At 43.8% G+C, this 134,299-nt stretch overlaps 4 protein-coding genes across 6 annotated transcripts; 2 read left to right on the top strand and 2 right to left on the bottom strand.

The window, feature by feature from the left end:
• The first annotated feature begins 12,883 nt into the window (after positions 1–12,883).
• LOC121543105 (lamin-A-like) lies at positions 12,884–38,972 on the top strand. The gene is made up of 13 exons (XM_045217262.1): positions 12,884–13,099; positions 15,260–15,651; positions 32,056–32,212; positions 32,686–32,811; positions 33,596–33,769; positions 34,006–34,131; positions 34,327–34,547; positions 34,637–34,973; positions 35,153–35,260; positions 35,452–35,571; positions 35,761–35,817; positions 36,154–36,360; positions 36,621–38,972. The coding sequence occupies exons 2-13, from the start codon at positions 15,296–15,298 to the stop codon at positions 36,654–36,656; spliced, it is 2,025 nt and encodes a 674-aa protein (XP_045073197.1). The 5' UTR covers positions 12,884–13,099; positions 15,260–15,295; the 3' UTR covers positions 36,657–38,972.
• A 109-nt stretch (positions 38,973–39,081) lies between these two features.
• On the bottom strand, positions 39,082–94,795 carry LOC121543866 (platelet endothelial aggregation receptor 1). Of its 2 annotated transcripts, none has more exons than XM_045217260.1 (23): positions 94,549–94,795; positions 53,272–53,382; positions 52,907–53,008; positions 52,705–52,805; positions 52,354–52,446; positions 48,884–49,130; positions 48,336–48,441; positions 48,030–48,166; positions 47,583–47,795; positions 47,235–47,409; positions 45,367–45,487; positions 44,740–44,903; positions 44,283–44,385; positions 43,882–44,028; positions 43,640–43,771; positions 43,362–43,490; positions 43,086–43,211; positions 42,610–42,819; positions 42,355–42,464; positions 42,100–42,229; positions 41,869–41,931; positions 40,373–40,579; positions 39,082–39,922 (listed from the first exon to the last, which is right to left on the bottom strand). In XM_045217260.1, the coding sequence occupies exons 2-23, from the start codon at positions 53,376–53,378 to the stop codon at positions 39,780–39,782; spliced, it is 3,066 nt and encodes a 1,021-aa protein (XP_045073195.1). In that variant the 5' UTR covers positions 53,379–53,382; positions 94,549–94,795; the 3' UTR covers positions 39,082–39,779. The 2 variants fall into 2 exon arrangements, with proteins under 2 accessions (XP_045073195.1, XP_045073196.1); XM_045217261.1 differs by having other exon boundaries at positions 40,376–40,579.
• Positions 94,796–98,898: 4,103 nt separating this feature from the next.
• On the top strand, positions 98,899–105,218 carry LOC121543106 (G patch domain-containing protein 4). The gene is made up of 7 exons (XM_041852803.2): positions 98,899–99,011; positions 99,348–99,432; positions 102,745–102,911; positions 103,029–103,142; positions 103,302–103,414; positions 103,593–103,643; positions 103,833–105,218. The coding sequence occupies exons 2-7, from the start codon at positions 99,354–99,356 to the stop codon at positions 104,740–104,742; spliced, it is 1,434 nt and encodes a 477-aa protein (XP_041708737.2). The 5' UTR covers positions 98,899–99,011; positions 99,348–99,353; the 3' UTR covers positions 104,743–105,218.
• On the bottom strand, positions 105,116–108,891 carry LOC121542402 (C-type lectin domain family 4 member F-like). Of its 2 annotated transcripts, none has more exons than XR_006659231.1 (7): positions 108,762–108,891; positions 108,068–108,549; positions 107,798–107,926; positions 107,409–107,714; positions 106,923–107,095; positions 105,706–105,833; positions 105,116–105,438 (listed from the first exon to the last, which is right to left on the bottom strand). XR_006659231.1 is itself a non-coding variant. In XM_045217259.1 (7 exons), exons 2-7 carry the CDS (start codon positions 108,546–108,548, stop codon positions 105,294–105,296), a joined length of 870 nt encoding a protein of 289 aa, XP_045073194.1. In that variant the 5' UTR covers position 108,549; positions 108,762–108,891; the 3' UTR covers positions 105,116–105,293. The 2 variants fall into 2 exon arrangements, 1 of the variants encoding a protein (XP_045073194.1); XM_045217259.1 differs by having other exon boundaries at positions 106,923–107,020; positions 108,485–108,549.
• Between the last annotated feature and the right edge of the window lie 25,408 nt (positions 108,892–134,299).

Genomic DNA, 134,299 nt, shown 5'->3' with positions numbered 1-134,299 from the left:
GTCCCAACCCAAGATCCACTAGAGCAGAGGGACGGCCCCATGATCATCCATCTCCTGGGGTAGGCGTGAGTATTCCATCTTCATCACTTTCCGCCAAACCCTTTTTAGTACCGATTTCACTAGCTGGCTGTCCCTCGTGTTGTTTCTACAGCTCTAGTGGACTCCGGTACCACAGATAATTTTATTGACCAGGCCCTTGCCTCCTCCCTGAACATAACCTCATACCCGCTCTCCTCTCCGTTTCCGGTTCAAGCGCTGGATAATCGACCACTGGGATCTGGGACAATCACACACATCACAGCACCACTCAACATCACCGTGGGGCCCCTGCACCAAGAAAGCCTTCCCTTCCTCATCATCAAGGCACCTATACACAAAGTCATCCTCAGCCTACCGTGGCTCCAACGCCACGACCCCACCATCTCCTGGTCAAGTATGGAGATTACTGCCTGGGCACCCGGATGTCGGAAGACCTGCTTTCCCTTACCCTGTGGTTCCACGTTGGTTGAGAGTCCTGTGGTTGCCCTCCAGGCCGACATCTCAGAGGTTTACCAGGATCTCAGTGAGGTTTTCTCCAAGACCTGCGCCATCTGTCTCCCTCCTCATCGTCCCTGGGACTGTGCCATCGACCTGCTAACAGACTCTGCGCCTCCGCGCAGTCGCATCTACCCCCTGTCAGTGGCTGAAACCAAGGCTATGGAGGAGTATATCCAGGAGGCTCTCCAACAGGGTTTAATCCGTCCATCCACCTCCCCTGCGTCGGCAGGTTTCTTCTTCGTGGCCAAGAAGGAGGGGGGTCTACGTCCCTGCATAGACTACAGAGGTCTCAATTCCATCACCACCAAGTACCGTTACCCCCTCCCGTTGGTGCCGGCCGCCATCGAACAGCTCCGCGGGTCTCGTTTTTTTACTAAACTAGACCTAGGGAGTGCCTACAATTTCATCCACATCCGGGAGGGGGATGAATAGAAAATGGCCTTCAGCACAATGTCTGGGCACTACGAGTACTTGGTGATGCCTTATGGTTTAGCCAATGCTATGTCGGTGTTCCAGGCATTTGTGAACGAGGTGTTCTGGGACATGCTTGGGCATCAGGTGGTCGTGTATATCGACGACATCCTGATCTACTCGCCACCTTGGAGGATCACATCACCCACGTCCAGGTAGTCCTGGGATGCCTCCTGGAGAACCATCTGTATGACAAAGCGGAGAAGTGCCAGTTCCATCAGGCCGCTGTCTCCTTCTTGGGATACCGGATCAGCCCGCAGGGAGTGGTTATGGAGGAAAGGAAGGTCGAGGCAGTCAGGTCATGGCCAGTCCCAACCACCATAAAAGGACTACAATGATTCATAAAAAACGTCAGCTCCATTGCCTCTCCTCTCACCTCTCTCCTCAAGGGGGGCCCTCAAGGGGGGCCTTCCGCCTACTGAAGGGGCGTTTCACCTCTGCCCTATTACTGAAATACCCAGATCCTACGTTGCCCTTCATGATGGAGGTGGACACCTCAGAAGTGGACATGGGGGCTGTCCTATCACAATGCCAAGTTAACCCACAAAAATTGTATCCATGTGCATACTACAAAAAAAACTGTCTCCTGCAGAGAGGAACTACGATATTGGCGACCGGGAGCTCCTGGCAGCGAAGTTGGCACTAGAGGAGTGGAGACACTGGCTGGAGGGCGCCAAGGACCCATTTCTCATCCTCACCGACCATTGAAACCTGGAGTACATACGGACAGCGAGGTGGGCCCTTTTCTTCACTAGATTCAACTTCACCCTGTCATACCGCCCAGGTTCAAAGAACATCAAAGCCGATGCCCTTTCCCGTCTCCACGATTCGGGAGAGGTTCCTGTCCTGAGTGCGCCCATCATACCGCCCTCCCGAATCGTTACCCCCGTGCTTTGGGACATAGACGCGGACATCCGCCAGGCTCTGAAGAGGGAACACGCGCCTACTACCTGTCCTCCGGAGTGCACCTACGTTCCCACAGATGTAAGGGATCAGCTGTTGACCTGTGCACACACATCCCTTGCTGCTGGAAACCCAGGTATCACCCGCACCACTCAATCCATCTCCGTTAAGTGCTGTTGGCCCACCTTGGCACAGGACGCTGTCCGCTACGTCAACTCCTGCTCCGTATGTGCCCAAACCAAATCTCCCATCTGTCCATAGATTGTGTTACTGATCTTCCCCCGTCTGATGGTTTCACCACTGTTATGGTTGTTGTGGACAGATTCTCAAAATCCTGCCGTTTTGTCCCTGTCTCTGGTCTCCCTACCGCTCTCCAGGTCGCTGAGGCACTGTTCCAGCAGGTCTTCTGTCCTTCCAGAGGACATCGTCTCCGACCGTGGTCCCCAATTCATGTTGCGGGTATGGAGAGCCTTCATGGAGAATCTGGGGGTCACGGTCAGCCTCACATCCGGGTACCGGCCTCAGTCCAACGGGCAGGTAGAGAGGACTAACCAGGAGCTGGGGAGGTTCCTTAGGAGTCACTGTCAGGACCGGCAGGGGGAGTGGGCCCGGTTCCTTCCCTGGGCGGAGTATGCCCACAACTCACTTCGTCACTCCTCCACCGGGCTGTCTCCCTTCCAGTGCGTCCTGGGGTACCAGCCTGCCCTGGCTCCATGGACCCCGAGCCAGACCAACACTCCTGCGTTGGACTAGTGGTTCCGACGCGCAGAGGAGGTTTGGAACGCTGCCCACGTGAGGCTCCAACACGTCGTCCGCCGCCAGAAGGAGCAGGTTGACCGCCACCGCAGTGAGGCTCCCGTGTTCCATCCTGGTGGTCGTGTCTGGCTCTCCACCAGGAACCTCCCGCTCCACCTGCCCTGCCGGAGGCCATTCAAAGTCCTCCGGAGGGTCAATGAGGTAACATACCGATTACAGCTCCCCACTAACTACCGGATCTCACCCTCTTTTCATGTTTCCCTCCTCAAGCCGGTGGTTCCTGGTCCCCTGGCGGATGCCGTCTCCCACGACTCCCCCCCGCATTCCATGGACATCGAGGGAAGCCCTGCCTTCGGACGGCGAAGGTGGAAATCTCGGATGATGTTGGCATCTAGAATGTTGTCCACCAGAACCCAACACCGCTCCTCTAGACAGTACCCCTCCCAGTCCTCTAGGTACTGGAGCCGACCCCCATGAAGTCGGCCCTGGTGTCGGCGCTACTCCTGTTTTTGTATTCTCTCTATGTTTGTTCCGATTAAATTCATTCAATTATTTAGAATTCAAGGCACACTTAATCAGCATGGCTACCACAGCATTCTGCAGCAATACGCCATCGCATCTGGTTTGCGCTTAGTGGGACTATCATTTGTTTTTCAACAGGACAATGACCCAACACACCTCCAGGCTGTGTAAGGGCTATTTGACCAAGAAGGAGAGTGATGGAGTGCTGCATCAGATGACCTGGCCTCCACAATCACCCGACCTCAACCCAATTGAGATGGTTTGGGATGAGTTGGATCGCAGAGTGAAGGAAAAGCAGCCAACAAGTGCTCAGCATATGTGGGAACTCCTTCAAGACTGTTGGAAAAGCATTCCAGGTGAAGCTGGTTGAGAGAATGCCAAGAGTGTGCAAAGCTGTCATCAAGGCAAAGGGTGACTATTTGAAGAATCTCAAATATAAAATATATTTAGATTTGTTTAACACTTTTTTGGTTACTACATGATTCTATATGTGTTATTTCATAGTTTTGATGTCTTCAATATTATTCTACAATGTAGAAAATAGTAAAAAATTATGAAAAACCCCTTGAGGTGTTTCCAAACTTTTGACTGGTACTGTAAATGTGAGAGTGAAGAAAAGAATGTCACGCCACACTGCCTTTTTATAGTGACAGGTCATGTGGGTACAGTAAGGGTGTGGCGTGACTGTAAACATCTTTGATATTAAGCATCTCAATCACATCGTGTGAAGGGGAAGGAGTTCCCATAGGTTGTTTGGTGACCCGTTACAAAAACGAAAGAGAGAGAACCACAGATAAATATAGGTAATAAAGTAGTCAATGTAGCCTACAGTATCAATATTAATGCAGATTCTGTATTCATATAGTTTTTCTTTCAATTTTATGAGCATTGTCATTATTTTCTGGCAAGTAGATTAGGTATATTAAATAATCCAGACCCTTGTTTCAAACAACATTAAGGATAGATTTCAGTTATTGCATTTTATGGAAATCTGATGACAACAAATGCTGTTATATGCAAATTGATCAGTGCAATGGGAAAAAGTGAAAATGTAATCTCACCTCCTCTGGGTGGCCTTACCTTGACCCATGGTAGATCTGGGCCCGGTTTCCAAAGAGCATCTCAAGGCTCCGTATCATGCTGTCTCTAATGGCTCAGAAATTTAACCTGACTACAGTGGGGATGAATTACCTGTGGTGGCAGGTGTAGTGAAGACCTCCGAGTCCGAGCCTCGCCCCGATGGCCATGCAAAGGATGATTCAGGGCCAGTGGGAGCGAAGTCTTTGGAGAAAGTGGATCCCTGCCTTTTGGCTGATCCATGTGTAGTCTTAGGTTGGGTAGAAAATAAGTTGGGTACTGTTAAATAGGTGAAGGTAGCTCGAAGTGGACTTGTGATGATTTTCTGTGTTTCTTCCGTCCAGAGGAAGCAGGCGCATCACATCACGCGAATAGGGACATGACCTGTGACTTGCTTTGCTCTCCGGAGCAGGGCACCTTTGAAAGGAGTGATTACTGGGGTGGCATTAAGTGTTGAGATGGAGCAACTGAAATGGAAAATTCCCTGTTTCTGTGACGGTGAAACTGAGAAGACATTGTCTGTCCTTTTGAGTTTTGAAGCAGACCTGATAAAGTAATGTTAAGATATGCAGTTATCCAGTGAGAGCTTTTGTGCCGAACACACTGTGTTAGAGATGCCAAGCTTATGATCATGTTGCAGCAGTGTGTAGGAGGGCATGGGACAAAGGAATGTATAGTATCGGTGTAAAAAACTGTGTGTGTCAATTGTCGGGGTGCCCATGTTGCTGGGGATCAGAAGTGCCCGGTGCGAGAGAGACAGGTTGTGGTTGCCAGGGTTAGAGTAGAACAGAAGGTGTTGTATGCTGAGACAGTGGAAAGAGTAGAGGATGATTGGTTAAGGGTGAGTAGTAGGCCTAGGTCAATACAGAGTGATATGAATTTGTGCTTCAGTAAGGTTGGCTTCTTAGCATTCATTGCCGTGGTTATCAACTGTATCGCAGAAATGGAACGTACATCACAGAAAATAGATTTTGTGGTGGCAGCTGCAGAGAAGTACTTGGGTGTACGAGTTTTAAAGCAGAAGAGTTACAAGGTTTGTTGAACGTAAGAGTCCTGTCCTCCCAGGCCATTGGCCTGGTGTAGGATCAGTTAGATGATAATTCTTCACGTTTTACTGGTGAAACTGCATCTGTGAAACTGTATCTGCATGTCAATCATCTGATTGATCTCAATCAGTTTAATGGGAATAGCCTATGCATTTCGAACTTCTTGAATTACTGTTTTCGTGAGCGAATTAAAGCAGATGGTGTCATCAAACTATTAGCCTTTCTTGTATTTTGTTTCAATGAAAGCATATAACCTGCCTAGTGGCTCTGTTGAGTTTTGGCTTATGAGATTTGTTGTTGTTGTACTATTCAGCTTCAGCTAACCATCCTAAAATCTAGTTAGAAATGAGGAGGTGTTTTTGGTGTAACAGTAACGTTATAGGCCTGCTATGCTTTTATATTCGGTTCTGTTATGTGATCTTGCAAGACATTGATTCAGCTTTGATCTAACTTTACTAAACGAGCACCATTGTGAGAAGTGATAATCTTCTATTTGTAATAATATAATAAGTGATGAGTAGGACTATTACATTTACATTTTAGTCATTTAGCAGACGCTCTTATCCAGAGAGACTTACAGTTAGTGAGTGCATACATTTTCATATAAGGCATAGGCAACAGATCTTGATGAGTGTTATTTTAAACGATTGGAGCGCCCTTGGTAGATCTAAAAGGACAGCACTAAATAAACTTTGATTTGATTAGCTTGAACACATGGTTACAATATACCCTATTACAGAATAAAAGAAAACAGAGGTGAACTATTCATTTATATAATTTATTTGCATAGATTTAATCGTCAAATAAATTGACCAAGTAGTGAACATAAATTATACTACTAGAATTGCAGGAAATCCATTTTAAAACAGCCATAAAATCAAGCTTTTAGTGTGGTGTAGCCTATTTATGCATCTCAATAAACTATAACCTAAATGTATTATTACCTCCAATTGGAAATGCCCGATTCACATTTCCAATTTCCAAGCCATGAGGTTGAAGGAATTGTCTGTAGAGCTCTGAGACAGGTTTGTGTCGAGGCACAGATCTGGGGAAGAGTACCATTGAAGGTCCCCAAGAACACAGTGATCTCCATCATTCTTAAATGGAAGAAGTTTGGAACCACCAAGACTCTTCCTAGAGCTGACCACCCGGCCAAACTGAGCAATCGGGGGAGAAGGGCCTTGGTCAGGGAGGTGACCAAGAACCCGCTGGTCACTCTGACAGAGCTCCAGAGTTCCTCTGTGGAGATGGGAGAACCTTCCAGAAGGACAACCATCTCTGCAGTACTCCACCAATCAGGCCTTTTGGTAGAGTGGCCAGACGGAAGCCACTCCTCAGTAAAAGGCACATGACAGCCCGCTTGGAGTTTGCCAAAAGGCACCTAAAGGACTCTCAGACCATGAGAAACAAGATTCTCTGGTCTGATGAAACCAAGATTGAACACTTTGGCCTGAATGCCAAGCGTCACGTCTGGAGGAAACCTGGCACCATCCCTACGGTGAAGCATGGTGGAGGCAGCATCATGCTGTGGGGATGTTTTTCAGCGGCAGGGACTGGGAGACTAGTTAGGATCGAGGGAAAGATGAACGGAGCAAAGAACTGCGAGATGCTTGATGAAAACCTGCTCCAGAGCGCTCAGGACCTCAGACTGGGGCAAAGGTTCACCTTCCAACAGGACAACAACCCTAAGCACACAGCCAAGACAACGCAGGAGTGGCTACGGGCCAAGTTTCTGAATGTCCTTGAGTGGCCCAGCCAGAGCCCGGACATGAACCCGATCTAACACCTCTGGAGAGACCTGAAAATAGCTGTGCAGCGACGCTCCCCATCCAACCTGACAGAGCTTGAGAGGATCTGCAGAGAAGAATGGGAGAAACTGCTCAAATACAGGTGTGCCAAGCTTGTAGCGTCATATCCAAGAAGACTCAAGGCTGTAATCGCTGCCAGAGGTGCTTCAACAAAGTACTGAGTAAAGTGTCTGAATACTTATGTAAATGTCATATTTCAGTTTTTAATTTAAATTAAATTTGCAAAAATTTATAGAAACTTGTTTTTGCTTTGTCATTATGGGGTATTGTGTGTAGATTGACGAGGAATAAGGTTGTAACGTAACAATATGTGGAAAAAGTCAAAGTACTGAGTAAAGGGTCTGAATATTTCAGTTTTCTTTTTTTGTGAAAATGTTTCTAAAAATCTGTTTTTGCTTTGTCATTATGGGGTATTGTGTGTAGATTGATGAGGGGAAAAACCAATGTAATCAATTTTAGAATAAGGCTGTAACGTAACAAAATGTGAAAAAAGTCAAGGGGTCTGAATACTTTCCGAATGCACTGTTTAGAGTATCACAGTATGAGTCATAATACCCATAAAACCTAGCGGTCAAACAAGGAAATGGTTCCAATCGTTTTTCCACCATTCATTTTTCCCACAGGGGATTTTAGAAACACTTAAAATAAGGGCAGTGTTTCGTGTAGGCTTACCCTGGCATGACGTTTTAATAACCGTCTAAATATTTGTAGTCCACTTTGATGCTAATTAGCATTTTTTAATCTGAGAGTAAATAGAGTTGAAAATATTGGTAAACGTCACCTTGTCCGAGAGAGATTTACATGGTTATCAAAACTTCATGCCAGTGTAAGCCTACACGAAACACAGCCCTTATTTTAAATGTTTCAAAAATTCCCTATGGGAAAAATGAATGGTGAAAAAAACGATTGGAACTATTTCCCTGTTTGACCACAAGATTTTATGGGTATTATGACACCTCCACTGTGGGGCTCTATTTGGTTTGTCATTCTATCATCTTTCTTGGAATCTTTGTGGTAAGTAAATATAGTTGATTCAGAATTGATTATAAATCATTTTCAGTGTATTCTCAAAATGAAAAAGCTTCCTCAGCACTACACACCTGTATATAGGTGTAGGGTTAGTTGGTGCCATTTTTTTCCTTTTCCCCCTTCCTTTTTTATTTTTGTATCACAAAATGAATATAACGTGATTGACCACACACTACCGCACAGTAGGTGGCGGTAAGCACAAACAAAATGAGCGAACGCCATGATACCAAGGAAGAAGACGGTGGCGGGCGCAGCAATGTAATTTGCAGATGGCTGTGACACTGTATGCCAGATAGTGTACAATTAGGCTACATCAGTATTTCAAACAAATTGTAGGCTACTTAAATTTCACTTACGGATGACAAATGCGTAGGTTTTTGAAGTGTCTTTCTTTCACCTGTCAACAAACCAAAAAGTCCACAACTGGTTGTGGTAAGTTTTATCAAAGAAGCCAATATGGCCATATGTCTGTTGAGATGAGTTTGTTTCTCCGCAAATATCTAGGCTACCACTTCTCTTCAGGTGAAATGGTTTGCTGTTTTCAATCAGCATTTTTCCGTACCAATTTTTACTTCTATAATATGTTTCCTAAAATGTAATTCCTTCACTTCACGTCAGTCAGAGTTCTCATCAACAGTTGGCCGGTGGGTGGCGCCTATGCCTTTGTTTCTGCCTGTGGTTACTGAAGGAGGAATAATTGTCTGGACTGGATGGATAACAGAAGGCATGGATAACAGAAGGCAGGAGGAAGGCAGGAGGGGATGCGCCCACGTGTGTCTCAAACGTCAAAGACTACCTACCAAAATGTCCATTCCAAAAGAATGGAATGATGAGAGATGAATTACATTTTTTGGAATGATGAGAGAATAATTACATGATCTGTGTTTTATTGAACATCTTGCTATTTTTCCTGAGTATAGATAAATTAATGTAAAAAATTCCTAAACCATATTTTGGGCCTGCTCATCATCATAGCCTCAGTAGTCACTCACTAGAAATTCAGCCAGCCTTATAAACAAGTGGTTAGGATTAGGAAGGGGCACATTGGAGCTCTTTTCCCTTTTAAGCCCTATACCCTCTTTATCTGTTCCTATGGGACACTTCATAATCACATCATGTACCTAATTATGCTAAATGGGACCATGGGCCTTGATCCTTCGTCCCTTGTGGTCCTGTTTCTTTTGGACCCACCCAAAGGGAGGATACGTGCACAAAACAAAGTTAGCACATCCAATGTAATCCCACTGTCTCTGCTCTGCTGATACATTTAGTAAATCAGGAGCAGAAGAGTAGAGCATCTGAAGTGAAGCCTGCCATTGTTCCCCAGAGGGTAAAGATTTACAGTGAATACTAGCCGGACAATGCATCAAAGGCCATTCATACAACATACAGTATAAACCATCTTAGCATATACTGAATCTTCAATACAAAGTAGGCTAATGTAAAATTATTTTTGTTGAACTTCGTAGAGATTGATCCTGGGCACAAAAACACATTAGATAAAAAGGTTTGCGAGATGGATATGTCTGCAGCTTTGGTTGCTCAATAGTCAATTCCAGTGGTGGAAAAAGTACCTAATTGTCATACTTGAGTAAAAGTAAAGATACCTTAATAGAAAATGACTCAAGTAAAAGTCACCCAGTAAAAGTATAAATCATTTCAAATTCCTTATATTAAGCAAACCAGACAGCACCATTTTCTTGTTTTGTTTATTTACGGATAGCCAGGGGCTCACTCCAACATTTAGACATAATTTACAAACTAAGCATGTGTGTTTAATGAGTCCGCCAGATCAGAGGCAGTAGGGATGACCAGGGATGTTCTGTTGATAAGTGCGTGAATTGGACAATTTTCCTGTGCTGCTAAGCATTCAAAATGTAATGTGTACTTTTTGGTGTCAGGGAAAATGGATGGAGTAAAAAGTACAATATTTTCTTTAGGAATGTAGTGAAGTAAAAGTTGTCAAAAATATAAATAGTAAAGTACATATACCCCAAAAAACGAGTTAAGTAGTACTTTAAAGTATTTTTACTTATGTACTTTACACCACTGGTCAATTCACAATTCACACTCAATAAACTGAGGGAGATAGATGAGCACGCTAGCTACACCAAAGCAAACAGCCTATAGCAACCTGTCTCAACTGCATGTCAAAAATGATTTTCTGTAGCTATTTGTTCATTTTTCAAGCTAACACAAAATAAACCTAGGTGGAATTATGAAATATACTAGGATACGCCATGTGGTGAGAAATGTAACAAGTGATACTACTGTTAAGGGAACATGAAATGGTACCATAATTATGATTCAGATTCAGGTGAATATTCCATACTGTGTGATTACTATTTGCAGTTTTACTGTGGCTTTAGAAGATGCGAACAGCAACCACATGTACAGTAGATTTCCCAGCATTCTGAACAGGTGGCTTATTAATGATTTGATGATGTTACAGCATGAACAATGGGCTGTTTTTTCCATAGTGCAGAGGCTGTTCATTTTGTTGAAAGGGTTGACACGGTGACCAGTGTCTGACAGAGCGTTTTAAAAATGATACCAGGACAAAGCAAGAGCAGGTGTGAGTACAGTACAGTATACCTGCTGACCATAGCAACAGTGATATGAAAGGAACTGTAAATGTACCATGCCCAGCCAAAGATAAGCTGTATCTTTATGATTATACTGTGATCTGAGAATTATTGCAGCATTTATTCAAGCCCTAAATGAGAGGCCATGAAGGAAATGAGATGAGGAAGTCATTTTAATTTATTTGGTTTTGAAACAGGAATGTTACCCTTCAAGTCCCCTCTTGCATTAATTATTCAGGAATAAATTCTTACCCCTCATTCTTGTACGTAGTGCATCACCACTCAATAGAGTATCTCATTGTAAAAAATAACATTTAGATTGCTCAACAGAGTGCCTTGTGTTTTTTATTGCCCTCTTGGGATGCTATAGGGGCATGGAAAGAAATGGTGAAAGAGAATGAAAAAGAAAGGGCTGACTGCAGAGTTAACATGCCGTTTGTTGCCTGTCATGTCTCGTAAGTTGCATCACAGGTTGTCATTCCTGCTCCTGCCTGTTGACTGGATGAGTGCCTCAGAGAGTTAGAGCATTCACTCCTGACCCTGGATTTCAGCGGACCCACTTTGTGTGTTGGTTTTACATCAATCAACTGCCTTTATCCAAACCCTGAAATTAAGTCTGATCTCTTATTGTTTAGGGCTGTGAGGATACCAGTATCATAATATTTTTTTCCATGGCAAAAATGAGAACACGAAGCAGACCAAAGTCTTTGGTCCTTTAAAACCTGATATATGTAAAATATTGTGTGCTATAGCTTGGAAAATAAATAGATGTGACTCTGGATGACATAATGTTTGTTTCCAAAATTAGGACTGTTTTCCTAAAGAAGTGAAATCCGCTTCATGTTTTGTTTCCTTGCCACGATACTAATGAGTATCGCGATACTGGTATCGTCCCGGTCCTACTATTGTTAACCATAAAACCCTTTGGGTTATGTGCTTTGTGCATGAACCAAAATTAAGTGAATTGAATCAAACCCAATGGCTTCTTAGGACTAGGTTTTTTGAGTCCTTTATGGTTCAGGCAAAGAGTTGGCTATTTGCTCCTTGTTAGTATAGTCCAATGTCCAGTATAAAAGTTTGGGGTAAATACTTCATTTGGAACAGGCTTGTTGTTTGTTAGGGGCAGTGGGGTAAAGTACTTGTCCATTGTTGGGGGCAGTGGTGTGTAAAAATACTTTAAATACTACCTTTTTGGGTATCTGTACATTACTTTACTATTTATATAGTACTCAAGTATGACAATTAGGTACTTTTTCCACCACTGGTTAGGGGGAATGCCGTAGGAGCAAGAAGACAAGAGGGAGGGAGAGAAATGGGAGAGAGGGAGGGAGGGATAAAAAAAAGAGGGGGGCACCGCTGAACACAGTGAGCTGTTTGTGCTGGAATGTGTGACTCAGAGAGAGAGAGAGAGAAGGCCACAGAATTACAGGTCCTTTCCTCTGCTAGGGCCTCGCCAGGGTACTCCCATAGCCACTGGGCCTGTTCCATGCCATTCCCACACTCTCCATCCACAACGTGCACACACACACCAGAAAAACCATCCTCTCCTGACATTGGACTTGATTGGACCTGTTCTTTCATTAACTCCACCCCGAGGCAATAAATACAAGATCCATCTTCGAGCAGAGATGGTAGAGACCTGGGAGCTTAGAAGATGACCTATGGGAATTACTGTATTGGTGTACTGTGCTGTACCCTTCATTGGAAATATAGGAGTAACACAGACTATTTTCTTTGGGATTTTTGGTCTTTTCATTTTAATAAATGGTGAAAACGCAATCTTTTTTTGCAAGCTGACCGTAAGGTGATGATTTGCAATTACAGACATGACTAATTTGTACTGCTCCGTACAGTTAAAGAATGGATAAGGGCAGATTTTCCATCCGACCATTTTTCTCTCTGTCTGCACTTGAAAGTGGAGCTTTTACTGACAGGCCAAATGTGCAAGCAGTTGGGATCACTGTGTCTGTGAGCCCACTGTGTGAATGAAAGAGAAAGGAAAATAGAGTAAGAGAGAGACACCAGCGAGCTGAGTAGTTGCTGTGCTGTGTGTGGGCTCTGTCTGGATTAGTCCAGCCTGACTCCTCCCTGCCCCACCCTCTCCCTCTCTCCCTCCCTCCCTCCTTCCCTCTCTCTTTCTCTCTTCAGCGATACATGTGCAAGGAGAGACTGTGACGCAGCCATTCCAAAGTGTGAGCCAAAGGCACACAGACAGCACTGATCCTACTCCCTATACTCCACAGGGGCACACCAGACCCAGAGAAGAACACCTTATCTATAACACACACCGGCTGCTAAACTTCCAGAGGTCCGGCTGTGAAGACCACCAGGAGGCTTCCACTCACAACCTCACACTCCCACTAAGGTAAGACAAAGGCGTTTTAGCTCTGGTTGCACTTTGACTGACAGTTGTGAATGTGAGCCCACACTAACAGAGATGAGAGAATCGGTTCCTGCTTGTACCTTGATCTTGACGGCTACAGTGTACAGTTGAAATGTAATTTCACTTTCATTGTTGACCGGTTGGGGGCGTGGGATAACAACTCGGCTGGGACCTTTTTAAAGTATATGTCATTCAGTGTAGGTTACTGAAATGCATGGTTATTGGGGAAAGTTACTCTTTCCAAAAGTACCTCATTATCTATGGAAAGGACTTGACATTTTGTACATTATATGGAGTGTTAAGGTGTTCACATTTATCAGTTACTTATTTATCGTATGTGCTGTATCATTGCACGAGTAATGAAATAATTTCATCTATCTGTTATTGAGTGATTCCTCACGAAACCCAGACAAAAAAAGACCATGATTTGGGGGATTTTCACAAAATGTAATCCATACAATAGTCCTTTGGAAGAAGGATTGTTGACGTACACTAAGTGTACAAAACATTAGGAACACCTGCTCTTTCCATGACTGACCAGGTGAAAGGGCGGCAGGTAGCTTAGTGGGTAAGAGCGTTGTGCCAGTAACCGAAAAATCGCTGGTTCTAATCCCCGAGCCGACTAGGTGAAAAAATCTGTCGATGTGCCCTTAAGCAAGGCACTTAACCCTAATTGCTCATGTAAGTCGCTCTGGATAAGAGCGTCTGCTAAATGACTAAAATGTAAAAAAAAAAAAATATCTTATTGATGTCACCTGTTAAATCCACTTCAATCAGTGTAGTTGAAGGGGAGGAGACGAGTTAAAGAAGGATTTTTAAGCCTCGAGACAATTGAGATATGGATTGTGTATGTGTGCCATTCAGAGGGTGAATGGGCAAGACAAAATATTTAAGTTCCTTTGAATGGGGTATGGTAGTAGGTGCCAGGCGCACTGGTTTGAGTGTGTCAAGAACTGCAATGCTGCTGGGCTTTTCACGCTTAAGTTTCCTGTGTGTATCAAGAACGGCCCACCACCCAAAGGACATCCAGCCAACTTGACACAACTGTGGGAAGCATTGGAGTCAACATGGGCCAGCATCCCTGTGGAACGCTTTCAACACCTTGTAGAGTCCATGCCCTGACGAATTGACGCTGTTCTGAGGTCAAAAGGGGGTGCAACTCAATATTAGGAAGGTGTACACTATGTGTATTAGAAATGTGTATCTAAAAGCATAATTGAGAAATAATTAATCAAAGTTGGCTTATTTATGACATTTTGGGCTTACCAAGTTATCCTTTAAGACTCCATTATGTTTCAGCTGTAGACGTTACAAAGTAAAAAATTGGTGACATATGAAGCTTTTCAGCTTGCTCTGTAATATGAGTAGTATTTAGAGATGTATATATATTTTTTGTATATGAATATATAATTTTTTATATTGCTAATTGTCAATATATTGTTGAACATAATATACTCTACGGCCATATCAAAGTTCCAGAGTGGAATCTAAGCTCGTTTTTTGGCCTTCAAAAGCCTTTCATCCAGTACCTTCTGACAGTCATTGCACTGTTGCCTCTGCCTGTCTAAACATTGAGACCGTGGTTCTTCATCTCCTAATCAGGGCAATCTGCTGTGTTTATTTATGTAGTGAGTCAAGGCTGTGGTATAATGACTGAGGTTTAAGGCAAGCCGAATGTAAGTGGAAGGAGACAACCATCGGACAGATCTCTCAGAATTAATGACTCTGGCATAATTAGCAGGCTGTTAGTACTTCTTCACTCTGTCTCAACAAGCAGTTGGCCGACAAGGGAGATGATGCAGCTATTCTTTGCTTGTATAATGTTTGTTCATTGTTTTGTATGCTTCTGTAGTTCTTGAATACATATTTTGTATATTATCGTAATTGCCTGTTCACTGTGCAGACGCCAGACGGTGGGAATTTCACTTGCTCAGGAGAGAGCTAAAGTTGCTTAACCACCCAAACAGCAATTTATTAAGGCTTCTGATAGTGGGAGAGATGCATAGCTGTTACACGCCTAAACCCCACCCCCCTCCTCCTTTACTATTTTCATGCAAACTCACATGGTTCCCTCAGGCTTCACTATACTTGTTCTAACATCTTCTGTATCTTATGTTAATTAATTCATCCTTCCTTCCACAGCCTGTCTCCCAGATAACCACCTGAACCACCTGCTGGATGTCCACTATGGAAACTCCGGGTCAGAAACGAACCAGCCGTGGCGGAGGCACCACTCCGCTCTCCCCAACCCGTATCTCCCGCCTGCAGGAGAAGGACGACCTATGCAACCTCAACGACCGGCTGGCCGTCTACATCGACAAGGTGCGCTCGCTGGAGGTAGAGAACGCTGGGCTGCGGCTGCGCATCACCGAGTCTGAGACCGAGATCAGCCGTGAGGTGACGGGCATGAAGGCGGCCTATGAGACGGAGCTCGCCGACGCCCGCAAGACCCTCGACTCGGTGGCCAAGGAGCGCGCCCGACTGCAGCTGGAGCTAGGCAAAGTCAAGGAGGAGTACAAGGAGCTCAAAGTCAGGTAGGACACATTAGGTTGGCAGGGTTTCCCCTATAGGTTAGTTTTCCGTAGGCAGCATGCAAAGGCTGCAAACACCAAAATGTTCAATTGAATTGAGGCCAAATGTTCACGTTGGGGGGTAAGAGAGCTAGCGAAGATGGGGTGGCAGGAGTATTATTAGGGGAAACACTGGGATGGGGACGGAAAGGCAGGAGGTTTATGGGTAATCTTTTATCTGAATGTGGTGTCATAAAGTGAGTCTATTGTAAGTATCTGGCCGAGGGACACATTGGGTTCTGGCCAAGGGACTAATTCATTTAGTCTGAATTTGAAAGTGATTGTGCTTCAGCATGTAATCTCACTGACACACATCAATGACACACATTTACCTGCCTACAACCTCCTACATGATGATAGGGAGGGGCATATTCAAACCAGAGGACGAGACACCATCTCATTTCATTACACATAATTAGTGGTAACATTATTTCCCTGGACTGGCTCTGACTCATCAACCAGTGCAGGTCTGCTCTTACTCCAGTCCTTCACTACAGTCATTCTCAATGAAGTAGATTTCCACTACTACAGTATGTTCCACTCTCTCTTCCAAACCATAAGTACACCAGCCTTGAAGCCATTTTCAGTATGCTGGTACATTTGTCAGAGTGTTGATCAGACAAGCCTTTAGTAATAAATAATTGAATTGAACCCATTGCAACCTTTAATTCCAAGGCAGTTTGCCACTGAGGGTGTGATTGGTAGTGCTTCTAATCCACACCTGGGTGATGCAACATTCATTTTGCACCAGAATGTACACTACCTATTAGTTCAACTCCAACTTCTAAAATATTTTAGAAAGAGGTGTGGAGAGCGACATGCCTGACATCAGTTGAGTACATTCCTGGTGGTTTTCAGCAGGTTGGGTAGTAAATACTGTATTCCCCCACACGGGGCCACGCCCCTGACAAACAGCTCGCTCTGTTTAGCTTGATTTACGAGTGTAATGACACAATCTCATGCATGCAATTCGTTGTTACGCAACGCTTTTCAATCAAAGCCTTTCCAGGTTAAGATAAAACATGCTTTAATCCAAACTCTGGTGTTGTAAGCGCCATACTCCAACCAACTGAGCCATCTGAACTGGCTGGGCAGGTTAGTTAGACCTTGGGGAGAATGTTAAAGGTATCTGTCTACCAGAGTTCAGTGGGTAAATGTGTCCACAGACAGAAAATAGCACAGAACTCTCTCTCCCACTAGCAGGCAGCAGCCTGCAATGACTCCACAGGAATGTTTGGAGTGCGTCTGAGAAAATGAAAGACAGTTGAAAGTATTAGTTGTATTTACTTATTATTTTACTCTCCTACTTTGTTTCTTTTAACGTACCATCATTTATGCATGGGGCTTCCCTCCAAAGGGAGTCGCAAACAGAGAATAGGAATATTTTTAAGCTATGCAAACACTGTCTTCAATAGCTTCTCATTGACATACCTCAGTGAGTTTCAACACCGTGCAATTGCAATGTTGAAGCAACAGCGTCTGTACAGAGGTGGGTGGAGTCTTACTGGTCCAACCATAGTGCCATTGTGTTTTCACTTGGTTAATGTTTCAATTGATGTTTGCAGTGTATCCGTCAAGATTAAATGTACAGTATATGGTGTGCCCGACGTTGCAGGTGAGGGTGTGGCTCTGGGGTAGGTTTGTGTTTCAGTGTCGACCTTGGTCAGGGTGTGGACTTGTGGATGTTGACTTGAGGGTGTTGAGTGATTTAGACTGTGTGAAGAAGTGGATGCATTTCAGAGTGTAGTGACTCTCTTTAAAAACCAAGTCAGTTTGGTGAGTGAATGGAATTTTACACTTCACTTAAATTCTCTTTCCCATCGTGCCATAAGGTCCCTAGCTGAGTGAAAAATAGCAACAGCACCTATAACTATATTGCTTTCCAAAGGAAACCAATCATTTGTTACACATGTGGTGGAAATGTATCTCAGGCCCGTGTGGGCAGGCTCAGTCTCTTACTCTGCAGCTGGTGTGTTTGCCAGTGTTTGGTTGCCATGGCAGCCGGGGAGTCTTGATATGGGTGTGTGACAGGGTGGTGACTCAGAGGTTTTTCAAGGCTTTGGTTGTGGGAAGGGAAGGAGCTGCTGGCTGTGTCCTCTCCTTTAGGTCTGAACCTCTGGGGCAGAGCAGTGCATCATCTTTATTAATGGTTAATCCGTATCATCTAGTTCCCTATCAACACCATGTTATTACCACTGGCTGGTGCCCTATGAGGGCTTGCAAGAATAATACAAGTAAATGTAACTTTCTTATCAGAGACAGAGCAGTATACTGTCCCAGCAATGTGATTGACAAATAAACAGAAAGTGTGCATGTCCCTTTCAACAATATTGTTAGTCATTCAAATATTATAATGCCCCATTACTGTAGGCCCTACATGCTGTATAGCTTGTACATTATACAGAGCCAAGCCCTCTCTAGCCCTGTTTTGATGTGTGCTGCAACAGATGTAACTGTCACTTACTTTGACCTATGACTGTACACACCTGTTCATAGACATGCCATTGGGCCATGCCACACAGACGTCTTTGTGTCGCACATGCAACTCCCCTGAGGGCAGACCACCGCCGTTGGGCTACTGGGATGTAAACTGCTCGTCTATAACCCAGTCTAGCTTGTAAATGATTTGCCAGGGGGGATAAAAACAAACCTTATTTGGCTAAAGCATGTTCCACTGTTAGGATAGAGGAAGAATCGCTAGGCTAGAACACAAGCGGGGTAGCCTAAAATATCGACTGCTTAACTAAGACGCTGCTATGCTACAATATGATTTGCTAAGCTTCAACATGAGCCCCAAGGCTTGGCCCACACTCCCACATTCGTCAAGGTCCAGTCTAGTTATCCACTGTGAATGCTCCTCCTCTAGAACATAAGAGGGGCGGCGGACGCTAGTCTCGTGCCACAGTGCCTTCCATCTGTGCCAGTGGATGTGAAACAGGAGCATGTGTGGGGGAACCTGTTCCTGGTCGTCATTGGCAGGACAACCCCCTGTCTCCCCTCCCAGACAATGAATAGACGTCTGGATGAATAGACTGCTTTGTGTTGACAATATACTTTTGTCCAGTTTACAATGCGAATTATATTGTTAACCTGTTGCTTTTAAAACCTTTTTCTTCACACCTGGAAGTAAAGATGGTTCACTAATATATTGCAGACTGTAAAACAAGTGATCATGATCAAAGGTGGTGGAGTAGGCTATATCATTGAGGGATTTCCAAAGTCAATAGCCGCGCCCATTTCCGGATTTCCAGAGTCTGTGTTTATTGAGCGCTTTTCCAAGGTTGCTGTGTGCCATACCTGTTGGCACAGAGTAACAGATCAGCGTAGCTAAGGGTGGGGCAGGACAGGAAAAGTATAACACAATGGATCATTTAAGATCTTCTAACACTTTGATGTTTTGTCTGTTTATTGAGGGTACGGTATGCAGGATACTTCTAAATGTTCATTATAATTCATATGATTACAGTGTGAAGTATCCCAACATATTTCCTTTTTTACTTGTGTTTTCATTCCAATGACATGAATGATGGAACATCTGATAAGACGTCATTTGTCTTCTTTATGTACTGTAATGTATTTTGTGCTGAAGTGGCTGCCATGCCAACTTGTAGCACTTTGGGACTATCAGAGAACACAGCAGGAAGTACACTTATCATATAGCACAAACACATTTCCTTCATTAAGAAAGTTTGTTCTCACAGTTTCCTTTCCACACACACACACACACACACACACACACACACACACACACACACACAAGTCTTGTACAGCTAACCTTGTGGGGACACAATTCAGTCCCATTCAAAATCCTATTTTCCCTAACCCGTACCCTAACCCTAGCTCCTAACCCTAAAACTAACCCTAGCTCCTAACCCTAACCCTAAACCTAATTCTAACACTAATTCTAACCTTAACCCTAAACCTCCTAGAAATAGCATTTGACCTTGTGGGGACCAACAAAATGTCCCCAGTTGGTCAAATGTTGGTTTGTTTACTATTCTTGTGTTCTGGTCCCAACAAGAATAGTTAAACACGTCCACACACACACAGCACATGTTTTACTATCTTTGTGGGGACCTAACATTTATTTCCATTCAAAATCCTATTTACCCTAAACCTAACCCCTAACCCAAATTGCAACCCTAAACCTAACCCCTAAGCTTCAAATAGCCTTTGTCATGGTGGGGGATTTCCGGTACCCACAAGGATAGTAATACAAGGAGGCTAATTGGTCTATTTTTAGGACCAAATATTTTCTAAACCCATAGTTTGGTTACCACTAGTAACCAAGGAGTATACTGCTACTTTTAGCTCAGGGAAACTCTAAACAATTTGCTGACGTGTAATGCACTCTACTTCCATTTAATCATGTGAATGTTTGGCGGGGCTGACACACAGCTGGACAATAGGAGGAACCCATTGAAGTCCATTTGTTATGCTAAAGTGTTTGAATGAAGTCCTTCTCCCCTAAAATGGACAATAGCAATGAATGATGATGTACCAAAGCTGTTCAAATACTCTGTGGTTCTGCACTCAAACATCCTCTCAATACAGGCTTTTGGCTCACAATCCCTCAGGATATGAATGTCTAAAGTCCACAATAGAAACAGGGAAAGTACACCAGAGAGAGAGAGAGAAATAGTTGGTGAACATCCTTAATTGTGCAGAACAGAACTTGAATTGAATAGAAGAAAAAACACTTTTTATTTAACAATGGTACAGTTCGTGAGGCACAAATAATCAATATTTGGTTTCTAAAACGCTCGCTCTTCATGGAACAAATAGAAACTCGACAGAGTGCAGCCGTTTTCCTCAGGGAAGAGATGTGTACCATGACAGTTTATTATACTCCAGCTTCTCCCAGGAGGTTTGGATCACCACTCTCTCTGTAAACTCCCTCGAGGGCAGCGTCATATTCTACCAGCATGTCCTCTGCCTGTATCATGTGATGCAGTGTGACCTTCTCAAGTTATACAGAACCAAGGGGGTCTGTCTGGACCGCAGGCTCCCTGGATTTGGGTGACACACTTTATTTTGGCCACAAATGAAACCTGTTGTTGTTTGACCTGCTATTAGAGACACAGGTTTAGGCTTATTGAAAATGTGTAAGTATATTTAAATAATGTTATTGAAAAATGGTGTTTGTCTTCATGAACAACCAGTACTCTTTGTTTTCATGTCGCTGATTTATTATTGAGTGCATTTTACAGTGTTTACTGTGTCATTAGTAGTTATTTCAACTAGTTTATTGACTAGCAATGCATAGGTAGCTTGAGGGTTGACTGTACCAATGACTGTAGTTACACAACAATGTTAATAGTAGTTGTACAATTGATGGCTATTCTCATACATTGTTTTGTCTTTTAACTTAGTGTCTCCTAGGTCTAGTGGGAGTATACCTAGCCTGGTCCTGTGGCTACTCGCTCCACTAGCCCTAACAAAGTACATGGCAATGGAAAACAGATGCGCTAAGACTGTAAATGTGATGTCTGCTATATAGAGCTCTCTTTGTTGGAGTTTTGATAATTAAAGAGTAGTGTTTGGACTTTCGGTAGACCAGTACTGTGTTCCGAGAAGGCATTGATGGGCTGGAACGTGTGTGTGTGTGTGTGTGTGTGTGTGTGTGTGTGTGTGTGTGTGTGTGTGTGTGTGTGTGTGTGTGTGTAGAGCAGTGTTTGGATCAGAGTTTCCATAACACTTTGATTCTATTCAGGACCCAGCCAAGCTGAATGAGTCATCCGCTCGCTAAAAGGGTAAATCACTTTACAGACACACACATTACATGTACACAAATGCAAATTAAAACACCCACACGTCTCAAAGTAAGTCACGCACACTCAACACACTGGGAAGTTCCCATTTGGTAGTGGATGAAGTGGGTGTGACCCCAAACTTCCTAATCTGGTCAGTAATGTAACTGCCAGTTGATGACCACAACTCTGAATGCTCATTAACTCCCAAGAACATTTGAGATTATCAATAAATCTGAAGCGTTTTCATTTCATTCAACAGAGCTTGATGTTTACATGGAGCATTTTGAGCATTCAGGAATACCTCCCAGATGTTTTGCATTTTGTGTCACTAACAATCACTCTTGTTTACTGGAGCCTATACAATCCAAGCTTTAAAATGATTATTGTGATGGTTAACCAGATGCAGGCCAATGTTGTCCAATGCACTGTTATAGACTACTCCTCAATGCAAGTGCTCATTATGGAAATGTTTACTGACATTTACATACCGTAGAGCAGAAGGGAACTCATCTTTACCTCTTAAAGCTGGAATATGTAACTTCTTGGGCAACCTGACCAAAATCACATAGAAATGTGTGTTATAGATCTGTCATTCTCATTGAAAGCAAGTCTAAGAAGCAGTAGATCTGTTCTATGTGTGCTACTTCTATGCTTCCTGTTCTTAAGTTTCATTTTTTATCTTTTAGTTATGGAAAATACATTTCACAGCAGTTTAGATGGTACAATGATTCTCTACACTATACTTGCTTGTTTTGTCACAAACTGAAATTAGGCGAACTATTAGAATTTTAGCATCCAGGAAATGGCGGAGCGATTTTCTGCTTAGTGCATCTAACAACAGTTTTGTGCTGTTACAGCCTTATTCCCATGGGCTAGAATAGGCTGTATTAGTTCCATAATGCTAACGTTAGCGCCACTCCCCATCTATTCACATGGCACCACAGCAGAGCTTTCATTGTAACTCAATGCAGCTGCATGGGGTAATAGGCCTCAGATCAGTTAAGCTCTGACTCTCTTCAGTGGTGTGTCCAGAACTTTTTGAATGGGGTGGCCAAGGTGGGACACAGACCCAGTTCAGGGGGACCATACCATTTTGAACCAGGATTTTTTTTCTCCAATTTAATTATGATGGTTCAATGCATTAAATCCTTCAGCTTAGGTTTGGTACATTTTCCCTGTTCAAATAAATCATAAATCAATTCCAAAAGTTTTGTTAGTGTTTGCATGGATTTTATATAAGGGTATTAGCATACAGCAGTAAATTGACTTGAAAGCGACATCCAGAGAGCAAATTATACCGTGACATTCGGGGGGTCTCTATTTTCTTTGCTCGACCTCCTATGTGTGCTTGCGCGTGCACAAATAAATTTTTATCGGCATGTAATTTAACTGTAAAAATATATTCCCTTTTAATGTGTCATGAACACAACCAGTCTCATGATGTTCTCATCTGATTGGTAAACAAATTACTTCAAAAAGTAGATCAAGTAGGTTACCTGCACACGTTTGTCTACTCCAAAATAAGTCCAGCATCCGAACAGTGCACTGTGCACCCACCATTTGAATGGAAAGGGTTTTTACAAACGCCATAAGTGTTATGACATTCAGCCTACAAAGTCGCGTGTATTCATGTTTGCCAAGGGAAGCCAGGATTCCCCAAAAATTAACAATAAAAAAAGAAACAAACTTATAAAATGATTTCTCATTCGTGTCCAGCTATCTTTCATAATTTTCATTCAATTCACCAGAGAAAGCATCCAAGAGAGGAAAACAGCGCCCCTCTGTCTTAGTATCTGTAGCCCATGTACCTGATGCTGTCTGGACATGTCATACTCTTTATGTTTTTTTACTCCATATGTAACTCTGTGTTGTTTTTATCGCACTGCTTTGCTTTATCTTGGCCAGGTCGCAGTTGTAAATGAGAACTTGTTCTCAACTGGCTTACCTGGTTAAATAAAGGTGAAATAAAAATAAATAAATAAATACTCTTTTTGGCCAGACAAGATCAGATACTTGGGCTACACATACTAAGACAGAGGGGCGCTGTTTCGCTCGCTCTGATGCTTTTTCCGGTGAGATGCTCGGTGCGCGTCTTATCAATACATTCAGAGACGACCCCATCATCTCCGAATTTCTGGGGGGGGCCATTGGGGTGGCCAACCAGATTTCGGTGGGGTGGCGTGGCCACCCTGAGTTACCCCCTGGACACGCCACTGGCTCTGTTTGCTCTTTCAAAGCCAATCATACACTGTTTGTTGTTCATCTACATGGAGCGTATGTTCTACCAAGGTTGGCTACACCAATATTGAATGAAAAAGATAACTTTAGAAATGTATTTAAACTTTGATTTCAGTATGCAGTAGTTTGATTTCATGTTATCTCAATTTATTTAACTAGTGTTATCGTCTGAAATTTGACTGAAACTGATACAGGCTACTACATGTTTAAAAGACCTTTTAGAGGTGTAAGAATTTATATACATAGCTACATCATTTTCTGTGTGTAGGTAACACTCCTGACAGTTGAAGTATTATAGGATGAGTGTTACAAGTGGTAAAAGACAAGGACAAACTGGCTAACCTGTGTTATTTACATTTTACTCATTTAGCAGACGCTCTTATCCAGAGCGACTTACAGTTAGTGAGTGCATACATTTTCATACTGGCCCCCCGTGGGAAACGAACCCACAACCCTGGCGTTGCAAACCCCATGCTCTACCAACTGAGCTACACTTTATCAGGGCTAGATAATCAAATCAAACAACGATAGCTAGCACTTATGCCAACATGCAGACTGAATGAAAGGGCGCTGGGCTTCTGACTCATGTCATGGTGAATCACTAACTAATCATTATAAGCGGAACCAGGCCTGTGTCACTTACACACAAAGCCAGAGCTACATAAAAGGCCTTATCTGTGGGAGAGACGCTTTCTTTTCCTCATTGCTGGCCATGTGTTTGAATGGGGATATTATGGGAGGCACAAGCAGGGTCATGTTCAATTGACATGACAAGGGGAGAAAGCATTTCAAAATGGGGGGATTTTAGTTTTCTGTTTCAAAACGTTTTGTACCTACTGAGCATGACCCATGTATAGGATGTTTATGTGACATGAAATGGCCTCCTCTCCATATATCCCCCTCTCTCTCCTTGTCTATTTGAAACATACCAAGGGAGTTATCAGTCATGGGCACCATGATGTTGGTGGTGAAACACTAGAAACTCTATTCCCATCTGCCCATATGGATGTGTTGAGTGGGTGGCTTCTGGCTATGGCTGGGTTGTTTTCACCTTGTGATTTATCTCTCTTTCTCACACGCACACACACGGAAGGAAAACAATCCCTTCCATTGTATTTGATCCCAGAAGAGACATGATCATGTGCCAGCCTGTACTTTGTATTGTATTATGTTATTTTAATGTCAGAGTTGCGTAGCCCTTTTGGAAGATCCCCATGTCCTCTTAACAGTGCTTCTAAATTATGTTCACATAAACAACCTTTAGTTGAAATAATACTATGACATACTTAAACATTTTGTTGAATCAATACAGAAGTAACAGTTGAACCAATCCATGGTCTGGACCCTGTTTGCACTACGACCCCATTATTTAACAGCCTTCCTTTTTCCCTCTGTATTCTCTGTTTCCTAAACCTACCACTTTGAAAATGGGATTGGAAAGGATTGCTATTAATAGGGATGGGAGCCCAAAGTTCGTCTTTAGGGACGGAGGACTGCCGGTAATTTCCAACGTCCAAGGAACCCCACCCACACGTGTTCACACATGTCAGCCAGACGGGCGGGGCGTCGTTCCTTAGTAGCGCACCGTACCATACAGATCAATCAACCATTACAACTCCGTGCAGTGGAAGACTGTAGTAACACCGGAGAGGGAGGGGGTGATTACATTCTCATTCCTAACAGACCCCCTAATAGCACTGAGAGGCCAGAGGGCTTTTTGCACCGCCTGATTGACTGTGTGACTCCATTGAGATTTGGCCTTTCCCATTAGTGGGGTGATTTAGCATTGACCGCCTCACTACGGTATACTGTTAGCCTGCACTGATAGGGAAATGGCTGTTTACAAGGTGGGGGAATGTAATTTACTGTGCGTAACAGAGTGAGAGTCAGAAAGTAGGTGTAGTAATAGAATGAGGGGACCAGAGGATGGGTGCACATACACACAGTATAGGAGCGTACATAGTTGTCTATAATCATGCCGCTGTAGTAGTTATGTGTAAAAAGTAATTTGGACGTGAACTAATATATATCCCTAGTTAAAATGAACAGTGTCTAGTATTGTTCATATGCTTCCTATCCTTTAAAATATGATATAGAGTGCATGCAATGAATGATCTGTTTAACATCAACTTCATGGGAAACAGATACGATCTCTGGTTTCTGCCTGGTCTTCATAGTGAATCATTATTTAGCCGTTACTGCTGCCAGGACATTAGAAGCCTTTAAGACTATGTGGGTATTCCGCATGCTGCATCTGTCATATTGTAGTAATTATAGGCTAGATTTTCCACCAGGAGCCTAACAGGAAAGCTTTTCCAAATAGGCCTATAAGGGAGGAAAGCTTTTCGACAGAGTTTAGCTCTGAAATATGCTCAAAGTAAGCATCGGCAGTGAAAATTCTACATGTTTATCCATTCCATCCAAAATGTGGGGAAATGCCATACTTTAGGCCTGATGAGTAGGCCTCTGTTGTCATAGCAACGGCACAGCAAATCAGCCAGGATTGTGGGTTTTTCCTTTTTTTTAATATATTTTTTTATTTCTGGGGGGGGGCTCCATTCTCGTCATTGAGGTGGACAAAGATAGCAGTGAGTCACCCAAGAGTGGAGGCTGAACCAACACATTCCTCAGTTTATTATTCCTCCCCTTTCTCTCTCTCACACACACTCAACTAAACTGTCTTTCGGCAGTAGCTCTGCTGCTCTCTCTATCTATACTGGAAAACGTTTAGAGACAGAGCTCTTTGTCCTTTGCCCTTTAAGTCATGTGTGGGCTTTGATATAACACTGTTGTCACAACAGTAATCTCTCGTGGACAGATTCTCGTGGACAGATGAAACGGCAAGAATCTGTCAAGGCTCACATAAAATGATGTGATTACGAGCAGCAGTAGATCCTGGTTTTGGGTTTTCGTCGTTGATTACTTGGACGAATCAGGATTGAGCGAAGGCGGTGCTTAAACTGGTGCGGTGATTTTCAAGCCTGTGTGCGGATGATAAACGCTTTCCACTAGATTCCACAGCCACAAAGTCAAAATTGTCTGTACGTAAAAATTCATGAAAACTAAAATGTGTATCTTGGCCATGATAAACACGAGGGAAATTAGTGGAAGGGAGGGGTTTGGCCAAGAGTTTCCGTTTGCGAGGGAGGAGACTTCGCTTCCTTCCTTTGCAAAAAGGTAATCACAATTGTTAACGCCATTCCCCCCAGAAGTAAAACAGGAATTGACAAACTTTTTCGCAAGATAATTTTACTTCTGGGTAACCGGGATTATCACAACAGTAATGTGCACAGGAGAAACAGTTGGGCTACAGTGTGTTCAAAGCATCATCGACTTGCTCCTATTTGCAGCATATTTCTCTTATCTAAATCAGACCGTTAACTGTAGGCTTCCTTAACTCCTTTTCTTTACATGGTTTCTAGATGCCCGGATCAATGGCCTATGAATAATTGTGACAATTGAACACAACACACCCCACATGCTATAAATACAGTACACCGGTTTGGTTCTTTATCCCCTAAAATTCAGTTGTATAAACTGTCCACATCCAACACATGCTGTTTTGATAAACAGAATTCCATCCACACTGGTTTCTGAGGTGTGGTCCAAGTTTGGATTGATTCAAATGTAAACTTACTTCAAAGTGAATTTTGCTCTACAAATGTATTCAGTTTGCACACACACATTCTCTCCCTTTCACACATTCATGCTCAGGCATGAGATTCTCCAATGTCCTCCCATTGTTTACAGGTCATGCATTCCATTGAGTCGACATCCTGGAGCAAACAAATGCATTGCAGTCATAGATACACAGGCATTCACATTCAATATCATCCATATCCTCAACACTAGAGCTGATCAACAATGCCATTCATATTCATTATCACCTATATCCTCAGTACTACAGCTGATGAACAAAGTTACTGACACACATCACATCCAATATTGCCATACTCCGGTCATTCACATTCTATGTCATCACAGCCAGGCCTCCTGTATTACCATGTCCTATTACCATTCAATGTCACCTTCTACCAGCCATTCACATGCGATAATATCATATAAACTCAGCAAAAAAGGAAACGTCCCTTTTTCAGGACCCTGTCTTTCAAAGATAATTTGTAAAAATCCAAATAACTTCACAGATCTTCATTGTAAAGGGTTTAAACAGTTTCCCATGCTTGTTCAATGAACCATAAACAATTAATGAACATGCACCTGTGGAACGGTTGTTAAGACACTAACAGCTTACAGACGATAGGCAATTAAAGTCGCAGTTATGAAAACTTAGGACACTAAAGAAGCCTTTCTACTGACTCTGAAAAACACCAAAAGAAAGATGCCCAGGGTCCCTGCTCATCTGCGTGAACGTGCCTTAGGCATGCTGCAAGGAGGCATAAGGACTGCAGATGTGGCCAGGGCAATAAATTGCAATGTCCGTACTGTGAGACGCCTAAGACAGCGCTACAGGGAGACCGGACGGACAGCTGATCGTCCTCGCAGTGGCAGACCACGTGTAACAACACCTGCACAGGATCGGCACATCCGAACATCACACCTGCGGGACAGGTACAGGATGGCAACAACAACTGCCCAAGTTACACCAGGAACGCACAATCCCTCCATCAGTGCTCAGACTGTCCGCAATAGGCTTTGAGAGGCTGGACTGAGGGCTTGTAGGCCTGTTGTAAGGCAGATCCTCACCAGACATCACCGGCAACAATGTCGCCTATGGGCATAAACCCACCGTCGCTGGAACAGACAGGACTGGCAAAAAGTGCTCTTCACTGACGAGTCGCGGTTTTGTCTCACCAGGGGTGATGGTCGGATTCGCGTTTATCGTCGAAGGAATGAGTGTTACACCGAGGCCTTTACTCTGGAACGGGATTGATTTGGAGGTGGAGGGTCCGTCATGGTCTGGGGCAGTGTGTCACAGCATCATCGGACTGAGCTTGTTGTCATTGCAGGCAATCTCAACGCTGTGCGTTACAGGGAAGACATCCTCCTCCCTCATGTGGTACCCTTCCTGCAGGTTCATCCTGACATGACCCTCCAGCATGACAATGCCACCAGCCATACTGCTCGTTCTGTGCATGATTTCCTGCAAGACAGGAATGTCAGTGTTCTGCCATGGCCAGCGAAGAGCCCAGATCTCAATCATATTGAGCACGTCTGGGACCTGTTGGATCGGAGGGTGAGGGCTAGGGCCATTCCCCCCTGAAATGTCAGGGAATTTGCAGTTGCCTTGATGGAAGAGTGGGGTAACATTTCACAGCAAGAACTGGCAAATCTGGTGCAGTCCATGAGGAGGAGCTGCACTGCAGTACTTAATGCAGCTGGGGGCCACACCAGATACTGACTGTTACTTTTGATTTTGATCCCCCCTTTGTTCAGGGACACATCATTCCATTTCTGTTAGTCACATGTCTGTGGAACTTGTTCAGTTTATGTCTCAGTTGTTGAATCTTGTTGTGTTCATACAAATATTTAAACATGTTAAGTTTGCTGAAAATAACAGTTGACAGTGAGAGGATGTTTCTTTTTTTGCTGAGTTTACATGCTTATTATTTACATTCTATATCACCATAGATTCAGTACTAGAGCTGATCCACATAGCCCACTAGCCATAATAAATGGCCCACCACCCACACACAAGCTACCGTTCTAAAGGCATTAATGTAGCCCCAGCATGAAATGTTTAGATGTCTTATTTAAACACTAAAAATGTCTGGACACAAGCGCTTTACTGTTCCAACTCAGTGTGCAAGTTAGGCTATACACACATGCAGACACACAAACTCACTCACACCTCATAACACAGGACTAACAGCCCTACGTTGGGTTATTCTGGGTTCTCCCATGTCTATTATATTTTAATGACTATTTTAAAATATTCCACACAAATAACACCCTCCTAACCACTGGAACAGTGAGAACTTCATTAGGGCCACAGTTGGGCTATAAGCCAGAGGGAACTTGGCCCCACCAAAGGTGGTTAAACGTAACAAATATTGTTGAACGTAGGTTGTAAAAATGACAATAACAGTATAGTAACTGCGGTTTCATTTGCCCCCAGTCACTAAGCTGTCTGTCTTGATTAACTTGTTTTTGATTGAAAGATTGCTGTTTAGTGGGATATGTCTTATGCCTTCCCAAGTACCTGCGTGTTTGAGGGCCTGTGTGAGTATCTATGACATAAGAGCTAGGCCTTTCTAAAACAGTGACTCTTATTGCAGTTCAGTGGAAATATTTCAGCACAGGAGCCAGCCGGAAAGAATTCCTTTCTTCTTAGCGCTCTCTTCCAGATAAAAAGCCTCTCACCTCTCCCTGTCTGGCCTGTCCGGCTACAGTACCAACACATTCCTCACATGACTCCTTGTTCATGTCCCACTGAGCTCTCCTGTGTGTCACTGTCAGTCAGGCTTATCAGTACAAGCTGTTAGACTGATCCTCTCCATCCACACAGGTGGAAAATAAGCTAAATATGACCCCAGTGTCGGTCATAAAGTCTAATGAGTAGAGCCCAATCAAATCTACACAGGGATAGAGTTTCCTTAAGCCACTCGAAATTAAGAATACTGGTTTAATTAATTCAGATCAAACTAGGCAGTGTACTGCTACATGTATAGCTAAGTTATTATTTATTAAATATGCAGACAATGTTTTTAATGGACCCTTTCTACATACTAATATGCCTCTGTACATTGTAATTGCTGGATCTTGTCCATCATCACTGTAATATATGTATGGGTGTTTGTGTTCCTGTGCATGAAGGATGTTATTGGGTCTTTGTTTTCATGCAAATGGTTATGTCTGTGTGGGTGGCCGTGATGGTGCTGGTGCTGGTAAATGGGGTTGGATGCCACCTGTTAGTCCATCAATCACTCTCTGGGCCTTTGTGAAATCTGAGATGGGACAAGGGCTAGTCAGTGTGTGGCAGAGCATAATTCTACTCCATTGTAGACGGTATGTATGTTCTTGTGTTCTAGGCTATACGGGCGTTTCCATATAGTTCTGATTTTCTGTGTCTTTTATTGAATTCATGCATACATTTGGATGAAAGAGGTTGTTTTAGGCTGGCAGTGGCTGGGGGAGCATGAGGGCTGAGTGGTGGGTTAGTGGTCTGGAAGCCATATCCCAAGCAGATGGGCGTCATTAGTGACAATGAACATTGAACTACAGGGACCAAATGTAATAACGGGGAATGTATTTCCTGCTTGGCTTTCACTGTGCGCCAGCCAAACTGGTATGAAGCTCAAGCTAGCACTTTCTCTTCGTCTTCTGTTGTTTTGGCTATATCGTGTTTCCACGGTCCGAGTCCAAGTTTCAGTTTTTTTGCGACTACTGCAAATTGATGCCTGCTTTAGAGGTCTGACAAAAAAAACACGCACATGCAAACAAATGTGAATGCTTTTGATTTAAGCCTTTTCCAGACTATTCTCTGCTTTACTCGTAGAGAACAGGCTACTCTGGTGAATAGTACTCGTTTAATAAAGTTAGATCAAAGCTGAATCAATGTCTGCAAGATCACATAATGATAGTATTCTACATAACAGAACCGATTATAATAGTATTACGTTACTGTAAGAACAAAACACCAACGCATTTTTCTCTCGTGGCCAAAACTCAAACGCGTGTGGCGCTAGGTAAAATACACAAGTAGGCTATGCTATAGTTTCTTAACACCATCTTTTCTCAAATTCGCTCTGTACATCATTCAAAACAACACTTTAGGCTACTTCGAAACAACACTGTATAACTCAAGATCTAAATGCATATCCCCATGAAACTGATTGAGCTCAAATTGTTGGTATGCAGATGGTAAAACTTAAAGAATGATCATTCACGATTGACAGTGAGAAATGTGAAGGGAAGGAGACCACAAAAATGTGTGCATAAAGAAACGAAGGAGCATAACGTGATCTGCACGTGCAGAAGCTTCAGGAACTATAGTCCATGGGAAAAAAGGTCAGGGAAAAGTTGGATCTGCAGCCACTCCATTTGATTTAACTGGGATTCCCTCAGGAGTGCCTATGTTGGCCTTTGTTTAGAACAAGGGTGAGCTTGATTCAATTATGTTCCGGTCAATTCATTTTATTGCAATGCAATATGATTTGAGTTCAGTTAGGGACAGCTCAAGGCATTCATGATTCTTTCACAGGTAGTGAGTATGTTATCCCAGAATCGGAACCAATGTGGATAATGTTTGTCAATAGGAAGTTGATGCACAGAGGTTACTAGACAGTTTGATGCTTTGTAAGAGCCTAAATGCATAACAGCTTTTATTGTAATCATACTGCATTAGACCCAAGTTGCTCAAACACCGACAGTGTTAGTGAAACAGGAAACTGATATATTTAACTACCTGTCTCAACAGAAATGGGAAGAAGGAGTCGGACCTGGAGGCTGCTCTGGCCCGGCTGAGGGATTTAGAGGCTCTGTTGAACTCTAAAGATGCCTCCCTGTCCACCGCCCTGGGGGAGAAACGCTCTCTAGATGCTGAGGTCAGGGACCTGAAGGCCCAGCTAGCCAAGGTAAGAGACTAGTGGTAAAGACCTAATGGATAACTGTGACAACTCTGAATTCTACACATACTGCATACTCGCTCCTCAGGGACAGGGTTCAAACTGCATATGATTGGATGAAAAAAAACTCTATTTTTTCTTCCATTGTATATAAAGAAAAATGGTTACATTTAAAGAACTATCAATTGTGAATATGATTTTTGGGTAAGTGCTGTAACAAGTTCAGTGCATCATCATGGATCGTTCTCAATGAACTCCGAAATGAATATAGACCGAATAATATTTATTTGCCACCTTTTGGTCACGTAAGTGAACTACAGTTTCACCCAGTCATGAGTTGACATCCTACATGCAACTCCTCTATTCCTCCTTGACAAAGAGATTGATAACTAGACAGTTGATTTCCGATCAACAAATTAGTCATATCTAATCTAACATAACCCTAAAGATAATCATCCAACTTTAACCTCTCTGTCCCTTAGCTGGAGACTGGTCTGAGCGATGCTAAGAAGCAGCTTCAGGATGAGATGCTGAGGAGAGTGGACGCTGAGAACCGCCTGCAGACCCTCAAGGAAGAACTGCAGTTCCAGAAGAACATCTACGGAGAGGTGAGACTCACTCTCTCTCTCTCTCTCTTACCTCACACTCTTACCCTCTATCTTGCCTTTTCTCCTTTTCTTCCTTTACCTCTCTCTCTACCTCACTCTCTTTTTCTCTCTCTCTTCTCTTTCTCTCGTTATTTTTGTCTTTCTTTCTTTCTTTCTTTCTTTCTCTTTCTTTCTTTCTCTTTCTTTCTTTCTTTCTTTCTTTCTTTCTTTCTTTCTTTCTTTCTTTCTTTCTTTCTTTCTTTCTTTCTTTCTTTCTTTCTTTCTTTCTTTCTTTCTTTCTTTCTTTCTTTCTTTCTTTCTTTCTTTCTTTCTTTCTTTCTTTCTTTCTTTCTTTCTTTCTTTCTTTCTTTCTTTCTTTCTTTCTTTCTTTCTTTCTTTCTTTCTTTCTTTCTTTCTTTCTTTCTTTCTTTCTTTCTTTCTTTCTTTCTTTCTTTCTTTCTTTCTTTCTTTCTTTCTTTCTTTCTTTCTTTCTTTCTTTCTTTCTTTCTTTCTTTCTTTCTTTCTTTCTTTCTTTCTTTCTTTCTTTCTTTCTTTCTTTCTTTCTTTCTTTGTTTCTGTCTTTCTTTCTTTCTTCTTTCTTTCTTTCTTTCTTTCTTTCTTTCTTTCTTTCTTTCTTTCTTTCTTTCTTTCTTTCTTTCTTTCTTTCTTTCTTTCTTTCTTTCTTTCTTTCTTTCTTTCTTCACTAGCCTTGTAAACCAGACTGATGGAACACCGAGATCAGTCTGGTTTATTAGGTTACCTCTTCTATAACTCAGGTATGCCTGTACCGTCTATCTCCCTGCAGGAGCTGAGGGAGTCCAAGCGCAGGCACGAGTCTCGCATGGTGGAGATTGACAGTGCAGGAACAAAGCAGGATTACGAGAGTAAGCTGGCCGAGGCCCTGATGGAGCTGAGAGCCCAGCACGAGGAGCAGGTCCGCATCTACAAGGACGAGATCGAGAAGACCTACAACTCCAAGGTAGGGAGCACAACCCACAGGTCCACACTGCCAGCTCAAACGTCAGCTCAAACGTGGACTAGAAGTAGATCAGTTCAAATCAGTAGTGTTATTTCATTTAAATTTCACTAAGCTGTCCATCCAGTTGAATTCGGTAGTACTGTCCATGCATCATTCAACATCCTTTCACTGGCCCAGTGCCAACCTAGCACAGACACATGGTTTCGTTCTGACCTCTGGCCCTGTGTGTGTCTCAGCTGGAGAACGCCCGTCACTCTGCAGACAGGAACAGCACCCTGGTGGGGGCGGCCCACGAGGAGCTGCAGCATACCCGCGTGCGGATGGAGGGCATGTCCTCCCAGCTCAGCCAGCTGCAGAAACAGGTACGGCTGCACCCTGTCCATCTGTCAATCACAGAAGTCTCTTACCGTATATCTCCGTACTGTGGAGGTCTGACAGCTGTAATCTTAGCTCTAGTGTTGGCTCTCTAATACAAAGTATTAGCACAGTTCATCTCATCTCTGTCAAATATGGCCATTTGGTTGGTCTAACCGGCGTATCAACCCTCTCTGTGTTAGCTGGCGGCAAGGGAGGCCAGGATGCGTGAGCTGGAGGAGTCTCTGGCCCGTGAGCGGGACATGATGCGCCGGCGCCTGGAGGACAAGGAGAAGGAGATGGGGGACATGCGCATGCGGATGCAGCAACAGCTGGATGAATACCAGGAGCTGCTGGACATCAAACTGGCCCTGGACATGGAGATCAGCGCCTACCGTAAACTGCTGGAGGGAGAGGAGGAGAGGTGAGGAGACATTACACATCATGCATATATACACACACACACACACACTAGATTCGTATCAACAATCTTTCTTCTCTGCCTCCTCCCAGACTGCGTCTGTCTCCCAGCCCTCCCCCAACCCGAGTCACCGTGTCCCGTACCACCGGCTCGGGCTCAGCACACACCCTTACCACCCGTACCTCCGGCTCAGGACACAGCCACAGCGCCCGCGTTTTCCAGTCCACCAGCGGCAGCCGCAACTCCTCAGGCACGGCCAGCGCCAAGAAGAGACGGCTCAATGACAACGACAGCGAGACCTCCAGCCTGGCGGGGGGCGCCGTGACCCGTACACGCATCGCCCAGCAGGCCTCTGCTAGTGGCCGCGTCACCGTGGACGAGGTGGACCTGGAGGGGAAGTACGTCCGCCTCAGCAACAAGGCCAACGAGGTATGGAGTTAATCGGTCAGCTTGACATACAATGGGTGCTTTCTGCTACGATGCGTCGCATGCTTTCTGTTATATGGTAAAAACACCATGTTGGGTGATGTTGTAAAATGACTTTTCTACTTAGTGATTTTAGTTGACATTGGCTGAAACAGACTTAATGCTTATCTGTTCTCCTTCAGGACCAGCTCCTGGGCCACTGGCAGGTGAAGAGACAGGTGGGCACCAGCACCCCCATCGTCTACAAGTTCCCCCCCAAGTTCACCCTTAAGGCAGGACAGACCGTCACAGTGAGTAAAACCTTCATCATGTCTGCACTGTCATCAACTATGTTTGTGTTCAGTTTTTCGTACACGATGTTGAGAGAAGTGTGTATTCTAACAGTGAGCAGCACGTTTGTCACAATGTAGGCCTGTGTGTAAAGTATCTGTAGCATGTGATCAGGCCATAACAGACAGTCCTGTACCTCTTCCCTCTGTAGATTTGGGCTTCAGGAGCAGGTGGCACCCACAATCCCCCCTCAGACCTGGTGTGGAAGACCCAGAACTCATGGGGCAGCGGAGACCTGTTCCAAACCACCCTGGTCAGCGCCAATGGAGAGGTGAGACACACACGACACATGCACATGTTTGTAGTTCTACCTTCCCATTGTCCCGTTGACTGTTCAGTCTTGCTCTTGGCAACATCATCCCACTTCCTACATTTTTGAATGCATGTGAGATTTGATCAATTACCTTACTCACGTCATAGCCAATTGACAAACTGACTGTTCTGCGCCTCTTTCCCACAGGAAATGGCACAGAGGAAAGTTACACGCACCCTGTTCCAGGAAGATGATGACGATGACGTGAGTCTCACTGTTTATGAAAGACGCAGGCTCAGGACGATAAATAAATAAATGACTCAAACTATACTTGCACTGTGAGGAAGGCTATTGAGCCAAAACATTGTTCATGTTTCAGATGAAAATAGGTTAAATTATGTAGAGTACTTATTTAGTCACCCAACAAGGCCAGTGGAGTGCGATGATGCATCTAAAATACTTCTCTAAAGGGTGACAAGAAAAATTGAAATACTTTGATTTACCCAGTGCTAAAAAGTGTAGGAACCACTGCCTCACAGTGGCTACAATTGGTATTTAACAGTAATGTTGGAACCTTCTGTTCTCTGTCTCCCTCTGCAGGGCAACCACAGCGCATGCGGTGTGGACAGTGAGTACAACCTGCGGAGCCGCACGGTGGTCTGTGGCTCGTGTGGCCAGCCGTCTGATAAGAGCTGTGTCACCTCAGGGGTGTCCAGCGGCTCCTGCTCCATCAGCAGTGGAGGAGGTGGTCTGCCTGAGGGCCTGATGTCTCCCCTCTTTATAATGGGCAGCAACTCACCCAGACAGGTACTGTAGGACTCCATTATCTGTTTGATCATGTAGATCGTTTTAATGAAGACAAATGCATTTTAACACACATTTTAAGACACCTAACACACTATTTCTGTTTCAAAGAACAAACACCCCCTCATTCTCTCTCTCACTCACATGCGCACAGCAACACTGTTATCCCAGTTTTCCTGTTTCTCGTGCTGTTATGAAAACATCGCCTTCCTGTCCCCCTCACTTCCTCTAACCCCCCCCATATCACTTCCTGTCTTTCTCAGGGAGGTCCCAGACCGGAGAACTGCTCCATCATGTAAAACCAGGCAGGCACCACCTTACCTGGACAAGAACCTCCCACACCACACATGGATGGGAGACTCCTTTTTTTATTTGTTTATTACTTTTTACTTCCTTTGTTTCGTATATGATTGGTCCTATTTTGTATGACATAATCTGCAGGTTAGATTGGCTTTGGTGTTTGGAAAAGGGTTAGGAGCTGCGTATTCACTTCAGATATATGAGCTTGTATATTCGAGTTATATTGCATGTGGGCTGGGCAGATGCTTGCACTGTTTAGGGCCATATCTAGGGAGAGAGGCACAGAAAGCACCTTTAACCATTACAGTGGACTTTTGTGTCTCATGTCTAAGCTGTCAACACTAAATACGCACAGCAGCAAACCCTGTGGGGGCTGGAACCAGGGATCTCTGCCCTGGTATTCCCCATACACTACCATAGAATGTCCTGAATGTCACTTAATAGAGATGGAGTTGACCCCCTCAGACCCCTAGAGGATTATGGGTTTTTTGTATTAGACTGAGCGATGGGATGATGGGATTGGTCATTCTAAAGCCATAGTTACAGAGGAGCTCAAACTTGAAACTGCCATCAAGTGGTTTATATTTCTGAACACAAGGCGGTAGTTTTTTATGGAATGACATCTATAGTATTACTCATGAAACAATCAGACAACTATGGTGATATGGATATAGGTTCCAAATTGTGACTTGTTTTCACAGGCTTGAAAGAGGTTCGTAGTTGTTAAAGAAAGGAAAGCAAACGAGATGAGCGCACAGATATGGGTACTGTATTGTAGTACTGTATTGTAAAGTTGAGGAAGGTCTTCATATGACCTCTAGAAAGAGTTTCCTCTTAGAGGCTGATAATCCTTGTCTGACCTCACCTTTGTCTTGTTTGAAAAAACAAAACAATTATGCCACACCTTTTTGTTTAGGTAGTTGTACTGTAGGGCAACTCATCAAGGCAGAAAAATATGATTTCTAGGGACTATTTTGTTGCATTTTGAATCTGAGATAATTGCCAAATGGATTATAGTAATGTTACTGTAACGTTCTATTATGATTCTGCATGTTAATGGATGAGGGAATGAGGCAGACTCTAAAGACAGAAATTGTCTGAGTTGGAAGTATGTTGATTTAAATGAAAGGACAATGCTTACCTTCTCATGACAGCAGTGCAACAGAATGTGTACATTCTGTACCTTTGTTTGTATCAGGTGTAGTGTCAGAAATAATGGGTTCAGATAGTTAGTAAGTAAGCCTTGCTAGAGCCTGAACGTCCCATAGGGGTAGTTAGACTATATGGTATTATCTGGCCAAAAGTTTTCTTTATTCATGAACTACAGTATGTTGCACTGGCAAATATGTTGGTGCCAATATTGCCTCATAGCATATTTTCAGTGTAATCAATTATTGTCTTCAATTACTGTTTATATTTACATGGTGCATAAGAACTCTCACTTTGACAATGTCAGAAAGAGTATTTACTAGAGAAGGAAACCTAAATGAAACTTAAACCATCCATTCCTCATGATATGATGCCAATTTCACATTGACTTATTTTGTCCTCTGTAATCATGTATTGTAGTCTTGAGACTATTGTCCAGAGGCCTCTCTCCCACTAAAGGATTATAATGGCTATGTTTTTCTGAGTTTAGTGGCTTTGCTTTTGGGCATGTTTATACATTTTTGGGGGGGGGGGTTGGGAGGAGGGGTATGAGAGCTTCTTATTTCTTTATAACTTTGTCAAGAACGAGCTACAATCATCTACAAAGCTTTATCCACTGCATATTAAGAGGCATGCACAGTAGTCTGGCAGCCTTTTATAGGATGTATAAGCAGTAAAGATTTTCTGAGAATACTTGATAGTTTTTGCAACATTGTTTTGTTTTTTGTACTTCATACACATTTCTATCACTACCAAATAGGAGAAAAGGTGATTATTCTCACTGTCCCATAAATACCTGAGAAAAGCTCAATATTCATTTTTTACTTGACCGATTCAGTTTAACTTTTGTCACTTTTTTCAGTATATTTCTTTTCTCAAGTGCCTTATTGATACCTGCTAGTGATAATTGAAAAGTATGTATTCTTCTTGCATTATGAAGTGTCAATTCCAAAGATATGTGGTATTTTGTCTTTAAAGACAATGGAATTTATAGATTTACAGAGTATGTAGGCTATATTTGCATATTTGTACGGAAATTGTCCTTGTACATAATGCTCAATTGAATTTGTAAGAAATGATTATGCCTAATATAGAAAAGCCATGCAATCCAAGTAGAATGTAGTAGTGATTTACTATTTTTTGCCTTTAAAATTATTTTCCCAACACATGCTCTCTTGTGGTTGACTTCTTAATCAAATTTAATCTGTGGTTTGATGTGTGATATTAGATTTCAAGTAGCTACTTGAATACAAAATACTAATGAACAAGTGCATAAAAAGTTCAGCCATTTTATGTACATTATATACAACATATTGCATGATTACATTGAAAAACTGTGAAAAACATTGAGGAGCTAACAAAAAAGATATATATAAAATAATTCAGGAGCTAGCTGTACAAATGTGCTCTGGATTTCCCCTAATTGGAAGCTGACATTCTATGGACTATAGTGGAGAGGAAAAGGGGTTTGAGAGGACATCATACTAAACTACTGACATCATTGAGATATAAAAATGCCCTTTAATTGCCGTCCCAGTTTATGCAATTCTGGTCAAAAGGCTTGTATGACAAATCACATGCTCCAAAAGCCAAGTCCCTTCAACTGCAGTATGAAAATAACTTTTGAAGAAATCCCAAGTTTGGTCAAACTCCAATGTATGCATGTATGTCCTCGAACTGCGATACTGGCATCTTCAAAGTTTGTCCCCACAGGCCTTGGCCCTCGAGTCTGGATCCCAAGCCTGTAACGGTGGAGAAAATGTCACCTTGATCCACCAGGGGGCAGTGTTACTATGTAAACACATTGACAGAAGAATCTGCATAATCTGCTGTCTTTGTCAGGTTGCCTTGACTGTCACTGGTGCAACTGGCTGTTTTGTAGCCTTGAATAACCCCAAGACAACTTCCTACCAATGTTTTTGAATGGCAGTAAAGTTTTTCTTCTGATTGTGATGTTCAGAGTTGGGCTGGTGTCATTGGGGCAGTCTCCTGCGTGTGGGAGAGGGTGGGCGGCGGACCGGTGGCAGGTCGTAGTGTCCTGGGATGTGGCTGTTCACAGGTAGGTCATAGTGATTCTGGGGCTCCTGCTCTGGGACCTGCCCAAGGGAACTGCGCTCTGAAAAATGTGAAATAAACATATTGTAAGCAATTGTCATACATTTACTGGAGTTTATATTTCTGATTGTCTTATGTTTACTCAAATACTGTGAATGCTAAATTAAGGATAGTATCATCCATAGGACATCTCCCCTGTGTCTTAATAATCCCTCACATGACCTCTCATTTCCATGAAAACAGTTCTGCCCATTCAACCATGTGTTACGGAAACCCATCCATCTTATTTGTCAATCCATCCCACAAACAATTTTCTATTTGCACAGGGTTCTTCTAAGTCCAACATTTTATTCATTTTCTCTGAGTATGCTATGTGAAACCTAAACGTTTTACATAGTGAGAGAATTTTCCATTGTTTTTCTGTTTTACATACAAGAATAGCCAGATATTCCGTATATACTACTGATATAAATTGGAAGGATCTTGAAGGGTGCTGAACAGTACAGTAAACCACCTCTGCGTAGTGTGGCTGTGCTGAATGGTGGAGGGTTGATCTCGGTGTAGGACCTCTCACGGGGCATGGCCGTCCTCATCTCCATGTAGCTGCTCTCAGGAGGGCCGAAGGGCAGGCCGGGCAGGTCTTTAATGGTGGCGTAAGGGTTCTCACTGTTCAGAGAACTGCTGCTAGCTGCCACTACAGTGTCCTTCAGCTCTGTCACTAACAAGGGGTAGAGTGTAAAAGTTAACAGAGGATCTGACTAGCTCTGGGTCAGCCAGGTCACATGTACAGTGCCTTGTAAAAGTATTCATCCCCCTTGGCATTTTTCCTATTTTGTTGCATTACAACCTGTAATTTAAAATAGATTTTTATTTGGATTTCATTTAATGGACATACACAAAATAGGCCAAATTGGTGAAGTGAAAAGAAAAACATAACTTGTTTCTAAAAAATAAATAACGGAAAAGTGGTGCGTGCAAAAAAGAAGCAAACACGTTTGGTGTTCACCAAAAGGCATGTGGGAGACTCCCCAAACATATGGAAGAAGGTACTCTGGTCAGATGAGACTACAACTGAGCTTTTTGGCCATCAAGAAAAACGTTATGTCTGGCGCAAACCCAATACCCCGAGAACACCATCCCCACAGTGAAGAATTGTGGTGGCAGCATCATGCTGTGGGGATGTTTTTCATCGGCAGGGACTGGGAAACTGGTCAGAATTGAAGGATGATGCTAAATACAGGGAAATTCTTGAAGGAAACCTGTTTGTCTTCCAGAGATTTGAGACTGGGACGGAGGTTCACCTTCCAGCAGGACAATGACCCTTAGCATACTGCTAAAGCAACACTCAAGTGGTTTAAGGGGAAACATTTAAATGTCTTAGAATGGCCTAGTCAAGGCCCAGACCTCAATCCAATTGAGAATCTGTGGTATGACTTAAAGATTGCTATACAACAGCGGAACCCATCCAACTTGAAGGACCTGGAGCAGTTTTGCCTTGAAGAATGGGCAAAAATCCCAGTGGCTAGACGTGCCAAGCTTATAGAGACATACTCCAAGAGACATGCAGCTTTAATTGCTGCAAAAGGTGGCTCTACAAAGTATTGACTTTGGGGGGATGAATAGTTATGCACTCTCAAGTTTTCCATTTTTTTGGTCTTATTTCTTGTTTTGTTTCACAAGAAAAAATATTTAGCATCTTCAAAGTGGTAGGCATGTTGTGTAAATCAAATGAAAAAAAATCAATTTTAATTCCAGGTTGTAAGGCAACAAAATAGGAAAAATGCCAAGGGGGGTGAATACTTTCGCAAGCCACTGTAGCTTGTAATCTGGTGATGGGTCGACAGTTCAGACATTATTTATGTCTGAACTGAAAGGAAGGCTGGTGTGAAAATGGATTGATGGAAATGTTGCCTAGAATAGTTCTAGAGAAAAGCAAGCATATTTCATGTTAACTTGGAATTGCTGGAAATGAAGGAGAAAAGGGATATAGGAAGCATGGAAAACTACCTTTGTTGTAATATTTCCCAAGGCTGGCACTGTAGCTATAACTGCGGTCAATGCTGAAAGCTCCTGTAAACATTAAACACATATTTGGCATAATCTATTTTATTTATAGCAAACTCATAAAAGACAAATAGCCTGTCTTGGTGTTAAATCAATACCAGGTGATGAAACGGCTGAGGATGAAAGTTGGCGAAGAACGGGCAGAGTTTGAAACAGGCAGTAAAAAAGACGGACCTGGTTCTTTGCGAGCCTCATGGTGTTTCCAGTCTGCAGGCAAAGTAGCATTGCTCTCCACCCCAAACAGGCCTCGCCCTCTCTCCCTCTCCATGTTCTTCACGTTACAGAAGAGCTGGTTATTGGTGTTCTGTTTAAAAGACACCAATATTAACCAATCAGAAATCATATAGCTCCTCTCAAACAACAAGTGTATCCAGTATAAAGTATATAACAGAGTTGACTCGAGGCGGAGATGACGGTTATGACACTTGCCTTGATGGCGCGGTCCTGGTTGTTGGGGACGTGTGGTAGAGGGGGTCTGCCCCCAGTCAGTGTGTGGTAGCTGGGGTTGGAGTAGTAGTGGTGGTAGCTGTGAGGAACATCTGAGGAGCAAGCAGGGACATAAAATACATTACTGTGTATGAATCCTAACCTAAAACTACAGTATGGATACATTATGTGGTCAAACTATTCGTAAACATTCGTTTTTTTATCATCTGTTAAATCAATGCTGTATCAATACAGTACCTGGTATTGCGTATTCGGAGTTGACCGTGCGTGAGGTGGAGAAGGAGACTGTTGGTGTGTTGGCTTGCTTGTCTTTCTGCCGCCGGCGGTACAGCAGTAGCAGGGCCAGCAGCAGCACCACCAGGATGACCAGCACCACGATGCCCGCGATGGCCCCCCACGAGTCCCTCTCCCCCGGGGACACGGGCACCATCATACTCACAAAGCGTTCTGCGGTGCACAGAGAACATGGGTCATCACCGTCACAGACCATCCAGTCATCACCATAACAATGCTTAATGCTGGATGGCCTTAGATAGACAATAACCAAAGTGTCATTACCGTCTTATTTAACTGGATTGTAGTAGATTCAATAGACAACTCAATAAACAACTATTATAGTCTGGTAGCTATGGCCAACAGTATGTCATTACTAGCTTGTAAACAGATGTATGGTTAGTAACTGTTCATTGGGTAAAGGGGAGACCATACCATACCTTTTCTGCAGTCGATCCCTGGTCCTGACTCACACACACACTCCCCTGTCTGTGGGTCGCAGTAGAAGTTGGGTGGGCAGGAGCAGACTTGGCCACAGTTAAGGCCAAACATCCCAGGATGGCATTCTAGAGACACAGGCGGCGATTAAAAGTATGACTCATAATGAATTTGAAGTCTTTATACAATTGTTCATTGATTTCAATCAGCAAAGGTCAAGTTGGGCATATGTTGTGATACAGTATATTTTACTTCAAAATCCATTGAGCCAGACTTACGTAAAGTACAGTCAGGGCCTGTCCATCCTGGGGGGCAGTGGCAGGACCCGTCCTGATGGTGGCACGATGAGTTGTGGGCACATCTACACACTCCAGTACACTGCTTACCATAGAGACCCACTGGACAGGCTAGGAATTACACCAAAACACATGTCAAGGTTAAATATAATACACACATAAAAAATTCAACATGTAAAGCACTAAAGTATGCCAAGATGCTGCGGGTCTTCTATATGTTTGCTAGTTTGACTATAGGTGAGATATGGGTTAGTGCTGACCTTGTTCACAAAGGGCTCCAGTGTACCCTGGGGTACACACACACTGGCCTGTGATATGGTGGCAGGAGGAGGAGTGGGCACAGGACGGGCACGTTATACTGCACTGGTCACCATACACACCCGCACTGCACACTGAGAGAAAGAGAGAGATTATGATGATGCATAACAATTTAGCAACTTAACATTCAACTTAGCATTTTCTACTTATTCATAAAGGCAACAATATCATTTTCTGTACTCACTATGTTGACAGGTGGGTCCCCAGTAACCGGGGAGACAGACGCAGGCACCGCTGTGTGGCAGACAGGTGGCGCTGTTCTGACAGAAGCAGCTCTGGTTACAGCGACGTCCCCATGAACCCTCTGGGCATGTCTGGGCACAGCGGGCACCTAGGAGGTAGAGGCACAAACAAGACAGACAGACAGAGAGCGAGACACACACAGAGAGAGACAGACAGAGAGAGCGAGAGAGAGGACACACAGACAGAGACAGAGAGAGAGAGAGAGAGAGAGAGAGAGAGAGAGAGAGAGAGAGAGAGAGAGAGAGAGAGAGAGAGATTAAAACCTGTAGATCACATTGGACTGACTAATTTCCAGGTCCACATCTAAGCTGGTACAAACTCAACGGGGGCGTCGGTGCTTACCAGTCCACCCTGGCAGACACTGGCACTGCCCGCTGACACCCTGGCAGCCGTCTGCGTGTAGGCAGTCACACCTCTTCAGGCAGCCTGGCCCGAACGTGCCCATCTGTACAGCAAACACATGCCAACAGCGAAAGCATCGTCAAGGGAATTCCTGAACCATTTGGCCAGCACAGTCAAGAGTCAAGCAAACTGTACTTTGGCAAGATACACTGTAAATGCATCATAGCTGGCAGATTAATCTCATTGAGGAAAAGGAGGACTGAAGATAAGGGGTAGTCCAGAATATAGGCTTATGGATGCACAGAATGAGCTACAGTAAAGAGATAAAGACAGTGATTAATAGTGTGAGTAACATTACTAATCTATGCATAGAAAAAAATCACATTAGGCCTATGTTATGTTAGATTATGTTACCTTTTAACAAACGTTATAGCTACAGTATTACACTGGCACTTACGGGGCATGGTTGGTCGCACAGGGGCCCCTGCCAGCCTGGAGTACAACTGCAGGATCCGTCTGCTGGGTTACACAATGCCCCATTGGCGCACTGGCACGTGGCGTTACAGCCAGGGCCCCAGGTGCCCTTAGAGCAGGGTATGGAGCAGTACCGCCCTCGCCAGCCTGGAGAGAAACAGATACGGACATATTGTAGAGGAATCATACATGTCTGTGTCTGTCAGCCTGTATGTTTGTCTAACGGTCTTTTTGTAAAGAGGAGCAGCCATTTTGGAACAAAATACAAGTCTGCTTCTGAGACCTACGGCTTGATTCAATCTGTATCGCTGAAGTTCAGTGTTACAGCGTCATTAAAATTTAAAGGGAATGTTCCCACGTTAGCGGTGACTGCATTCACGGTAAACGGTGCATATGTCGGCTCAATAGGAAATTACGTTTAAATTTAGATTGTGCAATTTGTAACGCTTCAGCGACACAGATGGAATCGAGCCCTAACTGACTTGTTCATACAATAAGGTAGCCACAGACATACACACCGTTGAGTATGTCTGTGTGTTTGTTTGTCCCATCTGAGTAGAGATATTATGACTATTATCTGTCAGTCAGACTGTCTCTATCAGTTACTCACCCTCTTTGCAGAAGCAGGTCCCATCAATTGGAGAGCAGTCCACTGAGTTGGAGCAGGAGCACTCCAGAGAACAGTTCTTCCCATAGGTACCACTCTTACAGGGACTCTCACAGTGAACACCCTACGCAACAGACATAAGCAGGTTATAACAGCTCACAACAGAAGAAAAGCAGAATATATGAAGTATGAGTATACATTTCTGCATGCATGTACAGTGGGGAAAAAATGTATTTAGTCAGCCACCAATTGTGCAAGTTCTCCCACTTAAAAAGATGATTAGAGGCCTGTAATTTTCATCATAGGTACACGTCAACTATGACAGACAAAATTAGGAAAAAAATTCCAGAAAATCACATTGTAGGATTTTTAATGAATTTATTTGCAAATTATGGTGGAAAATAACTATTTGGTCAATAACTAAAGTTTCTCAATACTTTGTTATATACCCTTTGTTGGCAATGACACAGGTCAAACGTTTTCTGTAAGTCTTCACAAGGTTTTCACACTGTTGCTGGTATTTTGGCCCATTCCTCCATGCAGATCTCCTCTAGAGCAGTGATGTTTTGGGGCTGTCGCTGGGCAACACAGACTTTCAACTCCCTCCAAAGATTTTCTATGGGGTTGAGATCTGGAGACTGGCTAGGCCACTCCAGGACCTTGAAATGCTTCTTACGAAGCCACTCCTTCGTTGCCCGGGCAGTGTGTTTGGGATCATTGTCATGCTGAAAGACCCAGCCACGTTTCATCTTCAATGCCCTTGCTGATGGAAGGAGGTTTTCACTCAAAATCTCACGATACATGGCCCCATTCATTCTTTCCTTTACACGGATCAGTCGTCCTGGTCCCTTTGCAGAAAAACAGCCCCAAAGCATGATGTTTCCACCCCAATGCTTCACAGTAGGTATGGTGTTCTTTGGATGCAACTCAGCATTCTTTGTCCTCCAAACACGACGAGTTGAGTTTTTACCAAAAAGTTATATTTTGGTTTCATCTGACCATATGACATTCTCCCAATCCTCTTCTGGATCATCCAAATAGCAAACTTCAGACGGGCCTGGACATGTACTGGCTTAAGCAGGGGGACACGTCTGGCACTGCAGGATTTGAGTCCCTGGCGGCATAGTGTGTTACTGATGGTAGGCTTTGTTACTTTGGTCCCATTCTGGGATTTTTGCTCACCGTTCTTGTGATCATTTTGACCCCACGGGGTGAGATCTTGCGTGGAGCCCCAGATCGAGGGAGATTATCAGTGGTCTTGTATGTCTTCCATTTCCTAATAATTGCTCCCACAGTTGATTTCTTCAAACCAAGCTGCTTACCTATTGCAGATTCAGTCTTCCCAGCCTGGTGCAGGTCTACAATTTTGTTTCTGGTGTCCTTTGACAGCTCTTTGGTCTTGGCCATAGTGGAGTTTGGAGTGTGACTGTTTGAGGTTGTGGACAGGTGTCTTTTATACTGATAACAAGTTCAAACAGGTGCCATTAATACAGGTAACGAGTGGAGGACAGAGGAGCCTCTTAAATAAGAAGTTACAGGTCTGTGAGAGCCAGAAATCTTGCTTGTTTGTAGGTGACCAAATACTTATTTTCCACCATAATTTGCAAATAAATTCATAAAAAATCCTACAATGTGATTTTCTGGAGAAAAAAAATCTCAATTTGTCTGTCATAGTTGACGTGTACCTATGATGAAAATTACAGGCCTCTCTCATCTTTTTAAGTGGGAGAACATGCACAATTGGTGGCTGACTAAATACTTTTTTTCCCCACTGTATATTATCTTAAGTAAATAACCCAAATAAATTATACTTTAGTTATTGTCAGTGCCATCCTGTGCCCCATTCAGTTCTGCCCGTCCTAATCACTCACCGTGTACCCAGGGGTACAGTGGCAGCGCCCGCTCACACTGTCACACACCCCTCCGTTGACACACAGGCAGGGCTCCAGGCAACCATGGCCGTAGTAACCACGGGAGCAGGTCTCGTTGCAGTAAAGCCCCGCCCAGCCTGGCTGGCACGTGCACTCGCCTTTCAGTGGGTGACAGCTGGCCAATGTACAGAGGAAAATATGGTCACATGGGTGAGCACAATTAATACGGAATTAAACTAATCTAAGAATTATAAACAACAAAATCATTTTAAAACTATTATGGGTTTGTGTGTGTGTGTATGTGTGTGAGTTGTTATGCGTGGCAGTGTACCCTTTGTTGATCCATACCTGAGTGTGTGTGTATCGTGGCAGAGGCAGGTGCGTTCACAGTGAAGGCCATAGGTGCCGTGCGTACACATCCTCTCTCTGCACTGGGGTCCTTTGAAGCCAGACTCACACAGACAGCCTCCATCTATGTTATAGCAGCGAGCCCCGTTGGCACAGTCACACAAACCCTTACAGTCCCGCCCGTAACTACCCACCTGACACTCCTCACTGCACCTGTGGAGATACAACACATACACACAAATCAGGACATGTTCCGAAACCAAAGTGGAATAACATATCTCTGGCTTGAACTGTATCAGAAACTATTCTATATGGATCTTATTTAATATTCGGAAGGAAAGATACATGAACTGTATGATATAAACAACTTAGACCCAACCATGGGTGCAGGTTGAGTATATTGCAGATATATGTCTCTACTGCAGTGAGTTAGATAAACACACACACCTGTTTCCAGTGAAGCCTTCAGCACACTGGCACTGGCCTGTCTCAGGGTCGCAGTGGCCCCTGTTGTGACAAACACACTCCTGGGCACAGTTAGGACCATACCTGCCCTCTGCACAGCGCTCTGTACACACCTCACCCTGAGAGAGAGGGAGAGATAGAGAGAGAGGAGAGAAAGAGAAATAGAGAGAGTGAACATAGTACGATGACATTAAAACAGGGATCAGATTGATAACCTCAAAAGACAAAGATTTCCATGTTGACCCACTGATGCTGTGTTTGAGTCAGTGTAGGGATCAGGAAACGTACCGTCCACCCAGGGGGGCACGCACAGATCCCCTTCCCCTGGCAGATGCCCCCGTTCTGGCATGGGCATCGCAGCGGGCATCGACTCCTTGGACATGCCTTCTCACAGCTGAGGAACATGGAGGAAATAACTCTGAGTGGCAGGTCAACTCAGGTTGTGTAGAGATTTTAATTTAGGGTACAAGTTTGCTTCCTGGGTCACGGAACAACACATTTTTGGTGGGTGGTCCTTGGACTGTTAGAGTGCTGTGCGGTTTTCTGACATTGGCAGCTGCCTCATATAAAGAGTTTCCACTAATAGCTAGTAGTTCTCTACTCATCCTCAAGGGCATCTAAAACACAGGCTGTAACTAATGACTCATGCTCTAACCTAGTGTTTCAAGAGGGGCTCTTTTCCTGCATTGGAAGGATGGAATAAGGCCATAGGATATGGTATAACAATTAGTCTACTGCCCCCGCATTTTGTCTTTCCAACCTTAACATACAATTTACTTTATATTTATACATATAGCTGTAGGCCTATTTGAGAGAGTGTTACTTCTACTACTCACAATGTCCCAGTGAAACTTTCTCGACACAGGCACTCTCCGGTCACTTTATCACAGGAACCCCCAGTTCCACACTGGCACTTCTGAAGACAGCCCTTGCCAAAGGTGCCTGGTGGGCAGGGGTCCTCACAGCGGCGCCCAATGTAGCCTGGAGGACACTGGCAGGTACCGGTCACAGGATTGCACAGGCCACCGTTCTCACACTTACACAGCTGACCACAACCTGGACCCCAGTGTTTGTCATCGCAGGCTGGAAGACACACACAGACACAGATGATAACAGACACATCAAAAAATAAACCCCATGCAACAAAATATATGTAATCATATACATGTATGGATAAACCAGTGGACTAGTGGACCAGTGTACATTGTTTTCCATCTGATATCTCTGAAGGAGGTTTTCCTTATATTAACCTAATGTAGTTGCATGGTGATACACTGTATACTGTATGTGATTTCATTGCAATGCACATGAACAAAAACAAATCCAATTATATTCTATTCCATTTGGACCACTGGGACTGTCATGTTTCAACCCAAAAACAACAGCACGGGAACCAGAGTAGAAGACAATGGTAAAGATCATTCCCCCAGGGACAATATATCTATCCATGTATAGTCATGAATTTCCAACAAACAGAGACATAGTCAATGTCCAACTCTAGCCCTACTAGCTCCAGAATCTCATGTTACCGACTTGTGATTTACGATTGACAGGGCGATTTGCATGGAGCCAACAAGATGGATGATTCAAATTGGGAATTTTAGAGTGGCCTTTCGGGATGGCTCCGGTGGTTATCGCCAACCGGTGAATCGCACAAGGTTTAGATTTCAATCAGAGTTAAAGAGCGTCAGGGGGATCATTCCTGATTCCATGAAAACCAGGATCCCACATGGACACACACTGACTCCTCCAATGTCTCATCAATAACGTGGACTGACTGGGGCGCAAACCCCATTCAAGGGAAAAAAAGATATCCAATATGGGTGATGTAACTGAAGCTTTGCACACAAGTGATGATCTCACTAACTATCATTACATTTACATTTTAGCAGACGCTCTTATCCAGAGCGACTTACAGGAGCAATTAGGGTTAAGTGCCTTGCTCAAGGGCACATCGACAGGTTTTTCACCTAGTCGGCTCAGGGATTAGAACCAGCGACCTTTCGGGTACTGGCACAACGCTCTTAACCACTAAGCTACCTGCCGCCCCACAATCATGATGACAACCATTCAATGATGGATTGATACTTCATTGTCTCATTGAGGTTTGTGGGGAATGACATACAGTGTGAATGATCACAAACAAATCGTACTGTTCTATATGGATTCTAGTGTGCTTGCTTCAGTCACAACTACTACTGCAGTAAAAACTACTACTACTTCCACTATGATAAAAAATACTTTTAGACAGCTGAAGCAAGCACACACATTTTCTACAGGAACTGTACCCTTTCTACGTAGTTTATAATGAGATCTTCCACCCACCTCTCTTTCCTTCAGTAACATACAGTATGTACTGTGTCACAGTTTCAAGCAGGACTTCTTTGACAATTAAATGGAGGGTACAGTATGGCCAAATTAGGGTTTAGAGCTAAAACTACCACATAGCAGAGACATGTTTATTACTCTAACTCAGAACAGGACCCTTTTCTATTTTCTTTGTTTAAATTAATCAAACATTTACTCATTCCGTGTGGGCGAGAGACGCTGAGAGGTTGCAGTTCGAGTGTGTGTCACATTGAGTTATGGGAAGCTCAGCTAGAGCAGCAATAATGTTTACACAGGCGTTCTCCAGGACGGCAATGGAGATTTAGTAAAGGACCTGCAGTTTACTAGGCCTTCTACTATCTGCTATCATAGTCCAGGCCTGACAAGGCCAGCCATGAGTGTGGGTGAGTGAAACGTGATGGATTGGACACCTAGGCTTTGAATAGCTGTGCTAGGACCAGCTGGCTGTGCCCAAGCCTCTGCACTTACCCAGCTTATAACAGAACCCAGACCTGTTCTCACAGAAATGGTCCATGTGTGTGTTTATATCTGATCAAGGTTCTAAAGTCTCTCTCTCTCTCTCTCTCTCTCTCTCTCTCTCTCTCTCTCTCTCTCTCTGTCTCTCTCTCTCTCTCTCTCTCTGTATATTTATTCACTAACTGTAAGTCGCTCTGGATAAGAGTGTCTGCTAAATGACTAAAATGTAAAATGTAAATGTAAAGTGACATTTTTTCGATTGATGCGCTCTTTAAAATGGCAAGTCTCCATTGTACTGTAAATGGAATGCATTAAGATATGGTGGGAAAATTCCTCTCTTTCCCCAAGTGTATTGTCCGAGTGGTGGTGGAGGTCTCGTCTGCATCCAACAACAGCATTATCTCCCACATATCTAACTGAACCACATCCTTCTTTCCCCCACACCCTTCTTTCCCCCACACCCTTCTAGAGTATATCACTCTGTTCTTAAGCATCAAAACTCAACCAGTCATCTTTTCTGTATCTAAACCCCCCAACCTCACCCAACATAAACTATTCCATCACAATCTCTCTTCCCCAACGACCTCTTATTAAACTACATTTATTTAATTATCTCTTTCTTCATCTCTCGTTGTCTCTGTCCACTTCTCTCTCTCTCTGTCTCTAGCGCTCTCCCTCTTCCTCTTGTCTTTCTCTCAGCTCTCAGTGCTAAACCTCATCCTCTCTCTCATTTCCCACAGCTAGCTCAACACACAGGCATCTGTGTCAGCTCTTATTCTGCCAGTGAGCTTTATTATAGGCCTCAGCAGTATGGTGCCAAGGCCAGCACTCGTTTACCCAGAGAGAGAAGGAGAGTGAGGAAAAATAGGGAGAGGGGTAACATTTTCCATTTCCCCTTCCCATCATCCCCTCTGAAGGCATCATACACCACCAGCTTAAGTTACGCCCTCTATTCAGCACTGTACTAGTGTCCTGGTTGAGTTCAGAAGAACACTGGCATTGATTAACTGGGAGTTTCTGGGTTAATAAAATATTTCTGGGATAAATAAAATGTAAAACATTAATCATGTGCTAAGATAAAGCTATTTTAATTAATATGCAAACTATACCTTTTTTTACATTTGATTCCAAAAGTGTATACTTGCAGAATATGGAAAATATTGATTTACATCCCGGGCCCTGGGTCTAACCATGCAGTATACACAGTATACACTGTTACATACTTGATGTAGTACAAAATGGCAAGTGGCAGGAAGGGGAGGCAGTGGGACATAGTGTCCTCCTGGTCTAATAAACAGTTTTCTGGGCTGTGGCTTACTTCAATGACGCATCACTGTTTATTTGGTAATGGTCCCTTGCTGTTTCCATTGGAAAGCCCTATGTGTGACTGAGTGTTGTGTGTGAGGATCAGTTTTTGAGTAATGGTCACCTGTCATATCCTGCAGTGTGTGTGTGTGTGTGTGTGTGTGTGTGTGTGTGTGTGTGTGTTGATGTAACGCACCACTGGAGCAGTCGTCGTCACGCCAGCCTCCCTCACACTGGCAGCGCTCTGGAGCAACACATCTCCCATGGACACACTCCTTAGTACAGCGGGCTAGTGATGAAAAACACACACAAACACACTCTTTAGTAGACTAGAAGGTCGGTGGAGAGTATAAAGAACAGTATATATGTAAGTCATGCATGTCAACTTTCCAGAATGTAACCAACTCAGCAACCAAGCACAAAATAGGATGAATTCTAGAAATCAATGGCAAAATATGTCTATATTTAATTAATTGAAATGCTACTGATGAATCTTCTAAGTTAGCTTTGATATGGTAATAAAGAAAAGCTATGGCGTTAAACTTACGGACACATTTGTCTCTGCTCTCGTAGTAGCCAGGGCAACACTGGTACCTCAGGCGGTAGTCCATCTTCACCGCCTGTCTGTATGCTGTCTTATAGGTGATCCTGGCCAACACAAAGTCAAATAGAGAATACTTCCTGTTACCCCCTGACCTTATGGACAGAACCAGGAAGTAAACAGGAAGTGAGTCGGCAGACTGTGTTACCTGTGACGGGTGCATCTGTAGGAGGTGCGTGGCTCAGAGCAAGGTTCCTCTGTCACCTGGTCATAAGGGTGGGCGTACGACTCCTTCACTGAGGTTGTGAAGCTGCATGAAAGGACAAAATGTACTCAAGACATAATAATAGGCAAATGCAATACATTGACAGAACGGACCCATCATGGTCTAGAGTTGAGACAACCTGAAGTTCATATTTTGAGCCAAGTGCTACATATTCAATGATAAGTGCAACAACGAACAACAAGTTAGTTATAATGAAACCTGCTGCTACTTCTACTTATTTCTCACACACTAAACAGTATAAACAAAAAATGTGCTCTCTTCTATTCTGGTACAATGAAATGACTTACCTCTCCCATAGGCTACACACGTTGGGATCGCTTGGGTTCAGAGACCAGGACAGGCCAATCAGAACACTCAGAACCAGCAGGACGGTACAGGTCTGCAGTGACTGCATGGTCCTGAGGAGAGAAAGAGAGGAAAAAGGTTATGGAGGATATTTATAATGCCTATCTATGGGAGAAATAGCAGTGATAATAGGCTACAGATCGAAAGCATGAGGACCGACATTTGAGGAGAGGGTTATTAAGGATCAGGTTATTAGCAGGATAGGGGATAATCAAATACCTATCTTTTTTATTTTCTAATTATACAGCAAATCAAATCATACTGGCTTTGTTAAACTGATACTTGTCCGCTTTTAGCCCGCCATCTGAATTACAAAGATATCAAACACTTCACAATGTAAAGAATATGAACATTTCTCTGAAACCTTCCCGTAGTTTCACTCCAAGGGGAATCGAATGATATTCTCAGCACCTATAAAGCATGGTAAGTATTACCCCTTGTAAAAGAGTTCATTAAACACAAAGCAGAGGTAAGGCAGCGGGCCAGCATTGAGCCGTTTACCCAAACCCTCCCTGTCGCGCACCCTATTCTCCCCATATGGCATCTTAGAACAGAGGAATCTGAGCAGTGGTGTAGAGTATTTAAGTAAAAATACTTTAAGGTACTACTTAAGTCGTTTTTTGGGGTATCTGTACTTTACTATTTATATTTTTGACTACTTTTACTTTTACTTCACTACATTCCTAAAGAAAATGATGTACTTTTTACTCCATACATTTTCCCTGACACCCAAAAGAACTTACATTTTGAATGCTTAGCAGGACAGGAAAATTGTCCAATTCACACACTAATCCAGATCCCTGGTCATCCCTACTGCCTCTGATCTGGCGGACTCACTAAACACAAATGCTTCGTTTGTAAATTATGTCTGAGTGTTGGAGTGTGCCCCTGGCTATCCGAAAAAAATACAAAAAACATTGTGCCGTCTGGTTTTCTTAATATAAGGAATTTGAAATTATTTAGTATATTTTAGCAATTACATTTACATTTGATACTTAAGCATATTTAAAACCAAATACTTTTTGACTTTTACTCAAGTAGTATTTTACTGGGTGACTTTCACTTTTACTAGAGTCATTTTCTTTGAAGGTATCTTTACTTTTACTCAAGTATGACAATTGGGTACTTTTTCCACCACTGAATCTGAGAGAGTGAGAAAGAGCGAGTGAGCGAGCGAGCGAGAGAGAGAGAGACAGAAATGGATTGGGGAGAGGAATGCGACTTCAGCTACCATCCTAGCTATTATCAATCAGAGCTGGAGAGAAGACCACACTCTTCCGCCATGTCCCCTTCCACACTCACACCATCTGGATCCAATCAAAACGCAGACCCAGGGGAACGCCTAGTGATGGGGACCGGAGCAGGCTCTCAGGGAGCTGCAGGGAGGCCGGCACAGAGAAAGTGGTATTTTTCCCCCAAAACTCTCATGGACATTTTGGGAAGTTCAGGAACACTATAGCATGGGTCGACTGAAGGGCCATTCCCCTCATCGTGGGAAAGGGATGGTCTTTGGAGGATGGACTGATGTTGACATAGAATTGGTCAAGGCTATTTATTCCCTTCTGTTTTTGTAATAAGTCCCCCTGACAGAGTTAGTGTCCTATAGCTTCTCATGTCACCAACAAGCATGAAATAAAGAGCTTGGGGTATTCAACTATTTCTATGACTATTCCAAAGGAGATATTTAGCAGTTTTGTTCAGTCAAGCAAAGAGAGGAACAACAAGGCGTAGGCCTAGCCCTTCACAAGGTCTCTTCCTCCCCTCACAACGTAATGGTGTGGTTCTTCAACAATGCCATGCTAGGATCCCTTTTAGGGGCTTCAGCCAAAGCATTTTCATAATCAAAGTAACAAACAAACTGCAGCCACACCCCAGCAGTCACATTAAACCTACAGCTGTAGCTATGACTTGATTTGGCAAATGCTCCCTGTAACATAAATCATGTACATTCACTGATCTGCTGCTTTTGATATATCACCCCTCACAACCCTCCTGTCTTCTGTGTCAGGAGATAATATACATTCTAGCACACACTCTAACGCCTTAAAAAGCTGCACCACAAAAACAGAATCTTATAAGAACAGGCATATGGTTTTTATTAAGAGGAGCAATTGACTTTAGCAGCCACTTTATTGGACTGGGGTAAATATTTTTATTTACCTTTTTTCTTTTTAATTGAGCTTCATTAGACAAAGCCTTGAAACCGCATGGGAATTCTTAAGTGCTGAGAAAGAGAGTGTCGGTTTAATGAGTGCAGACGTGAAGAGAGACAGAGTTCTGACTGAAGTTAAGGTCAGCGGCAGTTCACATTACATGTTTGGGTTACCTTTAAATTGAACGGTAGGTCGGCAGACATAACTGGTAAGTAGGTAGCAGACCCCTGCTCTGAGAGGTAAAAGGGTTCAGGTCCTCCCCCCCAAAAAGTAGGCTTTTTTTTGCTACTCCACCCATACATGTGGGTTGATTATTGATTCCTGCCCAAGCCTTTCCTGCTGAGAGTACACTTCAGCTTATTAGCATTTTCCTCATCATCTTTTTTCCATCATCTTTTATAAAAATCTAGATTCTTCTTCGGTGTTGCTTCATGCAATCAACGTAAGATAAAAACATACACAGATGGCAAAATATATTTATTATGTTACACGTGATAAGTGTAGATGGGCACCAGATTTGGCTCTACATATCTATTAGCTGTGGTCCAGGGTGTAGTCTGGTCCAGGGTGTAGTCTGGTCCAGGGTGTAGTCTGGTACAGGGTGTAGTCTGGACCAGAGCTACATCTCTATGTGCCTTGAATGGTACAGAGGTGGTTCTGGACCTCTAATGCTGCAGCCTGCACTAGAACACTTTGTTTCAATGAGCAAAGCAGACCATCTCAATTGGACTTTCATGTGGCCCAATAAAACAATAGAGGATAGGAATACACAGTATAACGCGCACACACACACACACACACACACTTTCTAATACTTTCATTGACAGCTCATTTGTTTTTCATGTTCTTAAAACGTTCCATGCACAAAATGAGTCCCATACGTTGAAACGAGTACAGAGAGACTATTTATAGTATCTGAGTATATTCTCTAATTCAATGGACTCGTCTTGGCTCACAATGTCAAGCGCCCCAGAACTAAACAAGTGGCCCACGCGTGTGCAGATCGTACCAACTGGAGAATGTCCTAATGTTTAAAAAGGCCCCACAATGCTTTTTCCAGAACTGCACAGTGACTTAAATGAAAACAAGGCCTAAATGAAAACAGATGTACTCGTGTCACATGAATCTTGCAAAACTGAGACACTCTTATGTATGTTATTAACATTCAATTTCAGTCATGAGTCTTGCAAAAGCCTCAGAAATGAGACTAAGGAAAAATATCTGATTTGGTTTCAACACATATGACAACCAACTGTGCAGATTGCATTCACAGTTCATTTAATGACAGCTCTGGAGGCTACTCACACAAACTTACTGAAACTCCATGCTCATCTTTTATTATTATTATTATAATTATGACTATTATTATTATTATATCATCTTTACCATCATTTGAACCATCATTTGAACCATGCAATATGCATGCAATAGCATTAATTCACATTTACTGAGCATCCTAAATCGTCTTCTCTTCCAAGACAATCCAGTCCTGAGTGGGGTGGGGTCTTAATGGTCGCTATTGGATAACAAGCTCCTTAAATAAGAGTAGAGAGTTTGTTTTATACTGTCAGTAAATGGTGAAATCCTAGACACTGCACATGGCACTGTTTAAAATGTTGCTTGCCTTTTTCCCTCCCCTCTACTCCTCTCTCTCTTTGGGGTTGAAACGTTAATTGAGGTAGAAAATATGAGTCACTCTTTGGAACAGAGCGTCGCAAAGGAAAATACAATTGAGAGAAAAACACATTGGCTGTGGATTGGTGACAGAGCGAGAGAGAGAAAGAGAAAATAGAAAAGGAGAAGAGAGGGAGAGAGAGAGAGAGAGAAAGAAAGAGAGAGAAAGAAATAGAGAGAAAGAAAGAGAGAGAAAGAAAGAGAGAGAGGGAGGAAAGGAGGGAGAAGGAGAGAGGGATGCCAAGCATAACTCGATTTTCATGTAGAGGGGTGCAATATCTAAGACAGACTAAGAAACGAGGCTACACAATATGAAGTCTCAAGTTCACAGTCATTTCTCAAAGTTCCTCCTGGGAATCTCCTGGCATTGTAAAATGCTAGAATAATGTTACATGCTCAATAATATGAATACCATTTCATAATGCTTTCTTCTAAATGTCCAAATGTTCCAAGTTATTGAAGCCAAAGAGAGAAAAATAACACAGGAAAACAGTTTATTCACTTCAGTATTGCATTCTGCAAGTGTGCACTGCACAAAAAAGATGCGCTAAGCGTCAACACATTGTAATGAGGTCGATATCAATTCAACAGCCAACTCCTATATATGATTCTATGATACTTAGAATGTAATAAAAACCAATCAAAGGTCAATGTTACCAGCTGCACTGTTTTCATGATAGATTGTAGCTTCAGCTAAATCATATATGATTTTCCATGCATATCACTGGCGGCAGGTAGCTTAGTGGTTAAGAGTGTTGTGCCAGTAACCGAAAGGTCGCTGGTTCTAATCCCCAAGCTGACTAGGTGAAAAAATCTGTCGATGTGCCCTTGAGCAAGGCACTTAACCCTAATTGCTCCTGTAAGTCGCTCTGGATAAGAGCATCTGCTAAATGACTTAAATGTAACGTAACAACCAAAACTTGTCAACATGATATAATTGACTGAATGATTCTGATTGTCAATTCCCATGATTAGTGGTATCAAAAGCGCCTTTTTAGGAAAAATATAACAATTTCAAGCTCTAGACTTTGTGTCATCAATTTACATGTCAACAGTAAGAATAACAAATCCATAAATGTGCTCTCAAGCTGGCACTGACAGGCATTGCCAGTTGGAGTGAATAAGATGGAGAGCTTGATGTGTCACTCTAACCACAGCCTATAGTCCTGACTCTGCAGCATTATACCCCACCCCCTCTCCCCCCATTAAAACAACACAGTTACTGTAAACTGGATATAAAACCCATAATCCTTTGCATTTGGGATTTCTTCTTGGCGCGCATGAGAGATTCGGCTCCTTCGACCACAGCTAGGCTGGCACACACTCCCTAGTCGCTGTAATGCCACATGTTGGGTGGATGGGTGTGGGGGCAAAGGGAGTAGGCACCATCAACAACCGATTGGAAGAATGGGGACTTGATGGAACAACTACACACCACCCCACACCCAATATTTCAAATTCATACTTTCAGAAACATTCAGGTTTTTTGCAAATCAGAAATATACACTACCAGTCAAAAGTTTGGACACACCTACTCATTCCAGGGCTTGTCTTTATTTTTACAATGTTTTACATTGTAGAATAATAGTGAAGAAATCAAAACTATGAAATAACACATATGGAATCATGTAGTAACCAAAAAAGTGTTAAACAAATCTAAATCTATTTTATATTTGAGATTCTTCAAATAGCCACCCTTTGCCTTGATGACAGCTTTGTACACTCTTGGCAATCTCTCAACCAGCTTCATGAGGTAGTCACCTGGAATGCATTTCAATTAACAGTTGTGCCTTCTTAAAAGTTCATTTGTGGAATTTCTTTCCTTCTTAATGTGTTTGAGCCAATCAATTGTGTTGTGACAAGGTACGGGGGTACACAGAAGATAGCCCTATTCAGTAAAAGATCAAGTCCATATTATGGTAAGAACAGCTCAAATAAGCAAAGAGAAATTACAGTCCATCATTACTTTAAGACATGAAGGTCAGTCAATATGGAAAACCATAAAGCGCTATGATGAAACTGCTCTCATGAGGACCGCCACAGGAATGGAAGACTCAGAGTTACCTCTGCTGCAAAGGATAAGTTCATTAGAGTTACCAGCCTCAGAAATTGCAGCCCAAATAAATGCTTCACAGAGTTCAAGTCACAGACACATCTCAACATCAACTGTTGAGAGGGGACTGTGTGAATCAGGCCTTCATGGTCAAATCGCTGCAAAGAAACCACTACTAAAGGACACCAATAATAAGAAGAGACCTGCGTGTGCCAAGAAACGCGAGCAATGGACATTAGACCGGTGGAAATGTGTCCTTTGGTCTGGAGTCCAAATTTGAGATTTTTGGTTCCAACCGCCGTGTCTTTGTGAGACGCAGTGTAGGTGAACGGATGATCTCAGCATTTGTAGTTCCCACCGTAAAGCATGGAGGAGGAGGTGTTATGGTGTGGGGGTGCTTTGCTGGTGACACTGTCTGTGATTTATTTAGAATTCAAGGGACACTTAACCAGCATGGCTACCACAGCATTTTGCAGCGATACGCCATCCCATCTGGTATGGGTTTAGTTGAACTATCATTTGTTTTTCAATAGGACAATGACCCAACACACCTCCAGGCTGTGTAAGGGCTATTTGACCAAGAAGGAGAGTGATGGAGTGCTGCATCAGATGACCTGACCTCCACAATCCTCCGACCTCAACCCAATTGAGATGGTTTGGGATGAGTCGGGCGGCAGAGTGAAGGAAAAGCAGCCAACAAGTGCTCAAGGCAAATGGTGGCTATTTGAAGAATCTCAAATATAAAATATGTTTTGATTTGTTTAACACTTTTTTGGATACTACATGATTCCATATGTGTTATATGTTTTGATGTCTTCACTATTATTCTACATTGTAGAAAATAGTAAAAATAAAGAAAAACCCTTGAATGAGTAGGTGTGTCCAAACTTTTGACTGGTACTGTATGTGGCGCATAACTGTTGATTTGGTCAATTTCTCGCATTTATCCATTACATTTTTTATTGTTTCTTAAACATGACACATTTTGGGGGTGTTTACAGTGAGGCTTTGTACATTAAGGGTGGTACCGAACCACGAGTCTCATCCCCCACACACTGGAACATTCTGAGTGGAAAGTCTTCTATTGGCAGCTCATATGCTGTTGATGGTTGTCGTGGGATTTGCGTGACAAAGGGATGATATGGAGGGAAAGAGGAGGGGTTTGTCTTTTGGGGAGTTACTACTCGGAAGGCTGTATTTTGCTGAGTGAGCTTGGAGCTGCAGGGTGTGCTGTCCTCTGTAGGATTAATGCGAATGAACTATGAGTTCTTGAACTTTGATCTTTGACCTGAGAGAAAAACAGACACCTTTAACATTTGGGTGTCTGCTTCTTTTGTCTTCCTTTTATAGACAAGTTAAAATTGTTATTGTATCTCAGCAAATCTGTTTGATGCTTTCCTTTAGCTGAATGTTCTCGAAAAAGCAAAGACGTAATCATTTTGGATGCGATTCAACACAACACAGCCTCTACAATACAGTGACATATGCTTAATGGTGTCTGCCAATCTATGCTAGGGTTTGAGTCATAGAACATCTCTCTAATGCTTCCTTAAATCAGGGTAGTTGCTATGAAAAAACAAATAAAATGGTCCCTATGTCAACTGTATGTCATCCCTATGTCTAATGTCCTCAATCATAATGTTGTACTTCATGCTCTTTTCTTATTTTCTTCATGTTGTCTCTTTAACTCAACTTCTGTCTTGCTTTGGGACCAGAGTGTTGTGGGAACCTCTACTTAAGTGAAGTATTCTAGATGATGTGTATCGTCCTCGGCGGATCTTCTCATGACACTGCCAGACATAACAGTTAGCTTTTACACATACACAACAAGGCCAAGAGGTCACAAGCCTTTGAAATCTTTAGTGGACCATCAGAAAACAAAAACAACCCCAGCTGAACACTTTGATGACCAATGATTAACAACTGACAAAAGCACTTGTGTCTAAATCAGGGATGGGCAACTAGCGGACCGTTTTTTGTAGGCCCACATTTGCTGAATGTTCTTGAAAAAGCACAGAGGTCAACATTTTGGATACGATTCAACACAACAGCCTCTTCAATACAGTATGCTGTATGCTTAATGGTGTCTGCCAATCTATGCTTGGGTTTGAGTCCTGAATGAAAATGTACGCACTCACTAACTGTAAGTAGCTCTGGATAAGAGCGTCTGCTAAATGACTAAAATGTAAAATGTGAATGTAAATCACTTCTCTAACGCTTCGTTAAATCAGGGTAGTTGCTATGGAAAAATAAAATAGAACCTATGTCTGTATGTCAACTCTATGTTATCCCTATGTCAGTCTTCTTCTGCCTCACACACAGGGCCGGACTACCGCATTTGGGGCCCTGGGGCACCGACCTCCTGGGGAAATAAGCTAACTTACTGCATTTCAACACATTTTGCCATGGTGCAGTGAGAAAATGTTGCAGTTTTATAATGCTATTCTACACATTTTGTCATGAGGTTGAGAGAATATTTTGCCATTTTAAAGCAAATTTCCAGCAATTCTACACATTTTGCTCTCATATGCTATCTTGGGGAAATGAGGGACACGCACCCTGTTATTTTGTGTCAGGCAACGGGTCCAGGGCCTGTGTGTGAGCAAGGCTGGATTACCGAACGGGCATGCAGGGCACACATTTTGCTAACATATACTATCTGGGGGTCCCCCAAATACCAGATGATTGGGTCAGGAGGTCTACGTGATGGCCACACCTTTTCCTCTCCTCCTAGAGAGCAGCTCTAGCAGTCTGATAAACCAGAGTTGGGGTGTATGTGTTCAACCCTATCCCTGTGATGTTGGTCATGTGGTTCTAGTGTAGAAAGCTTATGTCATAGGCACTATCGATAGGGCGACACTGAACAGACTGAAATAGATAATGGAGGTAGGGTTGATAAGGGTACCATGGTAATGCTGTTGTTTTGGGCCTTATGAGGACATCAACATGAGCTCTACACATGGCCGAACAGTCAGCCATGGAATATGTGGCTTATGGTGTTGTTAAGCTAATACTTGAAGCTAGTTCATGCATGGTCATTCCGACCTAATATATCTATATGATAAGGTTGGTGTGAATGCCTGGACAATTGAAACATGTTGTGCTGAAACTCTGGAAACACATTCACTCTTGTTGTGTTGGGCGTTTGGCCAAGTTGAGGCCTCTCTCTCCAAGTTGAGTCCATCCCTGTGGCATTGCTCCACAGTGAGGGCTTGTGTGTTCTCGTGTGCAACCAGCTAGCCACACAGTGTAAACTGCCTCTAGGGCCAGCACACTCCAGACCATAACCACAGGCAGAGTGGCTGTGGTTTCATCGGTCAGGGAAAGTGTAGGGGTAGTCACAAACACAAACACTCCGGAGTACCCTAGCCAGAACAAAAACACATGCATGTACATGTACAGTACACACCAAAACACTCACCTCAGATTAAAAAGCACTGTTCAGGGTCTTAATAGTATTTTTTATGCAAGCTTAACTATATGAAATGGTGGAAAACCTAAAATGGAGGCCCTGGCTGAGGTTTTGGAGGGACATGACCACACAGAGCAGTAATTATATGTGCCGTAATGTACTGGGGATCATAATGTGTGCAGAGACACATTGGCTTCTTGTAAAAAAAATAAAATAAAGGCTTTCCACAAACCATAACCAGAAAACACAGGCTTGATTGTAAATGCACACAGCAAGAACACAGTCGAAAGACCACACCGTTGGCATTATCGTGAGACCATCGCTTAGAAGGCTCCAGTAACAGTTCAGGACTCTGGACATGTAATTACCATAGAATCAAGTGGTATTATTCTAGAGACCATATGTAATTACCATAGAATCAAGTGGTATTATTCTAGAGACCACATGCGTGTACAGTGAGCTTTCACAGTGAATGAACCTCCATGATGGAGACAAGCTGTTTAGTACAGTTTAGTTGGTATAAAAGAACAATCCACTAATGGTATAACCCCATTCATAACCGAATCCTTGGCTGTAGATTAATATTTACCATCATTATCCTCAAGAAATACTGTAACCTCTTTAAGGAATACCTGGGATAGGATAAAGTAATCCTTCTACCCCCCCTTACCACACCCCCAAAAAAAAAAAAAAAAATATTGTAAAGTGGTTATCCCACTGGCTATAAGGTGAATGCACCAATTTGTAAGTCGCTCTGGATAAGAGCGTCGGCTAAATGACGTAAATGAAAATGAATAAAATGTAACATCCTGACATACAGGTCTTGAATAACGAAATGATAAATTACTACATCATTTGAGAATTTCACAATTACACAATTTGTGTTATGACTTCTAGACATCCTGATAATCATGACCATTGAAAAATTCACAGGAGTGTTGATTGTTCTGGTGTTGCGGTATGAATCATCATCAGTAGCTTGTTTGTTCAGAACTACCCCTTCCTTTACTCTTCCTGCCATACCCTGTAGTGAAATCACCTCTCCTACTACAATATGGTGGTGACATTACAAAAGGAAGTTCCCTATAGTCTGAAGGTCTCTGTGAGTCACCCTGTGGTGCCCTGGACCCCACAATCCTATTGTTTTACTACCCCATGAATCACTTCACACATGATGCCATGATCATCATGCTTGTCCAAGTTATTGGATGAAAGTTAGAAAAAGGCCTTGGCGCCTGACAGTGAAGAGATATGACTCTGTAATTGTAACGATCCCGGCAGTCTGAGTCGGGTCCTGTCTGTGGACTAGTTTTTCTGTTCGTGATCTCCAGTTTCCCGAGGGTTCGGGAACGCTCCGGGGAGCTCTCTTGATTTCCGCACCTGCATCCCATCAGCAATCTGCACACCTGGTCCTGATCATCACCCTTCTTAGGCTCTGGCCTAACATCCATTCCCTGCCGGATCGTTAGCCATGAACAGTAGGTTTACCAGAGTATCAGTCTTAGAGCCTAGCGTTAGTTTTGTTGTTTTTGCACCTTGTTGGTTTGTTGCTTACTTACCCCCGTTTTGTTCCATCTGCAGTCACCCGTCCGGAACCTTCATCCAACCTCTGCCTGGTGGTCGGCGGCTGCCGACCCAGGATGGGATCAACCACTGCACCCCCAACAACTAATCAACGCCGCCCGCTCTGTTCCCTGGATTATTCAGCATCACTCTTGAATTTGTAATAAACACTCACCTTCGTTTCAACTTACCTTGTCCTGGTCTGCTTCTGGGTTCTGGCTTAGCAACTCGTGACAGTAATAAAGGATAAGTTCATTAGAGTTACCAGCCTCAGAAATTGCAGCCCAAATAAATGCTTCACAGAGTTCAAGTAACAGACACATCTCAACATCAACTGTTCAGAGGAGACTGCGTGAATCAGGCATTCATGGTTGAATTGCTGCAAAGAAACCACTCCTAAAGGACACCAATAACAAGAAGAGACTTGCTTGGGTCAAGAAACACGAGCAATGGACATTAGACCGGTGGAAATGTGTCCTTTGGTTCCAACCGCTGTGTCTTTGTGAGATGCAGAGTAGGTGAACGGATGATCTCCGCATTTGTAGTTCCCACCGTAAAGCATGGAGGAGGAGGTGTTATGGTGTGGGGGTGCTTTGCTGGTGACACTGTCAGTGATTTATTTAGAATTCAAGGCACACTTAACCAGCATGGCTACCACAGCATTCTACAGTGATACGCCATCCCATCTGGTTTGCGCTTAGTGGGACTATCATTTGTTTTTAAACAGGACAATGACCCAACACACCTCCAGGCTGTGTAAGGGCTATTTGACCAAGAAGGAGAGTGATGGAGTGCTGCATCAGATGACCTGGCCTCCACAATCACCCGACCTCAACCCAGTTGAGATGGTTTGGGATGAGTTGGACTGCAGCGTGAAGGAAAAGCAGCCAACAAGTGCTCAGCATATGTGGGAACTCCTTCAAGGCTGTTGGAAAAGCATTCCAGGTGAAGCTGGTTGAGAGAATGCCAAGAGTGTGCAAAGCTGTCATCAAGGCAAAGGGTGGCTACTTTGAAGAATATAAAATATATTTTGATATATTTGTTTAACACTTTTTTGGTTACTACATGATTCCATACACCGAGGGAAAAAAGTTTATAAATGTCACACATGTCAAAAATGTTATAAATTGATTTGCATTTTAATGAGGGAAATAAGTATTTGAACCCCTCTCAATCAGAAAGATTTCTGGCTCCCAGGTGTCTTTTATACAGGTAACGAGCTGAGATTAGGAGCACACTCTTAAAGGGAGTGCTCCTAATCTCAGTTTGTTACCTGTATAAAAGACCCCTGTCCACAGAAGCAATCAATCAATCAGATTCCAAACTCTCCACCATGGCCAAGTCCAAAGAGCTCTCCAAGGATGTCAGGGACAAGATTGTAGACCTACACTAGGCTGGATTGGGCTACAAGAACATCGCCAAGCAGCTTGGTGAGAAGGTGACAACAGTTGGTGTGATTATTCGCAAATGGAAGAAACACAAAAGAACTGTCAATCTCCCTCGGCCTGGGGCTCCATGCAAGATCTCACCTCGTGGAGATGCAATGATCATGAGAACGGTGAGGAATCAGCCCAGAACTACACGGGAGGATCTTGTCAATGATTTCAAGGCAGCTGGGACCATAGTCACCAAGAAAACAATTGGTAACACACTACGCCGCGAAGGACTGAAATCCTGCAGCGCCTGCAAGGTCTCCCTGCTCAAGAAAGCACATATACATGCCCGTCTGAAGTTAGCCAATGAACATCTGAATGATTCAGAGGAGAACTGGGTGAAAGTGTTGTGGTCAGATGAGACCAAAATCGAGCTCTTTGGCATCAACTCAACTCGCCGTGTTTGGAGGAGGAGGAATGCTGCCTATGACCCCAAGAACACCATCCCCACATCAAACATGGAGGTGGAAACATTATGCTTTGGGGGTGATTTCTGCTAAGGGGACAGGACAACTTCACCGCATCAAAGGGACAATGGACGGGGCCATGTACCGTCAAATCTTGGGTGAGAACCTCCTTCCCTCAGCCAGGGCATTGAAAATGGGTCGTGGATGGGTATTCCAGCATGACAATGACCCAAAACACACGGCCAAAGCAACAAAGGAGTGGCTCAAGAAGAAGCACATTAAGGTCCTGGAGTGGCCTAGCCAGTGTCCAGTCCTTAATCCCATAGAAAAGCTGTGGAGGGAGCTGAAGGTTCGAGTTGCCAAACGTCAACCTCGAAACCTTAATGACTAAAGAAGATCCTAAAAAAGATCTGCAAAGAGGAGTGGGACAAAATCCCTCCTGAGATGTGTGCAAACCTGGTGGCCAACTACAAGAAACGTCTGATCTATGTGATTGCCAACAAGGGTTTTGCCACCAAGTACTAAGTCATGTTTTGCAGAGGGGTCAAATATGTATTTCCCTCATTAAAATGCAAATCAATTTATAAAATTTTTGACATGCGTTTTTCTGGATTTTTTTTGTTATTATTCTGTCTCTCACTGTTCAAATAAACCTACCATTAAAAATTATAGACTCATCATTTCTTTGTCAGTGGGCAAACGTACAAAATCAGCAGGGGATCAAATACTTTTTTAGTTATTTCATAGTTTGATGTCTACACTATTAGTCTACAATGTAGAAAATAGTCAAAATAAAGAAAAACCCTTGAATGAGTAGGTGTGTCCAAACTTTTGACTTGTAGTGTACTTACATAAACGCGCTGGATGGACAGCCAGTGATGACAATAACATAGCTACTATGACCACCACCAATTTGAGCTTGACACTGCAGATTGCAGTCTTTCATTATTCTTCGAAATATCCTCTACCACTCTGATGTGTCCCACATCATATCTACAGTGGGGAGAACAAGTATTTGATACACTGCCGATTTTGCAGGTTTTACTACTTACAAACATGTAGAGGTCTGTAATTTTTATCATAGGTACACTTCAACTGTGAGAGACGGAATCTAAAACAAAAATCCAGAAAATCACATTGTATGATTTTTAAGTAATTAATTTGCATTTTATTGCATGACATAAGTATTTGATACATCAGAAAAGCAGAACTTAATATTTGGTACAGAAACCTTTGTTTGCAATTACAGAGATCATACGTTTCCTGTAGGTCTTGACCAGGTTTGCACACACTGCAGCAGGGATTTTGGCCCACTCCTCCATATAGACCTTCTCCAGATCCTTCAGGTTTCGGGGCTGTCACTGGGCAATACGGACTTTCAGCTCCCTCCAAAGATTTTCTATTGGGTTCAGGTCTGTAGACTGGCTAGGCCACTCCAGGACCTTGAGATGCTTCTTACGGAGCCACTCCTTAGTTGCCCTGGCTGTGTGTTTCGGGTCGTTGTCATGCTGGAAGACCCAGCCACGACCCATCTTCAATGCTCTTACTGAGGGAAGGAGGTTGTTGGCCAAGATCTCGTGATACATGGCCCCATCCATCCTCCCCTCAATACGGTGCAGTCGTCCTGTCCCCTTTGCAGAAAAGCATCCCCAAAGAATGATGTTTCCACCTCCATGATTCACGGTTGGGATGGTGTTCTTGGGGTTGTACTCATCCTTCTTTTTCCTCCAAACACAGCAAGTGGAGTTTAGACCAAAAAGCAATATTTTTGTCTCATCAGACCACATGACCTTCTCCCATTCCTCCTCTGGATCATCCAGATGGCCATTGGCAAACTTCAGATGGGCCTGGACATGCGCTGGCTTGAGCAGGGGGACCTTGCGTGCGCTGCAGGATTTTAATCCATGACGGCGTAGTGTGTTACTAATGGTTTTCTTTGAGACTGTGGTCCCAGCTCTCTTCAGGTCATTGACCAGGTCCTGCTGTGTAGTTCTGGGCTGATCCCTCACCTTCCTCATGATCATTGATGCCCCACGAGGTGAGATCTTGCATGGAGCCCCAGACCGAGGGTGATTGACCGTCATCTTGAACTTCTTCCATTTTCTAATAATTGCACCAACAGTTGTTGCCTTCTCACCAAGCTGCTTGCTTATTGTCCTGTAGCCCATCCCAGTCTTGTGCAGGTCTACAATTTTATCCCTGATGTCCTTACACAGCTCTCTGGTCTTGGCCATTGTGGAGAGGTTGGAGTCTGTTTGATTGAGTGTGTGGACAGGTGTCTTTTATACAGGTAACAAGTTCAAACAGGTGCAGTTAATACAGGTAATGAGTGAAGAACAGGAGGGCTTCTTAAAGACAAACTAACAGGTCTGTGAGAGCCGGAATTCTTACTGGTTGGTAGGTGATCAAATACTTATGTCATGCAATAAAATGCAAATTAATTACTTAAAAATCATACAATGTGATTTTCTGGATTTTTGTTTTAGATTCTGTCTCTCACAGTTGAAGTGTACCTATGATAAAAATTACAGACCTCTACATGCTTTGTAAGTAGGAAAATCTGCAAAATCGGCAGTGTATCAAATACTTGTTCTCCCCACTGTATTTTTCCAACATTTCCACCACAACGTCAATCTAATTTCCTCAATCATAATTTTGTTCTCCATGCTCTTTACCTTCATGCTGTCACTTTCACTCAACTTCTCTGTCCTTTTTAGCGGCCCAAAGTATTGTGGGAACCTCTTGAGTGAAGTATTCTTTATGACACTGCCAGACATAACACTCAGCTTTTCATCCATGTTTGTTTTCTTCTGGGTTCTTCCAACATACACAACAAGGCCATGAGGTCACAAGCCTTTGAAATCATCCAAGTCTAGAAAAGCCATGCCTGTTTTATGACCACACTGTAGTCTGAAACTCCACGTGCACTGTGCACATCTCGATTTACTACACTGGCGATGGCTAATTCAAAAACACTCTTTGCCTCTCGTACTTCCTCAATTTTGCGGTCTGTCAATCAATACCCAATTAATCATTGGCCGTAGAGCAGCACTAGTTCAGTATTCCAATAATGTCTTGTTCTGTATTTTCTCACTAAGGGAAACAGCCCAGCAGAATGTACTCTAACAAAAGGAAATGCTGAACTGATATGGAGTGTAAAAAATTGCCTGGTCATCAAAAAACCTTCCATCACACATCCACATAAACACAGATGTGCACACACAGAGACCTACAGTGACTTCATGGAGGCCTCACATGCCCTCCCCCACAACGTGTGTGTGCACGCACACTTTCCATCCCCAGCCATTATCCCCTTTCCCTTGGCTGAATCCCATGCAGATTGTGTTCTACTGTAGTCCCAGATGTTAGCTGCAGTCCCCTCTCCAGCGGCAGGGTGTGGTAGCAAACCCCCTCTGCATTGGCTAACACTAAGGCTAACAGAACCATGGTCTCAACAGGACCCACAGCGGCCCTGATAGTTTACAGTAACACAGATTTGGATGTTACAGTATACCTTAGTTTAACTATTTCTCCAATACAAGTATGGTAATTCCTAATATATAGGTTTTGGTGCAATGCAGAACTTTAGAAAAACTAAAGACACCCCAAGGAATCAACAAAGATTTTCCACATTTAGTGTAACATGTACATTCATACACTGATCCTTCGGTATCCCATGGTTGAGTATCTGACTCAGTGTCCTCTTCAATAACACATGGTTCAAGCACCACACATTTCATACCATGGGCAATAGCTTTAAAGGCCCAATGAAGCCCTTTTTATATCAATATCAAATAATTTCTTGGTAACAATTAAGTACCTAACTGTAATAGATTTCCATTCAAATGAGCAAAAATGGCGTTTTAGCAAAAAACGATTTCTCAAGCAAAAAAGTTCCTAGGACTGTCTGGGAATGGTCTGTGGGAAGGAGACAACTGAAAACTAGCTGTTATTGGCAGAGAGGTTTGGAACTCTCTTTGTTATTCGTCTATTAACCAATTTAACCCATGTCACCATGGAAAGCCGAAACTCCCTCCCATGCAAACCTGCTGATTAGAAGGTCCTGTGTATATTGTATTTTCAACCAGCAACTATCAGGAAATAACACTGATCACATTTGTTCATACTTTTACAGTATTAGTTTCATCAGCTGTTGTACAATATGATACAAAATCCAGGAAAAACTGAATTTTGACTGCACTGGGCCTTTAATGTTTGTTTTTTACATTTTAGTCATTTTAGCAGACTCTCTTATCCAGAGCGACTTACAGTTAGTGAGTGCATACATTTTCATACTGGCCCCCCATGGGAAACGAACCCACAACCCTGGCGTCGCAAGTGCCATGCTCTACCAACTGAGCTACAGGGGACTTTTACTTCACAGTTTGATAAAACTGAGAGCAATTTATGACAACAGACTACGACCATGCAGCATCTGCTTTCGATTAAGATAACACTTCTAATGTAACTGGCTGGCAAGTTTATTTGCAGTCAGTGAGATAGGCTTGAGTTGGAACCCATTTGGGTAGCTTTACATTTTAGTCATTTAGCAGACGCTCTTATCCAGAGCGACTTACAGTTAGTGAGTGCATACATATATTTTTTATTTTTTTTATACTGGCCCCCCGTGGGAATCGAACACACAACCCTGGCGTTGCAAACACCATGCTCTACCAACAGGAGCTACATCCCTGCCGGCCATTCCCTCATCCAGGCTCTGTCGTAGCCGGCCGCGACCGGGAGACCCATGGGGCGGCGCACAATCGGCCCAGCGTCGTCCAGGGTAGGGGAGAGAATGGCCGGCAGGGATGTAGCTCAGTTGATAGGTAGCGGCAGGTAGCTTAGTGGTTAAGAGCGTTGTGCCAGTAACCGAAAGTTCGCTGGTTCTAATCCCCGAGCCGACTAGGTGAAAAATCTGTCGATGTGTCCTTGAGCAAGGCACTTAACCCTAATTGCTAATGTAAGTCGCTCTGGATAAGAGCGTCTGCTAAATGACTAAAAATGTTTTTAAAAAAATGTAGAGCATGGCGTTTGCAACGCCAGGGTTGTGGGTTCAATTCCCACGGGGGGCCAGTATATAAAAAAAAAAAAATGTATGCACTCACTAACTGTAAGTCGCTCTGGATAAGAGCGTCTGCTAAATGACGTAAATGTACGACACTGGGACAATTGTGCACCGCCCCATGGGTCTCCCTGTCGCGGCCGGCTATGACAGAGCCTGGATTCGAACCAGGATGGCACAGCCTTAGACCACTGCGCCACTCGGGAGACCTGTTGTTATATCTTTTCTCTGCTGTTGTTGTTCTTCTTTAAATTTACAGGATGAGTTCTGGGCATCATTTCCTGTTTGGGGAGTAATAATGGTCCCAACTGGGCTTTTATTTACCTCATGTAGCCCCTAAATGTAAAAAGGCTGCAGGGTATGGGGTTAGGTCATTATGCACAATGCATGAAGAGACACAGAGCTAAACACGTGTAGGCAGATGTGCGTCTGGAGACTCGTCCCTCTGTCTGCATATGTTTGAATGACTGAACATCAGAAAGGTACTGTGACATGCTAGCAAATAGAACTCAATGGGACAGTAACCAGGGGTAGAACTCAGAGGGAGATGCGTATCATAAGGAATTTGTCTCTTTCTTTCTCTATCTCTACTACCTCTCTGTTTTTCCAGGAAGTCCAGTCTGGGCCAGTAAATTCCTCTCAGTTAAACCCCATTGATTTACTGGCCTGCCTCTGGCCTTCGGTGCGCTGCCTTTGGAGGGCGAGGAGGAAATCTGCTCCTTATTAATGCGATCCTTTTATCGCAGCTTTTTCTTCACAGAACCAAAAGATCTCCCTCTCCAGATGGGCCTTTTCACTTTAGAACTTGAGCCACGTGTGCTACCCTGAAGGTGAACTCTTAAAAATGTTCCTATGCTTTGTCGTTGCGACTATGCTTTTCTCAGCAGTGGTGCTGTAACCTATTTTGAGACCTATAGGTGGCGGAATGACTTTTTCCACTTTGGCTCCAAAACAGAAAACCGATAAATTCAGCAAAAAGCAAGAGGAAAATACAGCCATGTGGGGGTTATGCATGCCAAATGTAATCATTTGGTGAAATGTGTTGTGTCACACCTGCAGGTCTGCTCGACACAACAGGAAGCCCGGAGGCAACTGGAGACAAGGGCCAGATGCACCCCACCGCCACCACACAGGACGTCCTGGGCAAATAACACGGTGGGCAAGCGAGGAAGGAGAGGGGCCAGGAGCATCCCTTCCTCTTTGAGTATGATCTCCCCAATCAAGGAAATGGCAAACGAATGTAACATTTTCTTTTTCTGTGTGCAAAGTGGGAACTAATCAGTAGAGATCTGAACTGATGTCAAAAAATAAGTGAAGTGGAAATTCAGCATGCTCTAATGGTAGCCTAACAACTAATAACTATAAATTGCTTTAGCTGTGAGTAGGTACTAAGTAATTTCCTTGTAGTTAACACACTGTAAAAGTAAGTGTTACTGCTGCTTCTACTCCAAAAGCATCCTTTAAACGGGGTCATCTTTATCATATAGGTCCTTCTACCATTTAAACAAGATGGCTCAATATTGACTCTACTAACTCATGAGCTCACCTCTTATAAAACACAGGGGACAAGCTGTCTCTTGACCCAAATAGTTTGTTTGTTCTGCTCCGTTTCTCTGACATGGTGCAAAAAGAAAACTAAGTTAAAACATCCCAGTCTCCCAAACCCCCACAACTCCACATTCTCCTAGCTCTTCCCCTCGCTCATCACGGTGGAGCACAGGGAGACAGAACTAGGACAAACAATAGGAAATGGATAGGAAACGTCTTGCCTATAAACTCAGGTCTGGATCCCAACATTCCCTTCCTCTGACAAGTAAACACAACTGAGGAGGGATTCTAGCGGGTAAAAGAAAAACTCTACCAACACCATCATACCCATACTGGCATTGCTGTACCCAGATTTTCCAAGAGCAAATCCATTTGGATTCTAACATAGACTGGTATATTGTTTTGAATAATGGTGATGTTGACGAGGGATACTCTCATTCTGCTTTTCCTCATGCTCTTTGACTAACTCTCCCTTTTATTACCTGACCTGAATGATAGAAATGCTTGTGAGGCGGGGATCTCATAAAATGCATGATGGAGGGCCATGGAGTCACTGCTCCACACAGCTGGTGGATGACTGGATTGGCTCTCTGTCAGGAACTGGGAAAAACATCAAGTGGGGCTCTACCAATACATGTCAATGGAGTGCTAAGCATGACATAACAGTTATAATAATAATAATAATCTGCCAGTCATTTATTTTCACATGCAGAATTCACATTATATGGTAAATATGACATCTTATCCAACAGTTGAGAAAATAAATGGCCCTTGCTTCATTTCCATAAATGACCTCACACCAGCTGCTGAACGCAATGAAGAGTGGAAAAAACACAACCATTTCATCAAGACGGCCTCCTAAAGCAATTGGACGTTAAAGGGGCTACATTTCCTCCCTCTACAGCTCAGGTTTCTGTTTATTATAGCCTTCCTCTATAGACACTGCATGAAACGAGAGGCACCAGAACAGGCCCCAAATCTTAATAACACGTCTCCACCACCCCTCCACAATACCACCCTCCCTACCCAACATCACCCACCCACCCACCCACCCAACCAACCAACCAACAACACAAGCAGCTCCAAAGACACTCACCACAGTACAACTACTCTGTGGTCACTCCATTAACCCCTTCTAGTCCCCTCCCCCTCGAACCTCTATCCAAACCAACTGTACTTTATGAAGGTTTATTTGAGCTAGTGCCTATAGTAACTGTCTATGTTCAACAGCAAAACTGGTCCAAAACCATGTCTTGCATGGCTGCAGTCGTATCTGCTCCAAATTATCTGCACGGCTGCGGAGCATATGGGGTTGAGAGACTGATACAAGCATGTGGTAGGAATATTACATCTCTGTCACCTTCTTTTGAACGTGCCATTGCTCTTTTACTGTTTTCCATTACGATGATTTATCTGCACAAAAGACTGAAAAGACGAGATTGACCAATCATCAATTCAAGTCAAGTATTAATTTTAATATTGACAATCACTTTGGCTGGGAAAAAATACACAAAATCCCTGGGAGGTTTACAGTTTTTCTCAATTGCTAAAACACTAAACCCTATTGTCTGAACCAAATGCTCAGTTGCCTGAACCCACTGATTGAATCAATCACTCTTTTGGCAAAACCATAAGCACTTTTCACCTGTTTAGACATAACTTGCCATCACATTTTCATTGTGATGCACCCGTGCTGCATAATGGTGAGCACAGGTGACAAAAGTCAAACACAATTAGAGCACAGGTGTCACCACTTGAACACAACAACTCAAAATTGATCACACTTGTGGCTAATGATGTGAGGGAACATATACAGTAAGCCAGTTCAGAGAGCACTGGTTTGTGAGGCCCTACAATGGATAGAAATCTGAGAGGAAGAGTTCGTGTGAGAGGAGGTCGAGGTGGTCGAGGTGGTCAGCGAAGACAAAGAACAGTAATATCTGATGAAATCAGAGCTACTGTGATTGACCATGTTCTTGTCCATGGTATGAGCATGAGGGAGGCTGGACAAAGGGTACAACCAAACATCAGTAGATTCACTGTGTCCACCATAATCCGAAGATTTAGAGAAGAGAACAGGTAATTACCTTTTTTTGACATTATAGTACAGTATGTAAATGTTGACAGCAATTACTGTATGACATACTATATACTGTACCACAGTATACTGTAAGTAAATATATGTTTCAGTACATCACTGTACCAATGTACTGTAGTATTGTAATGGATGGTTGGTCTAACTGTTTGTAGGCCTAGTATTCCATGTATATTTTTTGTAACTCCATGTTCTCTTTTTGTAGAATTGAAAGACTGCCACATGGGGGTGGGAGGACAGGTATGTTCTCCCCACACCAAGAGACCCTAATTGTTGATATGGTCCGTGAGAACAATGCCATTAAACTGAGCGAAATTCAGCAGAAGATCATTGAGGACCATTTACATTTTGAGGGTATCAACAGTGTCAGCCTCTCTACTGTTGATCGTGTCCTCAAGCGCAACAGACTGCGCATGAAACAGCTATACAGAGTGCCCTTTGATCGCAACTCAGACAGAGTCAAAGAGCAAAGATTCCAGTATGTACAGGTTGGCATATATCGAGACACATTCAATGTTGATTACTCTAAGTAGTGATTTACTGTAGTGGCCTAAATCACTTTTTCCGTATCACTTACAAAACTATATCTATTTCTACAGAGGGTTTTTCAACTGGATGCAATGGAAAGACCCCCATCAATACATCTACATGGATGAAGCTGGGTTTAATCTCACCAAAAGGAGAAGGAGAGGCCGTAATGTGATTGGCCATCGGGCCATTGTTGGTGTTCCTGGGCAGCGTGGTGGCAATGTCACATTATGTGCTGCCATCAGCAATCATGGGGTTGTCCACCATCATGCCAACCTGGGGCCCTACAACACTCACCAGCTCCTCATTTTCCTCAATCACATGCGAGATGCTTTGTTAGGGCAGCAGGATGAGCATCCCATCTATGTTGTTGTTTGGGACAATGTGAGTTTTCACAGAGCCCTCCAGGTTAGAGAGTGGTACAATATGAACCAAGGTTTTATCAATCTTTGCCTTCCACCGTACTCCCCTTTCCTAAACCCCATTGAGGAATTCTTCTCCTCATGGCGGTGGAAGGTATATGAACGCCAACCTTACACCAGGGTAAATCTCCTGCAAGCCATGGGACTTGCCTGTGGTGACATAGGTGTGGAGGCATGCCAAGCCTGGATACGGCATGCCAGGGTTTTTTTCCCCCGTTGCCTGGCCAGACAAAATGTGGCCTGTGATGTGGATGAAGTCCTGTGGCCTGACCCAGTACGGAGACATGATGCTGTGGCTGAGTAATGCACTTATTTGTATATTTTTGTACTTTATTTTTACATGGGCTTACTGTACACAAGTGGCAAACGCATAAGATTTCTGTTTGTTTTTACAAGTGCTACATGTAAATGCACAAGATTTCTGTTTTGTCTTTTTGTACAAGTGCTAAATGCACAGGTTTTTTTTGTTTTGCAACATGCATTTAGCCTACAGTGAACAATAAACATTTATTTCTCCAGCTTCATGTCCTGAGCATTGTGTTTTCTATTTTTCTACGTAGTGTTTAGTGACTGTTCAGTAGTGTTTTTTATTTTGATTGACTCGGGGCATGATTTGACAACAGTTCAGTTTTGAGCACAGATTGAACTGTTTTGAGGTGAAAGTTTGGTTTTGCAAGAAGAGTCTGAGGTTTTGTGAATGTAGCTTGAAAATTGGGTTTTGTGTTCACAGTTAAGAGAAAAGGAGAGCAGCTTTCAAGAAATGTGTCTTAGCAATCGAGAAAAACTGTATGAATCAATTGGGAGATTGCTGTGTAGATTTGACAACATTAAATTTGCCAGACTACGATGTCAGGCTCGATCCTAGGCCCCACGCTCTTCTCAATTTACATCAACAATACAGCTCAGGCAGTAGGAAGCGCTCTCATCCATTTATATGCAGATGATACAGTCTTATACTCAGCTGGCCTCTCCCCGGATTTTGTGTTAAATGCGCTACAACAAAGGTTTCTTAGTGTCCAGCAAGCTTTCTCTGCCCTTAACCTTGCTCTGAACACCTCCAAAACAAAGATCATGTGGTTTGGTAAGAAGAATGCCCCTCTCCTCTGTGATTATTACCTCTGAGGGTTTAGAGCTTGAGGTAGTCACCTCATACAAGTACTTGGGAGTATGGCTAGACAGTACACTGTCCTTCTCTCAGCACATATCAAAGCTGCAGGCTAAGGTTAAATCTAGACTTGGTTTCCTCTATCGTAATCGCTCCTCTTTCACCCCAGCTGCCAAACTAACCCTGATTCAGATGACCATCCTACCCCATGCTAGATTACGGAGACGTAATTTATAGATCGTCAGGTAAGGGTGCTCTCGAGCGGTTAGATGTTCTTTACCATTCGGCCATCAGATTTACCACCAATGCTCCTTATAGGACACATCACTGCACTTTTTACTCTTCTGTAAACTGGTCATCTCTGTATACCCATCGCAAGACCCACTTGTTGATGCTTATTTACAAAACCCTCTTAGGCTTCACTCCCCCTATCTGAGATACCTACTGCAGCCCTCATCCTCCACATACAACACCTGTTCTGCCAGTCACATTCTGTTAAAGGTCCCCAAAGCACACACATCCCTGGGTCGCTCCTCTTTTTGTTGTCTCTACCTTCTTGACCTTTGTGCTGTTGTCTGTGCCCAATAATGTTTGTACCATGTCTTGTGCTGCTACCATGTTGTGCTGCTGCCATGTTGTGTTGCTACCATGTTGTTTTTATGTTGGGTTGCTACGTTGCTGTGTTGTCGTGTGTTGCTGCCATGCTATGTTGTTGTCTTAGGTCTCTCTTTATGTAGTGTTGTGTTGTCTCTCTTGTCGTGATGTGTGTTTGGTCCTATATTTATATATTTTTTAAATAATCCCAGCCCCCGTCCCCGCAGGAGGCCTTTTGCCTTTTGGTAGGCCATCATTGTAAATAAGAATTTGTTCTTAAATGACTTGCCTAGTTAAATAAAGGTTAAAAAAATAATTTAAAAAACTCATAAGAACCTCTCAGACCCTCTGTACAGTTTAACCATGAATCCACCTTCTATATGGGGGGATACGATATGGGGGGCTCCCGAGTGGTGCAGCGGTCTAAGGCACTGCATCTCTGTGGGTGTCACGCCCTGACCTATAGAACTCTAGTTTGTTGAGTCAGGGTGTGGAAATCTATGTTAGATATTCTATGTTTACATTCTAGTTTTCTATTTCTATGTCTGGCCGGGTATGATTCCCAATCAGAGGCAGCTGTCGCTTGTTGTCTCTGATTGGGGATCATACTTAGGTAGCCTATTGCCTACTGTGTATTGTGGGATCTTGTTCCTGTTAGGCTGGTATGTGTATAGCCCTTTGGACTTCACGTTACGTTGTTTCTTGTTTTGTTGAATGTGGGAGAGATGCAGTGCCTTAGTCCCATAGGGCGGCGCACAATTTGCCCAGCGTCGTCCGGGTTTGGCCGGTGTAGGCCGTCATTGTAAATAAGAATTTGTTCTTAACTGACTTGCCTAGTTAAATAAAGGTAAAATAAAAATATATATATAAACAATGTTTTGAGTCCATAAAGTGACATGCTTGGATAAAAAACAAGCAAGGATGCACAACTATGATCTCAACTCATTAACAACACACAAATGGTGTGTGGCCTGGTATAAACCTTTCATGAGACCCAGTGTACTATCTGGCGTTACAATAAACCTTTATAAACAGAGGTTTTCTGCCATTTGGAAGATTAACTTAACGTGAAGCAAATATACTGTAACTACATTTACCTCATCTGTACTCATTCTATTTCTACTTTGGCTCTGGTGTGTCTGGCCAGTGTCATCCCAAACCAAAACATATCCGATGGCTCACCAGACCTCCATACTTCACTTCTTCGATGGAGAAACAGATGGTCATATAAGGCCAGTCAGAAGAGTGCAATGGATCATCTCCAGCTGTTTGATTTAAGAGACAAATCTGTAGTTAGACCACAGACAGAAAAGAGATCACCAAATCTACATACAGTACTCACTGATGGCAGTAACAGTCTGTAGACGAACAGACACATATCCAAGAGGTGTTCTGTTGATATGCAGAGCAGTATGTATGGACCTCAGACAGAAAGATCCACACGGAATCTCGATTTACCCACTGGCCACACACTGGCTGAATTAATTATTTCCACGTAATTTCAATGCCCTATCCCATCTGGACAAGAGGAATACCTATGTAAGAATGCTGTTCATTGACTATAGCTCAGCATTCAACACCATAGCACCCTCCAAGCTCATCATTAAGCTTGAAGCCCTGGGTCTCAACCCCTGTGCAATTGGGTCCTGGACTTCCTGACGGGCCGCCCCCAGGTGGTGAAGTTAGGAAACAACATCTCCACTTCACTGATCCTCAACACTGGGGCCCCACAAGGGTGCGTGCTCAGCCACCTCCTGTACTCCCTATTCACCCATGACTGCGTAGCCATGCACGCCTCCAACTCAATCATCAAGTTTGCAGACGACACAACAGTAGTAGGCTTGATTACCAACAACGATGAGACAGCCTACAGGGAGGAGGTGAGGGCTCTCGGAGTGTGGTGTCAGGAAAATAACCACTCACTCAACGTCAACAAAACAAAGGAGATGATCGTGGACTTCAGGAAACAGCAGAGGGAGTACCCCCCTATCCACATCGAGGGGACAGCAGTGGAGAAGGTGGAAAGTTTTAAGTTCCTCAGCGTACATACAGTGGGGAAAAAAAGTATTTAGTCAGCCACCAATTGTGCAAGTTCTCCCACTTAAAAAGATGAGAGAGGCCTGTAATTTTCATCATAGGTACACGTCAACTATGACAGACAAAATGAGAAAAACCATTTCAGTTTGTCAGTGATACAGTGGGGAAAAAAAGTATTTAGTCAGCCACCAATTGTGCAAGTTCTCCCACTTAAAAAGATGAGAGAGGCCTGTAATTTTCATCATAGGTACACGTCAACTATGACAGACAAATTGAGAAGAAAAAAATCCAGAAAATCACATTGTAGGATTTTTAATGAATTTATTTGCAAATTATGGTGGAAAATAAGTATTTGGTCACCTACAAACAAGCAAGATTTCTGGCTCTCACAGACCTGTAACTTCTTCTTTAAGAGGCTCCTCTGTCCTCCACTCGTTACCTGTATTAATGGCACCTGTTTGAACTTGTTATCAGTATAAAAGACACCTGTCCACAACCTCAAACAGTCACACTCCAAACTCCACTATGGCCAAGACCAAAGAGCTGTCAAAGGACACCAGAAACAAAATTGTAGACCTGCACCAGGCTGGGAAGACTGAATCTGCAATAGGTAAGCAGCTTGGTTGGAAGAAATCAACTGTGGGAGCAATTATTAGGAAATGGAAGACATACAAGACCACTGATAATCTCCCTCGATCTGGGGCTCCACGCAAGATCTCACCCCGTGGGGTCAAAATGACCACAAGAACAGTGAGCAAAAATCCCAGAACCACACGGGGGGACCTAGTGAATGACCTGCAGAAAGCTGGGACCAAAGTAACAAAGCCTACCATCAGTAACACACTACGCCGCCAGGGACTCAAATCCTGCAGTGCCAGACGTGTCCCCCTGCTTAAGCCAGTACATGTCCAGGCCCGTCTGAAGTTTGCTAGAGTGCATTTGGATGATCCAGAAGAGGATTGGGAGAATGTCATATGGTCAGATGAAACCAAAATATAACTTTTTGGTAAAAACTCAACTCGTCGTGTTTGGAGGACAAAGAATGCTGAGTTGCATCCAAAGAACACCATACCTACTGTGAAGCATGGGGGTGAAAACATCATGCTTTGGGGCTGTTTTTCTGCAAAGGGACCAGGACGACTGATCCGTGTAAAGGAAAGAATGAATGGGGCCATGTATCGTGAGATTTTGAGTGAAAACCTCCTTCCATCAGCAAGGGCATTGAAGATGAAACGTGGCTGGGTCTTTCAGCATGACAATGATCCCAAACACACCGCCCGGGCAACGAAGGAGTGGCTTCGTAAGAAGCATTTCAAGGTCCTGGAGTGGCCTAGCCAGTCTCCAGATCTCAACCCCATAGAAAATCTTTGGAGGGAGTTGAAAGTCCGTGTTGCCCAGCGACAGCCCCAAAACATCACTGCTCTAGAGGAGATCTGCATGGAGGAATGGGCCAAAATACCAGCAACAGTGTGTGAAAACCTTGTGAAGACTTACAGAAAACGTTTGACCTGTGTCATTGCCAACAAAGGGTATATAACAAAGTATTGAGAAACTTTTGTTATTGACCAAATACTTATTTTCCACCATAATTTGCAAATAAATTCATTAAAAATCCTACAATGTGATTTTCTTGATTTTTTTTTCTCATTTTGTCTGTCTTAGTTGACGTGTACCTATGATGAAAATTACAGGCCTCTCTCATCTTTTTAAGTGGGAGAACTTGCACAATTGGTGGCTGACTAAATACTTTTTTCCCCACTGTATATACTGTATTCTATACTATCTATTGCATCTTAGCCTATTGTCACGGTTTCGGCCGAGGCTGCTCCTCCTCCTGGTTCGGGCAGGCTTCGGCGGTCGTCGTCCCCGGAGTACTAGCTGCCACCGATCTATGTTTCATGTTCGTTTGGTTTTGTCTTGATGTTGTACACCTGTGTCTTGTTAGTCCTCGTTAGTGTCCTATTTAGTTCTCGTTGTGTGTGTTTGTCTTTGTGTGTGGTTGCTCTTCTGTTTCGTGTTGGAGCTACGTACTTCCCTCCAGTGTTTTGGAGAGGTTTTTCGCACATGTTAGTGCGCCGTTTGATTGACGCCTGTGTGCGCCGTTATTTCGCCTTCGGGCTTATTGTGCTTATTTTCTACGTGAATATTGCACTAAAGTCTTTTGGACTGAGCTTCTGCGTCCTGCGCTTGATTCATGCACCACACCCACCTTCAGCACCCCTTGACAGAATCACACACCAAAATGGAATCAGCAGGATCTGCAGTTACGCCTGAGTCGCTCGAGGAGCATGTTCGCGGCCAAGATGACCAGATACGACAACTGGGGACCGCTCTACAGGACGTCATCAACACCCTGCACCGATGGGAGGCCAGCGGGGTACCCACACCTCCACCTACCCTGCCAACCCCATCGGCCGGTCCACCAGTCCCAGGTCCGGAACCCAGGGGGATTCGGCTCTCGCTCCCGAGGGCGTATGACGGAACAGCTGCCGGGTGTCAGGGGTTCCTCCTACAGGTGGAGCTCTACCTGGCCACTGTACACCCGGTGCCCTCGGGACACGAGAGCGTTTCCGCCCTCATCTCCTGTCTCACGGGCAAGGCGTTGGAGTGGGCTAACACCGAGTGGAGGAAGATGGACGCCAACACCATCTCCTACGCCGAGTTCAAGGCGGGGGAGCGTCTAGTCCACCTGAGACAGGGGAGGAGGAGCGCACAGGCGTTTGCTCTACAGTTCCGGACTCTAGCGGCGGACGCAGGGTGGAATGAACGGGCCCTCATCGACCATTTTCGATGTAGCCTACGGGAGGACGTTCAACGTGAGTTGGCCTGCATGGATACCCATCTCACCTTCGACCAGTTGGTCGATATGTCCATCCGTCTGGACACCCTGCTGGCCACCCGTGGACGTCCCGAGGGGGGTCCGTCTATTCCGCCCTCCGGCACCTCCGAGCCGAGCCCTATGGAGCTCGGGGGTGCCGGCGCTAGAGAAAGGAGGAGGAGGAGCCCGAGGGGGCCTGTCTCCTGCACCAAGTGCGGTCGTGGAGGGCACACTGCGGCCAGGTGCTGGGGAGGGTTCTCCGGGGGAGAAGGCAACAGGCCACGCACTGGGGGGGGCCTCCCAGGTGAGTAGACGTCCCACTTACCCAGAGCTTTCTGTTGCGCACTTTTGTATACCTGTGTGTTTTCCACAGGTTGCACCTCATTCCCAGCATAAGGCGCTAGTAGATTCAGGCGCAGCTGGGAATTTTGTTGATCTGAAGTTTTGTTTAGATTTAGGGATCCCTCTCCTACCTGTTGACAAACCTTTTCCCGTTCATGCCTTAGATAGCCGCCCGTTGGGGTCGGGGTTGATTAGGGAGATCACAGCACCACTTAGGATGTGTGCGCAGGGGGTCATGAAGAGACTATACAGCTGTATCTGATCGACTCTCCTGCGTACCCAGTGGTGCTGGGAATTCCCTGGTTAAGCACCCATAACCCTGCTATTTCGTGGCAACAGAGGGCTCTCGATGGGTGGTCTGCTCAGTGCGAGGGGCGATGTCTGGGTGTTTCCGTGGGGGCGACTTCGGTGGAAAGTCCAAACCAAGTGCCCGCACTGCACATTCCGCCTGAATATGGGGATTTAGCTCTCGTGTTTAGTAAAACTAGGGCGACGCAGTTGCCTCCTCATAGACAGGGGGATTGTGCGATTGATCTCCAGGCAGGAGCAGCGCTCCCACGGAGCCACGTGTATCATTTGTCTCAAGAGGAGAGAAAAGCTATGGAGACTTACATAGCCGAATCTTTGAGACAGGGATACATTCGGCCCTCCACTTCTCCCGCCTCCTCGAGTTTCTTTTTGTGAAGAAGAAAGATGGAGGGTTGCGCCCGTGCATTGATTACCGTGGTCTCAATCAGATTACTGTGAAATACAGTTATCCACTCCCTCTGATTGCGACCATGACAGAGTCATTGCATGGGGCGCGGTTTTTCACAAAATTGGATCTCAGGAGCGCGTATAACTTGGTGCGCATTAGGGAGGGCGACGAATGGAAGACAGCGTTTAGTACCACGTCAGGTCATTTCGAATATCTCGTCATGCCATATGGGTTGATGAATGCTCCATCAGTCTTCCAATCCTTCGTAGATGACATTTTCCGGTATATGCAGGGACAAGGGGTGGTCGTGTACATTGATGACATTCTGGTGTACTCGTCTACCCGAGCCGAGCATATAACCCTGGTGCGTCGTGTATTGAGGGAGGCTGTTGGAGCACGACCTATATGTCAAGGCAGAGAAATGTCTGTTTTTCCAGGAGTCGGTCTCCTTTTTGGGTTATCGGTTGTCCGCGTCAGGGGTGAGAATGGAGGTGGATCGTGTGTCCGCTGTGCGTAATTGGCAAACTCCAACCACTGTAAAAGAGGTGCAGCAGTTCTTGGGCTTTGCGAATTACTACCGGAGGTTTATCCGGGGTTTTGGACAGGTGGCAGCTCCCATCACGTCCCTTCTGAAAGGGGGTCCGGTGCGCCTGCAGTGGTCAGCTGATGCGGACAGGGCCTTTAGGAGACTGAAGGACCTGTTTACGTTGGCTCCGGTGCTGGCGCATCCGGATCCCGCATTACCCTTTCAGGTTGAGGTAGACGCGTCTGAGGCTGGTATAGGGGCCGTTCTCTCTCAACGGTCCGGCACGCCACCTAAACTCCGCCCCTGTGCTTTTTACTCAAAAAAGCTCAGCCCGGCGGAGCGTAACTATGACGTTGGGGACAGGGAGCTGTTAGCTGTAGTTCAAGCCCTTAAGTTGTGGAGGCATTGGCTTGAGGGGGCTCAACACCCTTTCCTCATTTTGACTGACCATCGGAACCTGGAGTACATCCGGGCAGCGAGGAGACTGAACCCTCGCCAGGCTCGATGGAGTATGTTTCTCACCAGGTTCGTATTTAAAATCACGTACATCCCTGGGTCCCAGAATGGTAAGGCAGATGCGCTGTCCCGGCGGTATGACACGGAGGAGAGGTCCGTTGAGCCTACTCCCATACTACCGGAGTCTTGCCTTGTGGCACCGGTGGTGTGGGAGGTCGATGCCGAAATCGAGCGAGCGTTGCGTGCCGACCCCAGCCCTCCACAGTGTCCTGAGGGTCGGAAGTACGTTCCGCTCGAGATTCGGGATCGACTCATTTACTGGGCTCACACGTCACCCTCCTCTGGACATCCGGGTATTGGCCGGACAGTGCATTGCCTTAGCACTAAATACTGGTGGCCCACTTTGGCTAGGAATGTGAGGGTTTATGTCTCCTCCTGCTCGGTGTGCGCCCAGTGTAAGGCGCCCCGACATCTGCCCAGGGGTAAGTTACAACCCCTGCCCGTTCCACAACGACCATGGTCCCACCTCTCGGTGGATTTTGTGACAGACCTTCCCCTCTCTCAGGGGAATACCACCATCCTGGTCGTTGTGGACCGGTTCTCTAAGGCCTGTCGTCTTCTCCCTATGTCGGGTCTTCCTACTGCCCTACAGACCGCTGAGGCCCTATTTACCCACGTCTTCCGGCATTACGGGGTACCCGAGGATATAGTGTCTGATCGAGGCCCCCAGTTTACCTCCCGTGTTTGGAGAGCGTTCATGGAGCGTTTGGGGGTCTCGGTTAGCCTTACCTCAGGGTACCACCCGGAGAGTAACGGGCAGGTAGAACGTGTCAACCAGGATGTGGGTAGGTTTCTGAGGTCGTATTGCCAGGGCCGGCCGGAGGAGTGGGCACGGTACATTCCCTGGGCCGAGATGGCCCAGAACTCTCTCCGCCACTCCTCTACCAACCTAACCCCCCTTCCAATGTGTGTTAGGTTACCAGCCGGTTCTGGCACCTTGGCAGCAGAGCCAGATCGAGGCCCCTGCGGTGGATGATTGGATGAGGCGCTCGGAAGAGACGTGGAACGCTGCCCACGTCCACCTGCAGCGGGCCGTCCTTCGTCACAAGGCGAGCGCCGATCTCCACCGCAGTGAGGGGCCGGTGTACGCACCCGGAGATAGAGTCTGGCTCTCTACCAGAAACCTACCCCTCCGCCTGCCCTGTCGGAAGCTGGGTCGGCAGTTTGTGGGGCCCTTTAAAGTCCTGAGAAGATTGAATGAGGTGTGTTATAGGTTACATCTACCTGTTGAGTATAAGAATATTAACCCCTCGTTCCATGTGTCTCTTCTCAGGCCGGTGGTAGCTGGTCCACTCCAGGACAATGAGATAGGGGAGACTCCTCCGCCCCCACTGGACATCGAGGGGGCTCCGTCGTACACCGTTCGGTCCATCTTGGACTCAAGACGCCAGATGGGGGGTCTCCAGTATCTCGTGGAGTGGGAGGGGTACGGCCCGGAGGAGCGGTGCTGGGTGCCGCGGAGGGACATCCTAGACCCATCTCTCCTGTCGGAGTTCCACCGGGACCATCCCGCGCGCCCTGCTCCGCGTCCTCCTGGTCGTCCCCGAGGCCGGGGTCGGCGCACGGCTGGAGCCGCGCGTCAAGGGTGGGGGTACTGTCACGGTTTTGGCCGAGGCTGCTCCTCCTCCTGGTTCGGGCAGGCTTCGGCGGTCGTCGTCCCCGGAGTACTAGCTGCCACCGATCTATGTTTCATGTTCGTTTGGTTTTGTCTTGATGTTGTACACCTGTGTCTTGTTAGTCCTCGTTAGTGTCCTATTTAGTTCTCGTTGTGTGTGTTTGTCTTTGTGTGTGACTGCTCTTCTGTTTCGTGTTGGAGCTACGTACTTCCCTCCAGTGTTTTGGAGAGGTTTTTCGCACATGTTAGTGCACCGTTTGATTGACGCCTGTGTGCGCCGTTATTTCGCCTTCGGGCTTATTGTGCTTATTTTCTACGTGAATATTGCACTAAAGTATTTTGGACTGAGCTTCTGCGTCCTGCGCTTGATTCATGCACCACACCCACCTTCAGCACCCCTTGACACCTATGCCGCTCTGACAATGACATTGCTCATCCATATATTTATATATTCTTATTCCATTCCTTTACTTACATTTTTGTGTGTATTAGATATTTGTTGTGGAACTGTTAGATATTATTTCCTAGATATTACTGCACTGTCGGAACTAGAAGCACAAGCATTTCTCTACACTCGCAATAACATCTGCTAACCATGTGTATGTGACCAATACATTTGATTTGATTTGAGGATTTTGGTGAGCTGTCTTGGAGAGCACAGTAGATGGGAGTTTAGGTGTTGTCAGGTCCAGGTGGCAGCGGCTTACTGTGTAAATCACATATTCTATCTTTCATTTCCAGGTGTTGAGTGTTTCTATGAGCAACAGCGCCAGGTTCTCCCAAGAGCCTCCTTTCACAAAAACATAGACATATACAGTACCGTACCTTTAGAGCAATAGGAAATAGCAATAGAATGAGTATATGTGTCATCCAAAGAGGAAATGTGCTCCACATAGATATGAAAACCACTGGGTGTGTCAGATCCACCAGAGGACTCACTATGATTGTCCCATTTGGTATGTTTTCAACTTGACAGACTACACATGGAAGAGTGTTGAAAGTTGACTCAGTCACTGCTAGAAGTGACAACCATCTCATCTCCACATTTCGGTGACATTAGTCATGAATCTTACCTTGCCACATAGGCTTCAAGGTCAATTAAGATCTTGGAATACCCCAGAGGGGCTTAATAAATTGAAACGCAACAGAGGCGGAGGCTGGCCGTTTGGCGTAAGGAAACAACAACCGACCTACTCCCAACCGACCTACTCCCAATGACTTCCTCTGCCCTACATTCTCTAATGGAGGACATACTGCCTGAACATCAAAGGTTTGTGTTTCACAGATAGTAACACAGCAGGTTTAGACAAGAGCTCTCCTAGTAGTGACTAGTCAATAAGCCAATATGGTGTAACGATCCCGGCAGTCTGAGTCGGGTCCTGTCTGTGGACTAGTTTTTCTGCTCGTGATCTCCAGTTTCCCGAGGGTTCTGGAACGCTCCGGGGAGCTCTCTTGATTTCCGCACCTGCATCCCATCAGCAATCTGCACACCTGGTCCTGATCATCACCCTTCTTAGGCTCTGCCTAACATCCATTCCCTGCCGGATCGTTAGCCATGAACAGTAGGTTTACCAGAGTATCAGTCTTAGAGCTTCTAGCGTTAGTTTTGTTGTTTTGCACCTTGTTGGTTTGTTGTTTACTTACCTCCGTTTTGTTCCATCTGCAGTCACTCGTCCGGAACCTTCATCCAACCTCTGCCTGGTGGTCGGCGGCTGCCGAGCCATGATTGGATCAACCACTGCACCCCCAACAACTAACCAACGCCGCCCGCTCTGTTCCCTGGATTATTCAGCATCACTCTTGAATTTGTAAATAAACACTCACCTTCGTTTCAACTAACCTTGTCCTGGTCTGCTTCTGGGTTCTGGCTTTGTAACTCGTGACAGAACGATCCGGCCATAAATGAACCCAGCGGACCTGGACTCTGTTCGCCATGCCATTTCCCATCAGGAGAAGATGTTGGGACAACATAGCACGGCACTACAGGAGATAGCGTTGTCAGTTCGGAACCTTTCTACCGGTCTGACGGAGGTCCAGAACCAGCGCAAGTTTCCGGTGGAGGATCCACTACCGGTTTCACCCATCTCGCCTGCCGCGTCTGGAGCTGTGTCCTTCCGTGAGCCCAAGGTTCCGACGCCGGATAAATATGAGGGGGAGCTGGGAAGATGCCGTTCTTTCCTTATGCAGTGTGGGTTAGTGTTCGATCTACAGCCCTACTCTTATGCCACAGACAAGGCTAGGATAGCCTTTGTGATTGAGTTGCTGCGTGGTCGAGCGCTGGAGTGGGCTTCAGCCGTTTGGGAACGACAAGACCCCTGCATGGCTTCATACCAGGGGTTCACGGCCGAGATGAGGAAGCTCTTCGACCATTCCGTCCGAGGGAGGGACGCAGCTAGGCGCCTGTTTTCGCTTCACCAAGGAACTCGCAGCGTGGCCGACTTCGTGATCGAGTTCAAGACGTTGGCTGTGGAGAGTGGGTGGAATGAGGAGTCTCTGCAAGCGGCCTTTTACCAGGGTCTGTCGGAGCAGCTCAAGGATGAGTTGATCTCCTATCCGGAGCCTAGTGACCTGGACAGCTTGGTAGCCTTGTCTATTCGGGTGGATAATCGAGTCCGAGAGCGAAGGAGGGAGAAGCAATGGGGTCCGTCCAATCGATCAGCTTCTCAGTTCCCAGTCGGGTCGGGTGGTGGACCAGAACACGTCGATCATTCTCCACCACAAAGGATTAGTGGAGAGGTCCTCTCTCCCGATTCTGAACCCATGCAAGTGGGGCGGCACGGGTTAACCAAGGAGGAGCGTCAACATAGACGTAGGACCAACTGCTGCCTCTACTGTGGCAGCTCGGGACATTACATCTCCACTTGTTCCCGGCGGTCGTCAAACTGCCCGGCTCGCTAAAGTTGGGAGGACTTTTAGCGAGCCAGTTTCAACCTCTCAGTACCTCTGTCAGACCCCGTTTCCCGGCTACCCTTGTGAACAGGAATCAGAGCTTAGCGATTAACGCTTTTATCGATTCAGGTGCCGATGGAAGCTTTCTTGATGCCGAGTTGGTGGAACAGCTGGGGCTTTCCAAGGAGCAATTGCCGGAAGCCATTGAAGCGACCACTCTGAACGGCAGTAGTCTGGCACGTATCACGATGAGGACTGAACCGGTTAAGATGCTGTTGTCGGGGAATCATTCGGAGATGATTTCATTCTTCATTCTGCCGTCTTCCCATGTTCCTCTGGTCCTTGGATACCCCTGGCTGAAGGAACACAATCCCACGTTCGATTGGGTGACGGGCAAGGTAACGAGTTGGAGCCTTGATTGTCATGCTAACTGTCTCAAGACTGCCTGTCCCCATTCGGTTCCCAGTCAGGTGATTGAGGCTAAACCCCCAGATTTGTCCCTGGTTCCCGAGACATATCACGATTTGGGGGAAGTGTTCAGTAAGCAGAAGGCTCTGTCACTCCCTCCCCACCGACCATATGATTGTGCCATCAACCTGTTCCCTGGAGCTGTCTACCCCAAGGGAAGGTTATACAGTATCTCCCGCCCTGAACGTGAGGCTTTGGAGACCTACATCAAGGAGTCCCTAGCTGCTGGTCTCGTTCGTCCTCGTCATCACCCCTGGGGGCAGGATTCTTCTTTGTGGGTAAGAAGGATGGCTCTCTTCGACCGTGTATTGATTATCGGGGGTTGAATGACATCACGGTCAAGAACAAGTATCCCCTGCCCTTGATGAGTTCTGCCTTCGACTCCTTACAGGGTGCTACGGTGTTCACCAAGCTAGACCTACGCAATGCGTATCACATGGTCCGGATCAGAGAGGGAGACGAGTGGTTGACGGGTTTCAATACACCGATGGGTCACTCGAGTATCAGGTGATGCCGTTTGGACTGACCAATGCTCCAGCGGTATTCCAGAGTATGGTGAACGACGTCCTGAGAGATATGATCGGTCTCTTTGTGTTTGTTTACCTGGATGACATTCTGATCTTCTCGAAGGAACCTTCCGACCACGTCCAGCATGTCCGGCAGGTTCTGCAGCGATTGTTGGAGAATCGCCTGTTCGTGAAGGCCGAGAAGTGCGAGTTTCACGCCCACACGACATCCTTTCTCGGGTACATCATCTCCAGGGGAGAGATTAGGATGGACCAGGAGAAGGTTAGAGCGGTTCTGGAATGGGCCCAGCCCGGTACGAGATTGCAGCTCCAGAGATTTTTGGGGTTTGCGAATTTCTACCGCAGATTCATCCGGGATTACAGCCGTGTGGCCGCTCCGTTAACGGCCTTGACTTCCAGTATCAGGAGCTTCAAGTGGAATCCACATCACCAACGAACTATCATGGTCCAAGCACACCAAGACAGTCGTGAAGAGGGCACGACAAAGCCTATTCCCCCTCAGGAGACTAAAAAGATTTGGCATGGGTCCTCAGATCCTCAAAAAATTCTACAGCTGCACCATCGAGAGCATCCTGACTGGTTGCATCACCGCCTGGTATGGCAACTGCTTGGCCTCTGACCGCAAGGCACTACAGAGGGTAGTGCGTACGGCCCAGTACATCACTGGGGCAAAGCTCCCTGCCATCCAAGACCTCTATACCAGGCGGTGTCAGAGGAAGGCCCTCAAAATTGTCAAAGACTCCAGCCACCCTAGTCATAGACTGTTCTCTCTGCTACCGCACGGCAAGCGGTACCGGAGTGCCAAGTCTAGGTCCAAAAGACTTCTCAACAGCTTCTACCCACAAGCCATAAGACTCCTGAACAGCTAATCATGGCTACCCGGACTATTTGCACTGCCCCCCACCCCATCCTTTTTACGCTGCTGCTACTCTGTTAAGTATTTATGCATAGTCACTTTAACTCTACCCACATGTACATATTACCTCAACTACCTCAACTAGCCGGTGCCCCCGCACATTGACTCTGCACCGTTACCCCCCTGTATATATAGCCTCCCTACTGTCACTTTATTTTACTTCTGCTCTTTGTTTTTCTCAACACTTTTTTTTTTTTTTTTTGTTGTTTTATTCTTACTTTTTTGTTTAAAATAAACGCACTGTTGGTTAAGGGCTGTAAGTAAGCATTTCACTGTAATGTCTGCACTTGTTGTATTCGGCGCATGTGACCAATAAAATTTGATTTGATTTGATTTGATTTGATCCGGAGGCGGATCGAGCGTTTCTGGATTTGAAGAGGCGATTCACCAACGCACCGATTCTCTCTCAACCGGACACGGCCCGTCAGTTCGTCGTTGAAGTGGACGCGTCTGATGTGGGAGTTGGCGCCATCCTGTCGCAGCGATGCTCCACGGACAGTAAACTCCATCCCTGCGCCTACTACTCTCGTCGCCTTTCGCCTGCGGAGAGGAATTACGATGTGGGTAACCGGGAGCTTCTCGCGGTGAAACTTGCCTTGGAGGAGTGGCGCCACTGGTTGGAGGGGGCGGAGCAGCCGTTTATTGTCTGGACTGACCACAAGAATCTTGCTTACGTGCAATCGGCTAGACGTCTCAACTCCCGTCAGGCCAGGTGGTCGTTGTTTTTCGGACGATTCAATTTTTTCCCTGACGTTCCGACCTGGATCTAAGAACGGCAAGGCGGACGCCTTGTCTCGGATGTTCTCCAAGACGGAGGAGAGTGGGTCCAAGACCGAGACAATTCTCCCCCGGAACTGCGTCGTGGGAGCTGTTAGGTGGAAGATTGAGGAGGAGGTGATGGCGGCTCTTCGGACGCAGCCCGGTCCCGGTAACGGTCCACCCGGTCGGTTGTTTGTGCCTGAGTCGGTTCGTCCTGCGGTCCTCAAATGGTCCCACGCCAGCAAGATGGCTTGTCACCCTGGCGTGGCTCGGACGATGGCGTTTCTTCGCAGACGTTTTTGGTGGCCTGCCATGGCCGAGGATACTCGGGGTTATGTTGCTGCCTGTCCAGTGTGTGCGCAGAATAAGAGTACCAATCGGCCCAGCTCTGGACTACTTCACCCCCTTCCTATTCCCCGGCGACCATGGTTGCATCTGGCCCTGGACTTTGTCACTGGGTTGCCCGCTTCTGAGGGGAACACGGTCGTTCTGACTATCGTGGACAGATTCAGCAAGTTCGCCCACTTTGTGCCAATTGCCAAGCTTCCCTCTGCCTCGGAGACGTCCGAGATCCTGGTTAGGGAGGTTTTCAGGGTCCACGGGTTGCCCAGTGATATCGTTTCCGACCGTGGCCCTCAGTTTACCTCTGCTGTCTGGAAGTCCTTCTGTTTGGCCATTGGAGCTACAGTCAGTCTCACATCTGGTTTTCACCCCCAATCTAATGGTCAGGCGGAGAGAGCCAACCAGAAGATGGAATCCACGCTACGCTGCCTGGCCTCTTCCAACCCCACCTCCTGGGCCTCTCAGTTGCCTTGGGTTGAGTATGCCCACAATACTCTCCCTACATCTGCCACTGGGATGTCTCCCTTCCAGTGCCTGTATGGCTACCAACCTCCCTTGTTCCCTTCTCAGGAGAAGGAGCTCTCAGTGCCTTCTGTTCAGGCCCATATTCGTCGTTGCCACCGGACCTGGCATCGGGCCAGAAAGGCACTCCTTAGAGTTTCGGACCGGTATCAGCTCCAGGCGAATCGTCGCCGGATCCCCGCTCCCACCTACACCATCGGAGATAGGGTCTGGTTGGCCACACGGGATCTTCCTTTACGGACTGAGTCTAGGAAGTTGTTACCGAAGTTCATTGGTCCGTTTGTGGTGGAGAAGGTGATCAATCCGGTGGCAGTTCGACTCAAACTCCCGAGGACGCTCAGAGTCCATCCCACCTTTCATGTCTCCTGCCTCAAGCCTGTTTTCCTCAGTCCTCTGTTGCCTCCTCCGCCTCCTCCTCCTCCTCCTCGGATGATCGGAGGTGGTCCTGCCTACACGGTGCGACGCATCATGGATTCCAGACGGCGGGGCCGGGGTTTCCAGTATCTCGTGGACTGGGAGGGGTATGGTCCTGAAGAGAGGAGTTGGATTCCGCGGCGACAGATCCTAGATGCTGACCTCATCCGTGACTTCTACCGCCTCCATCCTGGCGCTCCGGGAGTCCGCCCGGTGGCGTTCGTCGGAGGGGGGTACTGTAACGATCCCGGCAGTCTGAGTCGGGTCCTGTCTGTGGACTAGTTTTTCTGCTCGTGATCTCCAGTTTCCCGAGGGTTCTGGAACGCTCCGGGGAGCTCTCTTGATTTCCGCACCTGCATCCCATCAGCAATCTGCACACCTGGTCCTGATCATCACCCTTCTTAGGCTCTGCCTAACATCCATTCCCTGCCGGATCGTTAGCCATGAACAGTAGGTTTACCAGAGTATCAGTCTTAGAGCTTCTAGCGTTAGTTTTGTTGTTTTGCACCTTGTTGGTTTGTTGTTTACTTACCTCCGTTTTGTTCCATCTGCAGTCACTCGTCCGGAACCTTCATCCAACCTCTGCCTGGTGGTCGGCGGCTGCCGAGCCATGATTGGATCAACCACTGCACCCCCAACAACTAACCAACGCCGCCCGCTCTGTTCCCTGGATTATTCAGCATCACTCTTGAATTTGTAAATAAACACTCACCTTCGTTTCAACTAACCTTGTCCTGGTCTGCTTCTGGGTTCTGGCTTTGTAACTCGTGACATATGGAGGCCGAAAATGAGTGTGTTCTAGCCTACATCACTGTTATGAGTTGAGTTCTACTGATTTGTCATTACAGTCATATACTGTACCTAGGTATTTAAGAGTAAGTCTTGAAAAAACAAACAACTAGGACTAGTTATGCTACAGTAACATCAATGCTATTATTACAGTAACTGTACACAATGTGATGAAAATAAACATCAGTAATAATATATATATATATTTGTAACAATATGCAGGTTGAGGTTCACATTTGTTTGCCTGGATGATATCTGGCAGTCCTACTTGGTTTCAGATGGGGGGGGCAAGTGGTACCATCATGGAAACAACTTCAACCCTAAACCAAACAACTGCAAGCCTGATCAAACAATACACATTAAGATGGCACTCTATGATAGTCAGATCATGTTTTGCATATCAAGACTATAAATAGGCTAATCCTTCTAGCAAAATATTAATTGACCCAGTTTAGTTATGAAGATTGAGGATATGGAAATACTCGCACCATCATGGAAACAACTTCAACCCTAAACCAAACAACTGCAAGCCTGATCAAACAATACATATTAAGATGGCACTCTATGATAGTCAGATCATGTTTTGCATATCAAGACTATAAATAGGCTAATCCTTCTAGCAAAATATTAATTTACCCAGTTTAGTTATGAAGAATGAGGATATGGCTATGCCCCAGCAAACTTTCATGACAAGAAATACTCACAAAAACAGCATTTCAAATACAAATGTTCAGTATTCACGTGCTTTTTTCTATCTACTAATATCCATGGTAATAAACAGGCATGCCAGGATGTATTACGGTATGTGCTGTACTTCAGAGAAAAAAAGAGCAAGACAACAGTATGGGAGAGAATAAAAAAAAAAACATACAGATCTAAATATGGCCGTTACAGTTTGCATAATCTGTAATTAATCAGGCATAATCATAATCTTGGTTTTACAATAGACACTTTATCGTTTGTTTTCTCAACGCATATGTTTGCAGTACTCACCTGAGTGAAAAACATTTGTTGTTAATCCACTGTATTTGCGATAGTCGATTTCTGCGACGAAAAATCACGAAGTAGGCTACCTCAAGATATTATAACAAATTTCCAGCGGTGGAAAATGAATTCCACATGAAGTCAGTGAAGAAAGAGCAGTATTATAACTTCACAACTTCAGTGCATTGTTTTCTGTCGCTTCCATCAGGGGAGGGTCTGTTAGTCACAGATTGTGGATTGAGAGGAGGAGAGCCAAGTAGTGAATTGAAAAACTGTGACAGGAAAAAAGAACGAGAACAGAGAGAGAGAGAGAGAGAGAGAGAGAGAGAGAGAGAGAGAGACGCCAAGGCTAAGCAGCTACACTTATGTTTTATACAATTATAGAATCGTAAATATTTGATGGCAATTAGACTTTTCACAATAAACAAAAACTAAAATGTCACATTGATGTTTTATCTTGTTGGAGGCCTAAAGTATATGGTTGATACATTTTCAGTGGGATTGAACCAATAGGTGATGATGTCAAAGTGCACACAATAGTTTTTAAAAACTCTTTGTCATACATGATCACTGTTCATTACAGTAGCATAGTTTAAGATCTGAAGAAGTAGATGAGGAGATATGGTCAGGAATTTGTGGGTCAGATTGTAAAAAGTAAAGACCAATGGGCAATGACTACTTGATGGAAAACAGAAGAACTCATTGCATGGTAGATTAAAACTTTAGTGCAGGTAGACAGAACCTCATCTTGCTACCTACCACTGGCTCATATGGAGGACATGCCTAGTGTATCTGTGACATATTTTAGCCGCAACGTTTGATAAAGGCATCTTTAAATCATTTTTCACCACTGTACAGACAGAACCAATAATTCAACATAGTAGGCCTGGTGACGTATAGGCTTAGTCATATAAATGTACTCCTTTTGAAAAATGACAATATGCATACTGCACATCTTCAATTTATTCCTCTCCTTTCTTTCCCCTTGGGGTTTTCCCCTACCCAGTAGGTCACTGAGTTTCAGGACAGGGATGTTGAACCTAACCAGACAGTGGACAAATGTTTTATTGACATTGGGTATTTCTGGCTCACAATATATGCTGCGACTGCTGTGATAACTGTGTGTTTGGGTGGTTTATAGGTACTGTAAGGCAGCAAGAGAAGAGTTTCCTTGTAAACAGTAGGGTGGTGATGATAACTGGGGACTTCAGGACGTGTGTTTTTCCTGCCGCCGAATGTTCACACAGATAAACAGCACTTAATGGTACACACATCCTTGTCATGAGGAAACCAAGTTCCCACAGAAAACATAAAATGGTTTCCTGTAGGCTAGAATGCCCAACCAGGGTCCTCTGAGGCAAAGCCTGACTGGACTCCTGTAGGATGGAACTAATCATGTCCACAGCCGGCTATGCACTAATTGAGCCTGGGGAAGCAGTTAGAATGGAACTGTAGCCTATGTCTCTACGCAAACTCAAAAGCAAAGTTAAAATCAATTGAGCTCATGTCCTGTAGAAAATTATGTAATAAGACAAATGACATATTATGTAAAGATGTGCTTGACCCTGGCCCATCTGTTGATTTGCAGATTGCTCTCTCTCTCTCTCTCTCTCTCTCTCTCTCTCTCTCTCTCTCTCTCTCTCTCTCTCTCTCTCTCTCTCTCTCTCTCGCATATGACCCCTGGTGGATAATGAAAGCCTTACTCATGTGGCAAGCTGCTGCTTTAAAATATAAAATATAATATGAATTATGAATCATTGACATTTTCAAAGCATGATAAGTAAAAAAAAAATACAATGTCTTGATAGCTTCCCATAGACTCCATAATTATAAGAAACGTAGACAGGGTGGTGTGAGTGGTAAAACAGAAGAGTCGTTGTCTGTTCTTTTGAGTTTTGATGTTGAGTCTTTTATGCCAAATACAGTACCAGTCAAAAGTTTGAACATACCTACTCATTCTAGGGCTTTTCTTTATTTTTACTATTTTCTACATTGTAGAATAATAGTGAAGACATCAAAACTATGAAATAACATATATGGAATCATGTAGTAACCAAAAAAGTGTTAAACAAATCAAAGTATATTTTATATTTCAGATTCTTCAAAGTAGCCACCCTTTGCCTTGATGACAGATTTGCACACTCTTGGCATTCTCTCAACCAGCTTCATGAGGTAGTCTCCTGGAATGCATTTCAATTAACAGGTGTGCCTTGTTAAAAGTTAATTTGTGGAATTTCTTTCCTTCTTAATGTTTGAGGCAATCAGTTGTGTTGTGACAAGGTAGGGTTGTTATACAGAAGATAGCCCTATTTGGTAAAATACCAAGTCCATATTATGGCAAGAACAGCTCAAATAAGCAAAGAGAAACGACAGTCCATCAATACCTTAAGACATGAAGGTTAGTCAATCCAGAAAATTAACAACTTTGAAAGTTTCTTCAAGTGCAGTCGCAAAAAAACATCAAGCGCTATGATGAAACTGGCTCTCATGAGGACCGCCACAGGAAAGGAAGACCCAGAGTTACCTCTGCTGCAGAGGATAAGTTCATTAGAGTTAACTGCACCTCAGATTGCAGCCCAAATAAATGCTTCACAGAGTTCAAGTAAGAGACACATCTCAACATCAACTGTTTTGAGGAGACCTTCATGGTCGAATTGCTGCAAAGAAACCACTACTAAAGGACACCAATAACAAGAAGAGACTTGCTTGGGCCAAGAAACACGAGCGATGGACATTAGACCGGTGGAAATCTGTCCTTTGGTCTGATGAGTCCAAATTTGAGATTTTTGGTTCTTTGTGAGACGCAGAGTAGGTGAACGGATGATCTCCGCATGTGTGGTTCCCACCGTGAAGCATGGAGGAGGAGGTGTGATTGTATGGGGGTGCTTTGCTGGTGACACTGTCTGTGATTTATTTAGAATTCAAGGCAAACTTAACCAGCATGGCTACCGCAGCATTCTGCAGCGATACGCCATCCCATCTGGTTTGCACTTAGTGGGACTATCATTTGTTTTTCAACAGGACAATGACCCAAAACACACCTCCGGGCTGTGTAAGGGCTATTTGACCAAGGAGAGTGATGGATTGCTGCATCAGATGACCTGGCCTCCACAATCACCCGACCTCAACCCAATTGAGATGGTTTTGGATGAGTTGGACCGCAGAGTGAAGGAAAAGCAGCCAACAAGTGCTCAGCATATGTGGGAACTCCTTCAAGACTGTTGGAAAAGCATTCCTCATGAAGCTGTTTGAGAGAATGCCAAGAGTGTGCAAAGCTGTCATCAAGGCAAAGGGTGGCTACTTTGAAGAATATAAAATATAAAATATATTTTGATTTGTTTAACACTTTTTTGGTTACTACATGATTCCATGTGTGTTATTTCATTGTTTGATGTCTTCACTATTATTCTACAATGTAGAAAATAGTTTTAAAAAATCAAGAAAAACCCTTGAATGAGTAGGTGTGTCCAAACTTTTGACTGGTACTGTATATTACGTTGTTACAGGTGTCAAGCTTATGGGCATGTGGCAGCAGTGTGTAGGATGGAGGTTCCTAGGTGTGAGAAGTGTGCAGAAGGGCATGAGACAAAGGAATGTGTAGCATTGAGGAATGTAGGGGTATGTGTTAATTGTAGGGGTGCCCATGGGGCTGTGGATCAGAAATGTCCGGTGCGAAAGAGGCAGGTTGAGGTTTCCAGGGTTAGAGTAGTGCTGTATGCTGAGGCAGTGAAGAAAGTAGAGGAAGATGGGTCAAGGGAGAGGGATCCTGAGTGGTGTGAGTGATAGATCTGTACCAGTACAGAGGGATAGGCCAACAAGTGATACATGCTTCAGTAAGATTGGATTTTTAACATTTATAGCGATGGTTTTCAACTGTATTGCAGGGATGGAATGTAAGTCGTAGTCCCTTGTAGCTCAGTTGGTAGAGCATGGGGCTTGCAACGCCAGGGTTGTGGGTTCGTTTCCCACGGGGGGCTGGTATGAAAATGTATGCACTCACTAACTGTAAGTTGCTCTGGATAAGAGTGTCTGCTAAATGACTAAAATGTAAAAATTGAGGTTGTGGTGGCAGCTGCAGAGAGGTATTTGGGTGTATGAGACTTAATGTCAGGAGAGTTACAGGGCATGTTGAGTGGTGGTGACCTGTCCTTTCAGGCTGTTGGCCTGAGGTAGGACTAGATAGATTTAAATAGTGGAGTAGGGTGGTTAGATGGCAGGGTATTTGTTGATTTATTTTTATTTTTATTTTCAAGCAAAGTGTAAGGGCATTATACTCCAGTCTAGTAGGTGGCAGTAAGGCAACATTTATTGGATGCAAACTGCCGTTAAACCTCATCGAAGAAGAAGAGGTTTAGTCACTTCCGGTGTCATGTCAGCTTGCTCGATTTACCTCATGGCTCCTGTAGAACTGTGAAAACGTTTGTATGTATCCCTTTTGAACGATGATGTGAGGCTAAATAACCAGACAAGAGGTAAAATAACTAGTTCCATTACCCCGGTTGTTGTTTATGATTTCATAGCCAGCCTTTATTAGCACAGTAATGACTTGCGTTCAAGTGTAAATGTTTTCTTAAAACTAGCTAGCTAGCTTGGTAGCTGACGTTAGCTAAACCCGAACTGAACTTTGACTGAGTAGTCTTTTTTTTTTGCAGACTTGCAAACTGAATTTGTATATTATAATTTAGAAAATAGTGTATTCTTTGTGTATTACTGTTCAAGTAGCTAATACATAAATGTTGACATCTGAGACTGAAGACCTGCCAAATGCATTGTAATATAGCTATCTAAGATGTTGTTCATTTCTTTAGAAATAAATGGCAGAAACTGTTCAGGAAAAGAGCCGTGGACTGAAGTTTGCAGAACAACAGCTATTGCGTCATAGCTGGGAACAAGGTAACTTTAATGTTACATGTTCAGAAATGTATTTAGTAACAGTACAGAATAGTAAATTAATGATGGACAATATGCTAGCTAATGAACATCTTAAGATTACAGGCAGGAGTTTATATATCAAGTGTACACATGTCAGCTTGAACTTGCTAGTACATTAGTAGGCAGGGCAAACCGTTTTGGTGATTTCTGGTATATCATCGAAAGAAATCCATCACAGTACGTTTTTGGACTCATTCAGCAGTTTTTACCTGATTTTAAGTACAATATCATTAGAAATTAATGTTTTAAGTTCAATTTATATTCCTAAAACTTATGTTGAAAATTATGCTGTCACTGCTTTCTGTTGACAAGACATTTTGATAAATACCCCAATGTCAAAACAGTTTTAACATGTCCAAATCAATAACCAATATGCAGAAACAGTTTGTGATATCTTGAAAACCTAAGCATAAAATGTACTATCATACATGTGCAGCAATTAGTAATCATATTACTTATATATTTTTTAATGGGCACCTTTTTTAACTGCACATGCATCAAAAACCCAGTTGTTTTAACATGGCAAAAAAATCACTGAAATCGATTAGGGGGGAAATCGGGTTGTACGCACTGTTGAAACTAAAAACCACATGAAAACTGGAGATATTTTTACATCACTGGTTAGAGAACAACCTGCAGAAGACAGTGGGCTACATTGGGGTGATGCATTTTGATTTGGGGGTCGCCAAAACAGAAAAAGAAACGCAACACTTATTTGTCAATCACTCATATCGAAAACCACATGGACTCTGGGAATAATGTGTACATCACTGGTTAGAGGACAATTTGTAGAAGACAGCTAGCTACATTCTGAAGTGTTGAATAGGGGGCAAACGTTTGGGGTGTAGCGCTGTTTAAACTAACGCTTTTCAAAGGCCACACAGAAACTTTGAATAACCTGTACATGGTTGGTTAGATGAGAACTTGTAGAAGGCTTATATCTATATTTTGGAAAGTCGTATGTTGATTTCGGGAGGCTGCCATCACGAAAAAGGGAACAAACCACTTTCTGTTAACTTAAACGAATCACAACGTTTGGGTTATCAAGACCCATAATATCAACAGTGACAACGGTTGGCTGTTATTTAAGTGATAGTTTGACTGTCAAATCCATTGGTGTGTGGCCAGCGACTTTTATAGAGAGACTGCCCAAAAATGTTTGTGCCATTTCATTAACGCCGCGTTCTGCGCATCCCAGCACGTGTGACAATCAATGGTACAAAACCAAAGATATTGATCTGCTTTAAGCAATCAATCTGATGTCATCGTGATTACTATATTCTTTTATACTAATCTGAGGTAAAAGGATGTGTAATTCCACTGAATGTTATGGGTTGAAAATGCAAGCTTGTGAGTAAGGTACAGTGCATTTGGAAAGTATTCAGACCCCTTGACTATTTCCACATTTTGTTTGTTACAGCCTTATTCTAAAATGTTCCTCATCAATCTACACACAATACCACATAATGACAAAGCGAAAACTAAAATAAAAAACAGAAATACCTTATTTACGTAAGTACTCAGACCCTTTGCTATGAGACTCAAAATTGAGCTCAGGTGCATCCTGTTTCTATTGATCATCCTTGAGATGTTTCTACAACTTGATTGGAGTTCACCTGTGGTAAATTCAATTGATTGGACATGATTTGGAAAGGCACACACCTGTCTAAATAAGGTCCCACAGTTGACAGTGCATGTCAGAGCAAAAACCAAGCCATGAGGTCAAAGGAATTGTCCGTAGAGCTCAGAGACAGGATTGTGTCGAGGCACAGATCTGGGGAAGGGTACCAAAAAATATCTGCAACATTGAAGGACCCCAAGAACACAGTGGCCGCCATCATTCTTAAATGGAAGAAGTTTGTAACCACCAAGACTCTTCCTAGAGCTGGCCACCCAGCCAAACTGAGCAATCGGGGTAGAAGGGCCTTGGTCAGGGAGGTGACCAAGAACCCGATGGTCACTCTGACAGAGCTCCGGAGTTCCTCTGTGGAGATGGGAGAACCTTCCAGAAGGACAACCATCTCTGCAGCACTCCACCAATCAGGCCTTTATGGTAGAATGGCCAGACGGAAGCCACTCCTCAGTAAAAGGCACATGACAGCCTGTTTGGAGTTTGCCAAAAGGCACCTAATGGACTTCTCTGACCATGAGAAACAAGATTATTTGATTGAACTCTTTGGCCTGAATGCCAAATGTCACGTCTGGAGGAAACCTGGCACCATCCCTATGGTGAAGCATGGTGGTGGCAGCATCATGCTGTGGGGATGTTTTTCAGCGGCAGGGACTGGGAGACTAGTCAGGATCGAGGGAAAGATGAACGGAGCAAAGTACAGAGAGATCCTTGATGAAAACCTGCTCCAGAGCACTCAGGACCTCAGACTGGGGTGAAGGTTCACCTTCCAATAGGACAACAACCCTAAGCACAAAGCCAAGACAACGCAGGAGTGGCAACGGGACAAGTCTCTGAATGTCCTTGAGTGGCCCAGCCAGAGCCCGGACTTGAACCCGATCTAACATCTCTGGAGAGACCTGAAAATAGCTGTGCAGCGACGCTCCCCATCCAGCCTGACAGAGCTTGAGAGGATCTGCAGAGAAGAATGGGAGAAACTCCCCAAATACAGGTGTGCCAAGCTTATAGCGTCATACCCAAGAAGACTCGAGGCTGTAATCCCTGCCAAAGGTGCTTCAACAAAGTACTGAGTAAATGGTCTGAATACATATGTAAATGTCATATTTCCGTTTTTTTTTTTTGTTATACATTTGCAAACATTTCAAAACTGTTTTTGCTTTGTTATTATGGGGTATTGTGTGTAGATTGAGGGGGGAAAAAACAATATAATTTTTTTTAGAATAAGGCTAACGTAACAAAGTGGAACAATTCAAGGAGTCTGAATACTTTCCGAATGCACTGTAGTAACAAACTGTCCACATTAGGGAAATTAGCACAATATTCAATTTTTTATATGGCAAAAATAATTAAACATGTCAATTTAAGATGATTGTATATGTTGCCCACTCACAAACCTTTGCAACAATGACATCTATTTCTCACTAATTTAACCATTTAGAGTAAAAATAAATAAAAAATGCTCTCAAACACAATTTAACCGGGCGCTCTAGACTAGAGCCTCAATAGTGTCTGTCCATAGTGTCTGAATGTTTGATGTCCCTACTAGTAGTAGTTGCCAGTTGTATCTAATTCTGTGTTTTGAATGGTAACTAGATCTAATGTTCTTACTCTACCACTAATAGAAGACCCCTCACTGTTGACAGGTAAAGGTCTTGGTCGGCAGGAGAATGGTATATCGGAGGCAATCAAAGTCAAAGTGAAATGTGACAAGGGAGGGGTGGGACATCGTCAAGGGGAGCAGTTCACCTTCCATTGGTGGGACCACGTCTTCAACAAAGCATCTTCTAGCCTGGAAGTGGAATCTGGCGAGGTAAGTCCTCAGAAGTGGTGTGTGAAATGAAACAGATTATTTTACAACTAGGCCACGCATACACACATTCTCACACTTACATTGGGCCTAGGCTACATCTCCACCTTTCTGTTCTAGAATGGTGTGCAGGTGAAGAAGTTGGTGGAGGAGGAAGAGGAAGGAATGATCTCCAACAAGAAGCCAACGAAAGCCATGTTGGGAAGGGACAAACTTTATGGATGCTTTGTCAAGGTACAGGTGGACAAATACAACTGGAACACACTTCCATATCTGTGCCAATGAGCTCTCTTGATAATACAGTAAGATACTGCACTTAGGCTAATGATATGGACTGTACTGTAATGGTTGTTTTTCTCTTATTAATTTTGTGTATGGATCTCTCCCTCCTAGTCTGCCACCCTCCTGGCAGGACTGGAGCAGCCGGAGCAGAAGTCCTCCAGTACAGATGATAGCAGCAGCTCTGACGATGAGGACCAGAGACTGGACCTGTCCAGCACCACCAAGTAAGAACCTCACTGCCCAATAAAACCCACCACCATACAGGGATTAATATCAGTTTGTGAAGCTTATTTGTTTTCATATCATCAATGTGAAGATTAAACCTATACAGTGTTAACTACAGTGGTTTTATGTACTCAAAGGGTTAAATAATAAATGCTATTTCCCTCTCCCTTTGCATAGACTATCAGACGCTGACCTGGTGAAGGCTTGTGGAGGACGCACCGCTCACAAGTAAGTTGCTTGTCACCAATACGTTTGTAATACATGCTGTGTTTTTATAAACCATAAACAAATAATAAACAAATCACATGAATGTGTGTTCTATCTTGGTGCATGCTGTTGATGAATGGTTTGAACCTGGTCTTGCATGTGTTAATAAGGAAGCTAAACATTGGTTTTCCCTATTTCTGTTCCCAACAGAGGAGCCAGGCACGGCCTTACCATGAGTGCCAAGCTAGCCAGACTGGAGCAGCAGGAGCAAGAGTTCATGGCAAAGTATGGCAAGAAAAACCAACTAGCGGCTGCAACACCAGATAGCGTCACCACTACCCAACCAGCTGCCCAGATCCCTGAGGATGAACGGACAGACAAGACCCAGGGGAAGAAGGCCAAAAAGAAGAAGAGGAAGAATCACTCCGAGGATACCCATGAGAATGTGGCTGAAGAGAATGCTGATGCTGCTGTGGTCTCCGGAAGTACCAACATGGAAGTAAAGGAGAAGAAGAAGAAGAAGAACAAAGATAGTGGAAGTTCAAAGGAGAACACTGGGGAGGTGGTGGTGGTTCCTGAAGAACTCACGCCTGTGGATAATACAGCAGACAACGCTCAGCCAACCAAGAGGAAACATTCAAAAAAGAGGAAGGTGTTGGAAGAGGGCGAGAGCTGTCATCTAAATGGAGAGGTGTGTGAAACTGCTGTCATTTCTATAGAGAGTGAAGCTGGAGGAGGCAGTGAAGAGGCTTCAGAGGGAGAAGGTGCCACTCAGCAACAGACTGACTCAGACACTACTACCAAAAAGAAGAAGAAGAAGAAGAAGTCCTCCAAGAACAAAGAGGAGCCTCCAGTGGCTGAGGAGATGGAACACACTAATGATAGAGAAACCAACCAATTAGAAACTGTGGAGGACTCCCCTCCAAAAAAGAAAAAGAAACAGGATGCAGCAATAGAGAAGAGCGAGGAAGTGAGAACGGTGGAGGAGGAACCTAAAATAAAAGGTAAAAAGAAAAAATGCAAAGAGGACAAGCAGACCGTAGAGGACAGGTTGCACAATGTATCGGACTCCATACCTCTAAAAAAGAAGAATAAAGCTAAACAACAGAAAGCAGATTGATGAGGACTAGTGGTTGCCTTGTTGGAGAGGAAACAGGTCAGGGATTTGGGTCAGCGCTCTAATGCATCTCATAGACACATGAAACCATATAATGAAATGCAGTATATTTTTAATTAACGCTAAATGGCCATTATTACAACACCATGCAAAAGCAAAAAGGATGTTTTGTTTCTTGTCAACATATTTATTTGTATGGAAAGATTCAACTTCAGATTGTATAATTATTTTTTTATTCCAGCGTCAACTGGTGTTTTTATACCGCTTCTTGTATGGTGGTCCTGTATTCTTAATATTCTCAACATGGATGTTTTAAACAATGTGACATCAACATCAGATATGAGGTTGCTACATATGAGCACAGTAATGTATTTTCTTTGCTCAATAAACGTTCCTTACTATCTGTGGTGAGGTACATTTGCATGATGCTTAAAGAAGAATTTCCTTAAGTGCCAATTAAAGCTGCTGATTTAGAATTATTGCATAGTTTATATCAGTGATTTTATTTTACACTGCTTTACAATACATCTTTGACTGTGTGAACGTGGCTCAATTTACCCTGACCATATTAATGCTCTACTCTCACAGATCCATCGGTTTCTCTGGCCACATGATGCAGCATTCCAATTAGCCAAAGGTGCATTGTTTGGGTTAGTTAAAGCACAATCACGACCCCACACAGGCTGACGCTTCCAAAACCTGTGAAAAGAAAACATAACCAAATAAAATAATGATTATGGGCTGGATTCAATTCGTATCGCGGAAGAGCCACGTTAAGATTTTAAAGGTAATAGTTTCCGACATGCAGCGTTGACCGTGAATGCAGTCTCGAAAGTGGGAACATTGATTTACAATTGAGCTATAACGTGGCTCTTCCGCGATACGGATTGAATCCAGCCCTTAGTGAAGCGTTGTTCTAGGTAACATGCTTCTTTGTTGTATTTACATTGATTGGAATGTCCTTACCCATCAGTCAGATTCTGATGACGTCCATCAACCCAAAGCCATTGACCGTCTTCAGCTATGTCAGTCAGGCCGATCCAGTACCCATGATCTTCATCATAGTAGGCTTGAGTGTTGTTAAGAATGAATTCCTGAATGAGAAATTAATGAATCCACAAGTAGATACAAATAAATAAATAGGCTGCATTTAACAGTAATACACAGTTTTGGGAGGCAGCATTAGTGTCTAAACGTTATGGATAAATGCATCTTATTGGGTCCAAATGAAAGAGAATACGGTATGAAAGTACTTCCTGTTGTCAGTCCCCTACTTTTTTGAATGGGCTTCAAGCTTATATAATCAAATTCATGAAAAGGTGGTCATACACTGAGTGTACACAACATTAGGAACATATGCTCTTTCCATGACATAGACTGACCAGGTGAATCGAGGTGAAAGCTATGATCCCTTATGTCACTTGTTAAATCCACTTTAATCAGTGTAGATGAAGGGGAGGAGACAGATTAAAGAAGGATTTTAAGCCTTGAGACGTGTGCCATTCAGAGGGTGAATGTGCAAGACAAAATATTTAAGTGCCTTTGAACGGGGTATGGTAGTAGGTGCCAGGCACACCAGTTTGAGTGTGTCAAGAACTGCAACGTTGCAGTTTTTTAAAATACTCAACAGCTTCCCATGTGTATCAAGAACGGTCCACAACCCAAAGGACATCCAGCCAACTTGACACAACTGTGGGAAGCATTGTCAACATGGGACCAGCATCCCTGTGGAACGCTTCTGAACACCTTGTAGAGTCCATGCCCGACAAATTGAGGCTGTTCTGAGGGCAAAATGGGGTGCGACTTAATATTAGGAAGGTGTTCCTAACGTTTTGTACACTCAGTGTATAAGATATATATATACACAATTCTATTCGTATTCATGTATTAATTTGCTCATACCCGATTCCTTTTATCAAAATATTTGACGCTCAAGAAGTAAGACACATCGGCGAAAAGTCTTATTTGAAGCCCATTCTTAGCCTACAAAACAAGACAACAGGAAGTACCACTTTCATATGGTATAACAAAGAGCACAGTTGTAGCAGTGTTCATGAACTTAATGTTATGAGGGGGTTTCCTTGAACGTACAGTAGCTATATATCACATATTTTAATATGGTTCCTATTTCACTTTTTGGACATTTGTATTGCTTGAGTAACCCTTTAAAAGTTGTGTCCTACCTGTTCCTCTTGACTGTCTATGTCAACCAAATCGGCATTGTTGTTCTTGCAGTGCTGTCTGCTTCCTTGCCAGGTCCTCCAAAGGTGACCAAAGGGGACTTTAATGTGCAGAAACAGGTAACAACTGGATTGGAACAGCACCCAGCCAACTTGACAAGGTTTGCACTCTCTATCTGTGCAACATGAAACATGCAAAGTAATATAATAATAATATATACCATTTAGCAGATGCTTTTGTCCAAAGCGACTTACAGTAATGCGTGCATACATTTGTTGTACGAGTGGTCCTGGGAATGAAACCCACTATCCTGGCATTGCAAGTGCCATGCTCTATCAACTGAGCAACAGAGGACCACTACAACCAGCAACATACTGTTTTTGACATTTAAAGCAACATAAAGCATCACTGTGACATACATTCTGGACCATCAGCATATGAGACAATTCATATGAATGAGATAATATTAACTAGGATGTAAACTTTACCTTTGATGTTGGCATCTTTATATGGGCAGTAGTTATCAACTGGGAACTTCTTCAACTGAAATATGACCCCAAGAGTCCAATTGAGCCCATCTCTGTCTCTTGACAAGTTCATCCTCTCTGCCTTCAATTGCTGGTTTTCAGTAGACACATTGATGTAATCGCTCTGCAAAATGTGATTGGCTTCACTCAGCTTGCAGTAGAGATTCATTAGGTCCTGATTGGCTGCCAGTAGGGATATATGGTCATCTGTTAACTGCTCCAGTTCCTTCACCAGATTTGTGTTGTGCTCGGAGAGGGAGGTGCTGACTGTGTAGAGAGAAGGACATGCTTACTCAACCTGCACCTCTCCAAATTCCATATTATTTTGTCTTTATGATCCACATACTCACAGTAGACACAGAAAGGTATACTTGTTAACACCAACAGGACACAAAGAACTCCCAAACACACTGCCACTCCACGAAAGGGTTGAGAGTGGGGAGGAGGGCCATCCTTCACTAGGAATAGGCCCTCCTTCACTAGGAATAGCAAAGATAGGAGTGAATTATTATAGCCACATTTTAATATGCTTCATTAGTGAATCTGACAGTATGCCATTATTTGAAGGAGTATAATACTTGAACAATAAATTGTGGATATTGATCTCTTATTCAACACACATGATGTGGCAGGACCAGGTTGACTGGGTGAACTCCCCCTTGCCTTTACTTCAACATATAGAGTTTCCACTTCCTTTTTCTCTTTTTTTGTGGGAGAGAGAGATAATTCATTAGTTTTTACTGTGGTAAGAATGTAACTTGTCACAGAGAGGTACTTGATCAAACCTTAATTTACAATACATTTGGCATCAACGTTCTCCAACACAGAATTGATAAAACATGAAAATAATCCGGAATAAATAGCTGCATAACTTGCTCGCTTGCTTTAAGCATCCTTCAATTTGAATAATTAAAATCATGGTGATTTAAATAAAACTGTTTTAGTGCTAGGTCTGGCAGTGAGAATTAGCTTAATTGATAGAAATGAACTAAAAGAGAGTAAGATAGACGAAGAGAGAAATAAATGCTAAGACTCACCTTTTGGTGAAGTAAAATTTGGATTTTTTAAAACCACTGTAGAATACTGCAACTCTTCTGGCATCCTTCAGATAAAAACATAGACAAACCATAACCAACGGTAGCATTCATTACTCCAGGACTTTTCAACAGGTGACTATCAGGAAAATAAAGGAAAAGGAGTTCTCTGTCTGCACTGATCGGTTGTATTTAAAGCAACAGGCTTACGTTTCAGCATTGGACGCATTCATAACAGCTTTTTCTTTATTTTCCAGTTTAATTAAATGTATGTATTTACCTGTTGAAGTGTCCAGGGGTGAGGAATGTTTTTTGGGATTTTCAAGTCCCCCAGTCAAGCACCTTATTACCTTTTTTGTTCAAGCTGAAGTGTGTTTGGTTACGCTTTCTTTCTACAAGTGTGACTAATGTTGTTATTATCCCCAGTAGGATCTGTATAAGTACTTCTGGGTTGACTCTGGTCTGCATTAATTACTCACAGATAATCTCCACCCAGCCGGCTCTCTCTCTGTAGCAATTGAGCCTGGGGACGAGGTTACTTCACAGACAAAAATGTCACTGTACAGATTCACACATTTGACTCAGGAAGTTATGTTTACCTGTCATGATCGTAACATTGTTGTGTGGTACTCAATATGGAAAACTGTACAGCTGTGGGAAACAGAAAGAACTATGTGCAGAAACAGAGATAGGATTGTCTTTCATTACTCTGTTGTGTTAATGTGAGCATACCTCTGAAGACTTGCCATACCCTCCTTACCAGTAGCGGTGCGTGGGTAAAATCACCGGGGAAGCCAATCCAGAAAAAAATAGCTGTAAATCAACCTTTGTGTTGTGATAATTGAGTTGTTTGCTCTATAAATCTTGTTAGTTCATATTCCTTCACACCGTAATATATAGGCAGAGACAATAAGAAGACACAGTGGCAGAATAAATTCAACCACACATTTGTTTCATTACAAAACCGGAGAGCAACATCTGTCCGGTGAAGTCCACAAAACATATTGCATGTAACAAACAGTTGCATGACCTACAGCATGGTCAAGCAAGGTAATGTTTCCGACATCTTCGGACAACTAAACAACTATTGATTTAGAACCACGGAGAGTTACCGCAAGTTGCAAAGAAAACCGTGTGTGTGTGTGCGTGTGTGTACAAGTAGAAAAAACATTTTGACTCACCCTACTTGTAGAGAAATGGCAATGCCATCCTCTTCTTTCATGTTGCCTAAATGGTCTATGACTCTGTCATACAGTACACGCTTTTACACTGAACGTAAATATAAATGCAACACGCAACAATTTCAAAGATTTGACTGAGTTACAGTTCATATAAGGAAATCAGTCAATTGAAATAAATAAATTACGTCCTAATCTATGGATTTCACATGACTAATACAGATATGCATCTGTTGGTCACAGATACCATTTAAAAAAAAGTAGGGGCGTGGATCAGTACACCAGTCAGTATCTGGTTTTTCCACCATTTGCCTCATGCAGTGCGACACATCTCCTTCGCATAGAGTTGATCAGGCTGTTGATTGTGGCCTGTGGAATGTTGTCCCACTCCTCTTCAATGGCTGTGCAAAGTTGCTGAATATTGGCTGGAACTGGAACATGCTGTCGTACACGTTGATCCAGAGAATCCCAAACATGCTCAATAGGTGACATGTCTGGTGAGTATGCAGGCCATGGAAGAAGTGGGACATTTTCAGCTTCCAGGGATTGTGTACAGATCCTTGCGACATGGGGCTGTGCATTATCATGCTGAAACATGAGGTGATGGTGCGGATGAATGGCACGACAATGGGCCTCAGGATCTCGTCACGGTATCTCTGTGCATTCAAATTGCCATCGATAAAATGCAATTGTGTTCATTGTCTGTAGCTTATACCTGCCCATACCATAACCACACCGCCACCATGGGGCACTCTGTTCACAACGTTGACATCAGCAAACCACTTGCCCACACAAAGCCGTACATGCTGTCTGCCATCTGCCCAGTACAGTTGAAACTGAGATTCATCCATGAAGAGCACACTTCTCCAGTGTGCCAGTGGCCATCGAAGGTCAGCATTTGCCCACTGAAGTTGATCACAATGCCAAACTGCAGTCAGATCAAGACCCTGGTAAGGACAACGAGCATACAGATGAGCTTCCATGAGACGGTTTCTGACAGTTTGTGAAGAAATACTTCAGTTGTGCAAACCCACAGTTTCAACAGCTGTCCGGGTGGCTGGTCTCAGACAATCCCACAGGTGAAGAAGCCGGATGTGGAGGTACTGGGCTGGCATGGTTACACGTGGTCTGTGGTTGTGAGGCCAGTTGGACGTACTGCCAAATTCTCTAAAATTAACATTAAATTATCTGGCAACAGCTCTGGTGGGCATTCCTGCAGTCAGCATGCCAATTGCACACTCCCTCAAAATTTGAGACATCTGTGGCATTGTTCACATTTTACAGTGGCCTTTTATCGTCTCCAGCACAAGGTGCACCTGTGTAATCATCTTCTTGATATACCATACCTGTCAGGTGGATGAATTATCTTGGCAAAGGAGAAAGGCTCACGAACAGGGATGTGAACAAATTTGTGCACAACATTTGAGAGAAATTAGCCTTTTTGTACATATGGAAATTACTGGGGTCTTTTATTTCAGCTCATGAAACATGGGACCAACTATTTACATGTTGAGTTTATATTTTTGTTCAGTATAGTTTTTGTTTCCTAGGCTACCTGGCTAAAATGCTTGCTCTCTAGCCTAACTTCCTTTCATGGGCAACGATGCGCAAGGCCAGCTAGTTAACATTAGCATACTACATCTAGCTACATGTTGATCTTCCATCCTCTCAGGCCAGGGGCACAATGTATGAATTTATGGTTGGAGCAGAATCGCCATTGTAATAATTGGCCAGTCCGGAGAAATAAGTAAAACCACAAGTCCAAATCCCTATCTCCTCCATGGCTAATTTAGGAAAGGGCCGATTGTGGCTAGCTAGCTAGCCACCGGAGGATAACAACACAATGAGATGCAACAATTCAAGTTTTTTTCTGTCAATAATGACATTTGGCTTGCAATGGGATTGGTCTGAACCCAAATCCAAACTGGCTTCCCTTGACACTGTTTTTTGGTGCTCCAGGACCATTCACAGCTTTCTTTTTTTTAAGGTAGTCCAAATTGTTGCTGGCTTCCCTTGCATTCAATGCTACAGGCAGCAACAATGTCATACTTTTTCTGACCAGACAGCATCAGATAGATACACTACACATACTGAGACAGAGGGATGCTGTTTCGTCCGCTCAGATGCTTTCTCCGGTGAGGTACATTCAGCCTCTTGCGAATTGAAGAAAATGTATGAAACACAGAGAGACGAAAGATACAAAAGGATGTATGTTTTTTTTCTTGGTCATTTTGTTTGGGAACCCTGGCTTCTCTTGGCAATCATGAATACACGTCATTGCTCCTTATACAGAGACAGTCTTCTAAACAAAACAGTAATGTCAATGAAATCGTGAATTTCTCCCAGTGACTGACAGACACTATTATGAAAAAGAAGATGTTGTCCAAGAACAAAGAGGAGGCTCCAGAGGCTGAGGAGATGGAACACACTAACGATAGAGAAAACCAACCAATCAGAAACTGTAGAGGACTCCCCTCCAAAAAAGAAAAAAGAAACGGAATGCAGCAATAGAGGAGAGAGAGTAAGTGAGGACGGTGGAGGAGGAACCTAAAATAAAAGGTCAAACGAAAAAATACAAAGAGGACAAACAGACAATAGGTGACAGGTTACACAATGAGTCCATACCTCAAAAAAAGAAATCATATGTAACAAGATTGATGAGGACTTCAATGGTTGCCTAAGATTGTTGGAGAGGCAAAGAGATCAGCCATTTAGGAGCTTTTGGTCAGAGCTCCAATGTTCATTGCATCTCAAAGACAGATAAAACCATCATATGAAACACAGTATATTTTAATCTGGGCTCAATGGACAGTATTGCAACACCGTTAACATAAAAAGGCTGTTTTGTTTCCTGCAAGAATTCAACAATAGACTTTATAGTGGAATGGATATTAGAAATAAAAATGTTGCGTCAACTGGTGTTTATATACCTCTAAACACTGTGATATCAACATCAGATATGAGGTCACTAGATACAGTGAGGGAAAAAAGTATTTGATCCCCTGCTGATTTTGTACGTTTGCCCACTGACAAATACATGATCAGTCTATAATTTTAATGGTAGGTTTATTTGAACAGTGAGAGGCAGAATAACAACAAAAAATTCCAGAAAAATGCATGTCAAAAATGTTATAAATTGATTTGCATTTTAATGAGGGAAATAAGTATTTGACCCCTCTGCAAAACATGACTTAGTACTTGGTGGCAAAACCCTTGTTGGCAATCACAGAGGTCAGACGTTTCTTGTAGTTGGCCACCAGGTTTGCACACATCTCAGGAGGGATTTTGTTCCACTCTTTGCAGATCTTCTCCAAGTCATTAAGGTTTCGAGGCTGACGTTTGGCAACTCAAACCTTCAGCTCCCTCCACAGCTTTTCTATGGGATTAAGGTCTGGAGACTGGCTAGGCCACTCCAGGACCTTAATGTGCTTCTTCTTGAGCCACTCCTTTGTTGCCTTGGCCGTGTGTTTTGGGTCATTGTCATGCTGGAATACCCATCCACGACCCATTTTCAATGGCCTGGCTGAGGGAAGGAGGTTCTCACCCAAGATTTGACGGTACATGGCCCCGTCCATCGTCCCTTTGATGCGGTGAAGTTGTCCTGTCCCCTTAGCAGAAAAACACCCCCAAAGCATAATGTTTCCACCTCCATGTTTGACGGTGGGGATGGTGTTCTTGGGGTCAACAATTTCACCCAGTTCTCCTCTGAATCATTCAGATGTTCATTGGCAAACTTCAGACGGCCCTGTATATGTACTTTCTTGAGCAGGCGGACCTTGCGGGAACTGCAGGATTTCAGTCCTTCACAGTGTAGTGTGTTACCAATTGTTTTATTGGTGACTATGGTCCCAGCTGCCTTGAGATCATTGACAAGATCCTCCCGTGTAGTTCTGGGCTGATTCCTCACCGTTCTCATGATCATTGCAACTCCACGAGGTGAGATCTTGCATGGAGCCCCAGGCCGAGGGAGATTGACAGTTATTTTGTGTTTCTTCCATTTGCGAATAATCGCACCAACTGTTGTCACCTTCTCACCAAGCTGCTTGGCGATGGTCTTGTAGCCCATTCCAGCCTAGTGTAGGTCTACAATCTTGTCCCTGACATCCTTGGAGAGCTCTTTGGTCTTGGCCATGGTGGAGAGTTTGGAATCTGATTGATTGATTGCTTCTGTGGACAGGTGTCTTTTATACAGGTAACAAACTGAGATTAGGAGCCCTTTAAGAGTGTGCTCCTAATCTCAGCTCGTTACCTGTATAAAAGACACCTGGGAGCCAGAAATCTTTCTGATTGAGAGGGGGTCAAATACTTATTTCCCTCATTAAAATGCAAATCAATTTATAACATTTTTGACATGCGTTTTTCTGGATTTTTTGGTTGTTATTCTGTCTCTCACTGTTCAAATAAACCTACCATTAAAATTATAGACTGATCACTTCTTTATCAGTGGGCAAACGTACAAAATCAGCAGGGGATCAAATGCTTTTTTCCCTCACTGTATGAGCACAGTAATGTCCATGTTTTATTTTGGTTTCCTTACTTATCTGTGATGTCACACATTTGCATGATGCTTAAAGGGGCAATCTGCAGTTGCTACATACATTTTAGGACATATAAATTAATGATATGTACCTGTGGATTCCTGAAGAATATAACTTATAAATGTCTCATGAGCTTAGTTCATCTGCCATTCTCCATCACAACCCAATATATAAGCTTGTTTTCCTCCAGTGTTTGTAATCAAAGAAAATGTAAACAAACACTCATAACATGGTTACAACCATAAAGTTTATATCATGGGTGGTCAGTCCTTGCACCCATAGCTCTTCTATGAATTTGACAGTGGCTACATTTCTCCAGCCCCATCCCTCAGCTTTTTACCAAAACAGGGGCGGGACACAAGCTTTGTTATTGTGTCAACTGCTGATTGCCGCTTTAAAGAAAAATTTAGTCAAGTGCCTAAAGCTGCTGATTTAGAAGTATTGCATAGTTTATAAAACTGACTGATTTTATAAAAAACGTAACTTCCATTCTATATATTACACTTGTACTTCATTCATTGTCAAAGTGAAGTTATTGATATTAAAGAAAATGTGCCTGATTTATATGAAAGCTCAAAACAAAACATACTTTTTTAAATACATTATAGCTACATCACAACAGATCCTTGATTGTTAACATGAAAAATTACAAAACAGACCCTTGTTGGGGTCAATTCGAATTCAAGTCAGCCAATGAACATTTTCCGATATTTACATACTGTTTTACCCACTTTATATGTATATACAGTGGGGGAAAAAAGTATTTAGTCAGCCACCAATTGTGCAAGTTCTCCCACTTAAAAAGATGAGAGAGGCCTGTAATTTTCATCATAGGTACACGTCAACTATGACAGACAAATGGAGGAAAAAAAATCCGGAAAATCACATTGTAGGATTTTTAATGAATTTATTTGCAAATTATGGTGGAAAATAAGTATTTGGTCACCTACAAACAAGCAAGATTTCTTGCTCTCACAGACCTGTAACTTCTTCTTTAAGAGGCTCCTCTGTCCTCCACTCGTTACCTGTATTAATGGCACCTGTTTGAACTTGTTATCAGTATAAAAGACACCTGTCCACAAACTCAAACAGTCACACTCCATACTCCACTATGGCCAAGACCAAAGAGCTGTCAAAGGACACCAGAAACAAAATTGTAGACCTGCACCAGGCTGGGAAGACTGAATCTGCAATAGGTAAGCAGCTTGGTTTGAAGAAATCAACTGTGGGAGCAATTATTAGGAAATGGAAGACGTACAAGACCACTGATAATCTCCCTTGATCTGGGGCTCCACGCAAGATCTCACCCCGTGGGGTCAAAATGATCACAAGAACGGTGAGGAAAAATCCCAGAACCACACGGGGGGACCTAGTGAATGACCTGCAGAGAGCTGGGACCAAAGTAACAAAGCCTACCATCAGTAACACAGTACGCCGCCAGGGACTCAAATCCTGTGTCCCCTGCTGAAGCCAGTACATGTCCAGGCCCGTCTGAAGTTTGCTAGAGTGCATTTGGATGATCCAGAAGAGGATTGGGAGAATGTCATATGGTCAGATGAAACCAAAATATAACTTTTTGGTAAAAACTCAACTCGTCGTGTTTGGAGGACAAAAAATGCTGAGTTGCATCCAAAGAACACCATACCTACTATGAAGCATGGGGGTGGAAACATCATGCTTTGGGGCTGTTTTTCTGCAAAGGGACCAGGACGACTGATCCGTGTAAAGGAAAGAATGAATGGGGCCATGTATCGTGAGATTTTGAGTGAAAACCTCCTTCCATCAGCAAGGGCATTGCAGATGAAACGTGGCTGGGTCTTTCAGCATGACAATGATCCCAAACACACCGCCCGGGCAACGAAGGAGTGGCTTCGTAAGATGCATTCAAGGTCCTGGAGTGGCCTAGCCAGTCTCCAGATCTCAACCCCATAGAAAATCTTTGGAGGGGAGTTGAAAGTCCGTGTTGCCCAGTGACAGCCCCAAAACATCACTGCTCTAGAGGAGATCTGCATGGAGGAATGGGCCAAAATACCAGCAACAGTGTGTGAAAACCTTGTGAAGACTTACAGAAAACGTTTGACCTGTGTCGTTTGCCAACAAAGGGTATATAACAAAGTATTGAGAAACTTTTGTTATTGACCAAATACTTATTTTCCACCATAATTTGCAAATAAATTCATAAAAAATCCTACAATGTGATTTTCTGGATTTTTTTTCCTCATTTTGTCTGTCATAGTTGACGTGTACCTATGGTGAAAATTACAGGCCTCTCTCATCTTTTTAAGTGGGAGAACTTGCACAATTGGTGGCTGACTAAATACTTTTTTTCCCCACTGTACAGTACTGTACTTTAGTCAAGGTTCATCCTATATAACTTCAGCTGCACACACCTTTTCTATACACACCACTATATATGTTTATTTATATTCCGGACTCTGACATTGATCGTCCTGATATTCCTTAATTCCTTTATTTAAATGTTTGGGATTTGTGTGATTTTTTTGTATTGTTAGGTATTGCAATAACATCTGCAAAATGTGTGTGCCCGACAAATAAAATGTGATTTAATGTAAATTAAAATCACTTCCTGAATTGAGTGAATTCGAATTGACCGCAACAAACAGATGCAGGGGTCGTTAAATTAGAAGAATACAACTCAATTTAATCCTGAAAGGAAGATGCAATAATATGAGATTAGTATGTGAGCATACCTCTTAAGAGAGTGTCCCTGCAATTTAATCTGACCATTTTAATGCTCTACTCTCACAGATCCAACGGTTCTGCATGCTACACGATTCAGCATTCCAATTATCCAAAGGTGCATTCTTTGGGACAGTTAATACGCAATCACCCCCAGTTTGTCTCTTCCAAAACCTGTGAAGAGAACACCACCATGAATGAAAAGAAATGACTGAATCAAAAAACGATTTAACAATGCTTCTTTGTTGTGTTTACACTGAATGAAATGTCCTTACCCATCAGTCAGATTCTGATGACTTCCATTAACCCAGAGCCATTGGCGGTCTTTAGCTATGTCAGTCAGGCCGATCCAGTACCCATGATGTTCATCATAGAAGTATTGAGTGTGGTTATGAATGAATTCCTTAATGAGAAGTGAGTGAAACCACAATTTTTTTTTTTACAATAATTCAAATTTTTGGGAGGCAGTGTGTAAATACAGGATCTAATGGATGTAATGAGGTCCAAATGAGAAAATAACAAAGAGCACAACAGGAAGTAGCATTGTAATGGGCTTTGTGCTTTTGTCTCACCCTGAGCTCATAGCTATCACACATTTTAATCTAGTTCCTATTTCACTTTTCATACATTTTCATTGTTTGAGTCTCTTAAAGGTTGAGTGAATCTGTCCCTCTAATCTTTTGTTTGTACCATTGTCCCACCTGTTCCTCTTGGCTGCCAATGATAGCCAAATCAGCATTCTCTTGTTTGCAATATTGTTGGCTTTGTGTCCAGGTCTTCCATGGAGCGTCAGGGTGCAAAATCAGGTAACAACTAGATTTGAACAACATCCAGCCATCTTGACAAGAGTTACACTTTCTATCTGCAACAGAGAAGCACTACAGTATTAACGCTACAATATAAACAATATTAGTGTTTTTAATACTATATATTGATTTAAAGTGTAATATCTAATAAATAATGTATTTTAATGTACAAGAAAGGGGATTACCTCCTGTGTCATCTTTTTGTGAACAATATTTCTTGACAGGAAAATCATCAAGCTGATATATGACCCGAAGATTCCAGTTCAGTCTATCCCTCTCTGTTGACACCTCTTCTTTCTCAGCCGCTAAACATTGGTTTGCAGTGTTTACATTGTTATAATCACTCTGCAAAATGTGATTGGCTGTACTCAGACAGAAAGACAGGAAGACCTATTTACTCTATGATGTCATCCTGCGTCTTAGTCCATGCCGCTCTGTCATTGCTTGTCCATATATGTATATATTCTCAAATTCCATTCCTTACTTAGATTTGTGTGCATTGGGTATATGTTGTGAAATTGTTAGGTATTACTTGTTAGATATTACTGCACTGTCGGAGCTAGAAGCACAAGCATTTCGCTACACCCGCAATAACATCTGCTAAACACATGTGACAAATACAATTTGATTTGATTTGATTTTCACCACTCCAAAATCCATAATACTTTATTATCCACATACTCACAGTAGACACAGAGGCCTATAATGGCTGAAAGCAAGAGGACACAAAGAACCCCCAAACATACTGCCACTCCTCGAAAGGGTTGAGAGTGGAGAGCAGGCTTCTCATCCACTAGGAATAGCAAAGATAAGAGTTATGTTATTATAACCATAGTGTTAGCATAAGAATATACATTTAATGGTAAGCGTTATTCCATCATTTTATGAAATGTAATAATTGACAAATAAATTGTGGATAATTTGACTATGGTCTAGATTCAATCTGGACTGCGGAAGATCTGCGCTATAGCCAATTGTAATTTAAAGGCATACACGGAGACTGCATTCACAGTAAACGCTGCATATTTTGGGTCATTCGGAAATGACCTTAACATTTCTATCGAGCTAAACATGTAAACCCAACCCTAGGCAACAGCAGTGACTAGGGCCCTCAAACTCAACTCTGGACCTCGAAGAATGGTGCCGGAGGAGATGGCTACCATTTTACGGCCCCCTAACCAATTTTGTTATTATGTTAATTTTTTCACGTTATTTGTAATTTTTTCTGTACACCGTCTCTTATGCTTCTGGATATCAAGACAGCGATTACTCACCTCGTATTGGACCAAGATTTTTTCTTCAACGAGTCGGACGCGAAGGATATTCTACAGACACCCAAAAAGGCCCAAATCCCCGTCATTCACATGAGAAAGAGACGGAGATATCGTGGACATAGGTCGGGGTGCCTTGTAAGGATCCGACGGCGAGCGAGTAATCTGCCTCCTCTATCAGTCCTATTAGCCAATGTACAATCATTGGAAAACAAAATGGACGACCTACGATCAAGGATATCCTACCAACGGGACATTAAAAACTGTAATATCTTATGTTTCACCGAGTCATGGCTGAACGACGACATGGATAACATACAGCTGGCGGGATATACGCTACATCGGCAGGATAGAACGTAGTTGTCTATTTACCACCACAAACCGATGCTGGCACTAAGACTGCACTCAATGAGCTGTATAAGACCATAAGCAAACAGGAAAATTCTCATCCAGAGCCAGCGCTCCTAGTGGCCGGAGACTTTAATGCAGGGAAACTTAAATCCTTTAAAAAAAACTCTAGACCACCTTCACTCCACACACAGAGATGCGTACAAGCTCTCCCTCGCCCTCCATTTGGCAAATCTGACCATAATTATATCCTCCTGATTCCTGCTTATAAGCAAAAACTAAAGCAGGAGGCACCAGTGACTCGGTTAATAAGGAAGTGGTCAGATGACGCAGATGCTAAGCTACAGGACTGTTTTGCTAGCACAGACTGGAATATATTCCTAGCTGGAGGGGTGCTTTCGTCTTATCTACCAACATAGACATGGCTCTAACTCCTCTAGCTCCACAGTGAGACAGGGTGCAGGCCAGGCAGCAGGCTTTTAGCCAGCCTGCCAGCTTAGTGGAGTCTGCCACTAGCACAGTCAGTGTAGTCAGCTCAGCTCAGCTATCCTCGATCTAGGTTGAGCAAAACTAAACATGGCGGTGTTTGCCTTAGCAATCTCACTGGAATAAAGACCTCCTCCATTCCCGTCATTATTGAAAGAGATTGTGATATCTCACATTTCGAAATAGGGCTATTTCATGTTAGATCCCTCACTTCCAAGGCAGTTATGGTCAATGAACTAATCACTGATCATAATCTTGATGTGATTGGCCTGACTGAAACATTGGCTTAAGCCTGATGAATTTACTGTGTTAAATGAGGCCTATCCTCCTGGTTACACTAGTGACCATATCCCCCGCGCATCCCGCAAAGGCGGAGGTGTTGCTAACATTTACGATAGCAAATGTCAATTTACCCCCGACAAAAATGACTGCATTTTCGTATTATGAGCTCCTAGTCATGAAATCTATGCAGCCTACTCAATCACTTTTTATAGCTACTGTTTACAAGCCTCCTGGGCCATATACAGAGTTCCTCACTGAGTTCCCTGAATTCCTATCGGACATTGTAGTCATGGCAGATAATATTCTAATTTTTGGTGACTTTAATATTCACATGGAAAAGTCCACAGACCCAATCCAAAGGGCTTTCAGAGCCATCATCGACTCAGTGGGTTTTGTCCAACATGTCTCCGGACCTACTCATTGCCACAGTCATACCCTGGATCTAGTTTTGTCCCGTGGAATAAATATTGTGGATCTAAATGTTTTTCCTCATAACCCTGTACTATCGGACCACCATCTTATTACGTTTGCAATCGCAACAAATAATCTGCTCAGACCCCAACCAAGGACCATCAAAAGCTGTACTATAAATTCTCGGACAACCCAAAGATTCCTAGAGGCCCTTCCAGACTCCCTCCACTTACTCAAGGACATCGGGGTAGAATAATTAGTTAACGACCTAACTGAAGATCTAAATTTAACCTTGCATAATACCTTAGATGCAGTTGCACCCCTAAAAACAAAAAACATTTGTCACAAGAAACTAGCTCCCTGGTATACAGAAAATACCTGAGCCCTGAAGCAAGCCTACAGAAAATTGGAACGGAAATGGCGCTCCACCAAACTGGAAGTCTTCCTACTAGCTTGGGAAGAAAGTATATTTCCAACCTAATTGAGGAGAATAAGAACAGACCAAAATTTATATTTGATACTGTCGCAAAGCTAACTAAAAAGCAGCATTCCCCAAGAGAGGATGCCTTTCACTTCAGCAGTGATGAATTCATGAACTTCTTCTTCGACGAAAAGATCATGATAATTAGAAAGCAAATTACGGACTCCTCTTTGAAACTGCGTATTTCTCCAAAGCTCAGCTGTCCTGAGTCTGCACAAAATTGCCAGGACCTAGGATCAATGGAGACACTCAAGTTTTTTAATCCTATATCTCTTGACACGTTCAGGAAAATAGTCATGGCCTCTAAACCTTCAAGCTGCATACTGGACCCTATTCCAACTAAACGACTGAAAGAGCTACTTCCTGTGCTTGGCCCTCCAATGTTGAACATAATAAATGGCTCCCTATCCACTGGATGTGTACCAAACTCACTAAAAGTGGCAGTAATAAAGCGTCTCTTGAAAAAGCCAAACCTTGACCCAGAAAATGTAAAAAACTATAGGCCTATATCGAATCTCCCATTCCTCTCAACATTTTTAGAAAAAGCTGTTGTGCAGCAACTCACTGCCTTCCTGAAGACAAAAAATGTATACGAAACGCTTCAGTCTGGTTTTCGACCCCATCATAGCACTGAGACCGCACTCGTGAAGGTGGTAAATTACCTTTTAATGGCGTCAGACCAAGGCTCTGCATCTGTCCTCGTGCTCCTAGACCTTAGTGCTGCTTTAGACACTATCGATCACCACATTATTTAGGAGAGATTGGAAACCTTAATTGGTCTACACGGACAAGTTCTGCCTGGTTTAGATCTTATCTGTCGGAAAGATATCAATTAGTCTCTGTGGATGGTTTGTCCTCTGACAAATCAATTGTACGTTTCGGTGTTCCTCAAGGTTACGTTTTAGGACCACTATTGTTTTCACTATATATTTTACCTCTTGGTGATGTCATTCGGAAACACAATGTTAACTTTCATTGCTATGCAGACGACACACAGCTCTACATTTCGATGAAACATGGTGAAGCCCCAAAATTGCCTACCTTGGAAGCATGTGTTTCATACATAAGGAAGTGGATGGCGGCACATTTTTTACTTTTAAACTCGGACAAAACAGAGATGCTAGTTCTAGGTCCCAAGAAACAAAGAGATCTTCTGTTGGATCTGAAAATTCATCTTGATGGTTGTACAGTTGTCTAAAAAAAACCTGCGTTACTCTGGACCCTGATCTCTCTTTTGACGAACATATCAAGAATATTTCAAGGACAGCTTTTTTCCATCTACGTAACATTGCAAAAATCAGAAACGTTTTGTCCAAAAATGATGCAGAAAAGCTCATCCATGCTTTTGTCACTTCTAGATTAGACTACTGCAATGCTCTACTCTCCGGCTACCCGGATAAAGCACTAAATAAACTTCAGTTAGTGCTAAACCCAGCTGCTAGAATCTTGACTAGAACCCAACAATTTGATCATATTACTCCAGTGCTAGCCTCTCTACACTGGCTTCCTGTTAAGGCTAGGGCTGATTTCAAGGTTTTACTGCTAACCTACAAAGCATTACATGGGCTTGCTCCTATCTATCTCTCCAATTTGGTCCTGCCGTACATACCTACATTGTCCCTAGAATTTCTAAGCAAACAGCTGGAGGCAGGGCTTTCTCCTATAGAGCTCAATTTTTATGGTCTGCCTATCCATGTGAGAGACGCAGACTCGTTCTCGACCTTTAAGTCTTTACTGAAGACTAATCTCTTCAGTAGGTCCTATGATTGAGTGCAGTCTGGCCCAGGGGTGCGAATGTGAACAGAAAGGCACTGGAGCGACAAACCGCCCTTGCTGTCTCTGCCTGGCCGGTTCCTGTCTCTCCATTGGGATTCTCTGCCTCTGACCCTATTATGGGGGCTGAGTCACTGGCTTACTGGTGCTTTCCATGCCGTCCCTAGGAGGGGTGCATCACTTGAGTGGGTTGAGTCCCTGATGTGATCTTCCTGTCCGGTTTGTCACTCCCTCAGGCTCATGCAGTGGAGGAGATATTCGTGGGCTATACTCAGCCTTGTCTCAGGGTAGTAGGTTGGTGGTCTGTTGATATCCCTCTGGTGGTGTGGGGGCTGTGCTTTGGCAAAGTTGGTGGGGTTATATCCTGCCTGGTTGGCCCTGTCTGGGGGTATTGTCGGACCCCCCCTGTCTCAGCCTCCAGTATCTATGCTGCAATAGTCTATGTGCCGGGGGGGCTAGGGTCAGTCTGTTATATCTGGTGTTATTCTCCTGTCTTATCCGGTGTCCTGTGTGAATTTAAGTATGCTCCCTCTAATTCTCTCTCTCTCCCTATCTCCATCCCATCCCGGAGGACCTGAGCCCTAGGACCATGCCTCAGGACTACTTGGCCTGATAACTCCTTGCTGTCCCCAGTCCACCTGGTCGTGCTGCTGCTCCAGATTCCACTCTTCTGCCTGCGGCTATGGAACCCTGACCTATTCACCGGACATGCTACCTTATCCCAGACCTGCTGTTTTCAACTCTCTCTCTCTACCGCACCTGCTATTTCAACCTCTAATTGCCCGGCTATGAAAAGCCAAGTGACGTTTACTCCTGATGTACTGACCTGTTGCAACCTCTACAACCACTGTGATTATTATTTGACCCTGCTGGTCATCTATGAACATCTTGGAAATCTGGCCTTAATGGCCATGTACTGTTATAATCTCCACCCGGCACAGCCAGAAGGGGACTGGCCACCCTCAGAGCCTGGTTCCTCTCTAGGTTTCTTCCTAAGTTTCTGCCTTTATAATAATAATAATAATATGCCACTTAGCAGACGCTTTTATCCAAAGCGACTTACAGTCATGCGTGCATACATTTTTGTGTATGGGTGGTCCCGGAATCGAACCCACTACCCTGGCATTACAAGCGCCGTGCTCTACCAGCTGAGCTACAGAGGACCTTTCAAGGGAGTTTTTCCTAGCCACCGTGCTTCTACATCTGCATTGCTTGCTGTTTGGGGTTTTAGGCTGGGTTTCTGTATAGCACTTTGTGACATTTGCTGATGTAAAAAGGGCTTTATAAATAACATTTGATTGATTGATTGATTGATTGATTCTTCCGATGGCATTGAGGAGAACACCACATCAGTCACTGGCTTCATCAATAAGTGCATCGATGACGTCGTCCCCACAGTGACCGTATTTACATACCCCAACCAGAAGCCATGGATTACAGGCAACATCCACACTGAGCTAAAGGGTAGAGCTGCCACTTTCAAGGAGCAGGACTCTAACCCGGATTCTTATAAGAAATCCCGCTATGCCCTCTGACGGACCATCAAACAGGCAGAGTCAGTGCAGGACTAAGATTGAATCATACTACACCAGCTCCGACACTCGTCGGATGTGGCAGGGCTTGCAAACTATTACAGACTACAAAGGGAAGCACAGCCGCGAGCTGCCCAGTGACATGAGCCTACCAGACGAGCTAAATCACTTCTATGCTCGCTTCGAGGCAAGCAACACTGAAGCATGCATGAGAGCATCAGCTGTTCCGGATGACTATGTGATCACGCTCTCCGTAGCCGATGTGAGTAAAACTTTTAAGCAGGTCAACATTCACAAGGCCGCATCGCTATACGGATTACCAGGACGTGTACTCCGAGCATGCGCTGACCAACTGGCAAGTGTCTTCACTGACTGAGTCTGTAATACCAACATGTTTCAAGCAGACCACCATAGTCCCTGTGCCCAAGAACACTAAGATAACCTGCCTAAATGACTACCGACCCATAGCACTCACATCTGTAGCCATGAAGTGCTTTGAAAGGCTGGTCATGGCTCACATCAACACCATTATCCCAGAAACCCTAGACCCACTCCAATTTGCATACTGCCCCAACAGATCCACAGTTGATGCAATCTCTATTGCACTCCACACTGTCCTTTCCCACCTGGACAAGAGGAACACCTACGTGAGAATGCTATTCATTGACTACAGCTCAGCGTTCAACACCATAGTGCCCTCAAAGCTCATCACTAAGCTAAGGACCCTGGGACTAAACACCTCCCTCTGCAACTGGATCCTGGACTTCCTGATGGGCCGCCCCCCAGGTGGTAAGGGTAGGTAACAACACATCTGCCACGCTGATCCTCAACACGGGGGCCCCTCAGGGGTACGTGCTCAGTCCCCTCCTGTACTCCCTGTTCACCCATGACTGCATTGCCAGGCACGACTCCAACACCATCATTAAGTTTGCCTACGACACAACAGTGGTAGGCCTGATCACCGACAGCGATGAGACAGCCTATAGGGAGGAGGTCAGAGACCTGGCCGTGTGGTGCCAGGATAACAACCTCTCCCTCAACATGATCAAGACAAAGGAGATGATTGTGGACTACAGGAAAAAAAGAGGACTGAGCACGCCCCCATTCTCATCGACGGGGCTGTAGTGGAACAGGTTGAGAGCTTCAAGTTCCTTGGTGTCCACATCACCAACAAACTATTATGGTCCAAACACACAAAGACAGTCGTGAAGAGGGCACGACAAAGCCTATTCCCCCTCAGGAGACTGAAAAGATTTGGCATGGGTCCTCAGATCCTCAAAAAGTTCTACAGCTGCACCATCGAGAGCATCCTGACTGGTTGCATCACTGCCTGTTATGGCAACTGCTCGGCCTCCGACCGCAAGGCACTAAAGAGGGTAATGCGTACGGCCCAGTACATCACTGGGGCCAAGCTTCCTGCCATCCAGGACCTCTATACCAGGCGGTGTCAGAGGAAGGCCCTAAAAATTGTCATAGACTCCAGCCACCCTAGTCATAGACTGTTCTCTCTGCTACCGCACGGCAAGCGGTACCGGAGCACCAAGTCTAGGTCCAAAAGGTTTCTTAACAGCTTCCTCCCCCAAGCCATAATACTCCTGAACAGCTAATCATTGTAAGGTCTACACCTTCTGTATTTGGCGCATGTGGCAAAAAAAATGGATTTGATTTGATTGCATTTTTTCATTGTTCCCCTCTAATAAGAGACTGATTTAGACCTGGGACACCAGGTGTGTGCAGTTAGTTATCAGGTAGAACAGAAAACCAGCAGGCTCCGGATCTCATAGGGTAAGAGTTGAGTAACCCTGGACTAGGGTCTGGTTTCAATGACAGACTCTTTTGGCAACTTTGATGAGGGAAAAAAATATATAATCCAGGCTGGATCCTCTTCAGACAGAAAACGTGCCCTACAAATCATGAGGCAGGCATGCCAGAATGTTGCGATTCAAAACCGAAGTTTGCAGGCAAAACCTTTGCATCAACTACCTTCACCAAAATGACTGCAAACTAGCCACTTGCAACAGGCACTCATTAAAAATAACCTATGTGATCTCCATCTCACTAGCTACTATTTGGTATTTTATTCAAGTTCTATTACGTTCTATTATGTACAGATGGTGTTAAGCCGGAACATTTGAAAATTGTGGGAGGCAACCCGGATGTCTAGCGAGACTAATCGCAGTTCGGATTGAATCTAGCTCTATCTCTCGAACACACCTGCTGTGGCAGGACTTTGTTGAGTGACTGCACTTCCCTTAGCCTTTACTTCATCATATACTGTTTCTTCCTCTTTTTTCTCTGTGGGGAAGAGAAAGGGTCACACATACATATCCAATAATATTAACCCATTTGTTCTGACATTTTTCTCAGACATGCCACTATGCAAATCTTAATCCATAGTGCTTAAAAAAAAAAATATATATATATATATATACAGTGGAGAGAACAAGAATTTGATACACTGCCGATTTTGCAGGTTTTCCTACTTACAAAGCATGTAGAGGTTTGTAATTTTTATCATAGGTACACTTCAAGTGTGAGAGACGGAAAAAATCCAGAAAATCACATTGTATGATTTTTAAGTAATTAATTTGCATTTTATTGCATGACATAAGTATTTGATACATCAGAAAAGCAGAACTTAATATTTGGTACAGAAACCTTTGTTTGCAATTACAGAGATCATACGTTTCCTGTAGGTCTTGACCAGGTTTGCACACACTGCAGAAGGGATTTTGGCCCACTCCTCCATACAGACCTTCTCCAGATCCTTCAAGTTTCGGGGCTGTCGCTGGGCAATACGGACTTTCAGCTCCCTCCAAAGATTTTATTTTGGGTTCAGGACTGGAGACTGGCCAAGCCACTCCTTAGTTGCCCTGGCTGTGTGTTTCGGGTCGTTGTCATGCTGGAAGACCCAGCTACGACCCATCTTCAATGCTTTTACTGAGGGAAGGAGGTTGTTGGCCAAGATCTCGCGATACACAGGTAACGAGTTCATACAGGTGCAGTTAATACAGGTAATGAGTGGAGAACAGGAGGGCTTCTTAAAGAAAAACTAACAGGTCTGTGAGAGCCGGAATTCTTACTGGTTGGTAGGTGATCAAATACTTCTGTCATGCAATAAAATGCAAATTAATTACTTTAAAATCATAAATGCAAAAATGTGGACACACCTACTCATTCCAGGGCTTTTCTTTATTTTTTAAAATTTTTTACATTGTAGAATAATAGTGAAGAAATCAAAACTATGAAATAACACATATAGAATCATGTAGTAACCACAAAAGTGAGATTATAGATTCTTCAAATAGGCACCCTTTGCCTTGATGACAACTTTGCACACTCTTGGCATTCTCTCAACCAGCTTCATGAGATAGTCACCTGGAATGCATTTCAATTAACAAGTGTGCCTTCTTAAAAGTTAATTTGTGGAATTTCTATCCTTCTTAAAGTGTTTGAGCCAATCATTTATGTTGTGACAAGTTAGGGGGGTATATAGAAGATAGCCCTATTTAGTAAAAGACCAAGTCCATATTATGGCAAGAACAGCTCAAATAAGCAAAGAGAAATTACAGTCCATCATTACTTTAAGACATGAAGGTCAGTCAATACGGCACATTTCAAGAACTTTGAAAGTTTCTTCAAGTGCAGTCGCAAAAACCATCAAGCGCTATGATGAAACTGCTCTCATGAGGACCGCCACAGGAATGGAAGACCCAGAGGTACCTCTGCTGCAAAGGATAAATTCATTAGAGTTACCAGCCTCAGAAATTGCAGCCTAAATAAATGCTTCACAGAGTTCAAGTCACAGACACATCTCAACATCAACTGTTCAGAGGGGACTGTGTGAATCAGGCCTTCATGGTCAAATTGCTGCAAATAAACCACTACTAAAGGACACCAATAAGAAGAAGATATCTTCTTGGGCCAAGAAACACGAGCAATGGACATTAGACTGGTGGAAATGTGTCCTTTGGTCTGGAGTCCAAATTTGAGATGTTTGGTTCCAACCGCCGTGTCTTTGTGAGACACGGTGTGGGTGAACGGATGATCTTTGCATGTGTAGTTCCCACCATAAAGCATGTAGGAGGTGTTATGGTGTGGGGGTGCTTTGCTGGTGACACTGTGATTTTTTTAGAATTCAAGGGACACTTAACCAGCATGGCTACCACAGCATTTTGCTGCGATACGCCATCCCATCTGGTTTGGTCTTAGTGGGACAATCATTTGTTTTTCAACAGGACAATGACCCAACACACCGCCAGGCTGTGTAAGGGCTATTTTACCAAGAAGGAGAGTGATGGAGTGCTGCATCAGATGACCTGGCCTCCACAATCCCCCGACCTCAACCCGATTGAGATGGTTTGGGATGAGTCGGGCGGAAGAGTGAAGGAAAAGCAGCCAACAAGTGCTCAGCATATGTGGGAACTCCTTCAAGACTGTTGGAAAAGCATTCCAGGTGAAGCTGGTTGAGAGAACGCCAAGAGTGTGCAAAGCTGTCATCAAGGCAAAGGGTGGCTATTTGATTTGTTTAATACTTTTTTTGAAGAATCTCAAATATAAAATATGTTTTGATTTGTTTAACACTTTTTTGGTTACTACATGATTCCATATGTGTTATTTCATAGTTTTGATGTCTTCAATATCATTCTACAATGTAGAAAATAGTAAAAATTAAGAAAAACCCTTGAATGAGTAGGTGTGTCCAAACTTTTGACTGGTACTGTATATATATATACACTGCTCAAAAAAATAAAGGGAACACTTAAACAACACAATGTAACTCCAAGTCAATCACACTTCTGTGAAATCAAACTGTCCACTTAGGAAGCAACACTGATTGACAATACATTTCACATGCTGTTGTGCAAATGGAATAGACAACAGGTGGAAATTATAGGCAATTAGCAAGACACCCCCAATAAAGGACTGGTTCTGCAGGTGGTGACCACAGACCACTTCTCAGTTCCTATGCTTCCTGGCTGATGTTTTGGTCACTTTTGAATGCTGGCGGTGCTTTCACTCTAGTGGTAGCATGAGACGGAGTCTACAACCCACACAAGTGGCTCAGGTAGTGCAGCTCATCCAGGATGGCACATCAATGCGAGCTGTGGCAAGAAGGTTTGCTGTGTCTGTCAGCGTAGTGTCCAGAGCATGGAGGCGCTACCAGGATACAGGCCAGTACATCAGGAGATGTGGAGGAGGCCGTAGGAGGGCAACAACCCAGCAGCAGGACTGCTACCTCCGCCTTTGTGCAAGGAGGAGCAGGAGGAGCACTGCCAGAGCCCTGCAAAATGACCTCCAGCAGGCCACAAATGTGCATGTGTCTGCTCAAACGGTCAGAAACAGACTCCATGAGGGTGGTATGAGGGCCCGACGTCCACAGGTGGGGGTTGTGCTTACAGCCCAACACCGTGCAGGACGTTTGGCATTTGCCAGAGAACACCAAGATTGGCAAATTCACCACTGGCGCCCTGTGCTCTTCACAGATGAAAGCAGGTTCACACTGAGCACATGTGACAGACGTGACAGAGTCTGGAGACGCCGTGGAGAACGTTCTGCTGCCTGCAACATCCTCCAGCATGACCGGTTTGGCGGTGGGTCAGTCATGGTGTGGGGTGGCATTTCTTTGGGGGGCCGCACAGCCCTCCATGTGCTCGCCAGAGGTAGCCTGACTGCCATTAGGTACCGAGATGAGATCCTCAGACCCCTTGTGAGAACATATGCTGGTGCGGTTGGCCCTGGGTTCCTCCTAATGTAAGACAATGCTAGACCTCATGTGGCTGGAGTGTGTCAGCAGTTCCTGCAAGAGGAAGGCATTGATGCTATGGACTGGCCCCGCCCGTTCCCCAGACCTGAATCCAATTGAGCACATCTGGGACATCATGTCTCGCTCCATCCACCAACGCCACGTTGCACCACAGACTGTCCAGGAGTTGGCGGATGCTTTAGTCCAGGTCTGGGAGGAGATCCCTCAGGAGACCATCCGCCACCTCATCAGGAGCATGCCCAGGCGTTGTAGGGAGGTCATACAGGCACGTGGAGGCCACACACACTACTGAGCCTAATTTTGACTTGTTTTAAGGACATTACATCAAAGTTGGATCAGCCTGTAGTGTGGTTTTCCACTTTAATTTTGAGGGTGACTCCAAATCCAGACCTCCATGGGTTGATACATTTGATTTCCATTGATAATTTTTGTGTGATTTTGTTGTCAGCTCATTCAACAATCTAAGAAAAAAGTATTTAATAAGATTATTTCATTCATTCAGATCTAGGATGTGTTATTTTAGTGTTCCCTTTATTTTTTTGAGCAGTGTATATATATATATATATATATATATATATATATATATATATATATATATATATGACACATACAGTGCATTCGGAAAGTATTCAGACCTTTTTCACATTTTGTTATGTTAAAACCTTATTCCTCATCAATCTACCCCATAATGACAAAGCAAAAACAAGTTTCTAGAAATGTTTGCAAATGTATTTTCAATAAAAACAGAAATATCACATTTACATAAGTACCCTTTACTCAGTACTTTGTTGAAGCACCTTTGGCAGTATCTCCCGAGTGGCGCAGTGGTCTAAGGCACTGCATCGCAGTGCTAGCTGTGCCACTAGAGATCCTCGTTCAAATGCAGGCTCTGTCGTAGCCGGCCGCGACCGGGAGACCCATGGGGTGGCGCACAATTGGCCCAGCGTCGTCCAGGGTAGGGGAGGGAATGGCCGGCAGGGATGTAGCTCAGTTGGTAGAGCATGGTGTTTGCAACGCCAGGGTTGTGGGTTCGATTCCCACGGGGGGCCAGTATGAAAAATAAAAATGTATGCACTCACTAACTGTAAGTCGCTCTGGATAAGAGCGTCTGCTAAATGACTAAAATGTAATGTAAATGCAGCGATTACAGCCTCAAGTCTTCTTGGGTATGATGCTACAAGCTTGGCACACCTGTATTTGGGGAGTTTCTCCCATTCTTCTCTGCAGATCCTCTCAAGCTCTGTCAGGTTGGATGGGGAGCGTCGCTGCACAGCTATTTTCAGTCCGGGCTCTGGCTGGGCCACTCAAGGACATTCAGAGACTTGTCCCGAAGTCACTCCTGCGTTGTCTTGGCTGTGTGCTTAGGGTTGTTGTCCTGTTGGAAGGTGAACCTTCGCCCCAGTCTGAGATCCTGAGCGGTCTGGAGCAGGTTATCATCAAGGATCTCTCTGTACTTTGCTCCGTTCACCTTTCCCTCGATCCTGACTAGTCTCCCAGTCCCTGCCACTGTAAAACAAATCCCCACAGCATGATGCTGCCACCACCATGCTTCACCATAGGCATGGTGCCAGGTTTCCTCCAGACGTGACGCTTGGCATTCAGGCCAAAGAGTTCAATCTTGGTTTCATCAGACCATTGAATCTTGTTTCTCATGGTCTGAATCCTTTAGGTGCCTTTTGGCAAACTCCAAACGGGCTGTCATGTGCCTTTTACTGAGGAGTGGCTTCCGTCTGGCCACTCTACCATAAAGGCCTGATTGGTGGAGTGCTGCAGAGATGGTTGTCCTTCTGGAAGGTTCTCCCATCTCCACAGAGGAACTCTGTAGCTCTGTCAGAGTGACCATCGAGTTCTTGGTCACCTCCCTGACCAAGGCCCTTCTCCCCCGATTGCTCAGTTTGGTCGGGCGGCCAGCTCTAGAAAGAGTCTTGGTGGTTCCAAACTTCTTCCATTTAAGAATGATGGAGGCCACTGTGTTCTTGGGGACCTTCAATGCTGCAGAAATGTTTTGGTACCCTTCCCCAGATCTGTGCCTCGACACAATCCTGTCTCGGAACTCTACGGACAATTCCTTCGACCTCATGGCTTGGTTTTTGCTCTGACATGCAACTGTGGAACCTTATATAGACAGGTGTGTGCCTTTCTAAGTCATGTCCAATCAATAAAATGTACCACAGGTGGACTCCAATCAAGTTGTAGAAACATCTCAAGGATGATCAATGGAAACAGGATGCACCTGAGCTCAATTTCGAGTCTTAAAGCAAAGGGTCTGAACACTTATGTTAACCTCTATGGGATCGGTGTCCTGTATATGGGACGGTTGAGCTAACGTGCGCTAATGTGATTAGCATGACTGTTGTAAGTAACAGCAAACTTTCCAGGACATAGACAAGTCTTATATGGGCAGAAAGCTTAAATTATTGTTAGTCTAACTGCACTGTCCAATTTACATTAGCTATTACAGTGAAAAAAAAACATGCTATTGTTTGAAGTGAGTACACAACAACAAAAAATGTATCACAGCAACTGGTTTGATACATTCACCTCTGAAGGTAAATAATGTACTTACATTCAGTAATCTTGCTCTGATTAGTCATTCTAAGGATCCCAGAGATAAAATGTAGCATAGTTTTGTTTGATAAAATCAATTTTTATATTCAAATGTAGGAACTGGGTTCTACAGTTTGAACCCCTGCTGTCTCTGGCACCACACCCACCCCGCCTGGCCATCTAGATGTGTGAAAGTTAGTGTATAAGCTAATGACCCATCATGTTGACATTCCTGGGAGTGTGTAAAATTACATTTTGTATTACCATATCATTTTTGTATGTTCTCTATAGTTATGTACTTGAAAATCTATCAATTGACCAATTCGGCACATTTGGGCAGACTTGATACAAAATAGTCCAGTATTGCAATGCCTCACTGGATCAATCTGAAACTTTGCACACACACTGCTTCCATCTAGTGGCCAAAATCTAAATTGCGCCTAAACTGCAATATTATATTTTGGCCTTTCTCTTGCATTTCAAAGATGGAACAAAAAAAACCAGTTTTTCTGTTTGTATTATCTTTTACCAGATCTAATGTGTTATATTCTCCTACATTAATTTTACATTTCCACAAACTTCTACATTTCCACAAACTTTCCTTTCAAATAGTATCAAGAATATGAATATCCTTGCTTCAGGTCCTGAGCTACACGCAGTTAGATTTGGGTATGTCATTTTAGGCGAAAATTGAAATAAAGGGTCCGATACTTAAGAGGTTAGTAAGGTATTTCTGTTTTACATTTTTAATAAATGTGCAAAAATTTCAAAACAACTATTTTCTCTTTGTCATTATGGGGTATTGTGTGTAGATTTACGAGGTAAAAATTGTTTTAATCCATTTTACAATAAGGCTGTAACGTAACAATATGTGGTAAAAGTCAAGGGGTCTGAATACTTTCTGAATGCACCGTATATATATATAAAGATTTAAAAGTATGTAAAAAACGTATGTTTTATTCTCTGTCAATTGTGACCGATGTGAGCATGCAGTGAGTGCACTGCCTATAATTAAATTAACAAACATTTACACCTATTCCTCAGCCCCAATATCTATATACATCAGGCCACTTACCCACACACCTATACCCAATTAACCACACACCCATCCCTGTTACCCCCATGCTCTAACCCTAATACCCACATGCCAATACCCTAATATTGATTAAATCAAGTACTGATACACCCATATCCTAGCCTTAAATGCCCTATTTGTTACTCATAGACCCCAATTCCTTTACAAAAACTCCTTAGTCATGTGACCTCTGACCTGTATACAACAAATAATTTCATAGATAAATTCACAGTACAGTGGTATAACACATGTGCCCCATTCACTTTTTTTCCTAGGAGAAAGGATTTGAATGGGCAATACACCATCCAGACCCATGACCTGTATGAGCCTTGTGTATCTGTACACCCCATTACTGATATAAACCAGGTAAATCCATGGGCATGCTTACATAAAACAGGTGCTACCCCAGTACCCAAGCCTCAACATTCATACAAACCAGGTCTAGACTTGTACTTCAGCCCCAATATTGTTACAGACCAGGTGTACACCTGCACGTCTAACCAAATATTGATTAAATAAAACAGATCTACTGCTACATACCTCAATTGTCATAAAATAGGTGTTCTTCGTCCCCAATTTTCATCCAAACCAGGTCTACACCTGTACCTTAGCTCAAATTGACA

Source organism: Coregonus clupeaformis, unplaced genomic scaffold, assembly GCF_020615455.1.
Source record: "Coregonus clupeaformis isolate EN_2021a unplaced genomic scaffold, ASM2061545v1 scaf0985, whole genome shotgun sequence".
In the NCBI taxonomy this organism is placed as follows: Eukaryota; Metazoa; Chordata; class Actinopteri; order Salmoniformes; family Salmonidae; genus Coregonus; species Coregonus clupeaformis.
The sequence above is the reverse complement of the archived record's forward strand: the minus strand, read 5'-3'. Positions and strand labels throughout refer to the sequence as shown.

Bases quoted from the DNA above. Each gene is read 5' to 3' on its own strand.
- LOC121543105 (XM_045217262.1), top strand. From the start codon at position 15,296: ATGTCCACTATGGAAACTCCGGGTCAGAAACGAACCAGCCGTGGCGGA. The intron at 34,132-34,326 runs GTACGGCTGCAC...TCTCTGTGTTAG, and splicing joins TCAGCCAGCTGCAGAAACAG to CTGGCGGCAAGGGAGGCCAG. The intron at 35,572-35,760 runs GTGAGACACACA...TCTTTCCCACAG, and splicing joins TGGTCAGCGCCAATGGAGAG to GAAATGGCACAGAGGAAAGT.
- LOC121543866 (XM_045217260.1), bottom strand. From the start codon at position 53,378: ATGCAGTCACTGCAGACCTGTACCGTCCTGCTGGTTCTGAGTGTTCTG. The intron at 49,131-52,353 runs GTGCGTTACATC...TGTGTCTTCCAG, and splicing joins TGACGACGACTGCTCCAGTG to CCTGCGATGACAAACACTGG. The intron at 43,491-43,639 runs GTCAGCACTAAC...TGTAATTCCTAG, and splicing joins TGGAGCCCTTTGTGAACAAG to CCTGTCCAGTGGGTCTCTAT.
- LOC121543106 (XM_041852803.2), top strand. From the start codon at position 99,354: ATGGCAGAAACTGTTCAGGAAAAGAGCCGTGGACTGAAGTTTGCAGAA. The intron at 103,143-103,301 runs GTACAGGTGGAC...TCTCCCTCCTAG, and splicing joins TTTATGGATGCTTTGTCAAG to TCTGCCACCCTCCTGGCAGG. The intron at 103,415-103,592 runs GTAAGAACCTCA...CCCTTTGCATAG, and splicing joins GACCTGTCCAGCACCACCAA to ACTATCAGACGCTGACCTGG.
- LOC121542402 (XM_045217259.1), bottom strand. From the start codon at position 108,548: ATGCCAGAAGAGTTGCAGTATTCTACAGTGGTTTTAAAAAATCCAAAT. The intron at 107,927-108,484 runs GTGAGTCTTAGC...TGCTATTCCTAG, and splicing joins AAATTTTACTTCACCAAAAG to TGAAGGAGGGCCTATTCCTA. The intron at 105,439-105,705 runs GTAAGGACATTC...TTCTTTTCACAG, and splicing joins CATCAGAATCTGACTGATGG to GTTTTGGAAGCGTCAGCCTG.